This window comes from Chaetodon trifascialis, chromosome 5 (assembly GCF_039877785.1).
Source record: "Chaetodon trifascialis isolate fChaTrf1 chromosome 5, fChaTrf1.hap1, whole genome shotgun sequence".
NCBI classification, from domain to species: Eukaryota; Metazoa; Chordata; class Actinopteri; order Chaetodontiformes; family Chaetodontidae; genus Chaetodon; species Chaetodon trifascialis.
The window spans coordinates 26,333,288-26,477,466 of record NC_092060.1 but is presented as its reverse complement, the minus strand read 5'-3'; the positions used below and the strand labels follow the sequence as shown (position 1 = coordinate 26,477,466).

At 40.5% G+C, this 144,179-nt stretch overlaps 7 protein-coding genes across 7 annotated transcripts; 4 read left to right on the top strand and 3 right to left on the bottom strand.

The window, feature by feature from the left end:
• Nucleotides 1-12,645: 12,645 nt before the first annotated feature.
• Nucleotides 12,646-19,291, top strand: tmem33 (transmembrane protein 33). The gene is made up of 8 exons (XM_070963463.1): nucleotides 12,646-12,725; nucleotides 13,741-13,808; nucleotides 15,063-15,157; nucleotides 15,264-15,451; nucleotides 16,438-16,505; nucleotides 16,821-16,954; nucleotides 17,581-17,664; nucleotides 18,220-19,291. The coding sequence occupies exons 2-8, from the start codon at nucleotides 13,761-13,763 to the stop codon at nucleotides 18,347-18,349; spliced, it is 747 nt and encodes a 248-aa protein (XP_070819564.1). The 5' UTR covers nucleotides 12,646-12,725; nucleotides 13,741-13,760; the 3' UTR covers nucleotides 18,350-19,291.
• Nucleotides 19,292-19,674: 383 nt separating this feature from the next.
• Nucleotides 19,675-25,468, top strand: bbs7 (Bardet-Biedl syndrome 7). The gene is made up of 19 exons (XM_070962478.1): nucleotides 19,675-20,228; nucleotides 20,408-20,473; nucleotides 20,595-20,657; nucleotides 20,764-20,939; nucleotides 21,046-21,232; nucleotides 21,322-21,394; nucleotides 21,487-21,594; nucleotides 21,681-21,811; nucleotides 22,277-22,361; nucleotides 22,502-22,604; nucleotides 22,729-22,921; nucleotides 23,073-23,147; nucleotides 23,256-23,324; nucleotides 23,555-23,694; nucleotides 23,906-24,070; nucleotides 24,304-24,413; nucleotides 24,521-24,624; nucleotides 24,783-24,906; nucleotides 25,110-25,468. Exons 1-19 carry the CDS (start codon nucleotides 20,193-20,195, stop codon nucleotides 25,241-25,243), a joined length of 2,142 nt encoding a protein of 713 aa, XP_070818579.1. The 5' UTR covers nucleotides 19,675-20,192; the 3' UTR covers nucleotides 25,244-25,468.
• Nucleotides 25,469-26,715: 1,247 nt separating this feature from the next.
• On the top strand, nucleotides 26,716-30,150 carry ccna2 (cyclin A2). Its single transcript, XM_070962744.1, has 8 exons — nucleotides 26,716-27,071; nucleotides 27,684-27,945; nucleotides 28,146-28,252; nucleotides 28,350-28,573; nucleotides 28,675-28,879; nucleotides 29,059-29,172; nucleotides 29,299-29,432; nucleotides 29,555-30,150. Exons 1-8 carry the CDS (start codon nucleotides 26,862-26,864, stop codon nucleotides 29,604-29,606), a joined length of 1,308 nt encoding a protein of 435 aa, XP_070818845.1. The 5' UTR covers nucleotides 26,716-26,861; the 3' UTR covers nucleotides 29,607-30,150.
• Nucleotides 30,151-37,234: 7,084 nt separating this feature from the next.
• Nucleotides 37,235-51,868, top strand: anxa5a (annexin A5a). Its single transcript, XM_070962864.1, has 11 exons — nucleotides 37,235-37,367; nucleotides 40,791-40,885; nucleotides 42,936-43,049; nucleotides 45,310-45,400; nucleotides 46,256-46,335; nucleotides 46,706-46,756; nucleotides 47,745-47,838; nucleotides 48,721-48,816; nucleotides 48,955-49,013; nucleotides 49,778-49,900; nucleotides 51,809-51,868. The coding sequence occupies exons 1-11, from the start codon at nucleotides 37,235-37,237 to the stop codon at nucleotides 51,866-51,868; spliced, it is 996 nt and encodes a 331-aa protein (XP_070818965.1).
• A 6,335-nt stretch (nucleotides 51,869-58,203) lies between these two features.
• On the bottom strand, nucleotides 58,204-59,868 carry LOC139331470 (fibroblast growth factor-binding protein 1-like). Its single transcript, XM_070962940.1, has 2 exons — nucleotides 59,787-59,868; nucleotides 58,204-59,035 (listed from the first exon to the last, which is right to left on the bottom strand). Exon 2 carries the CDS (start codon nucleotides 59,014-59,016, stop codon nucleotides 58,384-58,386), a length of 633 nt encoding a protein of 210 aa, XP_070819041.1. The 5' UTR covers nucleotides 59,017-59,035; nucleotides 59,787-59,868; the 3' UTR covers nucleotides 58,204-58,383.
• A 2,104-nt stretch (nucleotides 59,869-61,972) lies between these two features.
• Nucleotides 61,973-62,641, bottom strand: fgfbp2a (fibroblast growth factor binding protein 2a). Its single transcript, XM_070961953.1, has one exon. The coding sequence runs from the start codon at nucleotides 62,639-62,641 to the stop codon at nucleotides 61,973-61,975; it is 669 nt and encodes a 222-aa protein (XP_070818054.1).
• A 2,524-nt stretch (nucleotides 62,642-65,165) lies between these two features.
• Nucleotides 65,166-143,053, bottom strand: prom1a (prominin 1a). Its single transcript, XM_070962004.1, has 30 exons — nucleotides 142,497-143,053; nucleotides 113,647-113,705; nucleotides 113,056-113,082; nucleotides 108,010-108,215; nucleotides 91,396-91,516; nucleotides 90,556-90,619; nucleotides 90,115-90,204; nucleotides 89,709-89,732; nucleotides 86,853-87,082; nucleotides 86,646-86,720; nucleotides 86,424-86,487; nucleotides 85,800-85,959; nucleotides 85,216-85,368; nucleotides 84,593-84,716; nucleotides 83,575-83,678; nucleotides 82,677-82,761; nucleotides 79,126-79,272; nucleotides 77,628-77,699; nucleotides 76,933-77,025; nucleotides 75,302-75,319; nucleotides 74,674-74,727; nucleotides 74,513-74,593; nucleotides 74,362-74,430; nucleotides 73,731-73,820; nucleotides 73,146-73,261; nucleotides 72,439-72,462; nucleotides 70,134-70,236; nucleotides 69,879-70,047; nucleotides 68,778-68,810; nucleotides 65,166-68,220 (listed from the first exon to the last, which is right to left on the bottom strand). The coding sequence occupies exons 1-27, from the start codon at nucleotides 142,723-142,725 to the stop codon at nucleotides 70,167-70,169; spliced, it is 2,649 nt and encodes an 882-aa protein (XP_070818105.1). The 5' UTR covers nucleotides 142,726-143,053; the 3' UTR covers nucleotides 65,166-68,220; nucleotides 68,778-68,810; nucleotides 69,879-70,047; nucleotides 70,134-70,166.
• Between the last annotated feature and the right edge of the window lie 1,126 nt (nucleotides 143,054-144,179).

Sequence of the window (144,179 nt, the reverse complement as noted above, 5' to 3'; positions counted from 1 at the left end):
AGCCTGCGTGAAAAGCATCCTGCAGATCTCCAGTTCTCTTCTTCCGCTTCCCCTTTTTTCCCCATTGTGCATCCTAAGACTGGATGATCCATCTCTACCTCTCTTTCACTCCCTCTCTCCATATCCTTCATCTCTGCATCCCCCCCTCCAGCACTCCACCAGCCAACCCTTGCTATTTTCACCCTGCACACATCCGTCGCTGCACTTATCCAGCCTCAGACGGCTGCTGGCTCGATAGCTAAATGGATTATCCAACAACAGAGCACCTCTCCTTCTCCCTCTCTTCCTCTCCCTCTCTTTCTCGCCCTCGCTCTCTCCATGCACTCCTCTAGCCGTGGGTCCTTGGAGGCGGAGGGGCCCTATTGAGCGGGGCCCAGGCTCTCCACTAGCCAGGCTCTTTATTGAGGCGTCTATGGGGCTTTATGCTGCCAGCGCTCGGCCTTGCCCTCGCCATCATCAATCATCCTCGGCTCCAGAGCCGCTATCACTGCCCAGACAGGCGGCCAATCACAGCCTTCCAGGAAGCTCTATAGGAGATGGAGAGAGAAGCAAAGGAGAGAGAAAAGAGAGAATCACTCCTGTTTCTGTTTCTGCCAGTCTCAAGTCTGATTTGATTGACATCTTCTGTACCTCCTGGGCGCATGACAACACTGGTATTAACCAAGACTGGCCTGTGTGGAATTTGATTAGATCATGAAGTGAGAGTCTGAGTCATAAAAGCACATATAACCACGTTAAAATAATAATTATGGTAGGCATGTGGCAGCAATAACAAAGCCTTTTATGAAAGATCTATAATAATCTTATAAGTGTGAATTTTAGATAAGGGCTTCAGAATACAAGTATTGCAGCAGAACTATAAATCCCCAAAGGAATAAAAGAATATTCTGGCCGATTAAACCCGATAAGATCACAGCAGACTCACTAATGCCACACTAGAAGTTTCTGCGAGAATAATATAGTTTTACTTAAAGAAAAGTCAAACTAGAAAGAGAAGAATTTCTATGTTAAAGCTCACTTTCCTCTTTCTCATCACGCCTCAACAGTATGTCGAATTTCTACTCAAGTCTTAACTTGATTTTTTGTTTCTTTTCTTTCCTTTCTTTTTTTTTTTTTTTTACCCCATCTCTCTCTGCAGCCCTGAGCTCTCATCCTGCTCCAGGAGGAATAGACGGAATCTGATTACAGACCTATTTTACAGCAGACGCCGGGGCGCAATAAAGGGAGAGAGAGCACGGAAACGGGACTCGGCCCATCAATTAGATCTCTATTAGCAGCCAATGCAGACCTCACCTCAGGAAACGCCGGGGCCCTGAAATTAAACAATTCTTCAAGCCCGACAAGCCAGTCAACTCTGCTATATGTCTGAGCAAGGAGGAGGGAGGAGGGGTGTCCTTACCAGAAAGAACTATCCCACAATATCTGTTATAAAATCATTAGAAATAAACAGTATGGACCATATGGGCTGGTTTAAAAGAAAGGAGACATAAAAACCTAAACCTCAGCAGAAGGCAAAGACTATAAGCATTATTTCAATAGTGTATGATAATAATATGTTATTTTGATATAATTATAGATGTTTAAAAAATAAAGGACAATAAGGTGAAAACATCAGTATGGCCCTGACACAATAAAAGCCTGACTTTAAAACTAAAGACATAAGTACAATCATGGCACTAACAAGGACAAAATGTAATGCTTTAGCCTGTAGCAATATTACAGTAATATTCCAGTGACTTTTCCTCCTCCTATAATCTCTTTCCGGTGCCATTAATCTCCAACTGTTGACCCGCTGACCTGAGGCGGGACAAAACGTCAATATTGGATAATTAGCATTCAACATTAAGGCCATTTAGGGAGGACCCCTTCAGAGGCGTCTGCATGGTCATTAATTCATAATTGCTTTCTCAGGAAATTAAAAGTTTTACGTCGCAGTTTTCTGACTTCATCCCAGGTTTTGTCCAATGAGGGTGAGATAATTGGGTTTTAGCCGACAGGATGTGGTATTTCCATGTGAACAGGAGGAAAACGCACAGGGATGCTGGATCAGCTTCCTGCAGTTCCAGGCCAAAGATTCCTATATATTCACGGCCCCTTATGCGGTTTGTTAAACCCAGTAACCTGGTGAGAAAGACCAGTGTTACCGGGATAAGATCCAGTATCTGAACCTCAGACCTGTCAGTCAGTCAGTGGTTTGATGAGGAAACATTCATCTGTTGTTGTTAGTTCTGATGTTTATTTCCAAAACGCAGACTTATCGCGGATTATCCTGCTCATAGTCAAGCAAAAGAAATCAGGTCATCACATTTCCATACAGCCCGTGAGTTTTTACATAATTACACTCATGTCGAGGCCGCTTCAGGTTGTCTCACAGGATTCAGACGTTTAGGAAAATGCAGTTGCTTTTGCAGCCAAATGTTTCTGGTCGATTCATTTCTGGCATGATCTGACGCAAGACCATGAGTCATGACTCTCTTTAACACTCTTCGCCTGTTTCTCACTACTTTGGCACGTATTTCTCCATTTGCGCAATCAAAGGATGGCCATTTATCATCGAGAAGGACAGCTTCGTATTTTCTACCTTGCCCGCTCGGTTCCAGGACCAAATTCAGCATTTTTATGGAAAACTGCAGTCATTTTGATTGATGAAATCCAAAGATGTCCAAAACAATCCGGGGGATCCCCAACTGTGGCGCACCGGCGGGGTGCTCCAGTGTTGTCATTGTTCCGCAGAAAGAAAGGAGCGCGTCCGGAGAACACCAGGGGAAAAAATCACGATTTTCAGTTCAAAAGGGCCAGAAAAGCAGCGTTTCTTTACAGGCAGTGGGAAAGTGGAGGAAAACCTTTTCCACTTGCACACGAAAACAATACTTGCTTGGCTTTTTCCCTCTTGATGCATTCAGCTATAAAGACATGGGCTAATAGAAACAGGCCAGAATAATGAATTGATTATTTTACTGTGAGGGTTGATGTTTGTGTTCTCGCCTCTGAGTCGGCTGAATGGCTGGTGCAACACATCCCCCTGCATTCATCCGATTTGCGCATATAGCCTCATTGTGCGTCCTGTGGCTGCGTAAAGTAAAATAACCATTCCTTAAAACCGATTTCAGACCAGGGCCGCACATAGCTTTTATTTACCCGCGCTTGTCTTGTTTGCAATGATTCATAATGTCACAAGAAATGTCACCTGTCTGGCCTAATTGCCACCTTCTGTTATTAATACCAGGAGTGTGGCTCCCGTTTGCACCCGCGGATATAAGCCTATATTGCGTACTTAATACAGCGTCACCCAAAGGGAGGTTCAATAAATCTCCCTTTAACGGCGTTTCCCCTCAAAACTCCTTCAGGCGAGTGGAGGCCGTGTCAAGATTGCGATTGTGCGCCAGTGCTTAGGACCAGCTGCTCCCAGGACAGACAAGCCCTTGTCAATTAGGCGGTGACAAGCAGGTCCTCCAACTGCCTGCAGGCGCTCCACCAGCCAGCAGTGTACAGTCCCCGCAATTAGTATCAATTTCTGTCGAGACCTCCTTGGAGCGCGCAGACACAGGCCGGGTAAATGGCCAAACATTGTCCAAATAACACCGAGAGCCACAAATGACAACGTGTAATGGGCCAGTGTTAACCGCGCGCCGCTGCGAGGAAAGAAAAACGTTTAGGAAGAGCGGGACATAAACACAGGATGGTTTCTAAAATAAAAAGCTCAGACCTGTGAATGTCAACGGCAAATCAGCGCTCATGTGCGCGTTAAGTTCACCAGACGCGTAATGGTTCACGGTGGAAGAAAAATACTTCTTTATTTATTTAATTAGAATATAATCTGGAGCTGCTCAGCCCTGTGCCTGGCACCTTTTGGCAGGAATGATTTTAATCAGTCTAGTGTGGGGAAAAAAACGAAAACATGACCGGCCTTATACTACTTACAGCACTCCTTCTTAAGGTCTTATAAGGCGGTAACTATGGCTTTACTAACGATTAATGGCTCATTTACGAATGCTTCATAGATCTGTTAAAAACCATAAATAACAACACATTTTGAAAGGGCAAATCATCAAACATCCCTCTGAAAAGGACTGCAGATGATCAAAATCCACTTATCAATCTCTGATGAGTGCTTACAACTTCAGACCTGTTTATTGATGACTTATTGAATTATTAATTCATATTTTTTGACTACTTTTTGATGGCTTATTTGAAAATTAGGAACTTTTGAGAATCAGTTAATCAACATTTACACGCACAAGATAAAACTATAACCAACCAAAATAAGGCGCCCTAAATGACAACCTAAATGCTTGTAGGTTTCATATTTGTACTTATGAATGCTGATAAGTCATTAATAGAGTTTTAATCGTGAAGTCTGCAGCCTTTCTAGAAATTAGTGGTAAAACAGTCCAGCGAGTCAAAGAGTTTTCAAAACGGCCAAGACACAATTTAATTAATGGTTTCTAACTTATTAGTAAACGATTTCATTGCTATTAATAAAGCCATTATAGCTCATAACCCATGACTTAGAAACACTTAGAAACAGCTGCTTTATTGGAAATAGTTTTATTTATAGTAACAGTAATTGGAAGCAAACTGAACTCAGTTTCTTCTACTTAAACCAAACTGGCAGTTTTTGGTCCTCTGAGAGAGTAAATAAATGTCAAGCCAGCACTGTCACAACACTGACAACCCATAGAAGGGCAGCTCACCAAGCCCCCTTTGTAAATGGTGTCACCGATAGCAGCTGGTGGTGGCATTCCCGGGCTTTGGACGCTGCCCTTTGGCCCCTGGGGGGTTGGACTCCGGACAGGGCGGTCCAGCCGTCTCCACAGCGCCGTGATAGCTCGGGTCAGCGGGGCCAAGTTTCCAGCAGGAAAAGCTGGGGCAAAGTCGACGAACAAAAACCCCAAAGCTCACCAGACCAGTGGGATCATTAGTATGAGAGTTTGTTTAACTAATTAGCAAGCTGGGCAGCAGAGGGAGGCTTGTATAGGCGACATGGACGTCATATATGGCAAAAGTATGGGCATTGTGCGTCAACGCCGGATGAATGCAGTTTGCGGATTGTCACTGAAGCGCAGAAATGAAGTGAGGGTTGCTGATGTGAATGCCATAGCTCCGAGGACATTTAAGACCAGCTAGCAAAACCTCACACTGATCGAAATGTAATGTCCTGGCAGTTTTTAGCAATTGTGATCCGCATAAAAAGCGGAGATACAGTGATGCAATGAATAACAGCCAATGAGCTTGTGAACAATAAGGCGTTTTTTGAGGGGGAATATTGTTCACAGGGTTCAAAGTACAGGACGGGGACAGGGCAGCACACTGAAGTTCAAGAACAGTGCAAACAGCACATGCCAACAAAAGGAGCCACACAGCATTCAGCTGCGGCGGAGAAGAAGAAGCTGAGGGAGGGAGAGGCTGCGGGTCCCGCGTTAAATATGGGAAAGTTTGGGGAACGAGGTCGACGGGTCAAGAAAAGTCAACAAGAGAGCAGTCTTGATGACAGAAGGAATTTAATATCAAAAATACATAAATCTTCAAGTGAGGGCAGCCGCATAATGGGCACAAAGGAGGCGAGTGTTCGAGTCAACATAGATTTGTTGTTGGCGATTAAATGGATCAGGCCAAGTTGTTAACATTTAACACAAAACGTTGGCACTAGAATAGAGGTTGAGCAGAAAAGAAGGGGGTTTCCTGGATGGATGGCAGCATGGCAGTCTTGACGTGCAGAGAGACAGCGGCCACACTGGATGCGTTTGCATCAACGCAGCACGCAAAGATGTTGCAATAAAAATGATCTCAAGTCTAATTGAAGTTTGATTTGTGCCACAGAAAATAGGCCATGAGGCGATCTTTTCATACCCTGCTCGCGTGTTGACTCTCAGTTTCCCATGTAGCTGATGTGAACGGGGCACTGTTGGCATTGTTGCGCATTTACGCACGAATTTTGCGCTTTTTGTGAATCCATATGGAAACACTGCCGGTTAAACCCACCTCAGCTTGCTGAATCGCAGTGACACTGCATGGGTGTCCTTCGTGTGGTACAATGTAGAGATTAATCTTCCCATATTGGCGGATGTCTTCTTGTCTACATTTGTCTCCACATCCCCTCTGACTGCTGCGCCACACTGGACGCAGCGCTGAGAACTCTGTCTGACCTTCGCCCTCGCCCCTGCAAAGCCCTGCAAGTTCCCCGGCAGTCGCAAACAACTCTGAATTCCATAATTCTTCGCGAAAAGGCACTATTAGGGAAAAATCCTTCCTTTTTGACAATTTAATAGTGCAAACTAATCATCTGGTTGACACGGGCCATTCATCTCCGTACAGGCAGACAAAGACAAGGCCTTTTCCATAGGTTCGTCTGGATCCTGCAGTCAGACCAGCCTCTATTTTGAGATCAAGTGCACAATAAAAGCATTGTGACTGCTTAATGGCTATGTTTGTGAAGCCACCCCAAACCCAGTGTATTAAATGCATTTTTTTTCCTTTTTGGAAAAGAATGAGAAAGAGGCCAACGTGGACTAATGGCCGCAGAGCTGAGAATAAACCGTTTTCAACGAGAAGCAGAATGCTACAAAACTTTGTTTGGCCTCTTAAAGCAATCAAAACATGAAACAAAAGGAAAGATAGGGGATAAAAACTGGGCGCCACGAAATTGCTTAAACCCCCCCAAGTTATGAATTCGTTTCTGAATCAATTTAGCGGTGCAGGCATTTTCCAAACATCCTCATGCGGGAGTAACAAGACAGGGAAATTGATCCGGTGAGACCTCACCTCTCGGTGCGCCTCAATAAAAGAGACATCAGCCTCTCTCGACGACTGTATAATTTTTAATATATATGCAATAAATGTTCAATTTGTTTCCAGAAATGACGGGAAATAATATCGTCAAATTTTAAAGCCATCCATTACAGCCAAACAATGCTCATGCATACGCGCTCCAACGCAGAGTGCTTTGATTAATTCACATTTTGATTGTGTTTGATAAAGCAATAACGTTACAGCGCTCGACTTTGGACCAGTTGGACCATTTTCCCTCAAAAACAAACACGATGGTGGTTTCGCTTTGATTTATAAAAACATAGATATGAATATTTATATCATTAAGCGCGCAGATCCATTCTTCTGTTTGTTGTGCAGGTGGGGTCCGCAGGAGTCCTCGAGGGTGAATTTCTACACAAATATCAAATTATGAATGACATCCAATTATAGGTGTCACACTATTTCCCACAGCAGCAGTCATTTAAGAGCAATACTAAAACCTCAGACACAAAAATCCCCTGAAGACTACAAACATTCATTTCATCTAATGAGATCTTGTTGGTTTCAGTTGTTTTTCCTTGTCATAGAAATTCCTCCGTTCCTGGAATAAATTATAGATAATAAATTAAATCTGTTAATTGCTGCTTTAAAAAGCCTCCTCTTTAAATTGTACTCTAGTAATTGGTGTCCAATTTAGGAGCTTTTTCCTCATATATCACACAGGTACCCTTATGAAATAGTAATATGAAATACAATGTATTTAGAAGAATACTATACATACAAGAACAAAATATTTGTCTGTAGTGATACCAGAACAGGGAAATTGTCACTTAATTTACAGTAATTTGACTGTAAACTAACATTAAGACACCTGATGCCCCTGTGTTGAACATTTAGGAGATATTTGTAGAAATTAATTGAATAAAAAGTCATTATCGGTTCAGGTTTGAGTGCCACTTTAAATGTCCCTATAGGAACATGTTTGTGTTCTCAGTCTGGCTGCAGCCCAGCAGCGCAGGTATGGGGAGGCCGGGGGTCTCGGATCACTGTAGACCTTGACACAAAGTGCATTAAGCTGGCTGATCTCTCTCAAACCATTTGATTAATTCACTCCCATTCAAGCCCAAGCGAGCAAGGAGTGGAGGGACGTGACCAATGACATAATAGGCTCTGTCAAACAGCCTTGCAAAACGCCCAGACCATTTGTGGTGACAATCCTGATGCCATCAGAGCCATTACAGGCCCCCATTCAACCCAGAAACAAACATAGCTTCCCTCCCAAAAAGGGAAAAGTCAGCTTTCTGGTGGATCCCCTTTGCTTTCTATGTCAATAGTGTTTGGCTCGAGGCTCGCTGTGGGCATCAGATTCCCTCCAGCCTTTATAGAGTGAGTAGAAAACAACATGCTGTTTGCATCAACAAAGGCAAAATAAAAATCATTTATGCAGACCTGCTCCCTCCAGGAACACTGCAAGAGTGATTTTTCTTCTGAAAATATTCAATTAAAATAATTCAGCTTCCATTTGAAAAGAAAGAATAGGTGCTCTTTCTTGAAAATGTATTTAAAAAAGCAAAATAATACACCATGTTTGGGCACACTTCTCCCGTTAGATGTTAATTATGTTAAGATTTAACCCTTTGCATTCCAAAACATGCAGATTTCCTTTTTTCCCTGAAATCAATTCAGTGATAATTTGCACAACGCAGAGACTGTGGATAAATGAAAGACCTTAAAGATTACTATGAGTGTATAAATGTATACAGGAGCACACAGTGAAGAGGTGGAGGAAATGTAGCAGCATAAGAAGCTTCATAAACCAGAGCACTTTCCATGAAAGGTGGATGACTTTCAAGGAAAAAGCTCATGAGGAGAGCGACAGTGCATGTTTATAGCAGCCACCTCAGAGAGGCAAAGCTGCACTCCTGCAAGAAAACAGATGATCTCTCAAAAAAAAAAAAAAAAAAAGGTGTTAGTTTATCTGAAGTAGAACATTTCTTGTTGTGACTCTCCCACAGGCCGATTCAACACGGTGAATTTAGTTATTTGGGCACATGTGACAGCAGCACAGAGGCCTTAAAGTGAGTCTACTGGAAAATGTTGCCTGACCTGATGAAACCAAAGCAGCATGGAGCTTCACACACATGCAACATGCTGTTCTTTCTCTGTGCCGCAAAAATAATGGCAGATATCAACGTATTTTGATTAAAAACGCTTGCTCTTATCTGCCAAAAAGCTCAAATAACAGAGGATATTTCAAGCGCTTGCTTCATGAAGTAAACAAGCAAATGAACCAAATATCTGCTGCAGTAAAGCGAGATGCGCGATGCTGATCAGAGCCTGGACCTCCATCATGCAGACAATATTATTCTTAAGAGGAATCTGCATGAAGGGGCACTCATGCAGTTTTTTTCTGTCTATAAAAACGGAAAATCTGCTGAAAATACTTTTTAATATTTCTGTAGGCTGTCAGAGAAGAGCAGCACTGATCTTGACGGTCTTGAGGCTGACGTGAAACGCCTTCTTAGCTCAGCCAACAAAGACATGAAAGGCAGAGAAGTCTGTAGATAACTCGCTTTATTGTTGCTTTAACCGGTTTAAGGGAAATCCACCGTGTCCTTCTTTCCCTCCTCATCAAACCAGCTCTTTCTTCGCGTGGTCTTCCTCGCTTGTCCCGCGTTTCATCCCTCACCACACCCTGTTTGTTTTGGCCGAATGGATCCAGAGACGGAGATGGAGCGACTACAAGCGCGCTCCTTTGAGCACACAAGACTGTTTATTTCCTTTAGAAAGCTTTCACTCCGCTCTGTCACTCACTCTACTCTTTGTTTCTCTCTCTCTTTAAAAACTGTTGATGCAGAAGTTTAAAGGAAAAGATTAAATAAAGTGAAGGAACAACGTGAAAATCTTCTTTTACGCAGAGAGCAAAGGTCGCTTTACAGCAGAGAAAACACTTTACGTTGTAATTATTTAAAATCATATTTATATGATAACAGTAATAATAATAACGATAATAAACACTATACTAGTAGTAGTATTTTCCAGTAAAATATCAGTCTTCAATGTCTCAATAATAATAATAATAATAATAATAATAATAATAATAATAATAACAGTTTCGGCTTAAGGGGATTTTTTAACTGCAGCAGCCCATTGACAACATTTTTATTTTTAAGATATAATAATAAAAAACCCTTTTCATAATGCTCTTTAATTCTTCAGCTGATTGCTCTGTTTTCCTTAAAGCTGCTGTAATCTGTATTTGTTGAATAAGTTTGCAGGTTTTTACTGCGCAGGAGAAGAAAAGGTCGACACTGCGCGAAATTCTTTGCGTGTCCGTGACTGAAAACGAGGTGTTTTATTTCTCAAGAGGTTCATCCTTTCCAGAAAATAATCAACAGGAGAACAGCGTTTTATACTTGATGACCATCCTAAATATTTAGAGTGAACAATTTTGAATAATTCTCTGTGGTATTCATCGGCAACGCGGTTGATTTTTGGCATCTTTGAGGACTAACGCGCCTGTAAAATTAGTAAATTCAAGTCAATCTATGTTATGTATAATCCGGAGTATATTTCTCTCTGAAAAGATACCAGATGAGTCCACAGTTCTCCCTCTGAAGTCTGTTCAAATCCAAACTCGGGCATAAAATGTTGTCTCATTTAAATTCTCACCTTGAGCTCTCTAGTGACTGTTAATGGTCCGAGAGGAGCTGACGCTTAAAAAAAGTCATCAAGGTCTAATCGCGCTGCACGCTACCGTTTGCTGAGCTCTGTCATGCCCAACAAAAGTAAAGAAAAAAACAACACACAGAAAATAGTGACAATGTTTTTGCAGGCAGAATCATCAGTGAAAGAGAAGAAATGCATGCAAGGCACGACGCTGCAGCTTTACTTACTCTGTGCGCTGCGCTGAGTCTCCGCAGTTTAATTACAAGCCCTAATTTCCAATCGCAGATAGTGTCAAAAAAATCTGCGACTATTTCTCAGAGATTCCCTTTAACAAGTGGAAACTTAGTGTCCTCCTGCACCATTTTATACATGATGAGCCGTCAGTAATGGGATTATTAAACAAAAACGTTTCAGGCGCTGGCGTTAACCTTTTTTAATGCCTAATTAGGTTTTGCAAAGAAATAATTAGATTCTACAGTGCTTACACTGCCTATATTTTCAAATGGCATCTCCAGCAAACACATCATCCTGCGACACTCGTGCCAATAATCTGCGGATATATGCGCTACAGCAGCAGTCAGATGTAAGATTTTAAAACATGTTGGGACCAAATAAGGTGCACTTAAAGCTAAAACAATTATCCAACACCGGCTATAGGCCAACCTGCAGGAACATCATAGTCTGGTCGACTACGCCCTCTTGTGGTCGCATCTCAGATAGCATTTAAACTTCTAATAAAGCGGGAGATGATTTGGATAAAAAACAAAACAAGGGTTGTAAATGTGTGATAAAAGTACAGTTTTAACCTCTAAAAACAAACCAGGACGCCTGCTGGTCTTCAGTTGACGGATGTAACTTTTGAACGATGGCTAAATGTAAAAAAGAGGTTTCTGAATGCTTTTTCAAAGTGTGGGCGTTGGCCTCTGCGCAGGCGCACTGCAGTATTTTCTGTTCCTTAAAGCTCAGAATAAACTCTGCAAAATAACAGCAACGTAGCTCTGTAGATCTCTACAAAACCACTGCCTCAGTGCATCTTAGACAAATTTAATGGAGACTTGTCTTCTCCTGTTTTGTGATTAATGTGTGAACTTTTCAGGAAGTGGCCATTTTTCCAGCAGACAAGCAGTACAGGCTAGTTTCCGTTACATATACTGCATGGAAGCAGCAGAATGTGGCAAACCCCCTTTTCCTTATTTTGATATTCTGATTGTCTTGACATTTATTACACGAGTTTTGTGCTATCACTATTATCATTTGTGTCATTTCAGTAGTTTCTGTTGTTTCCTGGAATCTCAGGACATTAAGGTTTGGAAGGCTGAAAGCGGAAAAAGATTTAACCTGCAAACTTATTTCAGTGTTGCAGTTGTGTTGCACTGATTAATATCTGCATCAGCACAAACAAATCATCTGGCTACATGCTTTACACAAAAGCAAAATGCCAGCAGATAAAGATTATATATTAAAACTAAAACAAGTTTCTGTGTTAAAACTAACAGTGAACTGCTGTTGCACATATTCAAAGTTTTGAGTGCAGAAATATAGTACCATTATAATACCACTGAAGTTAAAATCTCTTACTCCATGTCAAGGCATCAAAACATTATATTCAGGTGTTCCAAATGCCCTTGATTGTTTTCTTAAGTGTGTCCAAGTAATCTATTGGTTTTGTTTGTGCTTTTATTTTGAAAATTTTTGTTCTTGTACACAGGCCTTTGGAAAAGAGGTTATTAGACCTGTTTAAATACAGGATTCATTTACTAAGCTAAATAACATATGTAAAAACTAGTTTAGCACATCCATACTTTATTAATAAGATTTAAAATCATCTTTATTGGTAAGACATACAAGGAATTTGACTCCTATGTACTTAAACACACATAGACAGTGTGTGGAAATACCAAAAAAAAAAAAAAAAAAAAAAAAAAACAACATTTGACAGTAATGCATAATATGTACATGGTATTGCACAATTTGCATATTATTTGTAAGTGCAGTAGATGGTTTGGTATTAAATAGTTATTGCACAGAGATGATTTTCTGTCATCAAATGCATGGCATCACGAATGTTGCATGCTGTCAGAATTAAAACAGGGAGCAGAAAAACAATGAGCAGGTCTTGTTATTGATATTTTCACCACTAGAGGGTAGTGTCGCGTCTGATCTAGGAACTATAATTCTAAAATATCGCGAGAGCTAGGTCTCCTCTTGCTTCATAAGGTCAGCTGATCATTTACTTCAGTGTGGTGAACATCAGCCTGTCACTTTTAACCTAGCACGGAACGGACTAGATCGACGCTGTGATACTGGTATGCTAAATGCTTACTTACTGTTATATACATTTGAGCAAACAGTATTATTCATTCTGTGTGAGCTCATTTAAATAGTCTGATCGTTTGCCAGCGTAAGCGGCGTAACATGTATGAATGAGCTGAGTTAGTAGGAGACTAACGTTAGCGGAAGCTTTAGCTCGCATGCTAGTAACGATGGTAACAGAATATTCTAGACCCACCTGCTGCTAACGTTAGCTAGCGTTACGTTAGCATTAATAAGCCACGGTCAGGAGTCTTTTCACATTCTTTACGTACGTTTTTCTGGTCTTTTCCACTTTGATCAGAAGTAATCTGTTGTGTTTTTCATTAGCTGCGGTTCTTCATTCAATGAAAAAAGTCCTTGCATTGCCAAACTGACCATGGCTAGGTGTGCTAATTAGCGTTGCTAAATTAGCGTCACATCTTTAGCTAGGGGAAATGATAGACCCATCAGTTCATAAGTTTCCCGCATGATATTTCCTGTGAAAGTTAGCCTTTTTGTCACATTGAAATGAACAGTTTCACTCTCTGAAGCCACAGTGTCTTCCTGGTTTGTTGAGAGAAATTAAGGCAACGCTGTGAACAGAACTGGAATTGATTTCAGTTAGTCATATGTAAACGTTATTACTGAAAAGCAACCACAAAAACAAAAAAAAGAAATTTGCTAATTCCCATGAAAAGTTGACCTTCGACTTTGACGATAATTTTTCAAAGACTGCATCTTCTCAAATGTGAGCTGTTAATTGTTATAAGCTACAGTCCCTTCTGTCTTAAAGATTTTGACTTTTTCCCAGACAAGAGTCACTTTGAATACATAGCCTTGGGTGTTATTCAGTGTTTCCTGACCGATTATCTGATTAATCAAAAAAGAAAACAACCGTTAGTTGCAGCCCAAGGAAAGGTTTGTAATATAGCACTGACTGCCAGGTGTTTTTTTTAGTGTTGTCATGGTTCATGTTGGTATGACATGTCAGTGTTGTTTCATGATGCGACTTTGTTTTTTCCTCAAAAGAGCAATCCACACTCCCAAAGATGGCTGACACAAACCAGCAAAGTCGTCCTCCCCAGCTAGGGCCTTTGGTAAGTTAGCTTTTTGAAACCCACACACAGGTACATCTTACAAATATTTCTCACTTTACACTGTACTGTGCACTCTACTGATTCTACATACAGAGATACTGAAACAGTTTCATCATAAATTAAAGGATAATTTCAGTATTTGTAAAGTTGGGCCCTGTTTTTGGCATAGTTTGGGGTCTAAATGGCATCTAGGTACAAAGGCTTTTGGAACTGGTCCAGTAGGTCACTCCAGCCAGCAGCTGTAAAACAGACTGCAGTGTAATCCTTTGTCACAAATGTGCTGGTCAAATGTCCACTATAAGTGCTTATTTTTGTCACTACAAACTGTCTGATTACATGATGGAAAGGATCCCCACAGAGATGGACCTTTTTGTCAAAGAGTAAGATCCCCTTTGTTTAGCCAGAAACAGTCACTCTGTTCAAAGCTACCAGACTCTTATCAACAAATGCAGCAAATTTTAGCTCGCAGAACACAGGAATTGCTGGTCTACTGCTGCCTCAATTGGTCATTTTTAGAGCATGAATGTGCAGAAATTCAAGGGTTCATCAGTTCAAGTGTAAATATTTCCTCTTTTTTTAATCTTCTACCAGTGTAAACTGAATATCTTTTGGTTTTGGACTGTTGGTCTGACAAAATAGATGCAGATGTCACCTTTGAGTCTGGGAACTTTTGATGATCATTTTTCACAATTCACAATTTTCTGATAGTGTTAAGACCAAATGATTTATTGAGAAAGTAATTGACAGAATAGTCAATATTAAGATAATACTTATTTGCAGTCCTGATATATTCGATTCTTAGATGTTAGGATAATGGTGCATTTAGTCACTTTTCTCCCTCCTTCTCACTCTGTATTCAGACCAGGCCGTTCATGTAGAACCAGTTTGAAATATAAAGTTGGACTTGGACAGGCAATGTCAGCTGAAGGACCAGGTTCTTTCATGAGTTACGGCTGAGTCTTGTCTCCTGACTTTTGATGAAAGAGTGCCAAAATTAACTGCCAGATTGAATTAAGTTGTTTTCCAGTTTGGCTGATTTATGTTGATCATTGAGAGTTCATGAGTCAAGGTCTGAGCCTTTCTGTAAACAGTTTTGTGTATGCATGAGAAAACAGAGGACCCATCCTGTTATCTTAAATGCCCAAATCTTACCAGCTAACAGAGACGCAGCATCGTAAGTGATGGAGCAGGTTCAACAACTCTTATGTGCCTTAAACTCCTGAATGTAGTTTTTTTTTTTTCTTTCTTCCACAGCAATTTTTAATGAACAACAAGCTGGAAACTGCGATGTGGCTTTCACGACTCTTCACTGTCTACTGCTCTGTAATGTTTATTCTACCAATTTTGGGGTGAGTTCACTCAAGAACAGTGTTTAACAACGTTTGCTTCATTGCAACGATAGCAACACACTGCTTTCACCATATCAGAATATTTGTGACTGCTTGTGTATTGCAGACCCTATGCAGCAGCTAACTTCTATCAGCGAGCCTTGTTAGCGAACGCTCTCACCAGTGCCCTTCGCTTGCATCAGAGACTTCCACGCTTTCAGCTGAGCAGAGCCTTCCTGGCCCAGGCTCTTCAGGAGGATAGCTGCCATTACCTGCTGTACTCACTTATACTGGTCAACTCCTACCCCATCACAAGTATCCTTTCAGCTCCAAATATGTTGTGTTCAAAACTTGTGAGACGATTCAAGTGGAGGTTTCCATTGCGTTTTTAACATTGTCACAGAGTGCCTGCTGGGAGTACGTGACTGTTGTCCGTATTTAAAAGATTAAAATATTGAATAAGGACTACTTAATCACTTTGGGTGCAGCTACAATTCTAATCTGTAGTATTATGTGGCATTTTGTGTTTGTCGTAAAATTCTCTGAATCACAGTCAGTGACTTTTCAGATTCTGAGCTCCATCTTCAGAAGCCCTTTGAGTAGCCGAGTGCCATATCATATTGCTCACAGTAGTATCAGTATAATTCTTCCTATTAAAGAAAATCATTACATGATAATGGTAGTGTTTAAACTTATTAATGTAATGATGTTGTAGTGTTAAGACAAGCAGCAACAATCGTGCTCAAAGTGAAAGTAACATTGCTGCCGTCCACAGTGAAGGAGCTGCTTCCACAGCGGAGCGATTTCAGTCATGTGGAAGTGGTTTGTTTATCAGAGATCAGATGTACAACAGAGAGTCGAAACATAGCAGACAAACTAAATTGGCTCAGCATAACGACATCCATCCGTCTTTGGCAAGTTTTACTCTGTGTTTCGTCATGTTGTCAAGAATATTATTGCAGAAATACCCTGAAATATTCTGAAGTTATTTTAGGGCCTCACCGCCCACCTCTGCCGTCAGGCCTCTTTTCTCTCCTGACAGGCTGAATTTATTTCTTTTTTCCATTATTATATTCTTGCAAGGACAATTTATGAAGGCTTTCTGTGCAATCTCATTTATTGTTTGAGTGCACTTCTGATTAGTAGCACATCAAAGTACATGATGTATTGCCTTTCAAGAGGATTGAGCATATTGCAAGTGCCATGATTTTAATCATTAAAATATATAAGCTTATCATTTACAGTTAGGCAAACATAATAACTGCAGTGAGCTGTCGTTGGTCCTTAACCTTGGTCTCCAGTGAGCATCTTCCCAGTCTTCCTCTTCTCTTTGCTCCATGCAACTACCTACACAAAGAAAGTCCTTGATGTGAGTAGAAGGCAGCAGTCACCTGCTGTGACTTTTAATGCCGTTAGTTAAAAATGTATGACAGAAAGCATTTTGCTGAATATTGTTTAACCCCCAGGTGGAAAATTGCCTCCAGCCAAATGGTGTTTTAATTATGTACTCAATCATCCAGCCATTGCTCAGAGACCCAAATTCAACCTTTAAATCTAATGAAGCAGATGATTGATAATGTGATTACCTTCACATTTACTTCTCTCATTTCAGGTAAAGTCACTGAAAACTTTGACTCGCTGCAGCTTTGTTGGCAGCTTCTGATCTTTAGATGTTTCTTTGCAGTCTATGGGCCCCAGCAGCCTGATGTTCATCAGAAACCTCCTGGACAAACTTACAGCCAATCAGCAGAACATCCTGAAGTTCATTGCCTGCAACGAGATCTTCTTGATGCCAGCCACTGTTTTCATGCTCTTCAGGTCAGCAAACACGGCTCTCAGAAGTGTTTTGTTTTCACTGTTATTGTCGAGAGACATTGCAGATCCTCGCCGTAATGTTTTATTTATTGCATTGGAATGTTATTAAATTATCTACCAATATGTGCTTCTGGATCAGTGGCACTATGATGGAATTACTGATAGTTTTCTGCTTATTCAGTCATCAGTTTGTAAAACCTTACATTGCCAAAAAATACTTGACAGAGTAGAAAGCAGCGAAACAGACCATTTTTCTGGGTTTTGAAATGCTTTAAGGTCACACTAAATTTAATCAAATGCACAAAAATGCAATTCTCTAAATCCCATTTTCAAATTGTCAGCATGAATCAGTCTTCCTGAATTATATCTGAACTCCCAGAGCATGTCAGCATGAATAGTCGCCTCATCCTGATTATTTTCATATGCAAACTTTCAAAGCAACCTACAGATGTACAAAGAGGCCAGATTGTCACTGTACTCGATTGCGTGAGATTATACAGGTGTTCAGTTAGCTTGTTAGTGCTGAAAAAGTGCAGAACAAATACTTTTTAGTATTAATGTTATTGTTAATTATTACAACATTGAGCAATCTACATAATGTAATGCCAGTTTTCACTTGTTTCTGACAGTGGCCAGGGGAGCTTGCTGTTGCCTTTCATTTACTATCGATTCCTCACTCTCCGCTACACATCCAGAAGAAACCCATACTGCCGGTAAGATGTTAAATAACACAGTGTTGTCAAAAGCACAGATATTTATGTGAATGATAATACACCACAAGGTAGTGATTACTGCAGAATCAGGGGTTAAGAAATTCTAAAGCTTTCTTTAGAATGTGTTTTTTGCTGCTGCATGCCTGCGTCATAATTAAAACTCCACAAATGTCTGTACCTAGCATCCACACGAGCTAATCTTTCAGTTGGACTGATGCTATTGGCCAGCATTAGCTCATCTTAGACACAGTATACAACATGGTGTCAAGGTGAAGCTGCTGCAGCCAGTCAGAGCACAAAGGGAGATAATGCAGACTGTGCAGTCTGTTTCTAAAATTCAACTCTTTGAAAAATGTCAAGGAAAAATGTAAAAAGTGGAACCAAACCACCACTACAGTGATTTGGTTAGAAACTAACAAATGCACTGAAGTTGTTGACTCCAGTAATATAATCTGATGATGTAACACAACAGTCTGCTGTTCAGAAATGAAAGACCGTAGAATGACTTTACGGGCTTTCAGACTGGACGATTAAACACATCTGTTTCCACCCCAGCACCTTGTTCACAGAGCTGCGAATTCTTCTGGAGCACTTCATCATGAAGCCTGCCTGCCCCGTCTTCTTCAGGAGGATGTGCCTCAGCAGTATCGCCTTCATCAGCCGCCTGGCCCCCACGGGGGTCTGATTACACCGCATAAAAGCTCTGTTTTCTTTTATGTTGTGTTTCTTTTTTCCACCATTTAGGATGTGACTTAAACTTTGATGGGGACAGACATTGCCATCAACAGAAGGAACTGTTTTTTGAATGTCAACTTTACAGTCTGTGCTCCAGCGTCTATTCGAGTACAGTTGAAGATCAGCCAGTAATGCACTGAAGTCTCACGGTGATATTTCTTTTCCCATCTTCTTAATGTGACCTCATTCAGGCAGTGGATGCCCCTCCCGTTGTTGCGTTCACTGAGTGGAGCACAGGTAGACATCAGCTGTGTTCTGTGTGTCGGCGCTTATTATTTCCCTCTTGTCTTTATTTATTCATGAATATTTCTTATTCTGTGATGAAACATTAACATTCTGAGATTAGTAACTTAAATGAAAACGCTTATATACATAATTAAAAATTTTCTTTTTTTTAATGGTCATGTTATGCTTGGATGGATGGAGGATGAGGTTTGTTTGCAGTTTCTGTGTAGTCCGGTTTCTTTTTTTTATGTGCATCTGATGCTCTGATTTGTCTAAATGCCTAACTTTAAACACGTTCCATCAACTCACTCCTTTAACAGCATCCACAGTCTGTGTAGGTATGATGTCAAAATGGGTGTTGAATGAAGAGAGAATCAAAATATCTGCTGTATTTTATAGAATATTTTAAGGTACCAGACGTTTCGTTGCGGGACTCATATTTGAAGTGAGTTGCACAATGCATGTCATGTTTCTGCAAGATTTATTGACCTCATCTGTCAGTTTGGAAACTCTTCAATTTGTTGCTTTGTAGTCTTCTTGCTTAGCGCATGCGGATTTTTTTTTTTTCCTTCCATGTTTAATGTTTATTTGCCTACAGACAACCACATTTTTATGACAAGAATAAAATGATCTCTTAATTAAACCAATAAAATATTAAAGAACAGTGATGTGGTTTGTCCTTATATTTTGTTTTCTCTACTATAGTTGATCTTTGCTTCATCAAGCAAGCAATCAACAAATCTTGCACTGGTGAACCAGAGTATCTGCTATGCATAGATATGAATCTACATTTATATCTATGGTGATAAAGTGTTTGTCTTGATCAAAATATCTTCTGAGCTTAAACTTTAAAATAATCTTACCAAACAACCAAAACTCAAAGTCAATTTACCATAATTTTGTTATTATAAAGGGTAATTAACAGCTTTTAACTCCATCTAATGATCTTAATCCGCAGATAAAGTTAAAAGATGTTCTTAAAGGATGTTTGAGTGTGACACTGATACAGGCAGCTGTCAGTAGACGGAGTCAGCCAATCAGGACACCGCTACAGTTTCTGATAGTAACTCTTATCCAATGGTGTAACAGCTTGTTTCAGCTGGCAGCGTCGCCAGTGGCAACGCGTTTAGCTGGACTCAAGTGTTAGCCTGTAGAGGACGTTTCTGCCTAATGTTCGCTTTAAAGGAGAGCCCAGGTCCGTATTTCAACACATACAGACAGTGATTTGCTTCCGGTGTCTTCTCGGCGCTCAGTAACGTTACATGTTATTACAGGTGACCTCTGTGCATCACAGCAGACAGTTGGCGTGCGAATAAATCGTGTTAGCCAATTAGCTTGCAAGCTAACGTTAGCACGTCGAGCTAATCTCCTTTGGTTACAAAGTTAATCCCAGTCTCTCTAACCATTGTTGCCGTGTTGTAATTCGTATGGAAAACTGGCGAACAAGTTGTGAATGGCAGATGGCTGAGGTGGACAGCGACTAACGATTCCTGCAGCTTTATGACCGGATACCTGGAAGATTATCTTTTTATTCCTCCTAAAAAAAAGACATCCAGTGGAGAACGAAGATGGAGATCCACCTAAACCGAGCGGATTACATACAGGTAATATGAAGTGCTGTCCGTGGTTTATTTGGTTAATGTTGCTCATCTACATCTAGATTTTGAACATTCAGACATTCAACATATTGCTATACAAAAGTTGCTTCCCTCAGGTGACGTTTTGTTTTTTTTCCTCTGTCAATTTTTGTCGTAATAAAATAGCCTCTGCTTTGTCCTCACAGGTCGGTGTGACATCCCAGAAAACTATGAAGCTACTTCCAGCACTGGGAAAGAAGGCAACGCAGAAGGTGTCGTTACTTTGTCAGAACAACACCTGTGCCTAACATTAACATTAGATTTTGTAGCAGTGTGTTGTCTTGTTTCATACATGGATCATCATGGTTGGTGGTTGTTGTCTCTTCATTTCAGGTTGCTATTGCTGATCATGATGGTATCCTGACCTGTTTTGGGATGAAAAAAGGAGAAGCAGTGGTGTGTGTCCTGGTTAAGATTTTCCTTTCCACAACCTTCAGCGAGTTGGATCTTAATGTGTAGAATTTCAGTCTCTAATGGCAAGAAATTTGACTCTCTGTTTCAGCCTGTGTTTAAGACGCTTCCAGGGCAGAAAATAGCCAGAATGGACCTTGGAGGAGCCGCGGGAACTCCACAGGAGAAGATCTTCATTTGTTCTGGCTCTCAGGTCCGAGGATTCACCAAGAAGGGCAAACAGTTCCTCACCTTTGAAGCCAACCTCACCGAGAGCATTAACGCCATGTAGGAACCACTGTTGTCCTTTTAAGTGACTCACGCTGCTTGATCAATTTTGCAGAACTGTGTGACTTTCACTGTACTGAGTGGTGGACGGTTTTCTCTTTTGCAGGCACGTCTCGGGCGCTGACCTTTTTGTGTGTGCAAGTTACATCTACAACCACTACTGTGACTGCAAGGACCAAGACTACTACCTCTCTGGAGACAAAATCAATGACATCACATGTTTGTCCTCAGAAAACCTGACGCGCCTTGTCCCAGTGCTGGCGTGCCAAGATCGGGTTCTCAGAGTCTTGCAGGTAAACCAAGACTATATCTACTGTTCTGGTTTTGATAAAGTAGGTTGTTCCACCTCAAGCTATTAGATGAGATTCATTATTCTCTGCAGGGATCTGAGCTTGCCTATGACGTTGAAGTCCCTGGCCCTCCATCTGTCCTGGAACTGTACAACAAAGATGGAGGTAAGTTCACCTCCCAGTGTGCTGGGAACAATAGAATATTACACAGCTTTATACAGAACAGGCATGGCATAACGTCAATGATTTCTGTACAGGAGAGGAAATCCTTTATGGAACCACAGATGGCAAAATAGGATTGGTCCAGATCAGTGAGCATTCAGCTGCGACCAAATGGGAGATCGACAATGACAAAAAGAAAGGAGGTATGATGTTCATATGACCATGCAAGGGTTTGTTGTTTTAAGGACCTTCTAACATCTTACATTTACACTTTTCTGTCTCCCATCAGGAATTCTTTGCATTGACACTTACGACATTATTGGAGACGGAGTTAATGACATCCTGGTGGGCAGGGATGATGGGACGGTTGAGGTCTATGGTTTCAGCAACTCCAGTGAGCCCACATTACGCTTCGAACATGTGAGTTAATGTGGAGTAAAACTCGTCAAATATGGAGAATTTATTCTAACTTTTGGCTTTCAATTGGAGAGGAAGCATATTATGTAGAAAAGCTGTGTCCATTCAGATTACATAATAAACTGTAAACTGTACAAGTTCAAATTTGACTTTTTATCCTTCTTGCGTCAGTGTCATGCAGCCATACTGTGCTGTGTTCATACTGTTCACCTTCATTTTATAAAAGCCAAGCCTCTGTGTCTGTTAATGGCTTTTTCATACCCAGATCAATTCAAGTTAATGCCCCTGAAATTACAAGGAAATTATATCTTATATTTTTAAAAGATGAAATAGTATTAGTTATATTTTTCTTTGTACAATGATGTTGATACCTTGTTGGTCTTTTCCTAGATGGCCAAGTCATTTAATGTATTAGATGATTGATGCTTGTCATTGATAGCTTAAGTTATCTCTCTCTCCTGACTTCAGGTGCTGTCAGAGAGTGTGACTTCCATCCAGGGTGGCTGTGTGGGGAAGGAGTCTTATGATGAGGTCCTGACTGCCACATACACAGGTTAGATAAATAAATGAATTCAAAACAGTGCACCTTGCGAGATACAGTATTTTCTTTCACTGTATGACATTAGTAGGTTGCTTAAAACTCAACAGAAATCTAACATGCACAGCATGTATTACTGTCATTACCTCGTTCAGGATGGGTGACTGGTTTGACCACTGAGCCCCAGAAGGCAGAAGCCGGCCCTGGAGATGAGATCAGGATGAGTAAGGAGACCCAGTCTAAAGTAGAAGCGCTCAGGTATCAGCGTTCTCATCATGCAATATGTTCTCGTACCTTTAATGTATTTGACTTGCTGTTTCATGGTTCAGGTGTGAGTTTCAAGTAGATCTGTTCTGTAATCAGCCAAGTTGTTCCCCTCCAGGGCAGAGTTGGAGCAGCTGCAGGTCAAAGTCCTGCAGGGCCGCGAGCAGTACCAGCAGACCTCCCAGTCAAGCACAGCCGTTTCTGCTGTGCCCGTCTTCAGCATCAACGACAAGTTCACCCTCTGCCAGGATGACGCCAGCTACAGCCTCACTCTTGAGGTGCAGACTGCCATCGACAATCTGCTGCTCCAGGTCTGCTCATTAAAAAACACCTGTTGTTACAACTTTGGGTAACAGTATAACTACAGACTCTCTGTATGTATAATGAATAAGCCATGCTCTTGATGCCATGTTACAGACATAAACATGTAAAATGTAGCTTAAAGAGGAATCTCCTGTGCAGAGTGACGTCCCCATAGACCTGCTGGATGTGGATAAGAACTCAGCTGTTGTCAGTTTCAGTGAATGTGATTCAGAGGTGAGCTGTGTAACATCTTTCTGCTCAGGACAAACATACTGTGCAAATAATGTCACAAACCTGCTGCTGTTCCTGGACCTTGACTCTTCTTACTCACTGTGTTTCCAGCAGCCTAATGGGAACTTCCTCCTGGCCACATACAGATGTCAGGCTAACACTACCAGACTTGAGCTCAAGGTGATACTTCTTTCATGAAAAGCTAAAGTACCAGAGTGGGCTTTCTTTTATCTGATTATAGATGCTTTGATCACACAGACAGTGTTCAGCTGTGTCAAAGTAGAAACATTACTGTACAATCATATAGCTTTCACATATTCATAAACAGCAGCCCATGTCATTTGCTCAAACTATTTCATGATGCAGTGCAGTAAGATTATGTGTTTCATCCATGATAAATGTCATCTTAGGTGAGGTCCATCGAGGGACAGTATGGGACCCTGCAGGCTTACGTCACCCCCAGACTGCAACCCAAGACATGCCAGGTCCGCCAGTACCAGATCAAACCTCTGTCCCTCCACCAGCGGACACACAGCATCGACCAAGACAGGTAACAACTCAACTCATTAGTCCACTATTATGGTAGCCTGCTTTTAGACTTCTGCCCCATCAGATCTGTTCAGAATGAATAAACTGAAATGAAACGGCAATTCTGTTCTGATGATCATGTTACTGGAATGGTTGATTCAGGCTGGATTTGGTATCATCCGTCAGTTTTTCACTCATGATTTTGACTCTTTGTCTCTCTGTCTGTCACACAGGCCCATGAACAGGCTCAGTCTGGTGGGACAGTTCAGTTTTGCTGAGATCCACTCCTGGGTGGTTTTCTGTTTGCCAGAGGTGCCCGAGAAAACACCAGCGGGAGAGAGCATCACTTTCTATTTCCATAACACTTTTCTCGGCACACAGCTTGAAACTACCTACTGGTAAATGCTAGCACAGAGCCGAAGGACTCTTCTAGGATTGCATATAACTCCGTCGAGATTGTAAAATAACCAGCAAAGGCTTTTGAACTGTCATATCCTGTCTGTTCCCCTGGGACATGTTTTATTTATGTTTTATGTTATTTCCATGGTTCATTTCAAATTTCCAGTGGGTATTCGTGTTGGAGTCTACTTGGAATCAAACATGGTTTTTCTCTGAATTTGTAATTTTTTAGCAAAGGAGAGGGTCATTTCAGGTCAGACAACATCTCTACCATCTCCATCCTGAGTGATGTTCTCTCAAAAGAAGCTACCAAGAGGAAAATCAATCTGAACATTTCATACGGTTGGTGTGTTGTTATTATTTCAGTGTTTGCTGACAATTTTTCGAGGGCGTAATATCTAATAAATTAAATGTGTCCTTTTTTTGTTTGTTTGTTTGGTGTCTTCCAGATATCAGTGATGACTCTGTGAGCCACACCCTGAAGATGATACATCCAAAGCTGGAGTACCAGTTGTTGTTGGCTAGAAAAGTTCAACTTATCGATGCACTCAAAGTAAATTTTGGTCAAAAGCTGTTTCAGTACATTCACTGTGTCCCACCTTTGATTTAAAGCTTCAAATTCTCACCCAGTCTCTCAGGGCTGATGACAGTTTTTTTTAAGTGTTTATGTTCACTTATTCACCTGCACCCCACTTCCTCTCTGATTGGTAGGAGCTTCAGGTTCACGAGGGGAATGCTGACTTCCTCATCCCAGAGTATCGCAGCATCTTGGATGAGTCTGCTAATCTCCTCGAGGAGTACAAGAAGCAGCCGGCGCACCTCGAGAGGCTTTATGGTGTGACGCTATCATTGCATTTCACTGACACTTCACCTTCTTTCAGTGCATTTTTTGCTAACTTATTTCATATTTGTCAGCTCCTCTCCTTGCTAAAACTGCAAGATACAATTTACCAAAAGATACCCAAAAGGAAATTTTTATGAATTAGAGCTCATTGGCAACTCATATTTACATTAATATTTTTCTTTTCTTTCCTGTAGGAATGATCACAGACCTCTTCATTGACAAATTCAAGTTCAAAGGCCAGAATGTGAAAACCAAGGTGTCCTCATTGCTGGAGATACTCGATAATTATGACTTAAACTCTCTGTTAAACTTTTTCAATGAGGTATGATGATACATAGATCAGAGGGTAAATACATGTCTTTATTTATGCTATTTTTGTATTGTAAATATCAAAGTTTTGTTTTATGATAGTTACTAACAGTGTCCGTCGTGTTGTCATATTGTAATTTAGATACTGTTTGTGCCACTTATGGTGTACAATATTTAAATATTCGTAATGTCTTTTGATAGCATCCAAACACGAGGGCAGTGATTAATAAACCGCTACAAGGTTGCCAGGATAGTGCGTTTCCTATTTTTATTGTGGCTAAGCTTTGGTTGACGTTTGAAATTTCAGTGACCAAATAAATATAAGTGAGTTAAAACTCACAGAATGTATGTTTTTATATCATAATTACCATCGGACTGTGAGTTCCTCCTGTTGAAATAAATTTAGAGATTATTCAGAACGATTGTAGGACTCCTCATTCAAGGGGCTGATGGAAAGCACAGTGAGAAAATACTACAAAGAATATGAAATTTTACTGGAAGAAAAAGACCTGTAAGATACCATGAACAACACGTTGAAGTTGGATTCATTAAATTATTACATTTTGATGGGTAAACTGTTAAGTCAATAAATAAATTACCATACTTTTCTACTTATTATTTGTATCTTTTTGACACTTATTTGAACTTAAGAACTCAAGTACGAAAGATCAGGTGTTACAGCACGGTAACTGCATTACAGTGGTGTAAAATAACTAAGGACGTTTAATCTGTTACTTTTGTTTGACTCTGTAGTAGACCAGTTAATGAAATATGATTTCAGTGTTAAAGATTAAACCACACAACAGGATATCAAGTGGTTAAAATCAGCCGCAACTGAACCAACAGCAACACTGAAATACTGCTGAAGATCAAAATTAAACAACAGTTAGGGGGCATTATGCTACACAATGAGCATTTTAACCATTTTGCTGTTAATACCTCTTTATATTTAAGTAACAGTTTGAATACAGAAATTAACATTGTTGTACATTCATCGATAAAGGATCTTAAATTAAATTGCAATGCCGAACGCGTTTCTATTGTATGAACTGGTTCACATCATGCCGCAGCTGTGACTAACGTTTGTCCATACATTCAAATGCGTCACCGGATTTGAATTTGTCATTAAGCGAACATTGCACTCTCTCGGCTTCCGTACAATCGTTACGTCACTGCGTGTGCAAGCTGTGATTGGTCTATTTCAATCCTCGCGGGCTACTTGAACTGAGAGAAAGCAAAGAAACACCTCTGCATGATCCCGAGTAAATGGACCGAGGCTAGCGCTCTTGTTTGAAGGTTGGTAGTAATTTCGGAACTCGTGAGTATGGCGCCTTAAAATCACTTTCAGGTTTTATAGACATTACACCGCCAACTGTGCATCTTTTTGTTTTTATCTGCTTTGTTTTTACCACTGTGTACCAAGTGCCGTTGCCATCTCAACAACTTAGTTTTGATTGTAAAAGATTCTTTCACCTTCCTCGGCAAGATAGCAGCTAATGCTAGCCTCGATATAGCTGTCCAAACGAGATCTTTTGAAACTGAACTCCTTTGATATTTGTCTCGTACGAGAGCACACGACGGCTGTAGTGCCTCGATAAGCAAGCGGAGACGGGTTGCACTTTTTGTTTGAGGGAAACATGTCAGGGGCTAACAGGGGAAGCGCGGCTAGTGAGTATCACAACCAAGAAAATATGCTGTCAAGACTGAGAGGCTCGCTAAAACCCCGAGCTGCTGCAAACGACAACCAAGAAAACCAGCCGCCGAAACAAGCAGCCAACAGAACCGTCCTGGGACCTCTGCAGAACAACCAGCGGAGCAAAGCCCAGAACCAGCGCGGCACGAAACAGGTTAGTCTGGGTACCGATGCTAAGTAGCTCGCCTAGCTGGAGCTACTGCCTGCTAATGATGACCTGCCATTGTAGGTTTTGGAGGCAACTAATGTGTCTTGCGGGTTAATGTTACGTGCATGTCGGGCTTTAACTAGCAGTCTAAACCATTTTATTATTTTAATAAACCTGCAGGTGTATTTGGATGTAGCTGTAGCTACGTCTGTTACCCAGGTTGTCCGCCATTTTCATATCCTCACTAAGTTAGTGTTACTTCATGTTTTTGCTCTGTATTCAAAGGCTTTCATTAAAAAACTGTCTGTTTTGTGCACAAGTTCCTCTGCATTAAACAAGTGCAATTTAAGATGCAGTTTTCTGAAAACTGTGTGCAGCAGATGAATGTCAATTTTCTCTTTATGCAGATGTCACTCCTGCCTTTTAATATCAAATTGCCCCTTGTTCTACACACCGTGCTATTGTTGCTGCCTTTGTTTTAATCACATGAAGCTTTTGTGTTCTGCACCAAATATTTAACATCAAACTTTGTCACAGTTGTCCCTTTTTCCTCTTACTGCAAAAAGCTTCTCTCCCCACAAACTGACAAATATGTACTGACTTATTTCCTGCTTCTAGGATTCCTCACAGCCCCTGTCCTGTAAAAATGAAGATTTTAGCAAAAGCTGCTATGAGAAGCCCTCCACCAGACAGCCCACTTTCCAGATCCACGTGGATGAGCCTGATGGCGCCTGCACCAAGAAGACACAGCCGGTGGTTGAAGCCGTCAAAGCAAAGTCGGTCGTTGAAGAGTCTCCCCTCGCAATCAACAATGCTGTGGCACGGCTCCGCCAGCCCCTGGCCACCATTGACATTCCATCAGCAATGGACGTCAGCTTTGGTGAGATATAAAAAGGAAAATTAGACTGTTCATCGCACCCCTCGTCAGCAGACATGGCAAGAAGTTGCCCTTTTCAGTATCTCAGATTTGCTGTCACAACCTAATTGGTTTCTCTTATAGAACCCAGTCTGAGCAGAGATGGTTACTTGTCTAAAAGGAAAGTTTTCACTGCATTAAATGTTAAATTTTCCTTTGCTCAGACTCTCCCATGGACATGTCTGTGGTTGAGGGGGAGGAGAAGCCAGTCAATGTAAATGAGGTCCCAGAATATGCTGCTGAAATCTACACATACCTGAGGGAGATGGAGGTGAGCTGTTGTTTCTGGAAACGCAGTATCTGAAGTTTATGGGCTTTGTTTGCAAAGATTCTCCCTTCTTTCGTAACATGTACAACACATGTTGTAGGTAAAAACCAGGCCTAAAGCAGGCTACATGAAGAAACAACCCGACATCACCAACAGCATGAGGGCCATCCTGGTGGACTGGCTGGTGGAGGTCGGAGAAGAGTACAAGCTCCAGAATGAGACACTTTATCTGGCTGTAAACTACATCGATCGCTTCCTCTCCTCCATGTCTGTCCTGAGGGGGAAGCTTCAGCTGGTTGGGACTGCTGCCATGCTCTTGGCTTCGTATGTATACATATTTCACATTTCTTCTGTTCAAATTTTGTGTTTTCTAGACTTGCTTTCCTTTTCTGTACATCAATTATTTACATGTTCTTCAAATGTAGGAAATTTGAAGAGATCTACCCCCCTGAGGTGGCAGAGTTTGTTTACATCACAGATGACACCTACACCAAGAAGCAAGTGTTAAGAATGGAGCATCTGGTGCTTAAAGTGCTCTCCTTTGATCTGGCAGCACCAACCATCAACCAGTTTCTTACCCACTATTTCCTCCACCAGTCAGTCAGTAAACAGGCAGAAAGTCTGGCAATGGTGAGCAAATGTCAGAGAATTTTTATAAATTTGGCTATGCTGTTGTATGTGTGAAACTACTTTAAAGCCAATATGGTAAAGATCGATCCTTGCTCTTAACCCAAATCTAGTCAGTGTAATTTATTTACATTAGTAGCATCTAGCTCAGTCTTTTTTTTTTTTTTTTTTTATTTTGTCAGTACCTTGGGGAGCTCAGCCTTGTGGATTCAGATCCCTTCTTGAAGTATCTACCATCTCAGACAGCTGCTGCAGCCTACATCCTGGCCAACAACACAGTGGCTGGTGGCTCATGGGTAAGTTTCAGGTGGAAGTATCATGTATTTAACTGAAATCAGACTTCATTGCCTGAGAATATTTGTGAAAGACTAATGCTTCAGTGACGTGCACATGCAAACAAGCCAGATGACTTTTGTCCTCAGCCCAAGTCCTTGACGGAGATGTCTGGCTACTCCCTGGAGGATCTGATGCCATGTGTTGAGGATCTGCACCGACTTTACCTCAATGCTGCTCAGCATGCCCAGCAGTCTGTTCGGGAAAAGTACAAGGGCCCCAAGTACGTAGCCCTCAAATAAACATGACCAAAAACATGTTTTGGCTTTTGTGTTTCAGACTTAATGGATTTTTATTTAAAATGCAGTTTAGCACAACTGTTCTAAAACACGGTTTCTCTTCCAGGTACCTTGAAGTTTCCATCATTGAGCCTCCAACTAAACTGCTGCTGAACTGACCTCTCCCCCTACCCATGTCGATGTAGAGTTGTACCAGGTTTTTAATTTTTTTTTTTAATTTTTGTTTTTTTTGTTTTGTGTGTGCCACAATTTCAAATCATATGGCCTGCTCTTCTTGGAGTAGAGCTAGATGTTTAGTTTTTTATATGGTATTTTTATATACATTCGTACCAGGCACTACAATTGTGTTGGTTAATCAAGCAGTTTTAATGGTTTGACTTTAAATCAGACAAAATGTAGAGGTCTTCTCACCACTCTGTAAACCTTCTGCTTTAATCTACAGTCTAACATGTGGATGTACTCAAACCCAGAAAACCTTAATCATTCCACTTTAAGGTTTGAGTGCATCTAAGCGGTTATCGTTGATGGTTCACCTTACGGTCTAACCATACGTATTTGACCTTATGAGATGCAGATTAAAGTGCATTTTGTCTGTCCTGGAGTCAGCTGTCTCATTGCATTGGTGTCTTGGAAGCGAACAGCTTTTCAAGGAGTCTTCTGCACTGTAAAATATGGCTCTTGTAAATAAAATTCATTTAAAGTAAGACTTCATTTCTAAATCTTTATGGTCACATTGGACTCATGGGGGCAGCAGAGGACCACCTTCAGTCCTTAAAGGTTTCCTCAGATGTACAAGGACTTGAAAACATGTATTTTTTAATACAATGGTGCAGTGTTTTGAGGTTTGAAACTAAATGTGTTCAATTGGACATCTCAGTGGTACAGCGCTCTGCATTTCAGGCTTTAAATACCATAAGCTGTGACTAAACATTAAAGGATAACTCCATCCCTTTCAATAGTTTTATCTTCACATGTTAATTTGGTATGTCTTAGTAAGAAGGCTTCAGACTACTTACTGGTTTTCATCACAAAAATGGACTGGCCAGTAAATAAAGAGGGTGGAGCAAGATTGGCACAAATAAAAGGCCAGAAGTGCATTTTCAAACAAATGTTTTCTTTAGGGGAGAATGAGCATAAGTAAAACACTGAAGCAAACAAGAATTTTAAATGAGGGAGAAAAATAAAAATTTCACCAATTAAATCTCAGCAGTAGCAGTTTCCACAATTACATGAAGTGATACTGCAACTTGATTACATGTACTAAAAACTGACATACTGAATCCAATAGAAACACAAACATGGTAAACAAACATGGGTCTTTGTTGTCTGCATAATCAGAATAGGGCTGGCATGTTCTGCAGCATTGATTTGATTTTCTCTGGAAGTGAAGTAAAGGCAGCCAGTGGTGTTGAAGGCATCTCTCGACTGCTCCCCCCTCTCTCCCGCTCTCATGATAAATTGGGAGGCTGGCTCTGTACGAGGAGTCCAACAGGAGAGAGGGGAAGCTCAGCCCAGCTGCAGAGAGGTTTCCACCATTTCATCTCAGGAGAATGGACAGCTCAGAGACCACACTCGCAGCAGCTTTGCTTGGTCACTGACAGCACTCACTTGTGACTAACTGGAGGATTAAACCATGGGGACAGATGGGAATTCTATAACATAACCAAACCAGTTGGATACTTGTTTAAACAATGGCTCCTACAGCTACAGCACAGCATCTGTCTAACCCCTGAGAAGTGTGGGAAAAGAGCATTTTTGGAGGGGCGGGTTGCTGCCTTAACCCCATGCCTGCCCCCAGGACATTCCTGGCGGCGTCCACCTCGCTGCCCCTGGCACTGGACTGGGGCTGGAACCTGAGCTTGTACCTAGGGATGCTCTTCGGACTCCTGACCCTCATGCTGCTTCTTCTCTGGATGCTCCTCAAGCAGCTGAGGAACTCGGTGGGGAAATCCATGCTGCAGCCTGTCCGCTCTTTCAGACAGGCTCGCATCGAGCAGAGGCTTCAGTACGTGTTGTGAAAAATGGGACAATTGTGCCAAAACTCTGCCGGGACTGAGGCTTGTTGGGAGTGCTTGAATGTGCCATTGCAGATTCATGTAAGGAAATGACTTAAAAAAAAACATTGTTTTGGACTAAAGTGTTTATATCTCCATATATATATATATATATATATATATATATATATATATATATATAAAATCTGTTCATGTTCTTATTTATAGAAACAACCGTCTATTCTTTTAGCTGCTTAATAAGTGTACGACGTCTCTTTCAGCCATGCATGACGAAGGGAGTCTAATCTATATCCTCTGAGTCATTAAAAATACTATTATTCTTATGCTGTTTCTTTTCATCTCCTGGATGAATCTACACAGCTGAGCTCAAACATCTAAACTGCAGAGAAAAAGAACAAGCCAAGATAAAATCTGCATCTTGATTCATCCTTATTAAAGCAATGCATCCAGGAGGGCAATTTGCCCTCCTCTCATCTTATTGGTGAATTGACAGGAGGGATATTGAGAATATGCCACAGATGAAAAATATGAAAGGAGCTGTGTGCCACAAGGGGACAAGTTAAATGAGACCCTTAAGGCAAAAGGCTAATATCAGCTGCAAGAGCCCACGGGCTTGATGCTGCTTAATATTTCTTAGGTGTTTAGTTGTTGCTACACAAAGACAGGGGCGTTTGGCACTTTTCTCTCAATAAGTCTCTGTACGTCTTTGTGTTTTATTATTTATCAGTCATTAGCCAGAGGTGGCCAGGCGGTCTTTCACTGAGGGGTCTGAGCGGAATCAATAGCCATTAGCCCCTGAGGGGAGCATGTTAATTACACATTGACAGTTGATTTCCTTATGCAGCAGCACAATAACACAAACACATGGTTCAGACAGAGGGCATCCGTGTGTGTGATGCCTCTGCAAAGTCGACTTTTCTCAAGGGGTGTAGACACTGGCATTTTTCTGCAGGGGAAGAAATCATTAAGCTAATTTCAGTCAAGACAAGTTGCACAAAATACTTTTTTTATGGTACTTACTGAATCAATTCATTTGGAGATCTCAGTTTTTGAGTGTTTTTGTGATTTAGAATAGTTCAACATTTTGGGAAATACTTTAATTGTTGAGAGTTAAGAAGATCGATACCACTCTCAAGTCTGGCAGCAGCTAGTTAGCTCAGCTTAGCGTGAAGACTGGAAACAGCCCTGTCAAAAGTTAACAACTACCAAACCTCACTAATTAACGAGTTATGTGTCTTTTGTTTGATCTATACAAAAATCCAAGTGTAAAAACAACAATTTGCAAATTTTTGCTAGCTTCAAACTGAGCTAGCTTCCATCATTTCTAGATTTTGTGCTAAGCTAGCTAAGCTAACCAGTTGCTGGCTCTAGCTTCAATTTATGACAGACATATCAATCTTCTCAGCTAATTCTTGTCAAGAAAGTGAAAACACATTTTTCCCTAAATGTCGAACTGTTCCTCTAAGCACTGTCTCTTAGACTCTTTTAATGGTCGGTCTTTAAACATTTCAGTATCTGCACTATTTCAAACCAAGACATTTTTAGGGATTTGCTCCCTTCAGCAAGACACCGGTAGATTAATGAGGTCTGACATCATGGATACATGATGACTCATGTTTCACACCTCTGTTGTTGAGGTGAAATATGTCCTCTGGCACTGTTTGACCATCTGTGGCCTTTCAATACTCCTCTAATACAAACAGCGCCATTAAGTTTTTGAGTAATGATGGGCATGAAAAGAGTCATACCAGCTTTTGAGCCAGTATCCTCTACACTGCAGATCCCTGCTGGGTTTACCCTGCAGACAGTAGAGAGGGAGACTGCAGTCAAGAAAAGATGAGATCAGATATGATTTGATTATAAAATTATTGCTGATAAAAAGTACAAAAATATGTCTCATGTCTCCATTTTCTGGCCCTGTGGTTGTATTTTAGAGAGGTTTACTCTGGTAAAGAAGAGATGAAAACACCTGCTTGGAGTTAATAAAATATAAATCAAGGTAAAACTGCCTCTGAGCAAGATCACCTGTTACCAATGAACCTGTTTACCTGTGGAATGTTCCCAACAGGTGTTTTTGGAGCATTCCACAACTTTCTCAGTCTTTTGTTGCTCCTGTCCAACTTGTTTGAAACGTGTTGCTGCATCAAATTCAGAAAGCAGATATTTACAAAAATCAGTGAAGATGATGAGCTAAAACATTAAATGTGTTGTCTTTGTGCTGTTTTCAGTTGAGTATATGTCAAAAAGGATTTGCAAATCCAAGTGCTGGTTTATTTATGTTTTACACAGCGACCCGACTTCTCTGAAATCGAGCTTGTAGAATGGAAAATGAACAGAATGAAAGCACTCTGTCTCAATCTGGTTCTCCACATCAGGGCCAGAGCAGATACCACAAAACTGCCGCAAATGTTATGATGTGATTTTTGTGGACGCTCTCAAAAGGCCCACGAGGCCAGGTAATATTTGCTGAAATGGAGCCATTTGCATTTGATAACACCTGCCCTCGGCCCAGAGGAAGATAGCAAACAGAGCAGGTCAGCGTAGGCAGGGGAGGCTCTTTGATTGGCCATGGAGCTTATTGTCTGTCAATCAGCACTTGACAAATTGAGCTGTCCACAGCTCTGTATAACGTGCTGTCCCATGGTGCTCTGCTCTTGAATTAAAGTCTCACATTGATTCAGTTTAGAAACTGACAAATCAGGGAAGATCGTATTAAGTGAAACAAAAGTCAGCAGTTTGCAGGCTCTACTTTAGATAAATCTCCATCTTGTTGGCCTTTTTTTTGAGAGAGATTTGTGATGTAGAATATTCAAATGATACTGACATTTAATATCCAAAGTACATGATTTACTCAGTACAATTAGGCCTGGTGCTTGTGGACTAAAAGACTGCTCAATTATGTGGAAAAAGAACCTCGTTTAATCTGATAAGTCTGTTATTAGCTGCTAGTATGCTTGTTTACTTGCCATCCAAGGAAATTCAGCTCCACATCCATCAGGGAGGCTGTGAGATGAAACGGCGAGCATCCGTAACTGGATAACCTGAAAGATGGTGTTCACACTCTCATCCTCTCACAAGTGCTCACTTTAATTAAAGTTTGCAGGGACGAGGACAGTGATGAGGATACGTGAGCTGCACCTCGGCGCTTCGCTCCGCTGATCTCCTCGCTCCTATCAGGCGTCAAGCGTCTCCTGTTTGTCTGCTGTCAAACAGGAGACAGTGCTGGAACGTCCACGCTTGAAATCATGTTATCCGCAGATATGTAGAGCATGAAACGTAAAGTGAATGACATAGAAGGCGAACGCAAAGAGGCATCTAATTAAAAACTACATGTTAAGTATATTTAAAACAAATGGCACCCTCTCCCGCAGACTGATGCATGACATTGAAATAATTATGGGCTAATGTTCCTGAGCGCCTCAAATTTGAGAAGAATATTAACAATTATAGTTAAATTAGGATTTTACATACAAAATATGACAATCTTCCAATATGATGTATTCTTATAGATTAAACTACCCAACAGTAAAATGTATACAATTAGCTCCACAAGTAAAATTATACTTCCACATCAATGTATCAGTATTAATAATCAAGTAATTTAACATATAATAGTATAACTTTCACAGAGTTCTGCTTTGGTACTCTTACTCATACTTAAGTACGTCACGTTTGTCAAGGTCGCACAAAGCAGCCAAAAGCATGCGGTCATGATCTCTGGTGTGACTGACAGTGAAGGAAAGACAACCCTGCATGCAGATGAGGAAGAACATCTTGTCAGCTTTCCCCTGTGACGCTGCAGCCTGCACAGAAAATAAAGAGCTCGTACCTGAGCCGCCCATCACCTGTGAGGAGGCAGAAGAAACACGCCTGTTGGTGAGAACACATAACTAAGTTATTTATTCTGCTTGTATTGATGCTTATGCAGTTGCTGAGCAGTTAAAATTGATGTTTTTACAATTCCATACTGACCCAAAGCCTATTTTAATAGGGATTTTGTAACCTGCTCCATTTTCAGTCGACGGCGTTGTCTTCCATCAGCCAAAAGGATGGTAAGTGTTTCCTTTCTTTGCTTATTTTCTGTTAAAAGAAATATCCTTTAAATGTGGTAAATGCTATGAGAACTGCTACAAGAAACAACTTTATTTTGCACAAAAAAGATGGAACTAAGAGTAGCGTGGTTTAGCCACAGCACCCGGATGTTAGTGTGATGAAGTGTGTCTTGACTCTTGAAAGGTCAGTGCCTTTTCAAGCCACACTGAGATCCGCACTGCATGATCAGCCAGAAACAATACGCATCACAAATAACTGTCAGCACCAGCTCCTGATTCGCAAGCAACCCTCGATGTTTCTGCGAAAACTCGATGTGTACAGATACCTTGACTTCTAGATCATCCCTAATTCAGTGAGAGGGGTTCCTGTGACGATGCACTCATGAGTAAAACATCAGCTCCACTCGCGCAGTGTACTCACATCGGCACGAAAAGAAAAAGAGCAGCTTCATTTGATACAGTTGATTTGATTTTATCCTCTCCAGCTCGTTGAGACCTCAGACTGTCTGATGAGGATGAGTTGATTTAAGACCTGTGATGGCAAGAACTCGGTCTCAGTTGATGACGGTGGTCTAATTTGCATCATATTGTATTACCATGTGCATGGAAAGTGCAGGAACGTGTGTCTGTTGTATCCAAACTGGCTTACAATTTCCTCAAAGGACATTTTGAAGACAATGATACCTGATGGCGCTGTCACTCAAAAGGACTACACTTTGAAAAGCTAATAAAGCAGCATTTTTTCAGGAAAAGCATTGCCTAAAACTTTGACTTTAAGTGTTTAAGTTACATTTAAATTTTCCATCTAATTTCATCACATAAGTGATGACTGATGATGAATGACTGATTTCACTGGGAAAGCAAATTAAAACTCAGTTTAATGGTTCATGCAAACAGGATCACAGCTGCGACTGTTGAGTGACACTCCAAGGCAAACATGCTCACGTTGCTCTAATGTTCGGGGTGTTCTTTTGAGGTCATCAGACACAGAACAGCATCTGTGTGTCTGAAAACAGGTGACCAACAAAAGAAATGATGAAAAGAAACCTTTACTGAGAGGAGCGAGAGATCATATTCTGTCACTTCTCCCACCTGTGCAGAGTGGAACAAGGCTGCAGCTGAGGCAGATGTTTTATTGCTTTTTCTTCAAATGACATTTTCACTGGAGAGCAAGAGAGACGCGGCACATTTTTTAAATTACCTGCCGAACACAAAGCAGCAGCCTCAGCAACATTAAAGCGACACTTACAGTACCTGCCCCAGACTTTGACTAGATGACTTTTCAACCCAGATGGGCTTTGATGGCCAGTGGTGATATTTTTTATATCGCAGCAGCACTCACTGCCTTTTAAAAAATGTATGCCCAAACAAATTAAAGGTTTTATTCTTGTTAGGTTTGGGAAACACTTGAAACACCATTTGGACCAGCAAGGAGCACTAAAACACTCAAATGAAGCAAAGCAATTTTAATCAAAGTGGGTCTAACATCTCTGCTCATTCTCTCCTTTTAAGCTGATAAGTGTTTTCCACACTACAGAGCAATGACAACACTAAACCTGCATTTCAAAGCAGGTTTTTTGTTCTTGGTTTCATGTAGCGATAGATGATGGCGTTAACGTAATGTTCTGTAAATGCCCAGTATAAACATGTGTATCATTTAAATTCTGTAAACAACTTGCACATACAAGCAAAAAGCTGTTAAGAATCTATAAAAACATAATGAAAACAATGTGCCGAATGTTTATTTGTGTTGCTCTCCTCCTGCAGACGTTCAGAGGCAGCGTTCGACCTTTCGTCAACTTCAACGCGAAACACGATGCTGAAGTCCTCCATAAAGCCATGAAAGGAATCGGTCAGTTTCCTTCAGAGGAAAGTCACTACACTGCTGTTTCCTTCTCCCGCTCACACTCTAAAAATCAAATCTGTCCCCAGTGGAGAGCTGTTTTTCAGGTGTTTATTACTGGTTCTTCAACCTACTCAGGGCCATATTTCTAAGTTGTTGGAGTTGCTTTTCAACACCGTCTCTGCCCAACTTTCTCAACAACATATTTGCTTCATCACACACATTCAGGCTGCAGTAGGTTTATTTGCATGTACTGTACCCACAAGTAGAAGTATTTCTGCCATACAATTTAATGCTTGTTTTGCTAATGGCACAGCTATCAGGGAGGTTTCTCCATTTGCTGGCATGACAATTAGATGTTTTTCTTTGCTGGTGTGTTTGTACCAATTAGGAAAGAAATTGAGTATCACCAAATTTTAAACTTAAGCAGAGGGTGAACTGATAACAATCTGAGATGGTTGTAATAGTTTTTATATATAGGCTTCATGATAAAGTGATCATTCAGGCAACAAATATACTGTATAAATGATAGTAAACAAAGGGAAATTACATACTCTTGGTTAAAAATGAACTTTTTTTGTATTAAAAAATACATATTTCACATAAAATACTTAATTTGATAAATATTTTTGCCAGATATCATTAGATTTTGTCGCAGTTACTGTATATTGTGACACTGAGAACAAGCCAGCAAGGTGAAAGGTACCTTTAATATCCCAGTGCAATCGCTAACTCTCAGTGACTACAGTACTATTTTTGCAGTAAAGCTAATTTCACATCAGTGAGATCTATAAATGGGCTTAAATAAACAAGCAATACTTCATGTAATATATAGAATACCGTATTTTCGAATAAATCTAAATGACCCCGGCTTAACTTTTGCCCTAATGTAAAGCACAGAATTCAAGTAGAATACTTTGTTGTCTGTGTAGCGTTGTGCTAATTCTACAGTTTGCCTTTTCTGTTGATGTCAAGACAGGAGAAACCTGTTAGTGCTGATAACTCTCTAGATTTTTAGAAACCAGCCTCCAAGGAGTATAAACCTTTGTGGAGCGTCTGATAAGCCTTCATACTGGACCTCCTGGTTTGTTTTTCCTCCCTCTCTCCCTCCCTAATGGCAGCACAGCCATTTTTGTGGGAGTCAGTCACTCATATTGTGACTCATGTTGGGACACTTATCTGTTTACACCACATCAAACTGTGGGGAAAACACAAGTCTTCATAGCACAAAACATTCAGATTTAGGGTGAAGACTTGGGTTATGGTTAGGGTACGGTCAGGTTTTGTTTATATTTAGAGTAAGGGTCAACACTGGGCAGATAGTGATTATGGTCAAGGTTAGGATAAGTCTCCAGGAAATGAATGTAAGCCAGTGTAATGTCCTTTGAAGTGATGGAAACATTATGTTTATGTGTGTGTTTTGCTTTGATCAGTCTGAATGCAGCTTAAAAGACAGGTTCACATTTTACTCTCAGTTCTTGGTGGCTCCAATCATTCGTCCTGTCTTAAAACCATCTCTGACTGCCTCACAGTGCCTTCAGCTTAGCTCAAGATCAATTACAGTATCCAAAAACTGTTGTGAAGTATATATGTGCATGTCAGTATTGCTTTAAGACGGCAAAGTGAACCTCTTGTTTAAGGCCTTATGAACTGTCCCTTTGATAAACCCCTCCTCTGAACACGAGGCTGTGAGAAGAGCGATATCTCAAGAATTTGGAGGGTAAAAATGAGAAGCCTGCTTTTGTTTACTCCCAGTTTCAATGGTAAATCTGACACCGCTGTCACTCTAAACTCCACATATCCACAAAAAGCTTGACAGGCATAGCAACAGTAGCTAAGGAGGACGGGGCTTAGCGAAGGGTCCATTGTCAACATCCTATATTTAAGCAGACATGCTTTCCTAAGAGCACAAAACGCATGTCATAAGTCCTTTAACCGAGGGGGCATTTATAAGAAAAGAATAGTCAGTAGGAGATATGAGGGGGATGTCATCCTCCTTGTTAACCTGCCACCCCCCCTCCCTGTCCCCTAGTGGCAGAGGCATTGTTTAGCTGAGTATGTTTGACTAGTCTGCCTGACTCATTGATCCTTTATCTGAGAGGCTTGTGTGACTTAGAACCTGTGACGCCGACCATGGCTCTGAAACATCAGCAGCCGCATTGTGCTGAGTATTGATAAATCCATGGCGCTGTCCGTGGTGTTGAAGTCGCAGGCGGATTTGTCAGTTTCATCACCGATCTATAATATTTTCGAAACCGTATACTATAGATACTCAATTCTATGCTATAATGTAGCCATTAACTCAAGGATCAAGCTTCACCGTCATGATCAAAGCGACAAGTAGCAATGTAAGTCACTGAAGAGCGAAAGGATCACAGATCAGGCAATGTTATTGAGAAAATTAACCTGCATCAACATCAAAACAGTGTGAAAAATAAATATTGGGCACATATAATACTGCACCAGAGTTAGTGGTGTCAGTTTTGGTTAAGGCACGCTGCAGCAAAGTCTCTGGGGACATTGTGTGTGTTGGTTGGTGGTGTAGGGGTTGCTCCCATTAGGCCCCCTATTAAAATGAACAAATCTCCATCATTTCAAGACTTCTACAATATAAGGACCTCGTGTCACGTGATTTGTCTTCGGTCGAACACTGTTCAGCTCAATTTGGATTAGTTTTTAATAGTCTGACCTTTGACCCCATTTTCCTCTCATCGCAGAGAAAGAAAATGGGAAACCGCAATCGAAACGTCCCTCTGCAGTTATTAGTGTAAATCAATGACCCGATGACAGTCATCAAATTAAAGGTGTACCACTGGTGTAACAATTAAAATCAGTGCTTCTGCTGCTGAATATAACCTTGCTGACCACCAGCATCTTTGTCTCCTGCTCTTGCTCCCTGTCAGCTTAGCACTCTCACAATAAGAGTAATTAGGAAATATCCACTTGGCCATTTAATATGGAACTCAAATGAAGTAAAAGGAGAACAAAGATGAGCCCAGCGGACATCTTTAGTCAGAGCACTCGTGCATATCAGCAGAGCTTTGTGCCATAATTACTTTGGACTAATTTAACATTATGATCCCTCACATGCTGCTCTTCAGCCTGTTTGTCCATATGAGCCGTTTTCTCTGGGGTGCTCATGGCTCCCAGGAGCTATTGATTGCTATCCTCTTCAATGCTGATCTCCTGCTTTAAAGGGTCGACTCTTTATTGGGAGCTTACTCCAAATTCTTAATTATTAGTCAGGTTGTGAAAAGCAGAGCATGCTTCTGCTCAGTGATAGGTGCAAATAGAATAATGCTTTATTAGCCCTTAGCTTATAAAGATAAAGAATTTGAAATGTGAAGCTTATTTCAATCTTTATGATGTTTGCTTACATGTGACTATGCTCACTCCATATGTTATTTAATGCTTATTTGACTTCTGGTCCAGGTACGGATGAAGATGCCATCCTCATGCTTGTGACAGCCCGCAGCAACGATCAGCGCCAGCAAATTAAGGCAGCGTATAAAAAGGCTTACGGAAAGGTAAGCTGAGCCGATGGGAATGAAACAGAGAGTTGATGACAGTCAGGGGTCAAAATGATGGATGGTCACAGGTTATATCAGCCACTGTGTCCTCCTCACTCACCAGCATCACCTGGATGATGCTCAGTCCAGCATCATTCAATGCACAGAGATATCTGCTTAAGTCCTAGAAGATCAAAACCAACTGTGTTACTGTCTGAATACTTTCCTATTCCCCCAGTCTGTCTATGGCACTCATCCCAAAGCTCATTCATTCCTACAATGAAGACCACAATCTTAAGAAATGAGTAGTTTCTTTTTTTTTTAAGTATTTTTTTTTTTCAGATGTTCATCTGATGGTTTCTATTCATTTAAAAATTATTCAAACAAAACTGCAAAGACATTTGTCAGTATGTTATGCAAACAATTACAGGGCGTTGAAAGTCTGAAGACTGGTTGTTTGAAAGGGTCACGAGCCCCTGAGGTCTGGAGCCATTGCTCTAGTGAGTATATGCAGTAGCAGGGTGGTGTGTGTGGGATTGATTCAAAATAAACCACAGTGTCAACATTAATAATATGAGGGAATGTGTCAGCAATTGGATAACAGTCCTTTATAATGACCGATAAAGAGCAATATGCTGCTAATACAGATGCTAATAAGAAACCAGTAAATAGTTAATATGTGAACCTCAAAGATATTGTATTTAATTTTAAGTATTAATAAAGTATTTTACTTTCAATAGTTGAAGTATATTTTGCTAATATTGCTTCTTTAATTCCACTGAAGCAGGATTTTTGCTCGTATGGCTGCTTCTGACACACAAAGGTTTCACTGCACATTCAGCCATATTAAACATTAAGCATCAAAGAGCAAGCTGACAGTCATGCAGGGGAAAACGAATCGTAGAGGAGGCAGGAAGACCAATATCCTACAGTGTCTGTGCAGCAGAATGCAGTTCATTTAGTTATACAAGGTCTGGGTCGTTTTATGCTCTCCTGCTCTTCCTGTTCTATCACGCTGTCAAGTTATTTTATGACCACCTGTGGATTGAAAGCAGCGAGTTAATTTGATTTCTGTGCAGGTTAGTGAAAAACATCCCAGCAAATGTAACTGCTGCCTGAAGTAAAAATAGATGAGGCATCTAGGGAGAATAAAGGCACATCAGCAGATCACAGAGCAGCTCCTGAAAATTACAGTGTTTTATCAAAATGAGCCAACAAATGTGCCTCCTTGCTTTCATCATTATTTCCGTGCGCTTCTGTCTCATATTATGAAATGTAACGGTCGCAAGAGACGCTGCCTTAAACTACTCATTCGCAATAACATCTGAAATGAGAGCTGGTGCCAGACACTAAAGAGAAATACTGATATCTTAAGAGTGTAACCCTCATATCTCTTTTCTATAACTCGCAGTGTGTAGTTTCTGCTCTGTAATGCACCTTTTGACTGTTGATGGAGATTTGACTTTTAACAGATCTGACAAAGGAAGCAGATTGTCATGTGAAAAGAGGGATGGGTCGTATAATGAAATAAGGGGGGGTTTCTGTTAGAGGTCTCAATGAATGTAGTGTACAAGTACAGCACAAGAGCCACTGGGTGTTTTATATATACACACATAAGAAAGAGTTATGCTATTATTCTTTTCAGCCACTATATTTCGATCATGTTCTCAGCAATGGCCACATGTGTGATTCATTGCATACACAAATCAATTTCGATGAAGCTATCTGTGAGTAATATATTCTCTTTGAATGGTTGGTAGTTCAAGCAAATGTATTTTTTTAATCTGCAGGTACTGTACATTTCTTCTGATTATCTTCATTCTTTCAAAATGTTCGCAGTGCGGTGAAGTGTTTCTAACTAACTTCTAACTTCAGGATAATCTACATCTTCTGTCTTTGCACATGGGAGAACGATGATATTGTTGCTTTGTTGGTTTCCAGTGTTCCAGAGTTCAAAGCACCAGATATCTAATTTCTTCTGCGTCTTTCATGTTACAGAGTATAAATGATGCAAAGTTAATTATCATTATTGTTTTTGTTCTTCTCCTTCTTGTTCATTAATCATCAGGACTTGGTCAGCGCCCTGAAATCCGAGCTTGGTGGGCTGTTTGAGAGCCTGATCGTGGCCCTGATGACCCCGTCTGCCTCATATGATGCTTCCCAACTGCACAAGGCTCTTAAGGTAACTGATCAATGGATTCGTATTTCCAATCCTCTGAGAATAAAGTTTGTTTACCTTTTTGTGGTATTTGTGAACATGTGCTCCAACATTTGATGCTTAAACATTCAATGATAGACCTTCCCATGGTACTCATTTCAACCTGTCATAACAGGAAAGCCATGTGTGAACTAATAACAGCGATAAAGGCTCCCTTCTATTTAAGCCGTGCCAATAAGCCTGCGTGCACAGTAACAGAGCCCAGGCGGTGGCCCATATAAATGGAGCTCAGCCATTACTGATGCTATCAGTTTCACCTGTGATCGGCAAGTGGAGGCGCCTGCCATGAGGAAGGCCTATTTCCTGCTCCTTTTCCATTTAAATATATGTTTGAGTGGTTTATAGCCAGGATACGTTGTAGGTTACAGCATTTATATCATAAATGGATGTATGGATGTCTAGCCTAATGAACTGATATGAATTGCCTATGCATTGTTTAATATGGAATAATGTTCCCACTGCATAGGTTGAAAGCAGGCATTAGAGAAGAGCTGACGTGTTTATGGGGTTTTCTGAACATGTGCGAATGGCTGTCTGCTAATTTGTATGACGGCTAAACCTCCACTAATGAGTCCATTTCGTATTAACAATAAACAGCTCAGCCATTATATCATGAAAGGCGTCCCCCACAGAGAATTATCATCCCGCTCTGTGGCTTCACAGTGCACAACTTTTCAACAAGCTCTGATAAACCCAGACAAGGTTAGCACCTCTCTAATGAACAAAGTCTAGCATTCAGCAGCTAAACAACCAGATATTGTTGCAGACCAAACCAGAGTTAAACTAAGAGTCAATATTGAACTTTAATTTCTTCAATCAATGCTAATATCAATTTGTGCCTGCTTTATGTGTAAATAGGGAATTGTTTGCTATCATGTTAGCCCTAAAAGGGCTAACGTGGGGTCTTCTTCACCCACGTGTCTTAAATAATCAAGCAACACAGTTCATACTCTGAGAACTTCATTATTTTAGAAAGCATTCACCAGCTAACAGCGTCTTACAGTATTAGGCTTTGACAGGGAGGAAAAGACAGTTTTCACTGTTGATAACTCAGAGCAAAGGCAAACCAATTAATTTGATGCACAAGGATAAATTGTATTATTTTGTCTTAGCTGTTCAGGGTAGTCGTGGAGTGCTTTTTTTTGCCATGGTTACATCAATGTCAGCATACTGACATTAGCTGTGATTGCTTGAGGCCTTGTAACTGCTACAAAAACAATATGAACATGCTGTTTTTTTGGCTCTAAGATCAAAACGAGGGTGACCCATAACGACATACAGCCATGTCCTGGAGCGTATTTCATTCTTATTGAACAAAATAAGCCTGTAGTACATGTGTTTGATTGCTACAGCCAAAATCAGGTGGAAATTTACATGAGAAACAACCCTCTGGCAACATTAGCATGTGACCCGAGCACTCAATACAGTGCTTGTGCTCCATAATGAAAATCATCTTTCATGTGGTGTAATTTTCCTGAGTTGGTTAACCATCTGCTTCGAAGGTCAAGATGTCACACCAAAGTAATGGTATAACACATATCACTTAATGCCGCTGTGGGCTTGATCTATTAGCTCATTTGTTTTATAGCATAGATACTTGAGTCGTTATATTTTTTCACATACTTAGCTCTGCTGCTTTTTATGTCACACTTACAGCTCATAAAGTTTGAGGGAAGTTCGGCTGGAGAAAATAGGCTGAGCAAACTCCTTATAAGTTACAAATGGAACTTTTCTTTTAAGGTCTCTTTATTTTTTAATCACATTTACATTTGCATTACCAGCGCAAATGAAATGTTCAATCAAAGTGACGGCAAAGCATTTAGGACTTGGCCTCGACATTCTCTTCCCACCTGCTGCTCCATTCCTTTGGTATGTCAGACGATTTTTGCTGGAAGGTTAATTACAGCAAAGAGAAGAGAATTAGTTTTAAAGTCTGGCTGAACCCCAAAGCTCATTCTCTTCGGTAAACTGTGCTTATTCACTCTCTAATTTCATACCTCTTCAGTGTATTGTCCTCACAAATTATACTTCTTATTTTCTCCAGCCTTTTCCTTCAAGCTTTTTTCTTTTACATTTTTTAGATTTTGTCTCTTTTAACCACTAATATTATCTTTAGAAACCACAAAATTGGATAGAACGGCAAAAGATAAGATTTCTTTGAGAACATGCTGCCACACAAATCCATTTTGTCTTATTTGGAATTCATCTTGTGTTTGCTTCCCAGGGCGCCGGCACTGATGACGACGTGCTGATTGAGATCCTGGCCTCCAGGACCGGCGAGCAGATAAAAGATATCATCAAAGTCTACAAGAAAGGTCACTTACTCAGCTGTGAAAGAAAGAAACAAAAGCAGATTAATATGTTTTCTGTGACCATTATTGGTTCGTTAGTTTCTTTGTGCTTTATTGCGAGAGGGTGAAATATGCGACTATGTTGGCTAAATATTTCACTATCGAGTTTCAAGAGCAGCTTAACACCAGCTTAAAATCTTGTTTTCACTGCCCTTTAATGGTTTAACTTCTCACCTCGCAGCAGTGACATAGAGGTGTACTCCAGGGTGTCAGTACACTGGGACATCACTTTTAGGTGTAGTTACAGATGTTTTTCTGGACATATTTTAGACCTAATAGCACTTTTATTCCAGGTTAAAAAAGATATATTTTCTTGTTTTATAGTATCCAAAACTAGCTGAACTGTAACAAATACAATCCTGTATAAAAGCAGGACACAATATAGAATTTAAAAAAATATGTTATTTGTAGATATTCCTACTATCTGTGGCATTTTCTGCAGTGAGTAGAAGATTTAGAGGACTTCTTTCCCTGGTGCACAGTGCCTGTTTACAGTATATTGGTTTCCTTCTGTAATTTGGAGGAGTTCTGTCATTTTGATCACCTTTCTTTATAGCTGAAACGTCTCACTGCACCAAAGTCCCTATCCTACAGTACCTAAATCATAACAAACCACAATGGAAAATAGTATTTGACAACAAAGGCGAGTTTATATGATCTGAATGGAAGAGAAGGCCACGCTGTCCTTTAGCCGACTAATCAAATGCTGCAGTTGGAGATCTTCCTGCAAAACAGAGGATGGCCAACTGGGGTTGATTGCAACTATTAATGCCTGTTATGAGCAGGAAATGTGAGCAATCTTCTTCCTCTTTCCTCCAGAGTTCAGCAGCAAGCTGGAGAAAGATATCTGCGGTGACACCTCAGGGCACTATCAGAAACTGCTGGTGATCCTCCTACAGGTAGAGGAGGGGGCCTGCTGGGAAGACTTATATTTCCTTTCCTGATAATGAGAGCCTCTGGTGACACTATTACGGATTCATGAGAGGTTTAAGTGTGGGCTGGGGAAGGGGAGGGTGATGATAGCACAATACACAACGGCCGGTTTCTCGAGTGTGTTTTGGTTTACACGCAGAAATGTAATCTTCATGGTTCAGGGACACTCGGCGGATAATGTAATCTTCAGGGGTTACCTGGGTTGAGAGAGGCTCTGAGCAGGTGTGAGCTCACCGTCTTTCCATCCACAGTGACCTACATCTGCTTTCTGTTTGTCAACCCGTTTTTCTACCTGTCTGTCCTTCTGTCTGGTTGATCATTTGTCCTGCCGTGAAGGGGAGCAGGGAGGAGGGAGTACACGAGGAAAAGATCGAGAAAGATGCGAAGGTAAGAAGCAAGAACGTGAGAATGAATACAGCAAAATGTGCTTCTGAAGCAGGCTTGCACCTTTCCTGGTTCCAGTCTTTATGCTAAGCCAAGCTAAACAGCTGCTGGCTATAGCTTTGTATTCAGTGGACAGTCATGAGAGTGGTATTGATCCTCTGCTCTGAATGCATATTTCCCCAAAGGTCGAACTATTCCTTTAAGGTGAGGGGAGGATCAAAATGAGGGCATCACTGCAGGACTCTTCTGCCTTGATATGCAGTTGGCTGCACTGTTGTGACTATAACTGTCTGCATTACACAGCCGAGTGTGGATGTAATTCCTGTAGGGATACTGGGCTGATTGCTTGGTGTTTATGTGATCGAAACTGAAAAAGCCATTCAATACATATTATGTGATAAGTTTTATTAATCAATTATAAACTGTAAGGACAGTGCGCCCTTTCTTTTGTGCTATAAAGCAGTCAAACAAATGTTTTTCATCCTAGAGACTAGTAGGAAAAGTAGGAAAAATTCTACACAACAGGTAGACGACCACAGTTCTGCAGACCATATTTAACTTAATTTCACTATCCTCTACAAATGTCAGCACGATAAATATATGATTGTTTTTGTGTGGCTGCTCTCAAAAGTGCAATAAAGCTAAAGGGCAAGGCTGAGCAATAGTCAATAAGATAAATTAATCAAAGGATATAAACCTCTGGGAATGGATCATATCATGTCCTGTAAACCATTTCTAATTCATTATTGATTTATTATTATTACTATTTCTGTATCTGATTAATTGTTATTTATCTGAACATGAGATGAGAGGTGCAGGGGGAAAGGACCCAAAATCCAGAATTCCTCTCTAACAGCAAAGATGGATTGAGGAAAGAATTTCTTGCTGTTGTGCTGCTTGTCATTTCTGCTCTCCCTGCATTTCCAAATAGATCATGTCTATTTAAGGCTGCTGTGTGTGTGAATGTACAAGTGTGTATCTGCCACGACAGGACTTGTACGCTGCTGGTGAGGGCAAGGTTGGCACAGATGAGGAAAAGATCATCACAATTCTTGGCAACAGGAGCGTAGAACACCTCAGAAAAGGTGAGTTTGTTTGTGCCAGCATGTTTGTATGTTGTGATGTGTTAATGTGTAGTTTGTCGGCTGTTGAAGAGAACGTACCATCACTATCCATTCATTAAAAAATTCAGAGAGCATTTAAAAGGTCAGTTACCGTTCAAATAGATGTTAGATTGAGCAGTGTGAGTAACTTAAAGAACTTGGTATCTATGTTGTTGACAGTTCACCTGTGAAAATCCTGGAATTCAGAAATACATTGACTATTGCAAAAAGTACAACAAAGGTGAGGTTGAACTGTGCAGGAGAAGCTGAATTGTGTCTAAGCTTCACAAAAGTTAAATCACTACCTCAGCGGCAGTCCTGAGGGCAAAAACTGCTCACTGCAAAGAAGTCAGAGAGGGAAATGGCGAGATGTGTTCTTGGTTATTCTGCCAGATGCCCGACTGAACGCACAACTCACTGAAAAATTAAAGCGGACGGACTCGAACTGCAAAAACAGGTCAGTCAACAGTTTAGAATTAATGTGAAAGGGAACATGATCGCCAATAAGAGTCGGCAACGAGTGGCCATTAGAGGAGACCTCATGTTTCTGTATGAGACGCTGACAAACGACGACCTGGCAATGAGAACGGGTTGTATACTTAAAGAAAACTAATATTAAATATTCAAAATTTTGTTTTGTCACTAAGGGAAAACACCAATTATCCTCCAGACCATAAGATCAATATTTAATAAAGCATGCCTGCAGGTTCTTTAAGATGTGAACAACCATTGCTGTCATGTTTGTGGTGAGGAGTGTCTCCTTTGCAACAATTAGCCTTTCAGCTAATTGGATTGGGTACAATACCACAGATTAATAAACACAATGCAATAAAACAGTCACTCCGGTTGTTTTGCTGTCTGCAGTGTTTGATGCCTACAAGAAGCTCTCTGGCTCTGACTTAGAGGACAGCATCGAAGGCGAGACCACTGGGAATCTGGAGAGCTTGCTGCTAGCTGTTGGTAAGACCTGTGATTTATCAGGATCATACTTGACTGATCTGAAACAGGCGACTCCATCTGTTTTTCCTGACGTGCATGCTGTGCATGTTATGCAGTTTACAAAGACCCTTGTTAACGCCTTGTGTTTTTTCCTCACAGTGAAATGTGTCAGGAGTGTCCCAGATTTTTTTGCTGAATGCCTGTATAAATCCATGAGGGTAGGTATCAGCGTCCCACAGTGTCACACCTGAGTCCCTCAACATATGTGTTTTTATCTAATGGTTAAGAGTATTTTGAAGGGTGTGGTTCCAAAGACTTCAGGCACAGGGAAATGGGATGTGTTTAATTAAACTGATGCCTTGCAACTTCAGGAGATACGTGAATATAACACCCATAAAGCCACAACTTGTCATTTCTTTTATTGACTTTTGTGCCAAAAGTTAGACAAGTAGATTGATAGCACTGTCTTGTCTGTACTGTACAGTACAGCCAGCAGCTGGTTAGCTTAGCTTAGCTTAGCTTAGTTTATCTTAGCTTAGCTTAGCATAAAGAATGGAAACAAGGGGATCAGCTCACTTGGCTCTGCCCAAAAGTAACAACATCTACCTCGCAATGTGATGTGTCAAGCTTCTCATTTAACTCTTGGAAAGTAAATAAGTGTTTCTTAAAAGTGCTCACTTGAAGTTCTCTGTGATTGATTACTAATTGTTTTTCGTATCATACAGAAATTAAACCAGCCTGGGATGATTGGGAAAATACGTCCACAAATCTAAATCTGTACAGCATGAAAATGACTGGCAGGAATGTAAAATATACATGATTTGTAGTTGTGTAGTTCTTAAAACTACAGGAGCCATTTATACTTCAAAAGCACTCATTTTCAGGTAGCAGCATGACTTTCAAAAGCAGATTTATTTAACAGTTAGGGAGTCAAACCCTTCACCTGTAGCACCTGCAGCAACTCCTGCTGTTGTATGTTTAGCGCGCTGGAACCGATGACAGCACCCTGATGAGGATAATGGTGTCAAGGAGCGAGGTGGACATGTTGGACATCAGAGCCAGCTTCAAAAAGAAGTACGGAGCGTCTCTTTACACCACTATCCAGGTACGGCTCACTCAAACACAAAGCGGCGTGTTATCATGACGGTTATTTTGCTGTTTTTACATATCATGTACTAAATAGTCAAATCCCTCAGAGGGCAAAACATTTAATTCTCTTCACAGTTTTCTCCCTGATGTTCTAAACATCTAAAATTTATCCCTCTGCATGCTTTTAAGCACCAGCTGGGTGTACTATGTTATGCTGCGTATATGCACCATTCATGTCGGTGCAGTGATGGAGTACAGATTAGTGATTTGCTTTAAACGCCTTGTTCAGCGTGATGAGACTGCTTCCCTGCTTTTCACACAAGCTGAAGTGAATTAATGTATTCTCCTGGGGCCAGATGTTCAGGCAGAGTTATTGCCATCCTCCAGTGGAACTGCCAAATGGCCAATATTGAATAGACAAATAAGTCAATATGAAATAACCTTTGAATAAATGCAGTGAAACATATAAAAGAACCAATATATTTATATATATTCGTACAGTTTTGGCAGAGTTCATTTATATTTAATTACGGCAATTATGTTTCCAAATTGCTCCCTTTTTCAACATTATCTATATTTCATAGTGGTATTTTCCCCAGTGAAACCATTTTTATGACATTTCATAGAATATTCCCACGGCTCATATCTTGACTCGTCGATCACACGTATCCGTCATGGCTCACTGGCTTTTCAGAACGAACCAGAACCATCATTAGTGTCTTTACTTTCAGCTGTTCTTTCCCCGCTGAATAAGCAAACCCATTTCAGCCAAAGTCATTCAAAGTATCTGAATCCATATTTAGCATGGATTTATACTATATTGTCAGTACATGGTATTTTTTAACTGCCACACCACCAACTCTGTGATCTTACCACCATCTTGGGTTTTCAGGTGATGTGAACACTCACAAGTCATAGACATGGGAATCTTTCCCGTCACTTCATTCCATCCACGTGATGAAAACACAGCACCAACCAAGATCTGCTTCAAGAAAATGATTTATTATATAAACCGGCGCCTCCATCCTCACTCTCCAACTAAGTCAACCCTTACTTCAGGTTAATAATCACACAACCCAAGAGAAAGAAACCTCTCTTCTTGATATTCATGTGCTTCAGGTCATATCGCTCTGACCAACAGTACGCACTACTGTTAAAGTCGACCTCCCAGTAATGGCCGCAAAGCCACCGTCTCTGGCAGTTCTGTGTAAATAATATAAAATATAATCACTAATACAATCCATTCACCAAATTTAAAAGAAGTTTTCATGGTCTCACTTGTTAACGCACAGTTGCAAACAACAAAAGCAGCTAATTTTGGCTATTTAAGCTAGCTAGGTAGTTAGCTCACTAGCTATGTAGCATCTCTAACATTTTTGAGTTTTCGTCTGTTCACTGTATTTATTTATTATAGCAGGTGGTTGATAAATTCAGAGTTCAGGCTACTTTGGCTTTGGTGTTTTAACTGTTAGCCTATAGGCCGTTGTGTGGCTCTAGCTTATGCCGGGATCAGACGCTGTGTGACAGGTCTTTTAGCATGTCACACTGCACTCTTATAGATGCCCGATTGTTGTTCTGATCGTCCACGACGCTCCGGCAGACACTTTTATCAAGAGCGACAGTGGTAATGGGGTTTAGTTTCTTGCTCAAGGACGCTTCGCCATGTGGAGAGGAGGAGCAGGACATCTACCCACCCAGAGATACAACCGCCCACATCCATGAAAAGTCACTGTGACATACAAGTGGAAAAATACTGAAAATAGGGCATTTTGAAATAAACATATTTACACTGGAAAGTAAATAAGAGGTAACTCAAAGTGGCCAGAACTTCTGATACATCGATTCAGAATTGATTGATTGAGCGAATAACGTAGAAGCTTTTGAGTTTTATAAGACTGATAAAATAATCATGCTGTTTTTGCAGGAGGACACAGCTGGAGACTACCAGAAGGCTTTACTCTACCTCTGTGGTGGGAATGATTAATGCTGGTTTATCAGGAGTCGCGCACCACTGAATGATGAGCCATCACGTTGCTGTGAGACAAAGCTACACATGAGATGAGGTTATCGATCCCGGGTCGTTGATTCTTTCTGACTTTAGCTTGCTATTGATTAAATTAGTGTGAATTACCCACTTGTCTTTTTTGATAATATCCTCTGCATGGACAGCAGTTGGAGTGCATTCGCTAATAGTAGGGACATTTTAACAGAAAAGAGCTCCACTGATGACTACAGGTGGTTTCAATGTAGACTATAAAGGTAGATATTTGAAACAATAAAATATTTGGTTGTATTTTAAACACTAAAATTGTTTTGCTTCAGTCATGTGGCCCATTATTTACAAACAATGTCAGCAGTGGATTTTACTGCTCACAGCATGAGCTAAACACAATGCTCGACACAACATAAAATCCAATACTGCTGCTGAATTATTAAACCCGGCATGTCGACAGCACTCCTGCTCTTATTAATTAAAAATGAACGGCTGATCCTGCAGTGTGGCTGTCAGTGGTCAATAAGTAATGGGACACTATTAGACATTTGCTGACTGATGTAAAGACATCCTCAACCTCCATGTCTTTCTGCATGATGGAGCCTGATGTCAAACAAATCAGGTCCTCAGATCAATAGATGGGAAATGACTTCACTTTCTTGGAAGTGTACCACAGGGTGGCAGCACAGTCTGAAATGAGCAGACTGTTTCCCCACAGTGTTTTCAGTCACTTATAAATACCACTGAAATAAATACCACTTTATAACAATTAATGACTTATTACTTAAGTCGTATTTCTGAATTCATTTGGTCTCCTTCTTTAAATCTTCAGTCAATTCAGCCCATTCAATTGTATTTTATATCTTAACATTTCATCCTGAACTACAGTTTAAAATAAAGTTGTGGGTTTGAAAAGTGCTTGTCCTCCACATTACAAACAAGGGTTTGCAGCAATATGAGCCCATCAAAGTGTCGCTGGGTTTGAAGACATTAAAAGATGAAATTATTATTTGATTTATGTCTCTGTGATTGCAGCAGGATGCACTCTGCAGCAGTTTCTCATGTTGTTAAAGCTGAATTCAGGACAGGATGATAAACAACAGGCTTATTTACCCGCTACACTCGCACAGTTGTAAGTGGGAATCTTAGTTTGGTTTCATAAATGTATCCTAGCATTCACTTATATGTAGGCCTATAAGCCTGAAAAAAAAGTGAGTATTTCTAGACATCTCTGTGGTTCAGAGCCCTCTCCTTATGTTCATAAAATCTCTGTCTGCCAGACGCTGTGTTACGTCTTCCAAAACCACCTTAAGGTTCAAGCTGGAAAATGTTTTCATGTATTGGCATGTTTTTTCCGTAGAGGATTATGCTCTCTTTGCAGACATGTATTAACTCCAATTCACTGCAAAACGACTCTCAATTGGACTGTGTGGTTATAGTCATTCAGATAAGGAGCCACGTTTGTTTTTCTGTTGCTGTCTTAGCTTTCAAACTCCTATATTATTGTGTTTCAGTTTCAGACTGACTGCGGATAGCTTCCTTGATAAACCGTATCACAATAAGATTTCCCAACTTCTTGAACTGGTGTGTGTGACGGTCATGGTAATCCAAGACGAGTTGAATCTGGGGAATCTGGACTCAGTTGTAGGTACAGGAAAACATTTCACCTCATCTAAGGAGCTTCTTCAGACTGACTGACTGACTGCTGATGGGGAGTCCTGGCTATTGTAAATACAGTAAAATAAGAAAAAGATATTATGCTTATGTTAAGTAGCAAATAAGTAGTACTCTAATCATGCATCCTCTAATTTAAATGAGGTAAACCTGCTGAGTTGAAGTATTCCAGTTTTGATCCTTGTGTTTATTGAACCCTACTGAAATTTAACCTCTAAAAATAAAAATAATACAATTTGAACAAAACTGAATCCATGTGAATGTCTTAAGCACATCCAGTAGCATATTGAACAAAGGCACCACATAGTGTAGAGTATGAAGAGTCTATGCCAATTGACCCCACTGTCACATCATCTGTACGGGGTATCGATGTACAGAGCAACCCCCTGATGGTGGTGGCGAAGCAGTGAAGAGTGAAGATGCTGAAGACATGGATGGATGTGAGGTGGAGCAGGACCTCTGATGAGCTCAGTGGACCAGTGGGTGCTGAATGCGATGAGGGCAGGAGGTGAATGAGGATGGAGAAGGGTCGCATTGATTCAACTGAAATGACAACCGGCAGAGAAGAACATGACTGTTTTAAGCATGAGACAGCAGTAAGACGATTGGCTCATGGTCGTGGAGAGATATGATTGGTTGAAGAGTGAAGCGCCCATGGTCAGCTGATGGAGATGGAAGCAAAACAGGAGAAGGGAGAGAGACTGTAAGTAACGAGTCAGCATGAAGATAGCCTTCCTGATTGAACTCCTGCTAAGCTTCATTAGTCCACAATAAAGATAAAACTTTATTACTCAATTTTGTATTAATGTGTTTTTTAATAGGTGCAAGCGCTCAGGTCTGAACTGTGCTACAACCCAAAATCATTGCTATGACACGCCTACAGTTTGGGTGGCTGATACAGTCGTTAATCAGTAGGAATGACTCAGCGCTTATGTGGCCAGTGGCTATGAGTTGTGACTGTCATAAATCACCCGTGCTTTGTGCTGGATGCTCATTTCCACTGCAGGAAGTAGCTGTAAACCAGCCTGCAGTGTCACATTTCATTCTGTAATACAAAATGATCGAGGCGTAGCGTTTTTCCACAGCTCAGTCAGGTTATATCACTTCCTTAGCAGAAGTCTCTGCTCTAATTCAGTCGCTCGCTCGTCTCTGTTATGAAAATGTGACTTAATGATTTTTGTCAGTTATAGGCCAGTTGCAGTCGCAGTGCAGGTGGATGCTGATTTCCTGGTTGCACCACACACTTATCAGTCTCATTTCACGCTAACAATGTGATATTTGTGGCGTTTCATTAATTCCTTTCAGGTCTTTGTAATCTTGGCTCCACCAAGCTTAAAGCTCTTTACAAAGCAAATGCCCATTCACACACATACAAAGGCATTCATGGGAGCATGTAAGCCTGATTGTACACACACACACATTCACACTGTGCCAAATCTCCTTAGAGTCAGTCGTGCTGGAGTGCGTTCTCCCTTCTTTCAGTTTGACCAAGGCCCACATCTCTCAGCCAATCAGGAGCCGCAGGCGGTCAGGCCACCTGTAAGTCCACACCACTCAAAGGCCACTGAGGATGGATGTTTTGGTCCAACCCATAAATACTGAAGGATATGAAGAGATTAAAGTAGCACGAAGTTCTAAACTTTAAACCCAACAGCAGCACAGAGCAACACTGCTTAGCAGAAACATTTTTAATACAAAAAACTCACCAACAGGAGCTCAAGAGAGTCACTGACAGTCCTAAATATCTACTGCCAAAAATGACCAATGACAGCAATGCATTTTCAGGTCTGTGTCTCTGGGAATTCCATCCAAATTAGACAAATCCACACATCACATTTATGTCCCGTGCAATTTAGTGACAATGCAAGACGTAGCCTGACCTTAATACAGTAAGATGGAAGCCAAAAATAATACCAAAAATAAATAAATACTCTTTTCACAATGATTATAATAGCTTGAGGTTTATCGCTGTATCATCAGAAATGTTCCTCCAATAACTGTGGACATTTAATTATCCTTTGACATTTTCTCAGTGGAGATTCTTCCCTGGTGTGGATTTAAAAGACATCATTCCCAGGTTGTCAAATACCAACATCTGTCACAAGGCAGCAGTTTCACTGAAGAACCAGCTTCATGTCAGACAAAACAAAAAATGAATGTTGACTTACATATGTAGGATAATTTACAAGTACATAGGTAAATGAACTTTAACGCAAACCATGAGCTTTTCCTAAACTTAACCAAATGGTTTTGGTGCCTAAACCGAACCAAACTGCAACATTACATAAAGCCTCTATAACATCAACAACACAGAGGAACACCTTTGCATCTCAGACACCATTAACTACAGCATGTATTTCACAATGCAGCACTTTACTGGATGTTTTCATCCAAATGCATGACCTGATTGTCCACTCACTGACACGTACAGTATGTTGTTGGACGGCAGTTCGTTTTGTGTCTTTTCACTGGACATAGATGCTATTCTGAGGGAGCAGAGTGTGGCAGCACTGAACAGCTGGGGGTCATTGAGCTGCTCGAGGAAATGAGTGCAAGCAGAAGCACGTTTGCTCATAAAAATGATTTTATATTGGAGCATAAACACTATTTTAGCACCATTTTAAAACACTGCTGACAATGAACTCTTAATTCTCTTCAACATGTCCTGTGTAGTATATTTGTCATGGTTTACTGGCATTTGAAAGGACAGTTGGTGCCTAATGTGAGACCGCTTTCAACAGACGTGAACACTGGAGTTGGTCTTTAATCAAATATACAAAGTTGTTAAGTTGAGAATGAACAGGTGTTGTTCGGCCCTTCTGATGTTTTTATAGGAATTGTTTTGCTCTCTTAAAGCACTGCTTTGCATCACATTTCACAAGCTGCGCGGCACACTCAAAGTGTTTACAGCAGCTGGTGTTTAAAAATGTCGCTGGAAGGAAAACTCCTCCCTGAATGTACATCCAAATTCTGCATTCCTGCAGTTATTTCATGACTGCCCTCTAATTTACTTTATGCTGCAGCCACATTGCTCCGTCTGCCTCAGCTGACGTTACGGGATTTCCTGCATCACCCAGAATGCAACCTGCAGAGGGTCTGAACTTGATGGGCAATGCATTATGTTACAGCAGGAGATGGAGCTGAAATCATGAAGAGAAATGAGAGTCATTACCCTCTCTCAAATCACAGCATGCTGTGGGGCTGCTCTGTTCCGCTCTGTTGGAGCTGCTGGGTGGAGAAAGTTGTGCGTCTTTCTTGCTTAGAAATCTCTGTATGATTGTCTGAATGTTCATACTGACGCTTCACGTTGTTCTTAAGATTAGCTCCACCTTGACCAGCAACAGTGTTAAAACACAGCTTAAATATCAATACATCAATAATAGTCATCTAATGATAATATACTTTTACTTTTGACTTTAAATACATTTTGTTGCTAGTGCTTCTGGACTTTTACTTAAAGGCACGCACGTTGTTTCTCTCTCTAGGTGTCAAACAATAACAAAAGGCGGAATTTGATGATGTCATGAAGTAGTGTGGGCTCATGGGAGTTGTTGTCTTTAGTGTTCAACAACCATCATTGCAGATGAAAATCTATCTGATGTGACTCAAGCATGTTTACAGACAAGGTAATATATCAAAGTTTTATTCATGTTACATTTAGTCACCTTCACTTCCTTCCTCACTCTCTGACCACTCATCTGGTGTTTCCTGTGTTTCCATTGACAGGAGGCAAAATGAAACACACCGTTATGTTGAACAAAATTAGCAATTTGTCCGGGTTTGAACCTTGTTGGAAACATTTGGGATAATGTAAGTACACAGCTCAACAAAATATATAAGATAGGTCATAATTTGTAGACATTTAATGCAGAAATGTTACATATTGTGTGTTCAAATTACATTTTGAATCCAGGACTTGCCCTTGTATTGGACTATTTTTATATTGTGGTATTGCTGCTTTTATAAATAAGTAAATGATTTAGAATTCTTCCACCACTGAAGATTAGTGAGTTCCATTCGTGAGCACTGTGCAGCAATGCCAGCTACAGTTTATTGCTGATTGACTGTCATGTAAGACAGTAATGAAGTTAACGTTGAAAGCAGCAGATCAACACTGTGAATCAAGTTTGTATTCTGAAACTGAAATGGAGCGGAATGGTCTAATGACCCTGTTTAAATGCCAAACATAATGTATTAATCTTAAGTTTCATGCCAAATATTTTTGTTGTTAGTTATCTGGTATGCCTAACAAGACCCTGCTTCCCTTACTTTGATTTTGCAAGTTGAGCATGTGATGTTTTAATGGTTTCACACTGAGAATGTGGAGTCAGAGGCTTGTCGGTGCCAAAGTATGCAGGGCAAGGCTTCTAAAAATCACTCTGGTTCAATTACTGTGTCAATACCCAACATGCTCAAACTGCTAATCTCCCAGCAAATACCTTCAGCATGTGTGCACACATTTGGAAAAGACAGGAAGGGACTTTGACATAAATGAAACTGTTTTGAAAGGACGAGACGGGTTGCTTGTTTAAGTAGGTTTTTTGAATCAAGGATGAAAAGAGTATTATGGAATACAAGCACTCACTTACTGACATGAAAATGTGCACAAAGAGGGAAAGGGCAACTAACAAATCATGGGCAACATCAAAAGATAGATAGAAAAAGCATTTATTGAGGGTTAGATCCTCTGTTAACAATGTGGAGAAATACTTCAAATGAGTGAAATCTACTGAAAGTATTCTGTGAGAATATATCTGTGAAGAATCTATATTAAGTATAGATGAGACTCCATGGAGAGCTGAATTTATTTCAGTTCTTCACTTTTTGCTGTCTCAGCAATCATAATCCTGCACCATAGTAAAGAAGAATGTGCAAACGCTGGACCAGGCGTCGTTGCAGTACTCCTCTGCCAGCTTCTTGTTGTTAGGCTGACAGGACTTGACAGCTCTGGGTAGGGGCCGTGGGGTGGAAGACGAGTCAGTCTTCCTCTGTGCATCACGGAGTCTGAAATGAGCATCTCTGGCAGCTCCTCTGCACATACCTGCCCTGACCAACGCACTACTGTCCTGGCACAAATTCTTCTGCTTCTTCAGCGCCCTGGCCATTTGCTTCCAGTAAAGTTTGACGTTGGAGGTGTACTGGGGACACACAGCTGGTCTGGCGACGTACTCACAGCTGAACCTCCTGTCGCCCTTCTTGCAGGTGACTGTCAGGATGAAGAGGTCCTCACCTGTCGCTGCCCAGGAACACTCTGATTTGTCTTTGGTGACCATTTTGCCCTTAATGGGCCGGGCAGAGACGGATTTGGGTTGACGGCCCAGCTTTAGCCCTGGCCTGTCCTTCTGCGGTCCTCTGTCCACCCCTCTTCCTCTCCGTCCATGGCTCTTATGACAGCTGATCAACATCAGCTGATGGGAAATACAAGCCAGGACCAGCAGGATGGTGACATTGGTGAGGAGAGCCATGAAATCAGCAAAACACACCCTGCATGAGGATAAATTCAGATTTAGATGTCGAACCTTAAATCCCTTTCATTTCCCTGCTTAAAAGAAGACATTATAATCCCTCATTATAACTATGTTTTAGAAGGAAATGGCTCAATTTCCTGTGGAGACATTGTGTGGGTACTCAAGGCTTAAGACAGTGACTCTGAAACAAAAAGGTAAGATTCTTAGCATAGCTTCTTTCCAGGCAATCTGACATTTTTTACATAAGACATAAAAAGGCATTAAGAAAAGGAATGAGAGACACAAGGCAATACAAAAAGTCACATACTTGGAATTTAAATAGAGAATAAAAATACATTTCTTAAGGAATAATTCAGAAAAATCTGAAGAATAAGAAGTCCTGGTTGATAAATTGGCTCAAACATTTATTTAAAAAAGGTCACGGCAAAGAAAGTCTTAATCCTTGATTGAAAAGAAGCCCAGGATAAAACAGTCATAGTACATATAAAGTAAAAAAGACAATATTACATAAGTGTAGACACACTCTCTAACATAACAGAGATGTAGCAGTTATACCACAAGAAATTTAATTAGATAAGGGCCATATATACCCTTAAATTCACTCCAAGAATACATTTGTATTTTAACATTAAGGTAATAAAGAATACTGAGGCAAGTCGCAGCCACCACACACACTAATGTACAAGTTCTATCACAGGGCTGATACCAAAGTAATGAGGTTAGTAATCAGGTAGCACTGCAGATGAAACAGTAGTGACTTAACTTACCTGAAGTTTTCAAAGTGAACTTCAGTTTACAGTCCTGACACCTGAGAGCTGAGAGCTGCCTTCACCTGCAGCTACAGTACGCTGCTGCAGAGCCAGCCTTCCCCTCCCCTTCACAAACACACACACACACACACACACACACACACACACACACACACACACACACACACACACACACACACACACACACACACACGTACTTCTCCCCTTGTTAGGACACTCACTGACATAGCGCATTCGCTGGCCCCTTAACCTAACATTAACCATCACAACCCTCAAACAGCCCTTTGAAGGAGTGTCTAAAATTGAGGACCAGCCAAAAAATGTCCTCACTCCAAATGTCTTAAACACAAATTTGTCCTCACAAGGATAGCTGCACAAGTACACAGGCTGCACACATGATTGGAGGGCTTGCAAACATTGTTGACTTCACATGAGTCACCCATGGAAAGAGCAGTCTTTTAGAGGTATTTTGAGCAAAAATACTGCCTGTAAAAGTGTTTTTTTTTTAAATTTCAGTAAAGCTTGTAAAGGCAGGCAAACCTCAGAACTAGAGATTATACTATAGAAGCTTGAAATGCATTAAAAAAAAAAAAAAAAGAACGTAATTTTAATCAAACTATAGAAAAAATTCTGGTAAAATTAAATGAACCATTAAAACCTAAATCTGCTTAACAACCAGTGCAGTGAGATAGTTTTGCTTAAAATTACACAGACCACTCTTCCTCATGGTCTCATGCACTGTGGCATCTTAATTAAGACATATTCAAATTACTCAAAGTTATATTTTTGCATAAACCTGTAAACACTAGATTTGAGTGACTGAAAGTAATCTGTTTTGGCTGCTTCAGGAAGTACCACATGCTTTATGTAAACCTCACTTTTAAGGCTTGATTTTAAACAAATGCACATAACACTGGGTTTTTTAAACCCTTCATTTAACTTTATGCTGCTGCCGTATGCTGAAGATAACATGACTTGAAATATCTTGGAACAAGCCAGATGTACTTGGAGAAAATCACTGACTGACTGAACTTTGTGGTCTGTTTAACTGAAGCAACAGCGGCACCCAAAGGTTAAATATGGTACAGCAGCTAATTCCACTATTAAGACATAATGTTACTAGCAGCCATAATCAATATTGCTATTTTTATGCTATCAAATCTCACAGCAATTGGGGTGCCCCTATAGCTCAGCTGGTAGGGTATGCACCCCATGCATTCAGGCTTGACTCCCGCCTGCTGCTCATTTGCTGCGTGTCTTCCCCTCTCTCTCTGCCCCCTTTGCTATCATGCCTTCAGCTGTCACTGTCATAAAGGCTAAAAAGCCCAAAAGATAATAATAATAATAAAAACACTCAGAACATTTTTTTTGCAGGTTTTTTGTAGTTGTTTTCATCAAGAAGGAGCTATAAAGCTATTCAACACACAGTAATTGAGAATAGTGTTTATTTAACACAATCATTTTCACATTCATCATATCTTCCTGTCAAATACACCAGTACAGAAATCACAGCCTTTTTCAGAGCAAAATAAAAATCATGGTCTTTCCAGCAATGTGATATTCGAGGAATTATTAAGTGATGCAAGTGAAGATTATATACAAGTAACAAACATAAATACAAATAAGTGACACCAATGAGTTGTGTGTCTCTCCTGTCCTGACACATACATTGTTGTAATGGTTTATGCAGCTACAGAAACCCTCTCACAAGTTAAAGTAGTAGTTGTATGCACACTGTGTGAACCATTTTGCAAAACATTTGTTCTTACACGATTAAGACTCTCTTTCTGCTGTTACATTTGGAAGATGATGCATGCAGAGTTCACTGAGAAATCCTGCTTTGGACGTCACAGCAGTGCCACCTCTTCCCCTGAAGAGAGCGCTACAGTTCTTCTACCATGGATGAACAAACTTTGTCCCTCCCAGGGGACTTTAATCAGACATCAGAAGCTATCTTCATCAGAATCTTAAATTTGTGAATATAATAGAGGGGGGGATGCATATACAGTTGGAAATTATACACATCAGTATTTTGAGGGAAAAAAGTTGGAATTTTGCACATGAATGCTGAAGGCAAACTTGAATCCGGCCCTCCAACACAGAACACTAAGATTAGTCATGAAACAACATAATAAGAGCCGTGCGTTAATGAAGAGGCCCAGTGCTGCAGCTCACCTTCCTCGTTAATTCCGAAACAAACCAATGACATATGCGCAGATGCCTTGCAGTGACCTCCAGCAGTACTGCCGAGCTATCCTCTTAGCATTGCTCTCCTCAGGAGGTGTCGTCGGTTGTGCGCTGGTAATCTGCGTGGTCCTTTCCCTTGGTGGGATGCGAATGGCTTCTGTGGAAGTTTGCCTTGCGGAATCAGGCCTTGTAGGTGCAGTAGGTCGAGGTCTTTCAGGCTGTGGTCTCGGTCCTGTCCGGGAAGGAGCCTCTGGCCATGGCCGGGAGAAGGAAGCAGATGAGAAGACCATTTGAGATTCATCAGTTGCCTTCCTGCACATGTGTGGTTGGATCTGCCTTGGCGCCTGGCAGGCATTGTGGAGCTTTCTGAGGCCCCACATCATCTGGACGAAGTAGTGTCGAGGGTTTTTGTTGTAGGAGCGGCAGGTGTAAGGCTTGCCCACGTATTCACACCAGTAGGAGCGCTTGCTGCTCTGGCACAACAGCCTCAGCCTGGTGTATTCCCCTTGGCCGGTGACGATCATGGTGCACAAGTCATTTTCCTTGGTTTTGAATTGGATGGGGTCATCCCAGATGCTTTGTCTTCGGCTGCCGTCGTTCTGAGCCTCAGCTGGCCGAAAGCAGCAGGCAAACAGTAGGAGCAGAGCGCTGGCCTGGGTCCACATGGTGTCAGACAGATGCTGAGTGGAAGAGGAGGAGAGTGGGACTGCTTGAGCTGAGGGCCCCTCCTGCTATTTATTGGCCATGCAAAGAATTCAGGTTACAAAAAATAAAAAGCAGTCAGACTAAACTTGAATGGGAGGAGGAGGTGAGCAGCGACATGTAGTTATTGCCATCTCGAGAAAGCATGAGCTGCATGAGATGTTGATAGTGATGCTCTTGTTCATCCAGGTGTCATGTAATATGAGTACAAACAGTTATACATAAAAAACCTGAGTAAATAAATACAAGCAACTGACAAGTATTGTCAGTTGCAAGTTATGGAATAATTTCTCACACTCTTTTGTTGCCAGAGGGTTTATGTTATCATGCAAACATCATAGTTTTCAACAATGCTCTTGTGTCTGCTGAGTTTCAATTAAAAAGAAATGTGGCACGTCTGTATACTCATGTAAACGAGCCTCCTGTAGCCCTCAAGTTCTTGCTTGTTTTAAAAGGCAGTTGGAGCTCACCCCATGCAGCGGAGCCTATCATTTCCTTCCAAACATAAACACAATTAGACTGCACAACCACACAGAAACGTGAGCAGAAGTCACTCACACATGGCCAACCAAGTTCAGCATGGAGTGTGGTAAGAAGTTGCTGTGCCAATTAAGAAAGAACAAGAAATGCCTGTGCGAGAGCAGGGTGGTTAGCATGGTTGTTAGGTCAGATAGTGGGGGTGGGGTAGGATATGTCTTACGTGGCTTTATTTTCAGGTCCATATGGAGAAAAAGGCCCCTTTGTGAGTAATTTGGGACGAGCAGTCAACACATCAGGAAGAGATTTAGCTTTACTAAGTGGAGTGAAAAGAATTGTAGGTTTCCTTCACTTCACTTTTCAAAAAACATAACATGTCATCTAATTGAAGCACTGTTCGAAAGTCTTCTTTCCCCTACTTCTTGAGTGTTAGTTTTCCCTTGAGATTGCAGCAAATTCACTGGCACACTGTAAATGCTTAGAATGCTGTCCACTGGTGTGCATTATATTCAAAACCTCCACCACATGCTGGTTCGGAGGAGAAACCTCCTTAACTTCTGGCACAGTGCAATACATCATTTTAACTTATATATATATATAAGTTGGACCAAATTACTCACAAAGGGGCCTTTATCTCCATATGAACCTGAAAATAATATATGTATGTATGTATATATATATATTCATGTGTGTGTGTGTGTGTGTGTGTGTGTACATCCATCTATTGTCTATACCCGACTATCCCTTTTTGGGGTTGCGGGGGGCCTGGAGCCTATCCCAGCTGTCATTGGGCGAAAGGCAGGGTACACCTTGAACCAGGTCGCCAGCTGATCGCAGGGCAACATATACACACAGGCAAGCATTCACACTCACACTCACACCTATGGAAAATTGTAGAGTCAGCAATTAACCTAATGAGCATGTTTTGGTCTGTGCGAGAAAGAGAGAGAACCCACGCATGCACGAGAAGAATATGCAAACTTCACACAGAAAGGCTAGATGTGTGTGTGTGTGTGTGTGTGTGTGTGTGTGTGTGTGTGTGTGTGTGTGTGTATTAAATGAGACACTTCAAAGATAAAAACTGTGTGTATGTGCCAACTGCAATATTACATTTTAATTTAAATAAAAAGTAATGATGCCACTAAGATTACTTCATCTATAATGTAGTGAGATATGTGACGTTTTCTTTGCTGGTTCTCAACTAGTGAATTTTCCTCATGACAGAAAACAGTACTATGCATTTTATTTTGTGAGCCCTTTTCTCCAGAGCCTCTTAAAGTGCATGCTGTTAAAGCACTGGCGCTCTTGCTGGCAGAAAGATGGAACTAAAGATGGATTGCACATAAAGTAATATATAACTTCTGTAGATTCTGGGGAATAACCATTCCAGCACGTTTGAAGTGCAAATAAACACAATAACAGAGATTTCTTCTGAAGCACTGCTTATGTTTTTAAAGTTTTTTGTCTCTTAAACAAGACTATTCAGAAGTAGGAATGAGTTGGAATGTGGTTTTGCTGCTGGTGTTTATTCACGTACTGTTTGGTGCCTGAGAAAACCTCAGGATGAAGCTTCTGGTAGGAAATAATCATCTCGTCTTGAAAATAGCTGACCAGTAACGCAACCAAGTGGGTTCTGGCCAGCAGTGGGCTCACCATATAAAAATGTGGAGTGTTGTGTTAAGTCTTAAGATACACTATGAGCAAGAAAACACATTAACATTTATCATTAATATCTTATCGTATTTTTGTAGAACACTATTTTAAGATATAGTTTTATTTATATACAATTCCCCATTCTTCCCATTGATGCTTTTTTTTCTTTACCAAATAAAAAAAAAACTTTAAATTTTGTTCCACACTGGATTTAAGTGAAATATATGTTACCCAAAAATGTATTCAAGGCACTACTATCTTTATAATGACAACCTGTTTGTCATTCTTGGAAAGGCGCTAAAATGAAAACTGGAAAAAAAAAAAAAAAAAAAAAAAAGACAGTGAAATAACAACAAATAGAATTTCAAAGTTTATTCACAATTTATACACTCCACTTTTCACCACCACATAAAAAGTTCCTCTTCAGTGGCTCCATCAGTGTCCAACTTTGGAGCATCACAGTTCAAACCAGCTACCACTGACAGCATCCATCCAGAGTCTGGAAAGGCCTACACCATGTCTAGTTTAGCACTTAGTAAAATCAGACCGTTTTTCTCCCAAGAATGGTCACATCCAGACTCTAGCATTTAAGAAAACCAATGATAGTCCTGTCAAAGTGATCACACAGATTCTTCAAAAATGTCCATCTTAACAAGAAACTGGGTACTGAAATGTAAAGTAAAAGAACTGTCAATTAATCCAATGCTAACTGGAGCCATTTTGAATTTATACCACAGTAAGAATTTATTCTGACAACTGATATATACAGCATGTATGGCACAAGGCTTATGTATACTGTTACTACATATACTATAGTATAGGCCTACAGTACTGTAGTAGTAAATGAGCTAGCCTACTGTATGTAGAACAACATAGTTAGCGAGCTTTCTAGCTGTAGCTACTATCTACCTAGCCTATATTCTTTGTGGTACCTAAAATGATCAAAGTTATAAGCTATTCCTTTTGATTTATGAAATTAGTTAGTCTATGTGATGTAAATTAAAAATGGTCATTCAATGAAATTAAGTACAGAAGATTAAATGTTTTCTGTAGTTTTGAATGCTAATTATTTGGTTTTGTTGGATCAAGTGACACAACTTTGATGCTAATGGTAGGGGATCAAGCCCTTTCTTGAAAATACTGAAATGTACTTATTCAATTAATCTTGCTTTTATTTGATTAAACATAAAATCATATTTTTTAGTACTGTAAACCCTTACATTTGTTACTGTAAGGTTCTTACTGTAGACTAGCTTATTCTGCTACTGCACTGTTAGCATACTCAAAGACAACTAGCAAGACGAGTAAAATTCTGTTACGATGGACATTTTTTCACAGTGTGCATCAATACCATCAACTGTGTGAAGCATTCTACTGGTTTTCTACTATTTGATTGACAGTGCTCACTTGTCCCATGAGTGGATTGTCTAATTTTCCACCATCATTACTACACTGACAGCAGCTGCAAATCTAACCTGTAAACATGGAGGCGGGGTGGGTGAGATAAATGGATTGGCCTGCCCAATGTGTTAGTGATAGAGTTCAGCATATTCCACAGCCAACATCAACAAGTAATACAAAATAAAAAAGAGCTCTTGAATACATTCACTCGTTCAATCATTTTTAAATGTATCCATAGCTACTGTGGGTTTTTAGAAAGCAGAAACAAAATAAGCACATAATTGATAGACCACTAAAAGACCTGAGACCTACAGTAAAAAAAATAATTTGGCTTGAGAAAGTGTTTCTCCACTTGAAAAGTATCATCACTATGAAAGCAAGACAGATCTCAGATAAAATTAGTCAACTCAACATGATAGCTTGTGTTGTTAATCAGTTCATCACCTATGGAACTATCTATAAGCGTGACACTTTCATCATAGCGTGTGATATATTAAGAATGCTCTGACTTTATCATGTGAATTAAAGGGAAAATCCACCCCAAATACTTACACTGTTGGTAAAATGGTATTTGGACACATTTCTTGATTGATTTTGCTGTTTGGTGGTGTGTTGTCGGACAAACATTGATGCCAGATGTTGTGGAAAGATATTTCCAGCACTGCTACAATGGGATGTGCTTCTTCGCTGTTTAAAAAGTGGTACCTAACCTGTGGAGGTGGCTCCCTAAATGGCCCCAAGATAAATCTGAGGGATCCCCAAAATGATTAATGAGTAAAAATGTATTTCTGTTGCGCATAATGAAATACAGGTGGTGTCAAAACTATTCAAATGAATCGATATGTGCATGGAAAATCACTCTTTGGTTAAACTTCATACAACTCACTGACACATATAACCTGTGAGGAGGGGGTGCAATTAAAAAATGATTTTTAAAGGGTAACTTGACAAAATGTTTGGGAACCACCGGTCCCCACTCCCAAAAAAATACTATAATATGTAAAAAGAAACACTGATATCAGTCTTAGTAGACCTGAATGCAGCAACAAGCCACAAGTTTGTCTCACCTTTTTTTTTATAATCTTATAATATAATCTTTTTAATAATCTCAGGCTTGTTTAAAGGCATTTTGGGAACTGTAGGAAATAGGTTAAGGAAAAATGGGTATGCTGTAAAAAGTAAAACAGTATTTTTGAAATGCTATAGCACAAAATATCTCCTTGTGCACATTTAATATCACAGACAGGTTACTTTTAACAGTGTAAGAGCATCCATGGGTGGATTTTCCCTGTGAGAAGGAGCACATCTATCAAAATGCCAGGGTGACACATACATCTGAAAGGCAACCAGTCATTTGCAATTTTCCCAAAACCAGTCAATCTCTGGATGTTTTGTAATATTGTAAACATTTTTAAGAAGTCGTGCTAAATTTCCGTCATATTGACCTCCAAAATCCACCTGGGAACAACGTGTTTCTGTATTTTTTTTTACTCCTTTGTTCAAATCATCCAGTTCTCAGACATTAAAATACTGCACACCTACTAACTCACACACGCTGCTTGTGTTGAACGCCATACATCCATTTGACGTGCAGGAGAAACAGCTCACCATGACCTTCCAGTGACCTTTCAGCCACCGTCTTCTTAAGCACAAACAAATACATTAAAATGAACAGGCATCACAGTTATTGTCGTGTCCTCTTGCTGAATGTGTTTTCAGCTTGGTTTTGTGTCGGAACAAATGTAAACGCAGACACAGCAGTCCTTTGAAAAATGCAGAACAAGCCTGGCTCAGATTGATGCTGAGGGAGAAGAGTTTGATGTCCTGCAGGCAGAGTTTCTGGGAGACAGGAGAGCAGGTAACTGTACTGTAGGCTACGATCTGCCTGGTTGAGGAGGTTGAGTTGATCGCTAGAGATAGAAACACCCAAAGGGCTTTGTGTGTTGTTTTGTTGTAAGGAAGCCAGCTTTTATTGAGCTTCTTCTGGTCTGAGGGGTCATGAAAAAAACATCTTGAAAATAGATGGAACAAAAGAAAGGTTTTGATTAGTAAACTCAAAATATAATGGATGTATTTGGACATTGCTTCACAGGTTAGTGCACACATTGCTGCACTTTTGTACCAATTTACCAACCTTTTCTTAACTCTGTGTCAGTGCTCTCTTACATAACGATTTCTATAATCCTATCAGGAAAACTACACAGGCTAATCACATAAACCGGCACTAATCAATGCTCTATCAAGTCTTGAAATTAAATAAATAAGAAACTTTTTTAATTTTTTTTTTGGCATTATTGGGCCTTTTTCTTGATGCTGGAAATCCATTCAAGTGAAACTGCTTTGAAATGCAAAATTGCTCCAAACTCTCGTTTGACAGACTTTTTATGAAGGAAAACATGATTTTCAGACTTGATAAATTACCTGTTAAATGTTAACAGCAATGGTTCTGAGCCATTGTATTTGTTATTGATCTGGGAGTCAGAGCCCATTCCGCTGCTGGATCAATTCTAGTAGATTCAAATGAATGGCCGCAATCTAAAATGTAAAACTGCAAGAAGGCAAACTTACTATGGTGTGTTTTCGTTCCAGTTTTCGAGGGCACTAGGAAGGCAAATATTGGAGAAAAATGAGTTAGATTTTCTAAGTATTTAGTTAATAATTCAAAACTTGCTGTATTGCCATTTTCTTTTGAACGGCCCAGGAGATTAATGTGGCTCTGGCTGTGTTGTGAAATAACAGACATAAGAGTGCAGCCAGTGATGTTTTCATGAAGCTCCACTGAGAGTTTTCAAAGACTGCCTGGTGCTTTTTGCCATTGAAAATTTTTACTATTGTTATATTAGTCCTGTACAACCTGCTGGGAATAACGCATCTCCCTCCAGATATTAAAAGCTATATTCCAACATGCTGTATATATTTTGGCAGAAACTGTGACATTATGTTAATGTGACATTCATGAAACCAAAAATAGGACTTTTTTAAAAGTTTAAGTTCTGAAATAGCAAATATGTTTGTCAAAATCTTAATTTTACACAACCTTTATGAAAATGCAAACTTTAGGAAGGCATCGTTGTATAAATCAGCAAACTGAGTGTGTTTTTGTAAATTGTAACTGAGATTTAAATACATCAAAAGGTCATTGAATTAAAAGGACAATAGGTTGTTTGCACATGACGTCACATCACTGTTTTGTTGTGGCGCAAACTGCAGATGGAGGACCGGAAGTGATTTTCTGCATAGGAAGCACTGATTTTCTGTTTATACCTTTCTCTTGTAATTTCATCTGAACTAGCAGAGTAAGAACTTTCCTTCATCTCATCCGATGCAGTTTTCACTTCCGGCCCTCCACCTGAATTTGTGACTGCAAACAACCTATTGATAAAAAGTATCAAATATGGTGTTTTGCTAAATTATAATTCTAAGGATTCACACTAACTACAAGAAATGTCTCAAAGCATGAAGCTGGTCAGACAGGTTACTGACTGTTCTGTAAATGACGCAGTTTTTAGTGCCAAATTATGTAAACATCAAACAAAGCAAAAAAGGGGCATAAGCACATTCAACATCTCTCCTCTACAGCACACTGACTAAGCAGTCACAAGTACTCAGACATAAATACCGTGAGGACATTTATGGTTCGTTAGTGATTCCAAAATTAGCAGTTCTCACCATGATGGTTTTCCTGCAAAATCACTGTGAGCAGAAAAGCACTAAAACAAGCTGCAAAGAAGTGTTAGAGGGTTCGGTTAGGGGGTGCATGTAAAAATAAGATTAAAAACAGAAGGGAGAGAGATAGATGGCATGGTGACGGCAGGCAAACAGCAGGCGGAGAAGGCAGCTGTGCAAAAGAAAGATTAGAGTTTGTAAGGGAAAAATTAAAATAGCGTTAGAGAACCGGAGATCTGAGGCGCAGCTGTCCAGTACCTTTCAGGAGCCAGAGCAAGAGCCGGCTCTCTGTCACCAGTCGATGTGCCTCGGAGGAGCCGAGGCCCGCGGGAACCTGTTCATGGTGTCATAGGTAGGGATGCTACACACACACACACAGGGCACAACATTAACAGCACAGACAATACAGTCATCACCATTTTGTGAAACAACCGCCGCCTGCTTCTCTTCTTCTGCTTGACAAAGAGGAGCAGGACGAGGGTTCATCAGGCAGAGAGCAGAACAGCTTCATCAGCATCCTCTCAGGGGTTAACGCTGATAGACTGCACAGTCAGTTGAAGGGGCACTAAGTAAAGCTTTTCCTGTCTGACAGTACAAGATCATGATTGTATTAGTGGAGTTGATGGGGTTGTTGATCGTCAGATTTCTATCACATTTTGATTTAAATGAACAAAAAAAAAACCTTCCTCCCTGTAAAGTGACTTTATTGCTTTTACTTGACAGGTTAACATGGTTTTAAGGGAAGCAGCAGTGAAGTGTCAGTGTTTCAATGATTGTTGATAAAGGTCAATAGAGGTCATACGGTACTCAGTGCCCTTTTAAAATTATGCTTTATTTTTGGTGATAAATTTCAATCTAGTGTTTTGTATCTATTTCAGTTTTTCAAGTAAAGACCAACAAAAGATCAAATAAAATATTTTCAGCAAAAATGTATAGCTCCACCAGTTCAAAAAGTTTCAAAGATTTAAGATTAAATGTATACAGACCAGTAAGTGTGTGGTCTTCTCTATAATTTAGCTGTTTTGCTCTCTTCCTTTAAGCTTCTGTTACAGTAGGTTGGCTGTCCAAAAGCATCCTCGTCCAAATGTAGCTTAAAAATATATGTAACATGCAGTTAGATGTTAGATTAAGAAGGAAATCAAAAGAGCAGCATTCCCAGCATCACACCAAAGCTTGACATGCTTGCCTCTCTCTGAACAAAATGATCAGGTGTACATTCATCGGACTTTGGCTGACTCTAAATGAGAGGAAACAGGAAGATGTTTTCATTCCAGGGCGCACACAGAGCATGCAGTGTTAGTGACATGGTAGCTTCTCCAAAAACCAGACAGCAGAACATTTGGCAACAAGTCAGAGGGAAGTAATGGTACCAAAATATGAACAAGAGATGGACAGAGCAAAATTTACAACAGCAAATCATAACAATCTCATTTCTGTGCCTTAAATACAGAGTTTTAGTCAGGACATGCCTAGCTTCTCTTAGCATAAAGTCTGCTAGCATGGAGCAGCTCTCTCCAAAGATCAAAATATGATTATCAGCACCTCAAAGGCTCATTAACAGACAGAGTTCTAAGTAACTTTCTGCTATTTCTGTCTCCTTTAAGTTTACTTAAGTGTACTAAAGTAGTCCTTGAGTACCACTTGAGTATACTGAGTGTAAATAGTTGCTAAACTGGTGCAACAGCCACATTGAGGTGTTGGTAAGCAGATTTATTCATTTCAGACAGGACACACACTTGCTGCAAGTCTTTATGCTAACCAAAGCTAGCTGCCTCTTAGCTCTAGGTCCACACAGATAAGACAGTGGTACAAATATTAAAAAAAAATATGTCATACTAGATGTTTTTTAATTAAAGTTACAATTACTTGTCAGCTTTCCTGTTAATGTTCAAATGGCTGACCTCCATACACTGGTTTGCGTGTCTGCGTGTTTCAGTGAATCAACTCCCCCAAAGGCATGCACGGCGTCCAGCCACGTCATTATGCTTGTGATAAAAACCCACTTCCCCAGGCATGCCTCCACCTCGCACAACATGCAGTAACAGGATTATTACAGCGTTTACCTTGTCATCATAGGATTTGGGATACCTTGTGAGGGCTCACTATGATAACCATTATTACCAATTTCCATACTGAAAACAAAATATTGTATAAAAAAAAGGGGGGGGGGGGTGAAAAAATGTGATGTGAGAGACATGGCATGCTGATCACACTTTTGGAGTAAAAATGCTCTTTTTGAGTAGTCAAACTTTTCAAGAATGTTAGGAGATAAATCTTTTTTGAGTACAAACCGCAGTGTTTTTCCTTTTTTTAGTATTTACACTATAACTTAGAAAAAACAGGTGGATTTGTAAGGTAATGATTGCAAGAGCCCTTCATGAAAGGTAAGGGGCACTTTTCAAAGGTAGCACACGACAAGAAGCCACACCATCCACCCATAAGAGCAATTCCAAGCTTAAAAACGTAAACCAGCACCAAGAATTTAGTAAACAATTCTATGTACAAGATCCAGAGAAAAGCACAGAGTGATAGAAAGGGGAGGGAGGTGGGTAAAATGTCTTACGTTTTCATGGGAATTGTCTCAATGCTATAAAGATACACACACAAAAAAAAACATAAAAATGTTATTGAATGTTCAGCGACAGAAACGCACCAGAAAGTTGCCTCCAGCACAGATCACATGACAAGAGACGCCACTGATCGAGGCGCTGGTTTGCATTTGTGCAAAGCCGTGATCAAATGATCGAGTGAACAAAAGGTTCATGAGAAAGAAATGTGAATGGACAAATGCCTCAATGTTTCTTTGTAAAGTGCCGAGTGCTTGACAGAGAGGAATGACACACAAAAAATAAAAGATATGGAAGATGGAAATAGTAGAAATGGTTATCACAAAGTAAAATGCCAAGTCCCAGAAACAGAGGAACTACAAGGAAGAGAGAAGGGAGGAGAAAGTAAACCAACAGTAAACCAGTGGACAAAAAGAACCACCTGAAAAGCTGAACCTAAAACTCAGTTTATTCTAGTCGTAAAATTAAAAGAATCTCAGTGTTATAAATGATAAGTGAGCAAATTAGCAAACTGAAAAGTGAAATTCCTGCAGCTTAGCTAGATACGACTTGCACAAGAAGACGTGGAAGCAAAAGGATGTCCTGCAACCATTCACAACATAATATAAGGATATCATATTTCATTTTTTGAAGTATAAACCGTAAAATAAACGAATATATGCAGTGGCAAAGTACTAACAGAACACCAAGTGCAGTCACTCACTCATCGTAAACATCCTCTGTGTCCATCCTGCGGTAGTACTTGGCTAGTTTCACTGCTAGGATGATGCTCGGGAGCAGGAAGAGAGTGCTGCAGCCCAGGCCCATCCAGAATGTGTTCTGTGGAAAAAGCAAACGATTAGAGCTGAAACGATTAGTCCGTATCGGGAAGTATTTTGAGAATCTATTAAATATTAAAAACATGAAATATTTTTGGCTTTTTTTGGATCTAATGGATGTCACCTCTGGCTTTTCTATGCTCTGAATTATTAATTTATTAATCGAAAAAACAATTAAATGAATTACCTTTATCGAAAATGAATGAAATCTTGAGCTGCAGCCTTACAAACTCTTATTAAAACAGTTAAAAAGTCACATTTTTTGTATGTCTCTGTATTGCGTATTTTTCACCACTTTATCACTGTGTGAAATGTAACTTGCATGTAAGTTGTACGTTTTCTAAAAATCCCATCAAAGCAGTTGTTGCTGTAGCTTTATATGCACCATTACTACCACCACTTGTAAAATACAGTCCTGTTTAAGTGGGGTTTATTCCCCTGTATCTGTATTATTATCCCTGTACAATTACCATGGAGTCGACCAAGAAACTGCACGCAATGATTTCCGTTGTGTCCACCATGTTGCTGAAGGGCTTGCATGGTGCCACCTCCAGGGCCAACTACAGAGAGCAAGACGTAAACAACGTCAGCACACAGATTCAGCTATACATTGGTAACACTGTCCCCTTATTCTGTATGTTATAGTCTGTTTTTGCTTAATAGTGTGAATCCTGTTGTGTTGCCATGCTAGTTTTTGAAAGCGATTTAAGAGTTCTTGGAAAACAGCATAAAAAATTATGAATGAAATCAAAATGTCCTATTGACCCTGAGATCAACAAAACAGCTTGAGGCTTTTTTTTGTTTTAAACTTTGTTTTGAAATCCTTAACTTAACTACGGAAGAAACCAATATGCCACAAAGCAAATTCCTCAAATTTATAGAGGTTGTAATTGTTATATTTGTCTTCTCTATATTTACCCCTCAACTCTTATGTAACATGTAAAGGTCTTTCTGCCAGTACACACTCTCCGTGTTCCACTGGTGTTTGGTTAAGACAAAAATGAATCTTGGACTGAACATATAAGTCAGCACTGAGGAGCTGCAGTGAAAGTGAGAATCTCATACGCTTCAACGAGTTAACAGGTTGTCACAAACACTTACAGATGTTTTGACCCATTCTATGTACTGATGGAAGTAGCCAACAATCGTTGCTGTGTATTTTCCTGTTTCCTGAGGAAGATCAAGACATAGTGTGGGTTACAGGCCATTTACAGAGTGAGAAAATGAACAAAGCAAGTGATCCTTCAGTTACCAGGTTGATTAAATGTGTAGCATTCTGGGAGATGAGGTACTGGGCTGCTTCAATGGCATCGAGAACTGCTAAGACTTTGTTCTGCAGAGAAGAAATTAGACATTTTGATCAATGGTAAATCTTAGCATTTCAGATTCAGACTGCAGGGCTGGTTTACTTACAGGCAGGTCTGAGGCTGTTCTCTCCAGGAACCTCATACTCTGGTTCAATGCGCTCTTTAAAAAGGAAATTAAGAGCACAAATTAACATCAGCAATGTCAAAGGTCAGGGGATACAACCAGGAATCATTCAACACCTGGAAACACGCCAGTAAAACACAAATGGAGACCAGGCAAGGACAAAACCGACACTTGATGAGCAGTTTTATGTCCTTCAGTACATGCATGCACAGGAGTTTTGTTCCAAAATTAAATATCCATAATGTAAAAGAAAGAAAATTTTCATTTACTTTTGTGATACAATTGCTTACATACATTGTATGAAACAATTCGTGGTTTTCCCACCAGTGATGGAACGCTGTCCCAAATGAATGACTGAAGCAACATCTCATTTCCTAAAGTGGATATTTTGTAATATTTTGGTACAAATCCCTTCATGTTCACTTCATGGAGAATATGATCCTCATGTAAATGTAAATACAGGAACACACACACAATATCCTACAATACCACCCAAAATGAGATATATTTTCTCAGACTAAATGTCATCTGTGAGATAAAATATCTCTCTAAATGCTCCAAATAATGAATGGGGACACTAAATACACAGGATGGACACATATCTGCTTACCCTCGCTCTAACATATTTCTTGTAGTTGACAGTGGATAAAGTTAAAAAAACAAAAACAAAGAAAAACATAAAAAAGCTGTTGTAAAAGTTGTGTTGAAGTGCATCAGTGCTTGTCTGAAAAGCTAGCAGCTGAACATCCTTGGCGTTACTCAAAAGAATGGCATTGCCTTTGACAGGGAAAAGAAAACTGAATATTTAATTTGCTTTTCACAGACATGACATGTTTGATGACACACGCCTGAGGGTCAGGAAGGTTCTGCTTTTGATGATGCTAAATGAAATGCTGAAATATACTTTCTCTGTCAAGGATGATACCATTCTTTTAAATAGACATTAGCACAAGGCTCACACACCAATAACTCCTGCTGCAGCTCTGGCACACACGCGCGCACACACACACACACACACACACACACACACACACACACACACACACACACACACACACACACACACACACACACACACACACACACACCATTTACTGATGAACCTTTCCTCTGAGCACAGATTTTTAGAGAGTTTCTTTAAACCTGTATTTATTGAATTTTTGGCCACTTGGGGGCAGCGCAACAAGATGTAAACATAAAGCTCACATCATTGTTTTTTTAATCTTAAAAATGTGATAAAAAAAAGAGTGACATAGGGCATAAATAATATGTTCAGACATAGAGACAATAACATAAAGCTGTGACAGTGATGTATGTATGTATGTGATGATATGATAAGAGTGCAGGAGTGGAGATTAGATTAGATTAGGTCTGGTATGAGTGGGTGATGTTTGTATGAGAGGCAGTGATATGTATCCGAGTTTAGTGATCCTGGACAGATAGGTCTGTGGAGTAAGAAGCATGGCATTGTGGCAGAGAGAAAGACATAGAGTTAATGTTATCGTGCTACCACATATGATGTAACAACAATGTTACAATAATAGTAGTATAATGATGAATTATAGAACTAATAGAATTAGATTATGATGATGATTGCACACAATATAATAATGAAAATGAATTAAAAAGCCCACTTTAGTACATTTTTGTGCTGGTTGTTCCTCTCTTTCTCCTCAAACTGCTTCATCCTCTGAAGTTACACACTTTCCCACATTTCCCAGAGTGCCTTTAAGCATCCCTCCAGTGAATAATTGGTGAGAGTATACCGAATTTGCTTGCACCTCCAGCAAAAGTAGACAAGTACGTAAACAAGTAAAGAAGAGCTGGAGCGTTTCATAAGAGAAAGCGTCGTCCTGTCAAAACGCAGCATGCCCTGTGGCTGCATCGCACTCAGGTCTTTTGAGGCCACTGTGGGTGACACCACTGGTCTATGGCTCTTTTATTCTGGGCTTTTGTCTGACAGCCAAGCAGACAAATATTAAGCCATAAAAACAGAAAATGAAAACTCTTTGTATAATGCTCTGCTGTGAATGTGATTATCCTGATGCAATGTCAGATCCTGTTTTCTCAGTAACCAAATGAATGCTAAATACACAAGTTGCTGCTTTTTCATAGTTTTTAAGTGGTTTCGGGTGGAAGTTTCCCGTAGGGGCACAACTAGACATAAAATCCAACCAAAAACCAAGAGTCCAGTCAGGCATGATTATCTGGACTGAACACAGAGACACAGTGGGGCATTACCATGGCCTGCTCCATGGGGACGATCTGTTGACTGTGGATCTGCCGCAGAGTGCCGACGTGGCCTTTCAGAGCGGTCTGCAGAGCGCCTCTAGGCTGAAACAAACATGCAAGTTTGGTGAAATGTCATTCATCAAAGCACTGAAAAGAATTTTAGCCTATAAATTACTAAACAAGTTATATCAGAGACTTGGAGCTTAATGTTTGCCTTTCTGGGCAAAAGCATGTGTTTCTCCAGTCCAATTCCTCTTGTATTGTTTAAGAGTCGTGGAGAGATATCAGGTGCACGGACTTAACACTTTAAAAGGCAGCAGTTAATGGGAAATTTGGTCTTAAGTGTGAGTAACAAGGCTGCATGTAACACCTTTATATTGATGTTATAGCAGAATTTTTTGACATTAAACTGGTCTGAGCTCCATCGTTCTGGAAAATAAATGTGTTGTGTTGCCTTCCTGAAACCCTCCGTCAGACTGCTCTAACAGACTCTCTCTATTTAGGCGTGGCTGTTATGTTTTGGACAAAGGAACATTAAGTCTGGACACTAAGGACACCGAAATCCACCAAAGTGCCCCCATGGCAATGTAAATAAATACTGTAATCAAATTACTGTAAGTGCCTGTGAACTGAGAAAACACTGTGATACTACACAGAGTTGATGTTTGTATATATCAGCCAGAACAGCATCAGGGTGTTCTTACCATGAGGTCTGTCTGAGCCTCCAGCTCTCTGGCAAAAGACAGCAGGTCCACCACAGTGACCCCTTTGTTGACCTGAAGATAAGAAGTAAATACAGAGAAAGAAAAAAAAAAATCGAAACATTCTTCTCTCAATAGTTATATTTTGGGGGGGGGGGGGGGGGGGGTACTCAGATTATTGTTCATTGTATTGCTTTTTTTATACACTTTTAAAAAATCCATGACATGGATAAGACTGAGCTACTCCATTAAAAACACATCGGCATTACGTTTTAAAACCGCATCAACACATCTTCCTTCAGTATTGTCTTAAGGGGTAAACATTCAAGTACTTCAATGTCTTTCATGAGGAGTAAATATTTGTTATCTAATTAACAAAGAAACATAACCCCACCTCAACTTTCTGTAAAGCTGCCAAGTCGACTGAACTCAGTGTGTAGGATTTAGTGGCATCTAGTGTTGAGGTTGCAGATTGCAACCAACTGATACCCCTACCCAAACTGGCCTTTTTAGCAGCAGACCTTCATTTATTCAAATGAATGAAGTAGTTAGAAACCTGCACAACTGTAGGGGTGCTTCTGGGATTTTGGGTTACAGCCTGTTTTTACCAAGGTGACTCTAATATTTTCTACCCTGAAACATGATTAAATTCAATTCCGAAAAAAAAGTACAAAAAAGAGCAGAGCAGGAAACATTTGCTGGACATAAAATATCTTATTTGACTTTTGGGGAGTGTGTGACTCGTGTATCAGGACAGGTGGTTCACTTGAACAGAGCTCTTAAAGCTTTTCTTTTTTTTCTCTCTCTCTCTCAGGAAATAAATCTAAGTGAACCTGACAGGTAGTGTTGGAGAAGACAGGGAATGCCAAGTCCCAGCTTGTTCCTACATACTCTTTGCCTTGGCAGGAGTCCTTTTGGATAATCGAGCTTCAATGGTCCTCGACAGAACCCGGTGTACTGTGTCATGTCGCAGCTCTTATTAGGTAAAACACAGCTGCCTGCTGTATGTTAACTGACAGCCAGGCAGGAGGCTGTTCAGCGGAGCCTAAGCAACCAAGATATTTCTGGTAACATACCATTAAAGTACAACTGTGAAACAATAATATTAGTATATGCATAACAATCTGTAGTCAATATTTACTCTGATCTTTCACAAATATATTGATATTTATAGAGAACTAACACAAGATGATGTCATACAGCCTCCTGTAACAGTCTAACTGGTTCACTTCACAGTGAAATATCAAAAACATTAATTTGGCCTTTATAATTTTCAGTCAGATCATATTTAGTTACTGTATGCATGTATCTGACCGTCCTCGTGTTTTCAGCTCATTTGTCTGTTTTGTGTGTGTGTGTCCCTTTAAGTCTCCTCTCATTCGTGCACAATTTCAGTGCATCCTGTTTGAGGTTGTGTGTTTGTCACTTCATACTTATGGCTCTGCTCACTCAGCGTGTCAGCGTGTGTCCGTTTGTTTCTGTATGTGTGCGAGTGTGTCACCTCTTCCAGGTAGTCTGCATAGTTGATTTCTGACAGCCCTGCTTCAGAGAAGTCCAGGAGGTTCTGCTTCCCCTCTGCCTCTAACAGGATTATTCCCCTCAGGTCGATCTTAATGCTGTCCAGCTGACCCACCACATCCTTTGTAAACTGTATACATGAAAAAGGTACAGCGATAGGTTTGCTAAGGCCTGTAGGTAAAACACTGCAGCTTCATTGTTGATCTAGTCTAAGGACTTCTTCTATTGATGCTAAATGCTTTAAAGGCACTGTGATTTCTACCTCTATTTAAGCCTGTTAGCAAAGCTTGGCTATAAATCACAGTTCAAGTCTGTGGATAGCAGAAAGAGGGAATTACTGTTAGTCTGCATAAAAGTTGTTGACATAATGAAAGGCCAACACAAACGCAAAACAAATGTTGGCAGTAGAGTGACCAAATCTTAAAAATGTGGTTTGGGTGGAAGTCCACATGTCCCAGAATGGTAGTCATTGATGTTGTTTGTTTGGAAAGTTTCTTTTTGTTTCTACTGTAAATTACAGCCCCTATTAATGTATTTCTACGCACATTTCCTTTCAATATTTTGTGTTTCTTTTATATCTTGTCATTCTATGTCTTATGTAAAGTACTTTGTATTGCCTTGTTGTTCAAAGGTGCTATACAAATAAACTTGTCTTAGTAGGAATGCAAAAGTCACATTTCTTTACCAACCAGTTATTAAACTGAACTATTCCTACAGGGCAGACATGAGCACTATGACTATAAAGAAGTTTGTAATATTTTTTAGGCTTTATTTTTTTCTCTTCTAAAAGCCATAACCAGAGAGGCATAGGCTGGCAAATATCATTTTCAAAAAGGATGTCATGAATAGTAATATGCAATTCCACCACCAAAAACGAAGACATATGCTTTTTGTGGCAACATAAAGAGAACACAACAAAAATGTTGGCAGTAAAGTTGTTTGTTCCTAAGACGACATGCTGACACTGTATGTCGATGGGTTGGATTTCACAGAAGAATAAAAAATGTCCAACATTGTTCTACTGAGGATACAAAGACTGTTTTTCAAACAACTTAAAAAGTCTTTCAGAGGATGAAATTAAATCCAGTTGAGTTTAACTATCATGACTCCAATGACAGTATTTCCAAGCATGAGACTTGATTTTACATATAGTTATTCAGTAGATATACACAAAATAACTGGATTACACTAAAAGATTTTCAGTCAAGAAAGACATAAAGACAATCAGAATCATACGTTGTATTACACAGTACAAATACATATGGAAATCTCACATAACTGCTTTTGATTAAAAATGTCCCTTCAGTTTTCCAAAATCATTACTAATATCAAGACGCCAAGAATGAGATTTAGCGCATATGTTTGTTAAGTGAATGTCATGTCTGCAAGGAATGTGATTAGACAAACCCTAACCAATGGCCTCCCTGCCGTCCCGATCAACCAATCAATTGAAACAGCAACTACGACGCATAGCTCGTGCATGAATGTTGCTTCAGGGATTCACTCGGCAGCAGACGTGAGTGAGTTGACGTTAAGCTAGTTCAGTTATTTCTCACTATAGTATGATATTAATCGTAAATTCAGATGTTATGTAGTATTTAAAAAGTTAACTTATTGTAACGTAAACACCATTTACCATACCTTTATGACTGGCTAGTTTAATTACCGTTATCTCCGAAAAAGCAGGGGCGTTGCTAGGCACCATAAAAAGGTAAGCTCTGATAGCTGAAAAACGTTAGCCCAACTTTAGCTGCAAGCTAACGCAGCTAACAAGCTAAGCTAACAAAATGCTAGCTAAGTACCGGCTAATGGTAGCCGTCGGCTATGTTAGTGTTGTACCGACAGCTAAAACTTTTGTGAGGGGGAAATGTCAGTAAGTAAAAGTGGATTTTGACGGTATCAGGAATTAGCCAACAATGGAGAAAACCTGAAAGTTTCTACAAAGTTAATTCTGAGCAGGTCTGGATTGAGTATTATTAACCTAATATGGCATTGTCTTTGCAGGTGATGTGTCTCATCTGATTTAGAGACAGCTCTGTTCCACTTCATGGATTAAGGTGGAATGAATGAATGGACACTGTCTAATAACTGCAACCCCTGAGCAGAAATACAACACCACCTGCCAAAGCAGCCCCAAACCCCTCAGCGTAGTATACTCATGGAGGACCTACCCTACAAAGAGTTTGATTTCTGAATTTCTTGTAAGTACTATAAGATGATGTACATGATATGTCTTTTCACAGTTTCTTATTATTGAACAGATAATGTAGTGACACACTAGAACAGGTCAGATTTCTGGTTTACAGCATACTAAAATCAAAAGGTTTCCCTCAAAGACCAAGATGCTATGTTGGACTGATTAATATTTTATGATAATGTTGGCAAAAATGACACTAGAGTTCCATCAAGCTGATGCACCATTTCTGAGTGCAAATTACCATCTTGAAGAGGAGTAATATATGAAATCACTGGTTAGTTGCAACCTATGAAATAGACCAATATCTTTATTTCACAGTGAACTGATAGTACCTGTATTTCACTGTGGGAATGAAATGCATGGTATTACACAGACTGAAAAGGAGGGGAATTTTAGGTGTGGAAAGAATCTTGGAAATATTCACAAACTGAAAAGATTCGGTCAGCAAAGATCCAACAAAACAGAGTTTGTGTGTTTAAAGAGAGCCTCATCATTTTGTTCTATTTGTTACTGTAGCCTGTACAAGTGATAAAATACCTGACCCATGGTCTCTTTTACTAAAATTTTAGGTAGGTTGTCATTGTGCAAGCATTAAATAAAAGACAAATTACCAATGCACAGATGCAGACACAGCATGGGACATAAAAGCCGTTGGCTACAATGAGCCAAGACAGTCTTGCCAACTGGCAGGAAAGTACTGAATGTGTTAGGCAGGCAGAAGTGTCTGGCCCAGGGTCAAAAAGAAATAGAAACTTACAGCAATGTAATGCCTCAGGCATACACTGAGGTAAGGGCTGAGGCATGTTACGGCTATTGGCTGTCAGCATACACTTTTTCAGCCAAGAATGGAGATTTCTGGACACTCTGTCACTGTTAGCTTACATGTCCAAGTTACATACCATATCAACTCTAATCATGGTGTCAGCATTAAATTATTGTGTATTAACTGCCCATAATAGTATTTTATAAAGACTACTACTGAGTAGAGTTACAGCATGAAATAAGCATACACAGCTTCCTTAGACTGCTTATTTTAATCACATAATGGCATTGAGAGGTCAGCAAAATGCCTTTAAGTATACTGTCTGTACATTTGGCTCTGACACATAAGTGACAACAGAACTTACAAAACTGATGGTAGTGCCACATCCTATCTTAACAACCATTCTTTTTTTATGCATATTAATGATTAACTGTGATTTGTTTTATTTTCCACAAAGTAGTTTTGTAGTAAAACTTGAATTTTGGTTATTTTGGTTCCACGATTGGTTAAAGGAATAAATCAGTACAAATACATTTGTTAGAATGCTGCTAATGGTTGTTTTGAGTTTACTGACCACTGTAGTGTTCAGGAAAGAGGAGATGTTGAAGACTTTGTCCAGACGCATGGCTGAGTAGATGCCCTTGTTCTCTTTGCAAGTGCTAAGAAAGACACACACACACAAACAGATACACACAAGTGTAACAGAGAAAAAGGAAGAGAGAGAAGAAATGTCGGCTTAAAAGTTTCACAGTGAAAATATTTGCTGCCACCAAGTGAAACTGACTGGAAGTACATGACACACTGACATGTACCTTGATAGAAAACAGTGTAATGTTCCTCAAAAGCCTGTGTGTCAAAGATAAATGTTCCATGATAACATTTAGGCAGCCACATGCCATATAGACTTACATAATGTACACAGTATTAGCACTGCTTGCTTTTCAATGGGCCAAGACTTGTTGAGGCAACATTGTTCTATTTGGAAATATAATGACTGCGTGTCTGCCATCCCAGTTACTGAAGATATGCAGCTTCTCACTGGAGGGAGATGATGAAAGCTGATGTAATCACTGAGAAAGAGGCTAAAGAGAAGCAGCATAGACAGCGTAGAAAAATGATGCTAATTAGCTACTCAAGGCTAATAGCAACTCTCTCTCTCATTTGCATCCTCATCAATGGAAATAAAATATTCAGTTGCACGATTGATGTCTGACCCAATGCCTGCACTGAAACAAAAATTTAAGCAAAGTGTGAAAAAATGCATCATCTAGCAATTCTTCAGCCTATAATTGAATAAATGGTTTGTTTTACTGCAAAATCCATTCGGTTTTGTAACCAAATGTAAACACAAAATGCAGTGAAGATACATGTGGAGTAGGCTGCAAGGAGAATAATCACCATCAAAGCATTGCTTCTGAAAGGTGGCAGACAAAACACTGTCACCTAAATACATAAAAATGAGTTTGCATTGCCTGTACAAGCTCTCTGCTGTCAGCTCCAGGTCAGAGTCGTTGTACATGTAGCCGGGGATGAAGTTCTTCCACTCTGGATTGACTAGATATGGGGTATCCACAACCTGGCAAATCAGAGAAAGAGGATATGTGATCACTCATTCTCATAGGAAGAAAATGGGATCAATCAGTAAATTAAATAAACCTGACTCCAATTCTGCAAAGCAGAATTTAATTTAGGGCCAGGGTAATTCGAGACCAACCCACAGACCCAGACTAAATTGCACCGTTGCTCCACGTTTTCCTGTGTTCTCATTTTTTATTTTTTTCTAAACAGGAAAAGAACTTGCAATTCATATCTTTCATGAAAGTATATCTGTTTAAGACTGAGCAGCTGGAAGAAGCATGCACGCTCACAAAATTATTCCATGACTAACACCGCTTTGTTCATGGAAGAGAGGCCATGTCACTCCCTCTCTAAGTTTTCCTGTACTGAGACAACAAGTTAGTTTGTGACAAACAGGGAGGCAATAGGATAAAATACTGTTAGAGTGTCAAGTTCATACGCGTAAATACAATTCTCTCAGTTTCGTTCTCTCATTTTTCAGATTACTGAAATCCCATAAATTAAGTAAAATAAGAGCATATTTCACTTGTTTGAACAGACAAACGTTTGTAACATTAATTGTCTAATTTTTGTGTTTGCTGAGGCAAAATGTTATTTTCTACATTATGGATGGCTTAACTGCTTCAGGATTCAGACTTAATACAAACAACAGCATGCCACCAACAGCTGGGAGCAACTGCTTTTCTCCCGAGCCCACCCAAGTGACACAGATTTTCATGCAGTAAATACTACAGAGATGCTCATTTATGAGTTTAGATACACTGTGAACAGTTCATACAGTTCAGGCACTCTGTATCGAATATTGAAAATATGTCCTATATGGCACTTAATTCAAATTACTTCTTGAGATATACTTGTAATTTTTAGGGGGACTTAACAGCTGTGTAATTTCTGGATGGACTTCTGACTTGCCTTGAAGATTTCTTTGGTGTGGAAAGGTTCACAAACAAGTTTCTCCATGTTTCCTCCAGCCAGGAAGATGGTGGTCACTACTCCCATCAGCACCCAGGAGAAGATGAAGCTAAATCCAACGCCACTGTGGAGAAGGACAGGCAGGCGGACAGGCCTTCAGGTACAGCCACAGAATCACACAATAAGATGTGCAGCTGTAGTAGTGGTTATTATTTTTAGGGGAAGAGGTTCTGCATGTTGTGCAATCAATGTCTGCATTAATTTGTTTGGATACATCACACATGCCTTGTTTGCATAGGCTTTCTTTAACAACAGCACCTCGATCATCTTTGCTCTTTAATGCTCCTTGTGTTATTATGATTATGAGCTCTGGTCGTCTTTACCTTTTTAGAAGCACTGTAGTATGCACCGGAAGTGATATAGTGAAGAAGCAGCAGTAGTGACAGCTGTGGAACTGTAGAAGTAGTAACTGTTCATGTGCGAACGAGCAGTGCTAAAAGTACTTGTAGTACAGTACTAAAGTGTAGCGTGCCATAGTCAGACTGACTTGGAAACCTTTCTTATGGCAACACCTTTTTCAGTTTTGAGACTGACAGAGTTTGTCATGTGGACAGTTGACTCACGCCATGAGCATCGTTCCTCCTGTATTGGAGATGCAGCCTCGTGTTGTTGGTGAGGCGTGCTTGTCGTATCCCAGGGTGCCACACAGCAGGCCCAGGTAGTTGAAAGCCAGGACCAGGACCACCATGCAGCAAAGAGCAATGCAGCCAATCCACCTGCAGGCAACAGGCAAAGCGAAACAGTTACAGCTTTTACTGAAGATGGTCTTAAAGTAACACAAATATGACAATACCTTCCTCCATCACAACTTAAATGTATATCAGCATTCATATGTAAAAGCCTGACCTGCTTACTCAGTATGAAACAGCACATATAAGCTAAATGGGGCTAAAAGAAAAATATAACACAAAGCTTTTAAAATAAGTGATATATCATCTTGGGTTTCCCTCCACTGCATTAATGAATTAATGTAGAAGTGCTATGAATATTTCATGAATGTAAAATATTTGTGCAAGATTATACAGCACACATTGCTTTTACAGTAACTTGGAAAAAGACTCAGGCTGAGCTGAACAGCATGAAGTATAAAGTATTCACACTTTTACAGTTTATTGTTTTTTTTATTTATGTTAGGGGGTCATTGTACCTGTAGAAGTCCATTTTGTCAATTTCCGGGTAGTGGTCCTCTATCTTGGCATGGGCATGGCTAATGAAGATAGTGAAGTTGGACAGGCAGCTCTGCACAGGGAACACCTTGGAAAAGCTGCTGATGTTCTTGCCAATTCCGTCGACCAAACTCCGCACGTCTGAGAGACAGATCATTCATTTATTTATTCATTCATTCATTCATTCATTAATCCATCAGTTTCAATAAATGGCCTGAGGAAAAATAGGCTGCCCGAGATGCACCAGCTAAAACATGAAATTCAATACTCAAAAATATGTTTGTGTTTCATGGTTTGTCCAGTTTCTGACTGGATAACATTAAATGATACCACACTGTGTGAATGAAAGATGGCCAACATTGTAAATCTTAAGTTGGATATCTATGTTTACAATGAAATATAGATTCAAACTCATCTCAAACTCAAACTCACAAGGCGGAAAAAGAAAAGAGACATATGGAGAAAGCAGGAAGAATACAAAATCCCAGTGACTCGTGCAATCCATCCGTGTAGGAGCACACAGCAGAATTTATTAGATGAACTGAGTGGAATTATTTGTGTTTGCTTTCAAAAAAAATGTTTCAGAAGTGTAAAATGTCACTTACTCTCCACAACACTTCTGGTCTGTTCGATCACCATATGTGGCGTGTCGTTCAAAGAGGAGTAGCCCTGCGAGAGGAAATGGACAGCGTGTTGGATCATGGCTGTGTTGATCATGGGGTGTTTTTTTTTGTGGCACATTAAATAACTCCTGGGGATGCATCGAAATTACAAACTGATGATACCAACAGTGTTAGAATATCCACAGCTTTGTGTTGCACGCTCACCCTCTGGACGATAACGCTGAGGTCCGTTCTCAATACATCGTTCACCTTTTCCAGCTGAGTGTTCACGTTAGGTAGCTAAAATATAAACAGAAAATGAAACGCTGATAAATGTACCCAGTGATCAGTATTCAACAATTCAAGAATATTTGCATTTGTCTCCATAGCATGTAATCTTCATATCAGAATGTGATGCGTTCAGTTCTGTACCCGTGTGAAGTTGGCGCTGATCTGCAGCTGCAGCAGTGACTGGCGGATGTTGCGGCACAGCTGGGCAGAGGTGGCGTCTGACTCCTCGTCATGACAGCCCGGGTCATTGAGGGTGCGGTTGATACTGGTCCGGACCAGGCTCAGGTTGAAGTTGAGTTTTCCTGTTCCTACCTGGAGGACCTCCAGACCCACACTAACGTTCTCCAGGGCCTCCTTGGTTTCTCGCATGGCTGAATTGAAGGAGACCACAGATGAGATTGAAAGTAGATTGGGTTGCCATAATGAAGGGAAAACCAGTATGTGAAAGAAGAATGCCCATCAGAGCAAAGAACCCTCAGTACATAATTTTCCTCCAAAAAAGAGAAAAGTAGAACAATGGTGTGAGGCAATTCCCATTGTTTCCACTACAAACTTTGACTGTTATTTTAAAATTTAAAAAGTCAAGCTGATTGATGCAGCTGGAACATATTATTTACTCAACTACATTGGCAATTTTTCTCATGAGCTTACTTATATATTTGAGGTAAAATTAAAAATTGAATGACTTGTCAGGAAACTTTTTTCCATGAGCCCCAGATGGCAGAGCTCAGCTGCAAAATGACACATAAAGAATTGGGAATATTTTATTAAAATCTTTTTAGTTGTGTCCTGGGAAATTTTGTGGAATTGTATAAATGCGCACTTATTCAGACCAGTAAAATACATTTTATTCAGCCATGAAGGGAACATTTCTGGGGCATATAAAACTTAAAGTGACTTTTGTTTTACCAGTCACAAAGATTTAGTAGCTAGCATAGTAGTATGTAGTATGTAGGAGTATGTCATGTATTGAACCTTTTACTCATGTTACACAAAATCACAGACTCATACAGGACACAAAGGATTTACTTATTGTGAGGACTAGGCCTGAGCCGAGTATTATGGATCCAAGACTGTTTGGATTTGTGGTGTCTGTGGTGTGTTCACATGCTGGTGTAAATCAGTAGACTTGACTGCCAAACAGAATTGCTGTCTGCAAAAAATAACCAAAAAGGAACACTATGAATTTGTTAGATTCTATTAAAAATGTTGCTGTTAATAAATTAACTCTCTCCCCACCAATTGAATGCATCACAAGACAACAGCCAGTGTTAGTTAACAATTACAGAGCAGCCTGCGGCAGACTTTTAAAATTTAACAGGATAAAGAATGCAAAAACACTGGCAGCCTTGAACATTGGCATAAAAGATGCAAACCTGTGGGGAGTGAAAATGCAGATGGATGCTATGTGCTAAATGCATAAATACCATATTCACTTCTGCTTGCGCATTAGTGATTTTTCTTCCACGTATGACTCTTGATCCTTAGCTTTCAGACAGTTTTTATATCTGATCATACCAGAGACTAAGACCCTCTGACTGCTCGGCTCAGCCCCAGCACGCACACAACAGTGCACAGACAATGAGAACACAAACTGTAGTCACAGTCACTGGTGATCAGGTATTTTACACCTGAACTGTTGGCATGCTTGTTGACTGCTATTTCACCTTTGTTTCTGTTGTGCTACAAGCCTGTATATTCCATGTAGTCAAACATCCATATACAGCTGCTTGTTGTAATACATAAAATAATACTTCCATAGCTAATTTGCATGAGATTGCTCTGAAATTTCTGGGTAAAGAGTTAAAATAAAGTAACAGGACAGGTCACACAAACACATCACTTTTGTATGCTCACTTCACGCTGTGAGAACACAACAGGGGTAAAAAGGGAGACGTCTAGGTGCAGGTTGATGCTATGTTGGGTTTTTGGCTAAATCTGATGATGCTATTAACCCAAAACTGCACTAGGCAAGAATTTTTATGGAAAGGGAATATTATCTGTTTGTATGTGTAAAAGTTCACAGATTTGTTCTGTGTGCCCATAAAAACAATTTATCTGGTGAGAGCACTAGCAGAAATCATCTGGGCATGCTGCTGATGAATCAACGAGTCTCTTTAAATATTTTGTCGTGCTTAATTTAAATCACTTTACATAAATTGAAATTCAAGACACAAAATTCTCTGCCATGTGTAGTCACCAGACTCATGCCTAGTCCACACGTACGTGGTGTTTGTCAAAACGAAGCTTTTTCGGTGTTTCGGCCTTTTGTCCACAGACAAATGCAGTTTTAGCTCACTGACAATAGAGCTTTTGGAAAACTCCTTCCAGGGTGAAGATATTCAGAAACTGTAAGTTTTGGCTTGTGACGAGGGATTGTGTTCTGTTTTTTCCTTTGTTTGCAATGGCTGTGCAATGGCTGACGTGGCCAGATAGCGCTGTTGCTAACCTTGCTGATGGGACTTTTTACATGTTTCCACATACTGTATGGAGGTCCCTGCTACATAATCCAACAGCAGAGACCCCGCCTCCAACGTTGCGAAGTGGATCTCTAAATGCAGGTAGCCCACTTTAAATAGATTTTAATCAGGCCTCTGATTGGCCAACATGTCTTTAGAGTTAGTATTATTTTGCTGCCTGTTGCTTTGGCATGCTCTTGACAGCTCTTCAGTTGTGTTTTTGTCTTTTCATATGGACAGAGATGTTTTTTTTAGCTGGTTGCGTGGATGGGATTTTTTTTTTAAATGAAGGAGGAAAAACCCTGTTTTAAGAAATATCCATGTATGTGTGGACTAGGGCTCAGACATTGCGTAGTGCAGTTTCAATCTATGAATCTTTGTTGCTGTTCATTAAGATGTATCTCAGGGCTCAGCTCGGTCTAATTGCTAAAGGAAGATCACAAGGAAACAAATCACAGGAGCAACACTGGTGTCAAAGTTCACAAGGTCAGGGGACAAAGGATTGTAGGTCATTGTCCAGTTACTGAGTTACTGTTACCTTTGATGGCTCTCTCGATTTTCACTTCATAAAAAAGCATAAAATATAAAGATTTTAAAAAAATTATTACAAGTTACAGCTTTTATATAACTCACTGATCTTCAAAAAGAAATACTGAAACTAGATTCCCAAAACTGTTACTGTTCACAGGAAAATATGTCAACCATAAGAAGTGATTTAACCTTTATTAGAGTTTTAAAATCAAAATACAGCATACTTTTAGTGGGGAAAAATCTGATAATGGAATTATTGTGGGTTTATGAGGTTGTTTTTAAGTGCAGTTATTTTATTCCTCTCATAACCTACAATATTTGCAAGTAAGGCAGGATTCTATGTCAATGCTTGCAGCCTACAATAACATGATCATATTGTGACAAAAGAGGAAATGAAAAATATGCAGATGTACCTCCAGCCATATTGAGCACTCTGTCCAAGGCAGGATGTACCTCCTTATCCAGCTGATCATGTATCCTTCCACCCAATAATGGACCTATATCTGTACAGAACACAGCATCAGATAAACAATACAAAACAGTAACATAGTCCAAGTCCCTTTATTATATTTGCTGCTATTACTGCTTTTGCAGGTCTTAACTTTCAGGAAAGAGCTGCCTTCAGTACTATTTCAAGATAAAAGTAGGATGAATACTCAAGGGATCTTCTCTAACAGTCACCACTGTAGCTATCTAGACCTAGTTGTGTCACAAGTCTGTTGCGAAAACAAGTCAAAGAAAGTAGACACAGTAAATTCAGATAATAAGCGTGATACACAACCAAGAGCAAGAACTCAGTGAATCGTTTCTGTCCACTTAATTCACTATCAGAGGCACAGAGGAGGTCTACTTACTATCTAGGTCATAGATGACTTTGTTCTTGGCTGTGGCGTACTGGGATATTAGGTAATCAATTTGCTGCAAACAGGAAACACAACAGAGCAGAGCAGAGTCTTACAAATGGAAGCAGAGGAAAGTGATTTTATTAGTCTCATCATAGACTCCGACAAGAACTCCGAGGTACAGCACATATTTCAGTTTCATGCTGTTTGTCAAAATGCAGTGGAGAAAATGAAAAACACAGAACTGGTCTTCGTAAACATGTAACGCTTAACGAATGGTTTGTTGGATCTCTATAGTAAAGTGAGAGAAGCCTCCTGAGCTCCTGAAGAATGATCTGAAAAGCAGATTTGTTACTGTCACATGCACAAAAAGTATTAAAATTAATCTGTTTTTGCACCTTGAATGGATTACATAAATGAGGAATGGCTGGAAACAGTGGCAGTCACAGAAAAAGCACACACAATGGTTTATACATTTGGCATTAACTGTAATACCTGAGATACCAAGAACTTTTCTCATTCCAGTGAACTGGAAATTTTGGCTTTTCATTCAACCAAAGTCAAACACTTTTTTGTGCTTCACCCACATCGTTTCACTTGCTAAGACTTCCTGTAACTAGTAGCTGTCCTTTCTCACATTCAGCAAATCAACTCCTGTCCAATTGATGGTATTGTAATGTAATTTGTGGGATTGTTACACAATGTACAGTAATGATCATGTTTATACTGAAAGCATGATGTGGATTTCTCTGTTTCTGCATTCATAACATAAAATAATATTGTGATGGAGCCATAGGACACAAAGCAGAGTGATAACGCTCCACTGCATGTTCTACAGAATAAGTGTCTCACCATTGGCGTGTCATTAGCAAAGGTGTGCAGGTCTCTCATGTTGCTGTTGACCAATCGCCGTATGTTCTTCACCTGGGAGCTCAGGTTCTGATTGGCAGCGTATGCACACAACACCCCGATCCTAAACAAATGGCAGACACAAACACTGTGACCTCTCTGTCTCCACGTGCCACTGAGTGACCCTGCTGCTCCCACATCAGTCAACAGTTTGGCTCAGGGGTGTGTTCAACAGAAGAGGGTGATGACAGGCCATCAACAGTAGGGGTCAGTGTGTACCACCACATTTACTTGGACATTTGAGTGCACCTGTAGAATGAGCTTTATTTCTGTGACAGCCAGCTTTACACACAACTGATCTTGTTTTGATGTGTGATTATCAAACCAAAAATATTATCCTCTGGCCCTTTCAAAGTGAATTTAAAATGTTGATGGCATAAAAATTGACATTTCATTTACATGAAGCGTATTTCTTATAGAGTGGAATGCAGCACAATGAAAGCCAATGGGTGGTTGGTTGTAGACTGTATTTTCTGCGTTGTTAAGATAATAAGATATGAATTTCAGGAGGGGATCTTATTTTCCAAGTAATTTGGAGATCAACTCACTGCAGGAAACGCAGGTGTGTCTACATTAAGCTCTGAGGCCTTATCTGTATAATCTGAGGTCCCTCGGTTGTAAACATATTCAAATTAAATGTGAAAACACAGAATAGCATGAAGCACACCATTAAAGTGAGCTTCTTGCATACTTCAAACAGACCTGAGTAGCTTGGTACAAGGCTTAATTAGCTCGAGCAACATCAAGGGAAAGACAGCCCATAATATTAAGCTGTTTCCATGACTCACTCTCATCCCAGCTGAATTTACAGTTCAGCACTTCACAGTAGTACTATGCGTCTTAAGTGTGTGCATGTATGCTTTTATTGCTGCATGGATGTGAGCGAGTGAGCACGGTTGGTGTTCATGGGGTGATTAACTTCAGAACAGATGGCAACTTCTGTAGAACGGATTGTGAAACATCAAAACTCAGGCAGTACAGTTGTATAACATAGTGAATACATTTCAAAGAAACACCTCAGTGGAATAAGCAGCTTTATGAATGATGTAAGATGACTCGCAGAGAGAAGTAACAAAAGGACTGACTCAGAGGCTACTGTGAAGGTTTAGATCAATGGAGATGAATCAGGGCACTGTGACTCACTGTACAAGAAGGGAGAGGTTTCTCTGTGTAGGTTTGTGTGTCTGCGTAGGTATGCACGGCAGCCTGTGTATGTATGTTACTGCTACTGAGGTTATGCCCTATTCATCGACTTGTTAATGTATGAAGAAGACGGTGTGTGTTTCATCTTTACAGTTGTGATCAGCAGCGCTGCTGTAGAAGTCTCCCTTTGTGGATATAATCCCATTAATCCAGTCTCTCGTAACCTGCATTGTGCTTTTGAAATTTTGTCACATTGTTCAGTGTCTTTATACAATGAATGCGCAACATATTAAACACAACGTTCATGAAGTACTCTGATAAAGCGGAATCAGATAAGAGTCTCTATTTCATGTGTAGCTGTGTAAATATACAGTAGATCTGAGTAGGGCTAATAATTATTCTGCCAATTATTGTTTCAATTAATACAATAGTGAAAAATGTTCCTCTTAAGCACTGAGATTCCAAGGTGACATTCGCATTGTGTCTTTTATTTCAGCAGTGTTGTTCAGCAGTCCAAGGTATTTATTTTGCAATTATGCAAAACAGCGAAAATCCTCATTTGAGAATCTCAAACCATTTAGTGTTTGGCATTTATGCTTGATGAATGACTTCAACAATTGTATTGCATACTAAACTGAAATGTCTCTCAACACATTTCAGTTAATTCCGCTACTGCGTGAAAATCAATGTGTGACGGCTAAAAACTCGCTTGAGATAGCTCATCAATCTCAGCAAATCAATCTCACTGAACAATTAGCCACCATTAGTTTTTTCAGTGTTGCTTGTCCTCACTTGATAAAGCATTTGCCATTTTGACCATCTTTATAACTTGTTATTTGTGGTGTTCAAAGTCAGTCAAGGACAGCTGCAGACGAGCATCATGTTAGTATGCTGTCAAAATGTAAAACAGGAGTCTTTGAATGGACAAACAAGAACCTTTAAAACAGTTCTTGTTGAAAAATGGTTGGCACATAACTACTTATTTGTAGTTTGGAGCTAACAGGCGTAAACATGCATAACCGGTGGTAAAACCCTCAAAGAACAAATAGGGTCATGTGTCATCCTTGGAAGACAAACTTTTCACTTGTGTAGCATCGAGCTGAGCCTTGTCTGGAGGAATTGTGATGATGTTTGCCATAAATAGTGAGTGGGCCGGCAGAGTAAATGCTGTCATCGTACAAGTGGAGACTTAATGAGAAACTAGGCCAAACAACTAGGCTGGGACACAGTGAAGTGGAGCCATCCGGAACCAGGAGAGGATTCAAAATGGCCACTTCTATAACAAAAGCCTTTTGTCAAACACGTCTCTCTCTCTCTCTCTCTCTCTCTCTCTCTCTCTCTCTCTCTCTCTCTCTCTCTCTCTCTCTCTCTCTCTCTCTCTCTCTCACACACTCACACACACACACACACACACACACACACATGCACAGACATAAGTAAACAAGTACACAAGTCCACACATACTGGCCCTTTCTCCTTTACATACACAAATTCACAAACACACCCCCACCGTCCCTCTCTCTGTCTCTGAGTGTCTGTCTTTATCACCAAAGTCTATACATTCCTCTTTTCTGTTTCTCAAGCCCCCTCTCATTTGTCTTTCAGCTCCGACTCATCTGTTTTCATCTACAGTATGTCTCTTTCACTGCACCTCTATTTCTCACTCTCTCTTGCTCATACTTTTTATTGTTTCCCTCTCTCACTGTTCTACCTCACAGGCTCATGCTTTATTCTCATTTTCCTATAGCACCCACTTTCTTCTTTTCTCTCTTCCCATCTCCTCTTTTGCCCTCAGCTCCCTCTTTCTTTTCTCCCTCTCTCCCGATAGCCACCTCACTCTCTCTCTCTTTGTCTCTCGCTCACTCCCTCTCCCTGTCGGTGTCCAGCAAGGTCACTGGAATCCGCAGCCAAACAAAGACTCTTTGAGAAGAATGCCAAGCGCTTTCCAACGAGCTGTGTAGTACATGACTTTCCACCTTCAGCAGAATCAAGTCTGGTTTGGTATGAGCTTGGCAGTCTCGTTCATTTAGCAGTTTGGAATTGTTATTTGAGAAGTGATGAAATGAAATCAGGAGATAAAATAGAACGAAGAGGCAAAAATGCATTTTTGTGTACTATGAATACCAGAAGATCAAATGAATAACAAACTTTTGATGACAAGCAAGACACATCAGAGCTGAATAACAGATTTTGTTGAGTGAATTTAAGTGAGAAAACCCGTTTTGTCATGGATGCTTATAATGTCTGAATCAAAGCAACAGGAAACATGTCAGCCTCTGTCAGTAAGGATGCAGCCCCCCTCTAGTGTCACCTTCGTTTCCCCTTAAATTTAATGCTGCCTTTTTTATCACAAAAATATTCCAGTCCATTCCGGTGAATAGCTTTTTATTAGCAATGCCATAAAACTCACTTGTGCAAAAAAACGTTAATTTCGCATGACAGCAGTGAGGAGAAGATTTAAGTAAGGAGGGTGTGAAGTTCAGTCCTAAAATGTATAAAATATAAAAGTTGATTTTACATATTTTAAGCCACCAATTTACACGTACTGACAAACTACAGAGTTTCTTTCCCAAATGTCACCTCCTTTTAATACTGCAACTCCTGTTAAATCCAAACTTTTGTCTACAAATACTTTTTATTTACTTAACCATCCTTGTGTACGAACTATTGGATAGTGATTTTTGCTCTTTAAATCGGCCATTGGCCTTTAAAATGCCATTTATCAATTCACTGTGTGAAAATGAGTGCTGTTGTGCTGCATCATCACATTTCCCTTTTGTCAGCAACTCCTGAAGTGACCTGCTAGCTCAAACTGTGGCTAATGACTGCATGACCGTATGGCTGCTTGTTGATAGTGTGTCTCTTATTGACCACAGGGGACAATCCAAACACAGTGGGGGGAAGATTTACCTCTAGCAACTTTGTAAAGGGGCTGTAATTCCCATTTGAGCGAAAGCCAAATGACACATGAAACTCTTCCTCAGGGTGGAAACCCCGCAACAGCAGATGAAGAAGAGCATGGAAATAGTGCAGTGCCCCAGTATCTAGGCCACTACTGGGGGCTGGGTGGTGAGTGTTACATGGTCTGGTGGCTCCATAGCTTTTACAAACTCCAACAATGGCCTGCATTCAGTGTGATTATAGTTGTGAGGCTGGGACAGTCGCCTTCCAGCCCCTCCCTGCTTTGACACTGCTGGAACTGGACTTCTGTTATCTTATTTCTCAATACAAAATTGAAAATTGTAGGCATTGTGGTAAATCTTAAGCAACTAATATTACTAACAAAATGGTGCTATGCATGAAGTGTTCTTTATTTCATTGCAGTGTTATTTTGAGACCTAGAGTTTTGACAATGGAATTAAACAAGGTGTGAAGTGTACAAGGCAACAATCTATGTGCATTAATAAACAATTAATTATTGACCAGGGCCTTATTAAAAACATTAGATTCACATCTTTGAACATGGAACTTGTGTGGTATTTTTAGTCTTTTCCATGCCAGCCTGACCTCAGTGACCTGTATTCAAAAGCTCGAGAGAACAGACACATTACTACATAGGAGCTTGTTTTGTGTGTTTGTGGGACAATAGTCGGCTCACAAATTACACACATTGTTTAATGTAAAGAGATCACAGCAGTGGTTAGTAGCCAATATTTTAACCCATTTTAGTCACTGTTTAATTTCATAAAGCCAATATTTTATGCATTTTTAACAGTCTTTCATTCAATGATGGTCCCGTCAACTGCTAAACTTAGTTGATCCCCTTTTTATTTCAGTTAAATCTCTGGTTAGCTTGTTTTTATTCTACTTATTCTCTCAACTAGCCATTGTTATATCCATTTTGTCAGCTGTTTTATTTGTCTTATTGGAGCTTGCCAGGTCACAGTCTGAACCTGGCTTCCCATTGCAGTATTCTGTCTTATAAAGACATTAGCCATTGAATGCTTGAGCTTTCTGACTGCAGGGCCTTTGCTCTTTGCTCTAGGTGTGACAGCCCTTTAAAGAAAGTGCTTTTTTTTTCAGTTTTCATTTCCCCCATAAGGACATTGTGCAAGTTGCTGTCTGTTTCATCTAAGGACTGGCTGCAGTAGTTTGATGGGAGACAACGGTCCATTAATTCCACAGTAAACAGTCCAGGAATGATATGAATACTAAACTCTAAGCCAAACAGCCTGTAGGTCTCAGAGTTGTGCAGCCACAGAAGGTCACTGAAATACAGTAGCATTTTAAAAACTCGAGGGTGGCCAAAAGACAAAAAATGTCCTCTTAAAGTACATGCAACTTTCACCCAGGCAGAAGAGGCAGCGTAATAATTGATTTCACAGCTGGGAGCATTGTCAGACATTACACTGGTTACACTGATTTTGGTAAAATATGACCCTTTTATGGTCGTAAGTGACAGAAAGTAAATAGATTTTGAAGCAGTGCCTCAACTGGAAAATCAATGCCTGCAATTCCTACAAATGGTTGTGGTTAAAGTCAGTCTGAGCAAAGTAGCAACCTCCAGGGATGAAAAATGAAGCTGACACTGAGTGCCAAAAACTGCAGTTCTTTGAATGACCACTGGAGGCTGGCTCCAAAAACTAGACTTCCATGGTAAATGCCCAAATTTACAGCAGAAATAAACATGTTTACAGCCTAGTACAAAGAACGGTTTTGGTCTCTATGGTTTATTTCCTTGTTCATGACAGCTGTATGGGGAGAGCATATTTATATAACTCACTCATTTAAGTTATATTAAGATGTAAAGTTATGCGCAATTCTGGGCATGGCTGCTTTGAGTGACAGCCAGCCACCAGGTTTCATTAACCAGGCTTCATTTAGCCCGGTTGGAGTCAGGCACTGCCAAGATGGTAATGGCCAGATGAGCAACTGTCACAGAGCTTCACAGTGGCTCTTCAGAAACCTGTGAGTAATATCACAGAAACCACATCCATGTTTTAAGCGGTCTGTGGTTTGAGCCCCTGAATAAGGACTTGCCTCCTATATATATTATCAGTGCATCTCAGTTTCTAAAACTAAAATATAAATTAGAGGATTTAGAGATCATCATTCAACTGCAATCTTCAGGCTCAAACAGGTGGAACACTAAGCATCTGCTCTGCTGCTGTGTTTCTAAAATAATCAGTGAATTCTACAGTAGCTCCTCCTCAGCTCTTCTGTAATTTGTGAAACAGCGAGGCAGACAGCTTTTTTCCATGAGGATATCAAAAACAGAAGGTGATTGTGTAACATTAGTTCTGCTCAGGAAACCATCTCTGGATAGATTGAGGTTATAAAAATAATTAACCTTTAAAGCAAATATTAATGGTGTGATTTAAGAATAAATGTCAGCTGTCCAAAAGAAAACAACTTTTGTCAAAGAACAACTGAAGAATTTCCAAGAGCAGGTAATTTACTCGGTAAACAATACCTTCATAACAAGTTTTTGCTCTCTATTAAGCCATGGCTAATCAAACTTGCTTTGAATTGATTCTGCCATGATTTGCATTTCATTATTTAACAACAAGGACTAGTTTAAAACTTTCTTTAGCACATGTACTCATAGTTTTTTTTTCCTAGGGAACCTTGAGTTCTGTAAAGTTAGAAACTTGCTGAATCACAGTGATTGGTTTTAATGGTGTTGTCCTTTGCGATTAAGTGGGCTCAGCATGGAACAAACACTACCCAGGGCCAGATGCACAAAACTCTGTGTAGATTCACGACTGAAACTCTGTGTATAAAGACAAAGATATGCATGGGCATGCTCTTTGGTGCATTTATAAAGCTGTGCGAATGCCTGATTCAGTTTCATAAATTGTTGTCATTGTGGAAGTGGGCACTTGCAAACAAGCCTAATTTCCACTCCCACAGTTAACCGAACATGGATGTAGAAAGCCCCTAGGATCTATCTATCTATCTATCTATCTATCTATCTATCTATCTATCTATCTATCTATCTATCTATCTATCTATCTATCTATCTATCTATCTATCTATCTATCTATCTATCTATCTATCTATCTATCTATCTATCTATCTATCTATCTGTCCCATCCATTTTCATAACCACCCTCTCACCAACTGTCTCTCTTGGCAGTCGCCTCTCTCAAAGTCACAACTGAAGCGTGATGTGTACTTATCCTTCAAGTAATATATATTTGAATTAAGTGCTACATTAATATGCCTTCTTGTATTTTCATTTATATAATACATGGATGTCCACAGTGTTTTACTTTCAACCAGGTGCCTGATTCTGACCACCTAGCTGTGGTCACTTAATGTAGGAACTATTTAACCCAATCCTTGTTGCTCTGAAGGTGATTTTAGGATTCACTGTGTGTACTAAATGTAAGGGGCATGTAGACAGTGGCAAAGGTGGTGGGATTGCCCAGGCCGGGTGCTGGAACACTTCCCATATTTTCAAATCCCAGTGTTGACAAGTCTGTAAACATCTGTTTGCATATCGGTGCTTCGATGTGTTGCTTTGGAGGGGTTCTCCAACAGCAGCAGAACAGCTGTCAATATGCTTGACTGTGGTTATTTAAAGTGCCTGTATCACTAATTCATCCCATGTACCTGTAAACCATCATTGCAGTGATATCTCAATTGGTTAGTGATTAAACTAAAATCAGTGAATCAGTGAAATTGGCAAACCCGACTATTTGGCCTATGTCTCAGCATTTCGGTTCTCAGTTCTTCATTTCAGTGCAAATATCAGATTATGTATGGGGGGAATTATGTATGCATGGTTTTTGTGCATACACATTGTTTATAAATGGCTCAATGTCTGGGAATTATTTCTCACTGGGTCTACAGCATCTTTGCAGAGGATGATTGCAATCAATGTGATCCAAGGAGATTTGCACTCAGTGTTTTGGATAAAGAAGTTTGTAAAACTGCTGATATTGCAGAGGAGAACTTCCTTGCTGCTGAGAAACAGAAGATTGATTGTGTGGACATGAACAAGAAGCATCCACTATAGAAAAGGTAACTCCCAAAGGTAATTCCTAAAGTGAACAGAACCACTAGTACAGAGGCCAGAGCAGCTCTGTAAGTGAGTCACTGACAGTCAGGCTTAGAAAACCACAAGGCTGTTTTTCAGTGGTTGATTACTGGTCAAAGTATCAGGTAGAGGAGAAAACCTTACCGGCTAAAGCCAAAATGTTCAAGCTCTTGCCTTGGCATTTACTGTATTTCTTACCCTATTGACCACAAAATTAGATTCAAAGACATTGAGACAAAGAAATGAAAGATGACTCTATCTGCATTTGAAATGCTGCTATTTCTGGATTATAAATCCCCCTAGCTGGTCCTCCCCGAGATAGACGGCAACTCTTAGCTGTAAATGACAATATGGAGCCCTGCAGCTTTGCCTTCTCTCTCCGGTGCAACAATGTGCCGTATCATCATGACTGTAACACAAATGTCTTCACTGAATTCAAAAGAAAGCCCGACGAAGCTGTGAACATCAATTTGTTTCACTCTGTAGAATTCCACTCAGACTGCTTGTGTGTTGATTTGTAGTGTGCACACTACAGTGCAAGAACCCGCAGACCACAAAAGACCCCAGGATGAGGATAAAATGTAATTAGTACAAAATAAAGTGGATTTCAGCGATAAACCAGAAATGAGGAAGAATTAGAATGATTAGTAAGAGCGAGGTCTCTCCAGGTGATGTGATAAATTATGGGATGCACAGCAGATTCTGACAACAGCCTCTCCAGTTAATTATCTCGGCAGTGGTTCATGTAAAGCAGCCATTGTGTGCTGGGCGGCTATCATGCATGTACTTGGGCATTATGATATGTGGACTGACACAGAAACTGAATGGAGATGTGCTCAGTTAAGTTATTCAGTGGAAACGTCAACGTAGAACTGAGGACAACAAACAATAACAATAAAACTATATCAATCCCAACAGTAGATATTAAGGCTCATGTCAGAGTGAGAAAGAAGGGAGTGAAATGTTCAGGCTAGTTATGAAAATATAAAGAAGCACAACACCTGATGCTTCATTTGTGTAGCACCTACTGCATCTCTTGTACTTTGCTGTGCTCGTGTACTCTGTGAAGTGTTGCACTGCCTACGCTTGCTGTGTCAGATGTACTGTCATGTATCATTGGCCATGTACAAGACAAAACTCTTTATGTTAACACAATGCAACACTTTCCAAGCTAATGATTACTCCCTGGCAGATACTGAACTTTGCGATAAAGAGGAGTATGGAACTTTGGCTTGAGACCATACTTATGGAAATAAAAGTTCTCAACTCCAATAAATTAAGGACGAGATGAGTAAAACCAAAATAAAACTGGATGGAGCCAAAGAATGCAGAAGGAGCACAGAGAGGCAGCCACTATCAGCCTGATCTCCTCAATATTAATTATTCAGCAACTCAGAGAACAGAGTTTTTGAAAGGGTTTCAAAGCTAAGCTCTGCACAGAGAACTAGTCTCCTGACGATAAAGTCATTCTGACTCATTTACACCTACACAATGTAACTTCTGGAATCGCAAGTAATGAATGTAAATACTGTACATAAATTCTCTTCCAGGTGTTATTAACCGCTAAACTTAATGAAATTGTCGACAACACATGTTCAGGTAATTGGCTTCTGCTTTTCTGCTGCTGCTGCTGCCCATTTTCCCCACACATACTTTGAGCAAAGTTTTCCAAAGCTCTGGAAATGACGTGCGGGTTACAGGAGGCAGAGGATGTGTGAGGGTGTGTTTGGTTGTGTGTCTCAAAGTAACTAATTGTGGCCTTGTTTTTGTGACTGTGTTCATATCTTTGTGTCAGCAGTAAGGTGAGGTGATTCACTACAGTTACTGCTTAGCTGCAACAAAAAACATAGTTCAGTGAAGTATTAAATATCATTCAGGGATTATTTTAAGTTATTAAGGGCTACTTGAACTGAGTGCTACAGAAGGTCAGAAAATGTCAGACAAATTTGTTTCTGTGCCTCATTTTAAAGAGAAGTGGAGGCTGGAAGTGATTCCAGTGGTCTTTCACATTTCTAACTTTAGCTTGAAAGAGGTAAAAACTATTGCCAGACACAATTCATATCCCAATAAGTGTATAGTAAGGTGTCTCCTGACAAATCAAATACATGTATGTGATGGAGTGTTTGCACAGATATTTGACATGTCTAACTTTAGTTGTCTGTAGCATTGTATACAAACGTTTGTGGACCGTACCGTGCTGTATCATACGCGCCGGTGCGTGCCTCGAGCTCCTCGGGCAGAGGTCTTTGTCTGTTCCAGAGGCTTGCTGAAAATGGGACAGATCCCTTCTTAACATACTTTTATCGGAGAGCCCCCCCTGATTTTTTCCCGCTTTCTCGTTTTTTATCTCCTCTTGTTTTTATCTAAGGTTATGTTTTTTTGCTGTCTTTGTGAAGCACCTTAACAAGGATTTTGAAAAGTGCTCAATAAAGAAATACATATTATTATTATTATTATTATTATTATTGTTCTACTTCTTCTTCTTCTTCTTCTTATTGTCTGTAGACTGTGGCTCAGCTCCTGCTGATGTCCCTTCAGTGCTCTGTGCTCCAATAAAAAGTGGACCACTGATGAAAATTTGTTTCTACTCATTAATTGGGTCACTTTATTAATAATTCAGCACAATTCAGTGCTAATGTCTCTTGTCACATAAATAAGAGTGGAGCTACTGTGAGCCTTGCATTAACTGAGTGTTTTGTTTTGTTTTTTCTCCAAGTCCCCCCCACAGCTCAGCCACTGTAGATATTAAACAAAGTCAAACACACTGAAAACAGTAGCTACTTTTTGTATCAAGGGCACAAGTCTACACTCTCTGGTTTTACTCAGAGTATCTTCTCTTAGTCAGTTGTCTGTTGACATTGAAATGCAATCTGAAATTTAAGTTTACCTACATGCATATTTACTAATACATAGTTTCGGGGGGACATTGTCCTGAACACAGCCTCAAGGCATTTAGGCACATGGTCCTATTTCAAGGCAGAATTTTTCAGCCTGATCAAAAACACAGTAGGACTTCAAAGAATATCCTGGTTGTCTGTGGACAGTTGTGTAAAACTGTTTTATTGTATTACATGTTTAATTCAGAATATGCTGCACAGGCCCTTAGAGAGTATTGCATCATGTTGCTTCTCTTCTCTTTTGCTTTATGTAAACATGTGTTCTAAGCCTGAAAATTCTGAATTTGTTTGTGCAGCTCTTCAACATTCTGGCACAGTTTTCCTTGATTTTATTTTTCCACAAAGGCAAACGCTGCCTGTTGGTTGCTGTGTGCAGGACGGTGACAATGGTCACTTCCACAGACAGTGATATAATGTACATGACCTCTAAAAACTAGGAGGACATTTTGGAATTTGGGAACCCATCAAAATTCTGTATTGTCGTATTTACTAAAATATTTTTTTAGAATTACAGTTAGTGAAGAAAAAAGTACAACAGGAGACTTGAGGAGTGAGAGATGTGCAAAAACCAGCCACACTCGAGCCAAGGACGATGTAGCATGGATACTCAGTTCACTGTCGCCTACATTATCATTAATTAGACCCAATATGATTAGCATGAATTACGAAGCCCATAATGTTGGGACCTTTTGTGTTAATATTGTTGGACACCCAGCGACTGAAATAGACTGCTGAAATGCATGCTGGGTAGCAGCATGAGGCAGGGGTCGTTCACTTGGCCGGAGCAGAGGGAAGGATTTTATATCTGTCATTTTATCATTATAAATCCATGCAGGGGTTATATGCAATCAGAGCTGATTAGTGCAGACTGAAATAGCTCCCGCTGTTCTTTTAATAATGTGCAGTGTGGCCTTTCAATAGCTGCCAGGCGTAATGCAACATGCCATTTACTACGCAGTACATGCATTTATGCATGAGCTAAGACATGATACGTTAATAAGAGAAGCTGTGAGAAGCTGTTGTGCAACAAAACTTCCACAGCACAGGTGACCACGTTTACATGAGGATTAAAAGAAGTATATTCAGATTTGATCTGTTTTTGTTCATACAGAAGTTACATGGACAGTCCGCCAAGGCTGTGCACAGGAGAAACTATTTTACCTTTGTTTATAATAATTTTTTTCTAATGGAAATATCATCACACTAGTACATTAAGCTCATTATAGACCCATGCGGTGAAACCAAACATTTTTCAAACCTACAAAAATGTATTTTAACTCAGGGGATTATTTTAAAATAGTGGAGATCTCAAAGTTTCCAAAGATACCAAATATGTCAAGCTGGATTTTTGATCAACTATATATCAGTGTTTTAAGACATGCAGAATATTTCCAGTTGATGCAACAGTGCAGCCATGAAACATGTGATCTTGAGTTTGAGTGTTTTACTGTTCATAGTATGAGGTATGTATGAGTATGAGGTTACTTAAGGGGAAAAACTGTAGCTCATGACCAGGCATGACTCCAAATGTATTCATGTGGTTGTTGATGCAGTGTTAATTAAAACACGCCAAATGAAAAAACAAAGAATAAACACTTTGCGTGCGTTGGGTTATTTAAGAAGTTATTGAGGTCAGTAGTTCCTGACTTCATCAGACAAAACATGACTGTAACAAGGCTGCTGACATCATTCGTTATTACCGCATCGTTACTTACACCATTAGAACAACTCCAGTTCATCTCACATTACATGTCGAATGGGATCTCATCCGTAATGCTAACGCACTTCTCTTTGATTTTCCATGACTGCCAGCATGTATAGAAACACTGTTGTTTCTGAAATCTGAAATGTGCCAAGATTCATAGCTCTGAAAGAAATCCGTATAATGTAATTATATGGCATCGTAATTTGAGGATTGACAGTTAATACAGCCCTGTTAATCAGTTTATGCTTATTTAGATTTCAAGATTAATTTACCTTATTTAACCTGGTGAAAGTGTTAATCAGACAGTGGCAGTAATCAGAGTATCGCCTTAATCTGGTTCTGATGAAATTATTAGTGTTTACATAAATGTCATGATTGAATCTACAGAATCTTCTCATCAGATTTATCCCAACAAAGCTGAGCCAGTTTTCTGCCTCTAGTACACAACATCCAAAAACAAACAGTGACACAGAATTAACTATGCACTGAACTTCACATCTGCTGTTGTTTGGCAGATCTGAGCTCAAGCCCGTCTGTGTTACTTACGCAGCGCATTCGTAGCCCGAGCGTATGAGCAGGAGTGAGTGCATTTTCAACATGACTGGCATCCGTGTGAATCAAACCCCAAATCCCTGCAGCACTACTCTAACCCAGTGAACGTTACTCATTCACGTTTACAACCACAGCTTTCTGGCAGCTTCTCTGGGATCTGACCCTGCCCTCTTCAGAGTAAAGGGTGGTGCAACAGTGAAATTTTCTTATCCTACTCTTATTTCTTCCTATTTCCATGTAGTTCACTGTTGCAATCAATTCTCTGTTCCCATTATTTCACATAAATCCCATGTAAAATAATATGGTAACACGTTATATTAAGGTACACATATTCATCATTAGCTAGCTGCTTATTAGTATGCATATTAGTAGAATACTGGTTCATTGTTTTGGTTCAAGGTCTTAATAACCTAGTCCTAACTCTTAAGAACCCTAACCCCCTAACACCCAGAATAATAAGATATTAATCGTTAATGGTGAATATCTGCTCCTTAATGTAAAGTGTTGCTAGTATTATAATTAGAAAGCTATTGCACTGATTCTTCCCAGACACCTAGGTCGGTCTAAGTGCCAAAGGAAATGCTGTAATGTCTCTGCAATGGTCCTCCCTCGACTGTATAGTGTACTCCTGATCTGACTGCAGTACATGAAAGTAGACATATGGGTCTGTTTGGTACATTTATACACATCATCCTGTGCTGAGCAGCTATATGTAACAACTGTCAGACAGCTTAATTCCCCTGACTCTTGTCTTTTTTTTCATTCTACTCTGATACCAGTGACCCAGTGTTATTGTTCTCCAAGATCTAAATAGCTTGTGTACAGTAGGTCTGTTTAAAAGTTCTTTATTGTCAGCTGTACTCGATGACCTAAGCTTCCATCACAGAATGTGCAGAATGTCCACACTTGATAAATACCATTTTTTGGCATATTCACTCTCCTATCTCATCCTCAGGCAATCTATTGTCTTCACCTTTAGCTGGGTGTCGTTTCACCCTCTTAATCCGATTTTAACACGTCTTGGAAAATAAATATCACCCCTGCCACTCGTCTGTGCCTGCCTGTCAGCTTTCTAGTGGTGGTAAAAAGCAGTGTGGGCTTGGGCTCAGTACTCATCCCTTTCCTGCCTGTAATTGCTTTATTAGAGACTCTGCAGCATCTCTGCCTGGTAGCTGGGGAGATTTAATAAGAGCTCTGAGGATGCTCTCAGACTCTTGCGTCTGGGCGCTAGGATATTGCTGTGGAATTTCTAATAACCATGCTTCGTTCCAACGAAGACAGAAAGTCAAAGAACATCAAACTAAGCACACTCCTGGATCCCTTCAGTCTAGCACAAGAGGCAAACACAGCTCTCCCAAGCCTTTTGTACTGTGGCTACATCCCCAGCAGCCATAGCTTCTTCTACCGCTGAGACTATAAAACAGAGTGGAGAATGTATTTAGTTTCCTGTTGTCCATTTCCTAAGCGATGAGTTTCAGCGAGGTGCTGGGCAGCCACATGATGTAACAGGCTCAAGAAGTACACAGTAAACTTAAAGCTTTACTCCCAACAACAGCCCACTCCTTCCTATTTTTCCATCATCATGTGCAATTATCAATGGAATCTCATCACTTGCTTCACTATTATTCTTGCCTTGCCTCAGAGGTGGCTCTCCAATATCAAGAACTACTATACCCTGAAAAAAACTCTTAAGAATACATGTCAGTAAAAAAGTAAACAGTCTGTAAAGATAGCTTGACGATTTCAGTCCTCCCTGCTGTCTTTAGATGTAGACGAGGGGGAACAAAGTCCACAGTTCTTGTCCAGTGCAAAGATGTATTCTAAAGTTTATTTGAAGTTAGTATAAAGCTTTCACAGCCCAGACAAATCAGATCTGAAATAACTGTTTTATTCAGCCATTGTTCAGTGGTCTGCATAAAGATAGGGTTTTAAAAACTTAAAATAAGGACTGTGACAGTTCAGCAAAGTCATGACCTTCTGTTATGTACGCAGTGCTAACACCCTTGAATGCTGTAAAATGGCCTGAAGCTGCCTGTTTTCATGTAGAAAAGTCTGTTTTCCAGTGTAAAGATGAGCCGAACATTGTCAAGCAAGCCTGTAGTGGCTTCAGGGCAGTTAGTGACAATTTGGTTTGATTAGTATGACTGAAAATGATGGAAAATACAGGATCCAGTTTGAAAATAGAGCTATTAGGCGAAACGTTGTCAGACTAGGAGCTCAACCTTTCCATCATCTGTAATTTCACATTCTGCAATTTCTGCATTTCAAGTCTGAAATAGCTGGAAGAAACTGATGGCAGCTTAGTTTGACAAGGCCCAGGCTGAAAATAGCTGAAGGTTCTGCCTATTAAATCCCTAGATTACAACAATTAATTACAATTATTACAGTTTGAAACGTTAACAATCTAGGAATTAATTTTATTGGTAGACTCACTGCATTTCCCACTGGATAAAATCACCAATTAAATGCTTAAAATGTGCTTATAAAATGGGGAAATGACAGCTGGAGCAGTAATATAACAAACCCTGAAGGCAGATGCAGTATGTATTATAATTATTATACAAAAAAGGGGAAGGAGACTAGTGAGGTGAAAATTATTGCAAATGTATTCTCATGTGAAAATGCCAACCATTTGAAACATAGGGTACCTAGTCATAAAAAACAATTGCGATCAAACTGTTTAAGGTATATTGTGGATTTGAGAGTAATCATTGATTTGTTGGTATTTTAGGTATGTTGACATAATGAAGAAGTCCCACCACAGTAAATGAAGGCTCTCAGTGTGACTCCCCAGCAGATTATAATGACCACTGCTCAGACTGAGGATAAGTATGAAGGGTGCTGCCACATAGTGTAGTATCTACAGTAGGACTTTACTAAACCAAACCAAAACAGCATGGGGGGATGGGGCAGGCTGATCTGACTGTGTGTGAGTGTGTGAGTGTGTGTGTGTGTGTGTGTGTGTGTGTGTGTGTGTGTGTGTGTGTGTGTGTGTGTGTGTGTGTGTGTGTGTGTGTGTGTGTGTGTGTGTGTGAGAAACAGACTCTCAAGATGACCAGAGGTGTATGTGTGTACACTGTGTTTTTGCCTGTTTACATGTTTGCAAGTACAACACTGTACAGGTGCAGCATGCATTTAATTCCAGTGTATGTGTGCCTGCATATACATTATGTTCGCAAGTTTGCACCAGAAAACACACGTCCGCTTGCAAGCTGATATCCCTGTGTTCTTCCATATCTGTGTCATGTGTGTGTGTATGCATGTGTCATACTCACGTGATGACCAATGAGGTGGAGAAGAGCAGAGTTCCCAGCAGGCCACGCCGGCAGTCTGCGTTCTTCCTCTGCCGTTGGTGCATCTCGCCGCCACAGTTGTCACAGCAGCGGCACATGCAGAAGAAGAGGCCGACTATCGGCAACAGAACGGCGAACAGCAGGCCCACTGCTGCACATACTAGGAAGCCTATCTCATAGTAGATGGCCTGGGGTCAGCAGGGAGGAATGAAGGGAAAAAATGTGATGAAGAACAAAGGACAAATTATTTGGGAAACATAATGGAGAAAGGAGGAGGAATGAGATGAGATGAGAAGAGGGGGATCAGAGGTGAAAAGAGAAAAAAGAGATGAAAACAACAAGAGGGGAGAATGGGATGAGGGGTGTTCAGAGAAAATAGGATTGCATCAAGAAGGGAGAGCAGATGAGTTGTGGAGCGAGGGAGAGAAGAAAGGATGGATAAATAGCAGCAAACAGGAGAAAAAGGGAGGACACACACAAGGAGGCAAAGGATAAAATGAACAACAACTCTAAAAATATCTGGTAGCATCTCATCACTGGAAATTCTCTCTAGTCTTGGTCAGAAAGGGATTTGTGAATAAACAATAAGCACATTGCATAACACTACTCACTGCTGGAGAATCCTTTCCTTCTAATTCTTAAATACCACAAGCCAATTCAACAGTCGACTCCTTAGCTGCATTAGTACACAACTGGAATGGCAGGACTGTCTTTCTTAAAATGGGTGGGACAACGATACTTTACTCATAGACTACAACTGCAAGCTGGTGGAGAGACTGAGACAATAAGCAGTTTTAAAAGTTGTTTCTTTATATAAGTTTCCAACAAATGGCAAAATTTCCAATATGCACTGAGAGGATATCAACAAATGTAGGAGGAAAATACTGAAAGGAGTCAGAGCCATCCATGTAGCCCCATGGTGCAGTTTTTCCCACTCTAATGAAGGGGAAAGCCAGCATATCTGATGAAAAACCTGCTTCAATGGGAATGGACTACAAGGCAGTTAGTGCACTGCAGAAAAACTTTATCGTAACAAGTACTTTAGACTTGTATTGAGTCGTAAAGTCCAAAATTTTCTTGAAACAAGGTAACAAATCAGCCCCTTGGGCAAGATAATTACACCTGTTTCAGTGCAGTTCATCCTTCTCAATAATTTAACTGCACCAAGTGTCAGTTTCAGAGAAATAAGGTGCTTCACTCAACCAGGTCCGGTTTGTTGTCGGATGAGGAAATAAAGAAAACTCAAAACACAGGTGAAATTATCTCTTGGCAGTGGCAGATATTTGTTACTGGGTTCAAGATATGATTTTGTGAATGTTGTTGGGTGAACACTACATGGACTGTTCATGAAGTGAGAAGTTTACAGCCAGTTCATTAAGTACACCCAGATAATGATCATGCAGGCTAATACAACAGCTCTACAGCTCATCTTCATGGAGGTTATAACAATTGTCCACCCCATTCATATCAGTAAGAGTAGACCAATATTAGAAACAGTGGGTTTAACGTCATACAATTCATCATAAGCTGTTGTTTGCACATACAATATCTGCAGAGAATACTTAGGTTGTTAAAACTAGAGGGCACATGTTAGGGTTAAACAGTTAATAGGAAGAGGATGAGGTCAGAGAGGTAGTAAAGTGTGGTAGGGACCAACGCGATGAAAATGTCAGGGACTGAGGCTGTTAACAGAGGAGTGACTGAGTGGAGGAATGCTGACTGTCAGAAAAATATATTTCTCTTACATGAAAAGTATTTCTGTATTTGGACAGTTTGATTGTACTGCATGAACTGGGATTGTGCGTTGTCTCTGAATAGTCAACTGTGAAATCTGCTCATCCCTCATCGCAAAGCCTCAATATTTCTGGACTTTGATTGAGTATTAGAAATATTCAAGGTGACTCAACACGATTTTTTTTTACAAATTTTCCCTGATATATTGAGAGAGTTAAATTGCTGCTGTTGGCAGGTTCTCAGTAGAGCTTCCACCTCCTCTTGTCATGTACCACAGTGTTCCCACTTAATCTGCCCCTATCTAAACCACACTCAGCACAGGCTTTGGAAATTGGCAAAATTGAATAGGGGATTGGTAATTCCCACACCGTATGTAACTTGTCACAATGATGTTCAATAGCTTCTCACTATGAAAGGATCAAAGCAGGGCTGCTATCACTGCTCCTGAATGGACGAACTGCTCTCCCAGCTGATTCGCACTAATCTTAATCGCCCTCATAAGTCAATGACCCTGCCTTCTCCAGGGACCCACAGCTTTTGAATTTTAACATGCAGGCTGAAAAGAAATGGATTCTGAACTTCTCTGCGAGGAGTATTCTTCTCTGGCTCATTTGGAAATCTCTGTGCAAACTTGGAAGAGTCAGGCAGTGAGTATAATCCAAAACGCACGCTCTGGATGAGCAAGGCTCCTGGCTGTGTTGAAAACATAGTTTACAAGATGTAGAATGAAAAATGCTGTCAGTCACGCACTTTCTGACCAAAAACATGGAGGATCTCAGGGTCCGTAGGAGCAGAGAGAATAAGAGGGAACTAGAGTTTCAAAGATGTAGAGAGGCAAAGAAAGGAAAGAAAAGCGAGTCGCTGTGAGTGTATGTGTGTCCCATGTCATCTAAAAGCACCAGTGTCGACCCAGCTTTTGAGGACATTGTGCAAATCTGAACGCTTGCATTGTCATTCTGCTTCTGGGCTCTGCTTGTTATTGGGTGAATCTCCACAAAAAAAGGTCAAAACTTATTTATTTTTTTTTCCACCACCACACTTAAGGGCCCGCAGCTCAGACTATTTTTGGACTATAGCTTTGTCTTGGCAAGTGCCCAAAAGAAGAAGGTGACCTTCCAATAAGGGCAAGCTGGATGATGAGGTGGCAGCATGTCTGAGTAGTGAAGACGAGCAATTCTGTAACTTTAATCAGATTGAATCAAAGCAGCAGCAACAAGGCCTGCGGAAGTGTCCTGGAGATGGTCCAAGATGGTGTTACCCTAAACAGCTCATCGACTGTTAGCCAAAAGCCTGAGACGGAGAAGCCATTGTGAATTAATTCTTTCTTTGTTTTTGTGTCCTTTGTTTTTTTTTTTGTGCTTCCTCTTTGGATTCATTATTCACCGACTAGCTAACCTTCGACAGAAAACATTCAGGAAAATGATCTGCTGTACTTTTTGGTTGAATAGGTCTTTTAAGGCACGATTGGTCTACTTTGCATTTACTGGGTGGCGACCTACATGAGATGGTCAAGGTCGATGTGGCACCAGTATGAATGACATTGGATGACATTTCACTTTTGAGCTATATTGACATTGGTTAGCATCATACTGGAACAGAGTCCATCCTTTCTTTCAGTTGTTGGTGTGCTGCTGTCACTTTTGACTTGACTTTTGAATTACTGTGTCTGATAAACACAGTCACAGTCATAAATCTAATTTATTCAAAAGGTTCCACTACAGAATCAAGGTGACCGTGAAGTCATGTTTTTTCGACCTATGAGTGCATGTGAAAAAGAGAAATTGATTTGTCATCACTGAAGCAAAAAACGTTATGCAATTTGTAAACAAGGGAGAGCTGAGTGTGTTTTTCAGTATTGTATTTTAAAATCATATATTCATGGAGCGACCAGAAAACTGATTATCTCCCTCCTATTACATTAAAGCTGCAGTGTGGGACTTTTACAAATAAACGAATGCTCATTCAAACCCTTGCCAAATGTGTGCACCCAATGCTGGTTCGGCCTATCACCACTCTCTGTATTTCGCAGTATACTGGAGGTTTTAAATCTGTTGTCTGTGGTGACTTTATGCACCGGTGCACTGGTAGTGCTTTACCTCAACCAGCAATAACTGGGCTGCCAGAGCTAAAAAGGGAGCAGATGCAGCAACTAGGAGTATGGCGGAGCCGATGGCGTCATAAGCACGTCGTCGTGCAATTACTCTCACTGCCAGACGGGGGAAGTTCCACACTGCAGGTTTAATGGGGGCAATGGGACACAGATGCAGTGGTTTGTTTTGGTTATTTCTAAAGTGAGGTGTTTGAAGCTCTTTGGAGGACAGATGTTTTATGCAACCCTGTGAAGCTGTGGTAGCATTGCACATTATGTGTCAGTGGTCCAGGTCAGTGTGTGGAGATTTATAGTAGTAAAAAGAGTTCTGCCAACATCAGCATGCAGAAGATCAAGTGTGTGTATGTTTGTGTACATGTGCACTCGTGTAGCTCATCCTTGCTGTGGTTTGGGTGAATATCAGAGCAAATACTGCTGAGAAGCACTTTAGATGGCTGACCTGCAGTTTCAAAGCTTTTCTGTGTGAACATTTGCGTTCACACACTGGTATGCATTCGTTCAGCATCACTGCTTTATCATAATAGATGATCATAATCGGAGAATGTTTTTTTTCTATAACTGTGGCATTCAAACAGATTAATATTGACACAAATTGAGTAGTAACAGTTGAGACCTTGATGTATAACTTGCCAAAGCCGTATTGGTATTTTTTCCATGGGACTGATGTGGCTTTGATGGGAATGTGCTGGTTTGTGTTTCATGCTTATCTCCTCACATGCTGCCAAGCAGGAAAACAAAGGATACTATTTCACAATAAGCATAACATTGGAGAGTCAGGGCTATGACACTGGTGTAAAAGAAAATTCCAGATGGTTTACAAAAGATATGAATTTCATTTCAGGGCACTAAAACTCCTCCTTGGGGATCCAGTCAGCATTGTTGCTCCTCCACGAAGCTGAAAAGATCTAAATCAGGACACGTCTCAGGTGAGAGAGGAGCTACAGTTGTGGCCACACTAACTTGGTGGTAGCAGGGTGAATAGGATGGTTGGGTGAGAGTCACAGAGCTGCACAACTTATCAGGAATATGCCAATCATAAAGATGTTGAAATAAACAAAAAGTGGATTAATATGTCAACTCAAGTGTATTTTTAGCTGGAATTGTGCAGCCCTGGAGACTCGGGACAGTGGGGCATGATGAGACAGGGGATGGGTTTCACTGTAAGCCCAGTGTGCAGACTTTACCTGAAGGGTCAGCACTATGTTCTCTGGCTGAGGGATGCCAGAGCAGATCAGATGAAGAGGGCATGCAGAAGACAAAGGCAACGCAGCATCAAAGAAAGAGCAAAGCCACAAAACGAAAACATGTGGATGAAACAGAGCAACAAAAAGAGAAATCAAAGAATTCAAAAGATGCATGCATATCCACAGAGCTGCATATTGTAACACTGCGTACAGATATTTTCTCCCATAATTAAGAAGAAGGTACAGAGTGAACTCTCACTGTGTTTCTTTTAGATCTCAGGGACTGTCAAAGGGCTAAAAAAACGAATGGTTATGAAAGCGCCTCTGCATAAAAACGCTAATGATGTATCTCTCTCTGAATTCACAGGTTGTGCCAGAAGCAATTTCCATTTTTTTCTGGGATGCCTGTAAAAGATGGCCTTGCCTTGGCTTGTAAAAGCCATTAACACCTTGCTTCAGAGGCGTTCCAGACTACAGTGTCTCAGAGGTACATTTGTTCTGTAATTTTATATCATAAATTGCTGCATCCAATCAGAAAAACATCATGCAGTAAGGTCACACACACACACACACACACACACACAAGGTTACCTTTTGGTATTCTGTCTGAATGGCTCCAAACTTGTCCTTTGCCAGTTTGACAATAAGATCTGCAACACAGAGAAAACAAACACAACATGAAGAGGTGTGTTGTTCTTTTTCCATATCACAATTGCATTTCATACATTTTAGCATGGGAGGCACCCGTCACAAACAGCCTGCCTCTGAAGACTGTGTCACTGCCATCCTCTGCTCACATGGTGTGTACCATATTTAGCCACTACAGTATCACCAAAGTCAAAAACATTGTGGATTATTAGCTCAAACTTGAAAAAGAAACCCTTTGCTCTGGTAAAACACAGCTCCCTCATTAAGTGTTAAACTCCTTTGTTGTGTGCATTAAGTCTGTGTCTTTATTTTACAACCCAATTTATGGTAATTTTCAACTTTTATATTATGAGTTTGGTATGGAAACTTTCCTCAGCCAACAGCAAGAAACTGCAGAATATAGTTAATGTGAGAAATTACTGCTGTCAAGCTGAAGCAGCAAGTTGACATCTTTGACAAGATGGTGTCAGGAAATCCAGAGCCAAACTCTGACACTGCAGTGTCCCTTCATCCCATCTCTTCCCTCTGGGTTTAGATCGGGGCAAGTCTGACAGGGTGAGGAACTCTTGTTTTATTTATTTCTGGACTGACATCATGTTAGGATCCTGGTGGTGGTGTTGGATTTCTGGTTCCTTCTGGACCTCAAAAGCACTTTGTGACTCTCTATTTTGGGAAACTGAAATTTTGGATGTGAAAATCCTTTTATTTTTGCTTGCTATGTGACTGTCCACTGATAAACAGCAAATTCTTCGTAGTTAAACTGATATCTGAGCAAACAGCTAGCAGCTAAAAGTCTGCCGAATAAATGTAGCAGTTGTAATAATGTTATTGGTTTTGGATGAATTTTGGATCGGCTCATTGATACAATGCAATATTTTATTCATGATTATAATGAAAAAAGTCTGCAAATATCCTAAAACTTTGTGGTGATGAATGATATTCTCTCTGGAAGAACAGCTGATGAGGCAGATGGTGCTCTGACAACACATCAACTCATCAAGAGAACTCCACTTGTCACAACAAAGATAAAACATTTGTGATTCATACAGCAAACGAATAATCTTAACCTTAACTTTCAGATGGGAAAAACACTTTCAATCTGTCCATTTAAAGGTGGAAACCATGGAAACATCTGAAAACAACCCAAACAAATCTATCTCCTATTAAAAACTGTATGTCTGTGTTCTCTTTCATATCTACACCTGGAGCAGCGCTGGCTGTGACTCATCATATAATGATGACAGAGACAGCAAAGCTTCTCAGAGGCGATTGGTTTCCAAAAATAAGATGCAAATGACACAGGGGCTTCTCCTCCTCCTGCAATGCAGTGTTTCTTTTCTCTGAAGGAAGAATATATCCCACAGATGAACTGTTGACAACAATTGTTTCAATTTATCACAAAACAGCCTTATGATCCCTGCCTATTATTCAAAGCCTGAGATTTGTATTACTGGGAGGGTGCTCAAGGCTTATACTTCACCTAGTTATTACAGCTGTTTAGGAAGAGAGGAGCTTATCTTTTAAAGTACTCGTGTCTAATTGCCTTTATTTAAACATTTATTAATGCAGGATTATTTGACTGAGAGCATGTTTTATGTCTCAGTTTGTGTTCCTCAGACTTGTATAGTTCCGCCTACCCGGTACAACCACAGGTTTGTGCTTCTTTTTACAGAGCAGGAACAGGTGCAGCCAGAGTGCCTTGCTTAAGGGTAGTTTGATAGTGATCACAGTAAGCAAGCTACCGAAGTTTGTGACACAGTTTTCCTGCCAGAATTTTCCCACCAAGGTCTGGAAACACAAGTCTGCTTTATAGGTCAGCCTGCCACCATAGTTTCCCTGCTTCTAGGTTGGTTCCTCCACCCCAGAATGGCTGTCATCAGTCACTATTGTGCATTTCAAGGTGAGGTGAAAAATGATCCACGCTTTTAGAGGAAAAATGAACTACAGCAGGCTGAGCCCAGCTATCATTTTTTCTTCTTCTAGTGGTCCTTTGTGTGCATTTCAAAGACGCCCCTGACCTTGTGTCCAAGGTGTTTGTACGTTCCTTTTGTACTGACAAGACACAAACTGTGACAATGGTAACCTGAAAATAAGCTTTCAGGGCTAAACATTGAAGTAATATGACAAAAAATGAGCTGATATCTTTTTTTTGGTACAAGACATCAGCTCCAAAATAGCAAGATTAAAACACAAAGAGAGATCAATGGAAAATTTAACACTTCGAAACAGTTTCCTATCACAGAAGACAAAGAGGCAACAATTTAGAAGCAAGAGTTAGCTTCTTTCCTTACACATTAATAAAAAAATGTTTTCAGAATTGTTACAGGTTAACTTTCTGACAATTTATCATTTGAGCTCTGATGTGCAGCTAGCTGATTTGGATTACACTTTAAGATGAAAAGCAGTTGGACTGTATTAATTACTTTTTACTGACAAAGTTTTGTTCTAATGGGAGAGCTAGCGCGTGTCAAAGCACATGACTTGGGCACTGGACTGTGGGGTTTGCATGTCTTCTCCTGCTTCAAGTCAGCTTTGAATCTTCAAAGTTTAATCAGGACCTAACCTTTCCCAAAATTCACCTGAGGACTAGTTGACAGAAGCAACCAAAGCGCGATCGCAGCTGCATCATGTTTTCTCAAAAACATGTTAGTCATACAAATTACTGCTACATTAACCAAATCAAGAGGAGACACTGCCGTCAGCCCAGAGCGACTGGAGTGACAGAGGAAAGAGAAGGCTGCTGCTGGAGCCCATCCGAGTGTATGTGTGAATAAATAAATAACAGACTGAAAAGAAATGAACAGGTTTAACTCAAAGGAAGTTTTTTTTCCTGCCCTTGAGAAATGTTTGTCCAGCCGAAACTCCAGCGTCTGAAAAATGAATGAATGAGCTTGTCAGTGCTGGGTATACTCAGCCAAGAGGAAGCGTAAGGAAGAAAAGAAACAGAGGAGCATGGAAAAAGAAAGGACAGTGAAAGATCAAAGACAGAAGGATAAGAGAAGAGAAAAATAAGAGAGGTGAAAGAGAGAAAAGCAGCAAGGAGAGAGGCCTGGATTGAGTCCAACCTCCGTTTCTAGTGAGAGGCGGCTAATCCCTCTCCATGAACGAAAAGCTCACTTGATGTAGTTTCCACCCACGTTACCCCCTCACCCCACCCCCCCACCTCACTGCTAACACTCATTTTAAAGGCACATAAATGTGTTTGTCGGGATGCTTTGGCCTTTAACCTCTCTGAACTTACCTGTTGTTTGTCATGTTGACAGTGTTTCCACTGATTTTAAACTGCTCTCTCTGCAAAATGCGCAAACAGTATTGAATATGTTGGTGTAAATATACGAGAGAATTCATGTAAATGTAATGCATATCAGAGGCTATAGCGTCAGTAGCTTCTCAGCTCTGAACCAAATCGAGGTAGAGGTTTTACAGCAGATTTAATGAAGCTTTGCAGGGAGCTCAAGATAAAGCAGAACCTGGCGAGATGAATTTTTCATCAGTTTCACTAGAAGGGAGACGCCCGCCCAGAGGAATCCAGCAGCTCTCTATCTTAGTTCAACTGCTCGGTTTTAGAATAGCAGTGGAAGAAGCTATTTTGACAGCCATGAACAGTGGGGTTTCCCTGGGTACTGAATGCTCTCCTGGACCAGACATAGTTTCTATTTTCTGTTTCAAACTACAGTTGAACGTTTGTCTTTTCAGCATTGCTTTAAAGTCAGTTTGGTTGTTTCCACTGCCCAGCAAAGAAAACGTGAACTCAGCAAGCATATTTATCAAACAGTCCTGTGTGATTTTGAGAGCAGGGGGTCAAAGCGAATCAGATTCCAGCCCATGTAACCTCAGTCTAGCATTTACATGCATTTGTCTGCACTCTTTCCCTTAATTTACCTTCTGTGGTGTTTATCCTGACTTAGAAAACATAGGAAATAGCTTAATATGATCAGCCCAGACTGCACTTTGCCCCTAATTGATTTTTCTATGCTAGAATCTCCTGCTGCCTGCCAGATATCAGCACTTCATTAGCACTGCAGTTTATTTAAAATATGCAAACATACAGGTCACATAGACGCGGACGCCTGCATTAAGCCTGCAAAGGCATGACTTTTTATTACAACACATCAGCTCCTGTTACTTTGACGGATCAGGTGTGTGAGCTCTCTGTTCTGCAGAGCTGAATACGAGAAGAAATCCAGAAATAGTAGAAACATCATAGACAGTGGCTATAAAATCATTTGAGGTTAAAGAGTAAAAGATGGATTGAAGAAAATGAATCGCACGGTGAAGTGTGAATTATAAACTGAGTTCTAGTCAGCTTGGATTTGTCATTTTGTTAAAACCATGTTAAGACACACAAGAACTTAGAGCCGGAATAATCAGCAGTTTGATCAATTATGTCGATAATGAAAGTAATTAAATTAAATCAGATTCTGTACATTGAAAAAGATGTTCAATTGTAATTTGAACATCTTGAGTTTTTGAATGATTGGTCTGACAAAAGAAGCAAACTGAAGATGTCACTTTGGAAATTGCAACAGGTGTTTTTTTTTTTTTTTTACTGTTTCCTGACATTTTCTAGACCAAACTTTAAACTGATTAATCAAAGTTTTCTTAATCAGTTTTGATAATAATAGTTATTTCAAACCCAACAAAAATTTAAAACCACTGCTGGAATGCGAGTTGGTGAAAGGAGCTGACAGAGGCCATGCATAGTTACTGTACACTGTGCCATAGGATCCCGTATTTCATTTGTTAAAGATATACGAGAGCAGAACCATCACAGCAGACAAGCTGCAATGTGTAATCCTCCCAGCAGCCCCTCTGGGTGTCCGTGGAAAAAAAAGACGATTAGTACCATGGATTAAATGATTTGACAGAAGTGTTCAAGCCTACGCCTTTAGTGAGTGAATACAATAAACACACATGTCCATCTGTGCTTTGACTGTCTGTAATGATTCGCAGCAGAAATGTCGGATGTGTCGGTGAAACACACACAATGACATTTAGCTAACAACCATCTACATCACGTAGTGTTTATTAAAAATTAGGATGTGAACTTTGCATGGCTTGGGTTACCTCTTTGAAACAGCTGAGACCGTATCACTGAGATCTAATTACTTCTCAGCACGTAGACCTTTTAGAGTGCATCAAGCTTCATCAAATACTACACCACAGCAGAATAGTCCATGGAGAGACGCTTAATAGCGTAGCTTTGTTTATTTGACACTGTCATCCGGAGCACTGTGCTGCTACATAATGGCTTTATGTTTGCTTGTCTGTGTTCAGCTTGTTGTCTTTGTTGAACTCTATATTTGTATCCTCCTGTCAGTTTGCTCTCTGCACTGCGTATAAATATCTTCAGAGAAACTGAGAGCCGAAGTCAAACTTCTGTCTCCCTAATTACTAAATCCTTTAGCAGGGCTGTGCACACACATAGCTAGCTTTAAAATGAAGCAGTCTTAAACTGAGAGGATTGTGATATTAGACTTAGTATGGTGAGATTTGATGAGAGCTTTCAGTATTGATCAGAGGGCTGATAGATTTTGATAATCAGTATCACAGACACATTTTGATTGGTGCTCAGAAAGGATTGAGGTTCAGTGCTCAGCCCTACAACCATAAGAAAATGTATTTTTTTGATAAAGTGTTTCATCATGTAACTGATATTTGCTCTCATAATGTTCTCTATGAAAAAAATATGTTTTCCAAGTAAGACTGCATCTTACTGAAGTAATTGTGATTTTCGCAGTTTTGGACTTCCAGTAGACGTGACATGCATACTCGGTATGGACACATCTCCGTCTTCACATTTAATAAAGCACAGATTTCCACCACAGAAAGAGAATATCTGCTGTGCATCTGCAGTAATACAGCTGGCAGGAGGTCAAGTATGATGGTGATGGTGTTGTTATTCGGTGATGTTTGTGTTTTTGAATCCTTCCGTTATTTGTTGTAATTCTTTTACAACTCCGCAACTTTTTTTCTCCTTTTGACAGCTGTTACAGAGTGGGGTGGGGACAGGGAACCTTCTGTTATGAGACAGTCTGTGTAACCAGTAGGACATCCTGTGGTTGTTATTGAGGCAGAGCTACTGAGATGACTGACCTTTCTCAAGGCTAAGCTGAGGCTCAAACAGCATAAACTATTCAGGAATATCATATAACGGACAGTCTATGAAAAGCCAATAACCTTGTCCCTTTGGGAAAGTACAGCCTTTTTCAAATAAATGTCATACAAAACAACTGACAATGAAGCTGCCTGATGGTGGTGAGACAAGTGCTAAAGGGCATACGAAGCACTTTCCCACTATAGTACTGAAAAGAAAATACATTTGCACTGAACCTAAGTTTTTTTCCACTTCTTTGCCAGCTGTCATGGGGACAAAAAATGCTCTGTCTCTGCTCCCTTTTATCAACAATATTGTGACTTTGACATTGACGTTCTCAATATTCTTGCCTGTAATGTTGGAAACCTTCTATTTGAGCCTTATCTGACATCACTTGATTTATCAGATTACACAAGGCTTTATAGAACCTTTTCACATTTACAGTGTTTTTGTGGGAAATGTAAGATTTCCAGAGTGCATAAATCTTGAAAATCACAGTCTTATTTCCTTAAAAAAAAAAAAAACAAACACGTCACCTCCTCTGGCTATAGAGTTGAGGTGTTGCGTGTTCATGCTGTGCAGCTCTGCACTGTTCAGACAACAATATGATTTCCCGGAGAAGCATCTTTCCATTTATTGAGCTGTTTCAGACTAAGAGCATATTTATTAATCATCACCACACCCTCAAATCTATATTCAACATCACCCAGCCCTTTTGTATTCGATGCCGCTCCATCTACATGAGCCAAAATAGCAGGCATGCTTGGAGACATCCTTGGAGTCTTTTTGCCTAAGATTTATCATTCTTCACTTGTCACTGCGCTTGCATGATTAAAATAAAGCCCATAATCTTATCAATGTTAGTATCAATAGTTATTACGATCAACTATTTAATGGGGGCAGCATGGTGGCGCAGCAGGTAATGCGCGTGCCTCACAGCAAGAAGGTTGCCGGTTCGATCCCCGGGCGGGGCCTTTCTGTGCGAAGTTTGCATGTTCTTCCCGTGCATGCGTGGTCTCTCTCCGGGTACCTCATTAGGTTAATTGGTGACTCTAAAATTGCCCCTACGTGTAAGTGTGAATGGTTGTTTGTCTTGTATGTTGCCCTGCGATCAACTGGCGACTGGTTCAGGGTGTGCCCCTCCTCTCGCCCGTTGAGAGCTGGGATAGGCTCCAGCCCCCCCGCAACTCCGAAAGGGATAGGCGGTATAGAAGATGGATGGATGAACTATTTAATGGCTAGACTACCATGCACAGTATTACTGACCATATTTTTCTTTACTGTCATTTCTTGTCTTACATTAGATGGTCTATATGCCGACATATCTGCAATAAGCTAATATCAACTGATATATTGGATTCTTGGATTCTGATTTATTGATCTACCTTTATCTTTTAGTGTTTATTGATCACTGTGCAATAGTTAAAACATCTCCCAGGTATACTGCAGAAACTGGAAAGTTTGTGGAGTAAAGCTTGACAGAGGAGACCGAAAGCAATTCACAGATAATGCTGCTGTGAATTGCAGACATGCACTTGCTGCAAGACGCTGTTCACGCTGCTGGTGTCAGAATTGAAGCTTATTTCACATCCTGAGTTGCTCTGCATAAGGACATAAGCTAAACAGCTAAAATGGAAAAGCAGAACGTGTAAGTAAGGAAGAGACAGAAGGAAAGACTGCCAGAGGGAAACAAAAAGATCTGGAACAGGCTGAGACAGATGGACAAAGAAAAACAGCAGAGAGGAGTTGAGGAGGTATAAAGAGATAGTGTGAATACTAATAGAGAAGTGGAAGGATAGAGAGAGAGAGAGATGGATCCATACACGGGTGAAATTAGATACATAGACGATAGGAAGGTGGATAGGTGGAAAGATTTAAAGATAAAGAGATAAAGTAGGTGTCATGGAAACTAAGGTTTTCATGCTCTTTGACTGGCTGTGCAGTACTTACTGATGGCGTTGTGGCCAGCAGAACCTGCATGAACTGCTCAGAGAAAAAAAAGGGGGTGGGATCCAATCAGCTTGCTCCAAAAGCCACCAGCCGAATCAACAAAACTCTAATATTCTCCCTACTAAGCCCCGGCAGTAGTCTGTGACAACACCCGTCGCTAAAAGGCTTATTAGAAAAATAAATAAATAAGTAAGCCTGGCCATGAGATACACTTCCACACCACAAAACTTCATTCAGCCCTGCTTTGCTTGTAAGGCGTGCGGTGCAACAAAGCAGACAGCCAGTTGGGGATTTTTCCTGAACAGAGGCACGCTGTTGCCAAGTACGTGGATTCTCCCTCACAAAGTTATCTGAGGACACACACACAAACAGCAGAGAGCTCCACGTTAAGAATTAAATTCAGCAGGGGTTGTAACGCTAATACAGACAGGGAACTCTGCTTGGCCTTTCCGTCACTTGAGTGACATAAGCCAGGATTTTTGCTGGCACTTTGAGTTTGTATGCTCCTGTGTAATAACTTGTGAGTTTTTCAGTTAAATACATTTTATTTGAAGCTGCTATAATCAATAATTTTACATTAACAATAGATCAAATGACTGCACGCATGTGAAAGTGGTCTGACTCTGCAGTTTCCCTCAGCTCTACAGAGCATTTTAGCCAGAGATGGGCTGCAAAAGAAAAATGGACCTGGATGTTTTTTACTCGAACCCCCGCCTGACACTTGAACCAGCACCACCAGTGTCTTCAGGCTCACGGGGCTCAGATGATTAATTGAACGACGGCAAATGAATAATTTGTTATTTTAAAACATTTTGCTGCATCAGCCTTCAACCTCTTCTCTCTCTGCTTTTCAGCACCTCCTTCACATTTTTTCTCTTTTTCTTTGGAGGCAAAGGAGGCAAATATTTCCCTCAGAGGTGGGTGAAGAGCAAAACAGAGCTAAAAGGAGAACGAATATGAATTTGCATTCATCAGGTGGACAAAAAACGTCCTAAATGAATGTTAATGTTGCTCTGTATCTGCTGGATGTTTAGATGCTTAGAGCTGGTGGCTCGCTACATCCGCAATTACAGCACGTTTCTGCTGCTCCCAAGTTGCCAAAGTCAATAAATGCAGGTTAAAAATCATGAAACCATTGATACTGATAGTATGCCTATACAACAAAGCCTTATTTTTACGGTATATTTAATGCAGAGTTCAGGCAGGTCTTTTTTTAGCAAAAACAAGAAGCAGAACCAGGAGAAAAAGAAAAGTTTGCCAGCGAAGGAAACTCACGTTTCATAGATAGAAAAATCAAGAAAAGCACCACGTACACTGATTTGCTGGTAATCCAAAGTGCAGTGCAAAATCAAAACAGCTCAGAGACCAAAATGATGATAAGAATGAAACAGAAGATTTCCACCATAATAACTGCGTATGCCAGGACAATATGTTTTGCTTGTGAGACATTTTGGGACCCAGGATAGTGTTTGACACCCTCAGGAGGTGCCATCGGGCCTCAGGCTGTGAGCAGACACAAGGCTTTTCTCAAGGTGACGCTGTGAATATCTTGTAACAGGAGGGGCTAAAAGCATGCGAGGAGCATTTCTTCATCCTTGTTGCTATGCAACAAAACAGCTTTCAGTATTTTTAGATAATGGCTTTGGCATTTTTGTGTTTACTCGAAAAGTCTTTCAAAGTGGAAGCAGACAAGAAAGAGAGAGAGAAGATAATTATGCAATAAAAGTCTTTAGTCTGATTTATATCCACTATTTTACATTGACATGGTTCACCAGCGATACAGACTGAGCTCCACTGCATCTCTCAGCTTAAAGGCTCTCCACTGAGGAGCTCCTCTCCACTTGCAGCTATCCAATCAGCTCACCGTGCAGGAAGTGATGATGTGTAAATGTTTAAGAGGCCCTTTATCTCATTTCTCTCATGTGCAGCACATGTTAAGTTAACATACAGTACAGCTGGATCTCACTGACTTTACTTTCTCCCTCTTACTCTCTTTACTTTGTATTGCGTCCAGAACACACGGCACACAGTTGGCTGACGTGTACCTGGAAATATCTGACAGGAGTAGGTAGACTCCAAAAACCCATCTGTGTGATTGCAGCCCAAATCTAATCTAACACATCCTCCACACTGACGTCTCTGCCTTCCATTTCCTGTTTTTCCTGTTTTCACACACCCAGGACCAGAGACCCCTCCACCGGGTTGCAAGATAAATCTGAGAGCCAGTAACATGATGAACAGGATAAGGGACAAACAGAGAGAGAGAGAGAAAAAAAGTGATTTTTCTCTATTTTTTAACTTTGTCCTAACCTTTACTTTTTTACGTTGTACTTCTCTAGGCCTCTAAAAATGAATAAAATGAATCAACCCAAGAAGGGCAATCCCTCTTTGGCTGATCTGTTCATAAGTCATAGACATGTGAAACATACCACAGCAGCTCAGCTTTACTAAGAATGTGTCATAAATATTGAAATATGGCTGTGAAAAGGTTGTGTGGACGATCATTTGGTGGGTTTTTCTGCACTCGCTACAAGGTGAGATCAGATCCTGTTCTGGTAAATGTCTTCCAGTAAATGTGAGCACACCATTGACTTGACATTTAACTGAAATGTTTCTGATAAAGGAGAACAAGTGTGTGTGTATGTGTGTGAGCTGACTGTTTGTATCAGAGCTCACTTCCCATGAGCTTGGTGTAAAAACACCTCTGCACAGGGTAAACACTCTGTTACCATAGAGTCTGTAACTATGGAGAGAGAATCAGGCTTAACTTTACACAGCCGAAAAACAGGTAAAGACACACACATGCATACACGCACACATGCGCACACGCACGCACCTTTCCAAAGCTACAGGTTGGGAAGTTATTCCATATAAAACTATTAATCTTTAACCTCATTGACTTGGTAGCAATGCTCCAACCAATGACATCTGCAGAATTAAAGTGAATTGAGGGGATGAAAGAGAGGAGTCCCTCCTTCTTCGGTACCCACGATGGTGCAACCAATAAAAAACGTATTAGTCGGTCTTGACGGCTTAACCTGCCACGAGAGCGTCATTCCTCACGTTTCAATTAAAAGAAAATATTCCTGTGGTTTTATTCATGGCCTGTTGTTAGCCGTTGATGTTAGCGTGTCGAGCAAATGAGGAGCCGTGTGAATTTTTTTCATCAGTATGCATACAGTGAGTGTATATGTGTGGGTGTACGGAGAGCACATTACAGTCCTTTACATGTAAACAGCTGAGTCTCTTGGCTACATACAGTATACAGCTGGAGCCAGATGAGCATGGGTAAGACACGCACACACTAAAATAACTAACATCCACATCTCTTATTCTCCCATAAACTCAGCAGAAACATGCATGTTGAAATATTGCACTTGTACTATAAATACTACCCTGTCTGCACATTTAGTATGTTAATAAAGTTGACAGCCTCCCTTCAAGTGGAAATCACACTGATGGGTAGAAATGCATGCCAGACGAGTTGCACGTACACAGACTCACATGCAAACACTCACAGATAAAAATAAATCTGGGCAACATGGCAGCAGAGTCTAATGAAGAGTGTTATATTGCACAGGGACTTTGTGCAATCTCGTCCACTGACTTTGAGAAATGGCAATAAGAATCTTGTCCGCTGGGACTCTGAATGATACATATGAAGTTGGCTGATACGCCTGTGGAGAAACATACAGTCTACTGTGTGTCGTACTGTGTAGGCTTCTGTTGTACTGTGTTTATTATACTCGTATAGCAGCAAATAAGATCATTAATATTCTGCAGATGGCTGCCCGTAACACTACAACAAAGACTTTAATGCGTTAGGTAAAACTAAAAAGTGATGCTCTGATCTTTACTGACATTTTTATATGCTTTTTCAGGTTCCAGGCTGCTCTGTGTTGATTTACTGAAAGATTTAAAGAGCCGCAGAGTCTTTGGGGGGCGAGCCTCATGACTGGACAATCACCCGGCTTTCCCAGGTAAATGATTCATCGACATGCATACACACTCTTCTGTGCTATGCATTCTGCCGAGTTATTTGAAGTTATTCTGTGGACTATGTTTAAATTAACCGATGGGCATCTTAGTTGCAGTTCTGTTTGTCATGTCACATCAAAAATGTATCATCTGTTTTTCATTAGTACCTCAATATGCTTCAAACAAAGTCGCTGTCAGACTGTCAAACATCTTCTGAAACCCCCTCCCTCCACACATTTGGGATGTTGAAATTGAGGAGGCTGCGTGCGACAATTTTTCTAACTTTCTTAAAGCGACATTCTGACATTCACACCCACTTCACACAGCAGTTTTGCGAGAAAGTTAAAAGTATCTGAACTTCTCTCTCAGGCTCTCTGTTTTCATTCTCCACAATCACTTTCGTCACTTGTCGTGTGTAAAACCAAGCGAAACGCCCCGAATGCCTTCAAGGAGGGAACATTCAAAAGTGTGCGCCCTTATCCCCATTTGTATGATTCATAATGTCAAAACTGCAAAAACAAACAAACAGCACAGAGCTCTTCAAGAGAGATCAGGGAGCCAATGTGATGCACCCGGGAGGAGGTTTTGACAGCAGGATTTTCTGACAGGTATAAATACATTTGCCTTTGGATGACACATCGTACAAACTAATTTGTGTAAGCATACTGAACCTTTTCCGCCCCTGTATGAGCCACTTGGACCGGACAGTTTGACTGGTGTTCTTTGATTACATCTAAAAGCCAACAACCACAGCAAACTCAAGAACTTGAACTAGTTCGATGTTTTGACATTGTACTGCTGGAATAAATGAGATAAACCTACACAGACATATTGCCTTGCAGCTTGTGAGGAAACCCTGAAGCTTGTGCAGAAATGTATGATGGCAGTGACAGAAGTTAAGATGATTGGCGAACAACTTTAGTTCTAATAGTAATTTCATTTGTTTCTTTATTTTAATGTGAAATGTTGTATATCTACCTAAAAGGAGTGAGGCATCCAATAAGATTTTTTCTAAGCTGTGTTGCTCAGCCAAACACCAAATAGTTTTGAATTCTAACTGCTTAATCGTGATCTCCTTGCTACAAGCCTGCTACTCTAACCTTTAGGCTAAGTAGTCATTTGAGAGGCCAGGGATAAAAGGACAAGTGGTCTGCAGTGCAGTCTGGTCAGCATGTTGACCGCTGAACAGACAGCCAAGAGGATTGGCTCTGCAGCCTGGCCCAGGTAAACGCTGTCCCAGATTACCATCAGCTAATCAAGGCTGAAGCCGTGCTGCGAAGGTGGCAATGACAGACAGGAACCAATCAGAGGAGACAATGTAACATGTATTGTTTGGGGCAGAGCCACCTCAGGGGGACTTCATAAAAAAAACCCCATCATGTTCATTTTAGTGATTTAGCTGATGTTATAATCCAGACATAATAGCATTGTGCATAATGTAGGACTTTTGTCTTACATGTATGTTGATGGACACACATCTTCAGTCAACCGTCCTGCAGTGTCAGAGTCATGTTCATCAGTCACTCATATGAGGGAGTACAGAGGGCTGATGTGAACATCATGTATTCATATATTTAACATTGGGCATTTTCAGTTTGCCTTCTGTCAAACTAACTCCTTAATGTGTGGTTAATGATGATGATGATGATGATGATGCTGTCTTTCGCATTGTGTGGCTATATCAGGGGTGTGTCGGTGAGCAAGCTGCTTTGATGTCCAGAATGCTGTGATGAATCTTAAAAATACACTCAGTGTCAGACACAAGAAACTGCACCGTCATGATCGGTGCAAGTTGCACCGGGAGATTAAAACAAAAAGTTGAAACACTAAAGTTAACTTTAACAAGCGCAGCTTAAGCAGCTACTTTCAAATGCATGCAATCACAGCTTTAGCACAGCTGTAGCTCTGACACACGAACTCTCTCACCCGGTGAACAGCAATTAACGGTAGGTCATGACTGCTTGGCTGAAAAAGTAAAGTATTGACACTGAAAGGCAGCACTGGTATTGATAAACTCCTGTGCTGTCCTGTCCTACACTTCATGTGATGAAGTCAACCTGTGTTGGCTGGGATTGATCTCAAACCACTTCAGATAAATGCAACTTTTCTAGATTGAGCATACTCGACACACAGCTCGTCATTGCAGGCCGAAAAAGCCTCTCTGAGTTGCGACACAGCCATGTTCCCGTGACACATCCTACTCAGGGGAACTGTCTCTGCACCACTGAGCGAAGGCCACAAGCATCTCGTGAAGTGGTGTGACGAGGAGCAGCGCCGAGGCTAAACAGCACGTCGGAGAGGAAGGCCGTTTAGAGTAGTCATCTCCGGCGTTGGCAGGTTGACCCCTTACCGCCACACATCTGCAATTACAACTCACCATGTCCCCGGAGTCGACTCGTAGCTGGCATCAGCGCACCCACCAATGAAGCGGAACAAGGGGACAGAGAATGCATGACTTGCTATTCATTCAGCAGGACTGAGCCGCTCGCGTCGCCTCGCTCTCGCCTCTCCTGCTTGGCTACCCAGGCCTGACCCAAATATGACGTCCCCGAATGAGACGTGGCTTTAGTAGCACCCGGGGAAGTGGCAGCTCTTATTCCAACGCACTCCCTCTATTTATTTCTTCCCCCTTCCCTTTTTTCCTTTCTGGTTTCTTTAAGTAAGCCGACATCTTGTCAGCCTTCCTTGCTCCGGTGATCTTTTGATTTTCGTCTCTACCTGTTCACCCCATCTGACTTTGCCACATTTTTCACCTGCTCTGTCAGATAGCTGGGAGCTTAAGCTGATGGTGGCATTATAATATTACCTTGAAATGTCTCAAACGTTCAACTTATCTTAATGCCATAGCTTTTATCTCCCCTTACTTAGGCTGCTAATATGCCAGCCCCAAGTGAAGCAAGCCTTCTAAATGAGATGGATCACTTTCCTCTCAGAATCCAGGAGCTGCCTGTTCAGTCTATTGATCTACTTTATTCGGGTCCCCATTAAGTGGTTGCTAGTCTCGCTGGGGTCTATACAAAACAAGAACTATAAAAAGTAGACAATCAGAGTCACGTGATGTCACAGAAAAGCACAAAACAAGCCAAATACAAAGATCAGAAAACAAGTGAACTGACTTTACGCATGAGACTGCAAGCAGTAGCAACCCACAGGGGAAACAAAAACAAAACCGTCACACACCTGTGGCACCGAAAAATACACAAAAACAAACCAAAAGGATCCAAGAACAGCAACAATGAAATAACAATCTAGGCGAGACAGTTCATGCTGACTGAACGAGGGCCTGTTGTTAATCTCTCAGATGCTGCCTGCGAGCATCTTCCAGGCAGAACTGCGTCTGTAACAGTTCCCATCATGCAATATGTTTGTGGACTACTACTACTACCAGCTGACCAGTACTCCCAACATATAACAACATATACCCATGACAGAAACCAGTGTATGCTAGCTCATCATTCAGTAAGTGTGGAGCACCATTCCACATGAATAATGGAAGACTTGATTTAAAGTTAGCCCCCACAGTTAGCCACGATCGTTGTTTGTGCACCATCAATCATATCAGAAGATGGAGCATAAGTACAACATTTAATTGAAACAGCAAAGCCCTTTCCCATCTTGGAAAAAATATAATCAATCTGGTCAGACAAAAACAGTAAATTATCTAATTTAAGACCCATCAATCTGTTTTTAGTGACCTGCTCAACTGATATCCCTACATCTTCCCCTTTGTACTTAAAGAACACACGCCAGCACTGAGACTCAGTGAATGGCCTTTCACTGTGAAATGTGGTCAGTGTGTCAGCAACACGTTGCGATGGAGGCATTCAGGGCCACTCGAATTCAACAGTTTGTATTGTCTACATAAAACTTAACCACAGCTGTATCAATGAAAGAGGCACCTCTCATTATAAATGCGTTTCTTTGAAGCACTAGTAATTTGAAAATCCTTCACAGCCAAACACCTCATAACTACAGCACCAACAAGATTAATACACAAAAGGTGAAAGCAAATTAAGCTGTCAGAGCTGGGGGGGGGGGCAGTCTCTGAGTGTGTAACACAGCTCATCTCGAGTTCGCGTTTGAAGGAAAAGTGCACATTTACTGTAGAAATGGGAAAGTACAACAGAGCAAACGGTTGTGCTGGCAGAATTTGGAGGCAGTGAGTAATCAGCATCTGCCATGCCGGCATAATTTCATTTGAAGATTTCCATTTGAGGCAGTATTCTTCAAACTTTTAAGTGGAATTTGCACATCAATGTATTTTTTTTGTTCTTAAACACAGATTAGTTTGCGCTTCCCTTTAAAATGTTTGTATATTAAAGTGAGTGACTTGTAAGGCGACATTGTTTTTAATTAATATACTACTTTTAATGCCAATTCAGGCAGATTATTAAAAAAATTGTATGAGTTGCCAGCAATCATAGTTCATACATTTCAGCAGCCTGAAATAGCCATCGAGTTAAACTGTCAGCATATTCTTGAGCAAATACAGTTGGGTTCAGACTGAATACAGGCTGAAGAAAAGAAAAGGGCACCATCATTAATAGTAGCAACAGACTGATGATTTTGAAGGTCCATCAGAGGCCAGCATGCGACACAGCCGTCAACAGTGTTATACAGATGGATTTTACAACTCTGGAAAATTCTCGTGGCAGAAATCTTTAATCTTTTGCTGCACTGTTTGTTTTAGATAAGAAAGCAGTAGAATGCGTCAACGTTACAAGTCCTTTGCGTTGGCGCCCCACTATGTCGAGGCAGTGTGTTTCGGCAGTGTTTGTCTGTGTGAGTGTAGCTCGAGAAAGGTAGTGAGGTCGAGGCTCTCGCTGAGGGACTCCAAGTCGCACAGATCTTGACACATGCACTGTTGTGACAGAGATCTGACCTGACTCTTTGATTGTCTCACTGCTAAGCATGCCTTCAGTGCCATGTCACTCATAAACATTTGATGATCCCATAAACAATAAAAGTATCATAAGTGGTAATACATGTACACAGAGACATAATAACTTAATGGACTGTAATGGCTCAATAAAACTTCAATAGATTTAACAGAGCCATAATTTAGATTGAATCCTCAGTTTGCTGCTGATTTGAATGTAAACTGTTCTTGATCCTTGTCCTCAAACTTTAATTCGCCCAGGGAAATAAGGTATTTTCAGGAAGGTCTTCTCGTACGTGCATAGAGTTAAGACTTGACATGTTTATGCTGCTTAAAAAGTTGGAGGTGAGGTTGCTGGTTTCTGCCTCTTCAAAACATCTTTCCATGATGTGTTGATGTTTATCCGCGGCCTGTTTCAAGATGTGTCTCCTCCATTAAATCAGTTCAGTTTCAATTTGGTAACATCGTGCCCATTTTAGGAAACAGCCAGGTGGTCTTCGAAAGTGTCGCATACAACCCTGATTCCAAAAAAGTTGGTTGCTGTGTAAATCATAAATAAGAGAGAATGTGATAATTAGCTAATTCCTTTTGGCAATTCATGTTTGATCTCATCAACTTGTAAATATCTGCTTATTCTGAATATGCTGCAGCAACATGTTTCAATTAATTTGGGACAGGAGCAACTAAAGACTGGGAAAGATGTGGAATGCTCCAAAAACACCTGTTTTTCAGGTAAACAGGTTCATTGGTAACAGGTGATAGTATCATGATTGGGTATGAAAGGGGCATCCCTGATCCATCCAACACATGATTCAGTAAATTACTACATGGTGTCAGGAACAACACAGTTTGTTTTCAAATGATTGCATTCTGTTTTTATTTACGTTATTCACTGCCTCCCAACTTTATATGATTGAATAATCATTTTGAAATGAAGCTGTTCATTTCTGACTGGCCGCCCTGCCTGGCTGGCTGAGCCTTCAGAAAGTCTAATCCCAGATTTGTGGATCCATTTCAAGAGTAACAACATGTAGTTAAAGGCTATTTTGATATCTTTTCACTGGACCGGAGCTGCAGGCGAGGAATTAAAGTGCTGTACAATGTTTCATTTTGTACTCTGATTATGCAGCGTGATCTCCTCTCACAAAGCTGGGGCATCGTCAATGTAAAAGGAGCCGGTGTGACGAGAGTGTTAGCAGTTTGTTTCTTTGACCTCCTCCTCTCGGGTGGAAATGAAAAGCACATTTCTCTCCTTTAACGACCAACGACCAAATGCAGCACAGTGTCACAGGCTTTCATGAGAAGACCATTGATTGTGAAACACGATACTACGGATAATGGGGGGATTTTGTTCCTCCAACACAAAAGGTTTATGTGACGATAACACAAATTGACCTGCCAGTGTTGGACACATGAAATGGTTACTGAACCGTTTGGCTGCAAATAATGATTATTTTCATTATCTATTAATCGCCTTTTTTGACCTGTCGATTATTTAGATTATATAATGTCAGAAAATAGTGAAAAAGTAAATTCACAATGATATAAAACAGAGACAGTAAACTAGGGCATAATCATGCATTTTTAAGTGGTGTCATGTCCTCCCCAGTGATGAGAAATACCAGTCTGCCCCCCCCCCATACAATAGAAGATATGTTAAATATGTTCCTTCTTTGGCTAGCAGCCCGCCACATTATCGTTAGCTGTTTTCTGAGGTCTCCGTCTTTTTGTGGGTTACTTGCTTCACTAAAAGATAAAAAGAGTCTGTAACTGCTACCCCAGCGTTCACATCGAACAGGAAGCAAGTGGCGAAGATTGAGGGAGAGATGTCCAAGAGATTTAGAAATGTAATGTGTATCCTGAGGATTTATGAATCTACTTCAAAAATATACAGAGATGAGGAAACAAGAGAGGCAAAACAACTGGAGTCCCTGGTGAGTTTCTTACAAGAGATCATTTCCACCAGGAAAGAAAAAAACAAAATTATGACATCTGAAGACATTGTATTTGGATATATCTTTTCATACCAGTCAGAGGTTGAGTCTGTCACATGAACACACAGATGTATTACGTACAGTCGGTACAACAGGATGTTTGGGCAAATAAAAACAACAAAATCTGCTTTGTGTTCCGTCTGAAAACTCAGATTTGCCTTTTCAATTTCAGAATTGCATGCGCCATGTAATCCCACTGAGGTGCTGACATCCTTTTAACCTTTAGTGCGTAGCACACTTTATCTGCAGTTGAGTTTCAGGAAATTTCTTGAGATTATCCTGTTGCCAAATGCAAAGACATTATTTTTGAATCTTCAGCTAGCTCTTATCAGAGGCCAGCAGTGTACGATTTAATACCAGCAGTGTGAATGTGTAGAACTGTTTGAATGATAAGTAGAGCGCTGGAGTGTAGAGTTCAGCCAGCGTTCCTTGGATAAAGATTTGTTTTCTTCTTTGAAGAAGAAGAAGAAGAAGTTCAGCACATGTGCATTATGATAAATAATAATGTGAGTATACCATCGCACCAACATGCACCTAATCATAAACTAAGTGTAAACTTGTGAATGGCATGCTGGTTGTGTGTGTATTCACCTGCGATGGTCGCCCTGGCTCTGTGCTGCACTGACACGCTGCCTCTGGCAGTCAGCTGGCATTATGCTGCAGGCGCGTAAGGCTGTGCCTATGTGTGTCCTGAAGCGTCCTGGTGCTGGCGGCCATCACTGTCAGTGCAGTGACATGACTGCATGTGACAGCATAAAAACACTGCAGAGGAACCTTATACATCACTTTCTCTCATGCAGATGCTACTACAGTGTGACTGTGTCGAGCACAGGATCTTGCAGGGATGCTTATTTATACCAGGCTGATTTTCTTTGATTGAAAAAACTGCAGAATTTATTGGAAAAGAATATGATTTGTGAAACATACAGATCATTATAATATCTGTTTAGTTAGATGTTTAGATAACTAGATGATATCAACCTGTCAAGTCATGCTTTAATGAATCTTCCCACAATCACATTTGATCTTGTTTAGTAACAGATGGAAGCTGAGAAAACTCTAAAATATTGAGGACATGAATGCCTTCCTCACATCCAGACATGTTTATGCTCACGGCCTCGAGGCAGCCATCCAATCCAACAGAAGAATGGAAAAGTAACAGCGCGGTCCCATTTTCACTGTGTCAGAGTCTGTGGATGTCACATAGACTACGGTAAGGAGTTTCCATCAAAGTGTTTTTGAGCAAATATTGTGATACGGAAGAAAACGGGACAAAATCCATCAACGTTTGATAACAGGGTACCCGCGGGTTATTAAAAGTTTTAAAAAGGCATTGAATTCAGTTTTCCAGGATTAGAGGTATTAAAAGTATTAAATTAGCTATTGTAAGTCTTGAATTTTTTCACCGAGGTCTTAATTTTCAAGAACATCTCAGCGCAACCTAAATTCTATCTAATATCCATGACAAGGATTTAAAAAAAAAAAAAAAAAATCCATGACGAAGATGACGCATAACGTTTAGTATGTTTACGCTTCGTTGCACTGCGAACAATGGGAAATGCACCTTTCGCGTGCCATCATAAGCTACATCATAACGGCTAAACAGCACAGCCGAAATGGAGAGTCCATCATCTGCATCAGGGTCGGGGATACGTCCATTCGTTGGTGGAACTAAAACACTACAGGCAGAGGTATTGTGGGTCCTGAAGACGATCACAGACCACCACTCATACACCTCAAATGAGTGCACCGGTGACCTGTTTCGGCTGATGTTCCCCGACTCCACGATAGCATCAACATTCTTCTGTGGCAGTAATAAAACGGCGTACATCGCCAAGTTTGGGCTCGCTCCTTTCATCGTCGAAGAAATGACCAAAGAAGTAAACAGCTCGGATGCCTTCGTCGTCATGTTCGATGAAAGTTTGAACAAAACAACAAAGTCAAAACAGTTGGACCTGCATGTGAGGTATTGGAGCGGCGACCAAGTCACATCAAGATACTTCGGGTCGCAGTTTATGGGTCATGCGAAGGCGGTGGACCTGCTTAAGCATTTCAAAGTCAGTTGCCCATTTCTCCAATTAAAATGTATTAGATGCAATAATGTATTTCTGTACGGTTTGCCTTTTCAATTAATGTAAATTTCGCTGTTTTAACTTAGGGAGCTAGCCATGTTCACTTGCCTTTGAAGTGCACTCGCCCTAGCTGTAGTCAGCTAGCTGTGCCGTGATGGGCTGCATGGATAGCTCTATACCAGAGCCATATTAGATAGAGATCATACACCACCACCCTCGGATACACAACACGCGTTGACTCTTGTCTATTGGAACGAGTGCGGGGGTAACACTGATTTGATTTGAATAACATGGCATGGTAATGCGTAGCGGCTACGCGTGGGCCTTGTTTTTAATATGTCCATGTAGGACTTGTCCTTAATAATAAAGACATTTAAATTTGGAGTGCCTTAGTCAGAGAATTTTTTTCTCATTTTTGACTCTGGATGTACAATACCTTGGACAATCTACAAACTAATTGTAAATAGTAATTGAGGTTAAATTTGATGTTCAGTGATTTATTTATTGAATATGGTTCAATATTATTTAAATAATGGGTGCGACAAAGGTATTAAATTTCACTAAAATTTCATTAAAAAAGGTCTTAAAAGTCTTAAATTTAGGTTTAACAATCCTGAGGGGACCCTGGATAATTAATGGGCAACTAGATTATGGAATATGCATCAGCAGTGTTTTAATATAATTAATTAATAGCACAACTGTTGCTTTTTCATTAAATATAGCAGGCCGTTCCCAAAGCAGTGAGTCAGAGGGAGCATTTTAAATAATGATTACAATATCTTTAACTATTTTTTTTTTTTAGTTTCGACTTGGTACCAAACCACGTCAAAAAAAACGTAGCCTCCTCTGGGCTCTGAAAAACTTAGGGAGCACCCCCTCCACAGAATACCCTGTAGCATTGTAGCTTGTAGCATTGTAGCAGCTAATTTTATCGCATAACTTGCAACCATCAAAACAGCCAAAGCAAAACTGGAACTTCTGGATTTGTTTCCAAAACCTCATTCAAACTCCCACCGACATTTCTAACAAGGCAGATATCTAAAAATCCAGCTTTGGATCATGAACTAATTCAACAGTTTGTCGTGTGGTTCACTCCATATGTCTAGAGAAAGATGATACTTTTTTGTTGTAAAGAAACTAATACTCATGTTTATGCAATACGTCTGTTTTTAGTGGCATTAAATGAGCACTTTTTCACCCAAGTCCCAGACCACCACAAATTAAATGTCACCATTTGAATAATAATCGAGTCCATGAGTCGAGGGTCCACAGTTAGGTCAGACCCAATCTTTGTCTGCTCTGTAATAACGGAGTTAGACACAGAATACTGAGCAGTGTGGATGATTTGGACAGCAGAGATTACAGCCAAAAGCTTGAAATATTATGGATGAGTGTCACTACTTTTAAAATTTCATGAAAGCTGTAGTTTGTTTCTATGCAAATTCATTTAGAAGTTATTGTTTAACTTTGTTAAAATCACTATGGTTTCAACTTTTAACGGTACGTGCTGTAGTAAACCTCTGACTCTGACTGAACCAGCAGAATATCCCATCATAAGGTGACCCGTACTGTGATGTGCCCCATCCTGCCAAATGTTGCAATACTGAAGAATCAGTCAATTCATGACAAAAGCGAACACCAGCTCACCATTTCGGCACACGTATTTCTGGAAGTCACTGGCGCATCTACTTGTTTTTGATATCATGAATGAAGAAATGATTCAGATCTGCCAAATATTATGATTGCAAATTTAAACCCTTTTGGGGGATCATCACAGCATCTAAGGATAATCTCCACAGATGTGCCCGCTGCTGAAGAAATCCCTAATTAGGAAAATGTTTGCAAGTGGCAAGAAAAATGCTGAAAAATAATGACTTAGTTTCCCTCTGACGCGGTATGAACGTCCTCAACTGAATGATTTGTCTTTGCAGTCACCACAGAAATGTTAAGGTGCAGGGTCAGCAACAGACTGGCACTCACACTCTTATTAAGTTGCTCAAGGACACTTCAGCAGGGCAGATGCTTTCTGTCATGGGGCTCAAACCCCGACCTTCCAGTTTGAAGGACACTCTCTTTAATCACTTAACAGCTATGCAGCAGGGTAACGGTGCCTGCAGCAGATACCAGTCCTGCACATGCTTCAGATGACCTGTGGGCACACTCCAAATTCATTATCTATCACCGGATTTTAATTTAGGCTTTTTGGTGCACTTAAATTGAACCCTGGGGAGTTGATGGGCTTAGCTGTGTTCAAGGTTAAAACACCACAATCAAACTAAAGTGAAATCCGCACAAACTTTCCCTCATCCGCATAAAAGTGCTCTTATTTTGCTACCAGGCAGCCTCCAAAAGGAACACGTGACCAAGACTACCCTGCTTGTAAAACCACTTGTTATTTAATCATTTATGAAGAGCCGCCTGCTACATCACATTCAGTGTGATGCAGTTTTGTGTTTATACTAGAACAGTAAGCTGGTTTACTGAACAGTGTTTTGAAACTTAAAAAACACACAGCTGAAGACACACAATCTCACCAGTTCTTGACACTTCAGCTGTAATACGCCGAGTGCAGTCTAATCCATTCACAGTGATTTGCCATGTTTGTAATATGGTTTTTGTTTAGTTTAATGGGCTGTAATAATGTTAATAGGCTTTTGGAGAAGATTAGAAGCAAAATTATGATATCATGTCCTTATTTGGTGAACTACAGTATGTGAGTATAAACACTAATTAGTGTAATTGTTTAGGATACACGTGAGTCTTGGATGAGCCACTCTGCAGTGTCATCCATGCTGTGAAAATAAGAGAGAGCCTGCATTACAAAGAGTTTGAAAAATGTGGGAAGTCTAAAGATACAGTCAGACAAGTATTAACCCCTCCCTCCTCCCGATCACCTCCACTGAAGTCCAAACTACGGATAAAGTCATTTTCAGCAGCTCTGACAGACTCTCAGACCAGAGTTCACCTTTGTGATGTGCTTGTTTGGCCAATAGAAGCGAGTGGAGGAGTTATTATTTTAGCTTAATTTCTCAGCATATTTAATGCGTTATCACATGACATAAATGCAGCCGTTTACACCCAGTACAGCCACTGAGCTGCACCACTGGGGCTGCTGGTGCTGCTGTTTCACTTTCCTCCACCTCACAAGCCAGTTTCTCTGACCTTTAAGCCACCACTGCTCTTTGCAGCTTTACCCAAACTAGATGTTTTGTCAGCGTTTAACCTTTCAGCTTGTCTCTGGCAAACCTCCCAACTTTGTGGAAGTGTGTAGATTTAGCTGCTAGGAACATTAGCAACAACTCAGGCTTGTTACATGTCAGATTTCACCTTATGCTGGTAATAAACCATCTAGAAGACAGAAAACCAAAGACAGCAGAAAAACCACTTGAGGTCAAAGTGCAAAGACTGAATTAAAACTAAATATTCAAATTTGTTGACCCTTGCTCACCACTATAGTTGAGATTTATCAGCATTTAACCTTAAAGAGTCTCCTGCTTTGTTGATATTTCTTCCTCCGAACATGAAGGACATTAAACCTGAATGCCTTCTGCTTTATAGTTCCAGTAAATCTCTGATGCGCCTCACGAAGCGCTTCGATCTCTGCTTTGTCCTTGGTCTTTTGAAGTGTTTCTCTTTCTTTCATGTCTGCGTGTCCTTCACTGAACACCAAAGTCTCTTTACGCCTCTGTGCTGTGAAAACATACTCTGGACTCCCTTTTGATGAGTATTAAATAAACATGGCCTGAGATCATACAGTATAACCTCAGCTGTACGAATCTGCTTTGCTGATTGTGCCACAGTATTTTGCCTCACATCACACTGACGCTGTGAGACACACGCAAGCCGGCGAGGTGAACCAAAACTCGCCGGCCGTGATCGCTGCCGATGGGTTTCCCTGGCAACAGTCACTTCCCTTGAATTAAAGCCAGATCTTCACCAGGCCCCTGTTATCTGAATTCCACCTAGGCGTGGTTTCTTGAACAGAGGAAATATAGACGCTAATGAGAAAACACTTTCCTACAGGGATCTGCCGCATGACGGCGGCTGGCATCATCTCCCCAGCCGCGCTCACCCACAGCCGTGAAATGATACTGTTAAAACTGCAGAAGGAGCTTAACGCACCTCTTATTCTCAAGTGACGGCTGACTTACACCAAGATTAATTAAAAGACTTGGAAAAACGAGAGACCTGCAATATGTTACATTTACTGTTTTTATTAATTAGATGGGGAGAGTAGGGGATGAAAATAAATGGCTTCTGATGTGTGTCCACCTACAGCCATGCTTTCTGGTGAAGTTCCTTGAGGAAAACGCTGTTTACTGACTCCCTGCACGTCAAACTGGACCGCAGCATCAGAAAAATGCCTCCGAATCTAAAGCCCTTGCTCCATGTGAAATGTTTGTGTGCATTAGTATGACTGCAGCAAAAGATATTAAAAAACTCACACAACCACAGCTGCAGTGTCAGACCAGCTGTCTCACTCCTTATATTTACTACTTTGATCCATACCAACTGCATGGATGAATAAATGAATGTCCAGCAAAACATAAACAGTAATTAAAAGATGCTTGGTTTCTGTCAGAGTTTAGAAGTTAGGCAGCACAAGTCTCTACCTAAGAGATTTACTTGAAGGGGGGCAGGGGGATGGGGGGGATGTTCCTCACACTCATGATGGTTAATTAAGGCTTCAACAGCAAAAATACATTTTAAAACCCATCAGTGATGCAGCCTGAGCGAGAACAGAAAACATTCATCTTCCCTCATATCATTAAACTTTTCAACTCTTGGTGCTGCGCTGCTGCAAGGTGCCAACCATCGCTCCAGCTCTGTCTGGAAATGCCTCATCATGTTGGAATAAAGCCGCAGTGAAGATTTAAGTCAAATGCACCAGTGTCCGAATGATAAAAAGCACATCAGCGGCTTGATGAAGCCGGCAAAGTTACGTCTGTCATGTCTGAAAAGGGTTTCTGATCCTGTGCATTGGCCTCATATTGGCATGCATTAGCTGTGTTTTGATGAGAGTGTGAGTAGGTGGGAGGGAGGGAGTGAGAAAGGGAGGGAGGTGAGGTTTCCACACTGCAGCGAGAAGCCGTTAGAAAATGTTAGAGAGAATATGTCACTGTTCATTTGCCTCGTGTGGGTGTCAGTGATAGACATTTGTTGCTTCTTTGCTAATAACGCCTCCTACGAGCTCGGAGCCAGCGCGCCGTTGGACGCAGAGAATGAGCGTGTCAGTCGACCGCATCAAACATTCAGGAGATTATAAAGACTCTGTACAACGTAAAATGTCACGCGGTGATTGTGGAAGACGTGATGATGGGGTGTCGCTAATTACACAGAAACATAATGTTCATCTGTCAGAGTCGTTTCAAGGCTGAGACCAATACATCAGGCTGACATCGACTGTTCAGTGAGTACTGACTATAGAGCATTTTCCTTTTCCCCAGAGGCTGAGCTTTCCATCCAGGTAGCTTTAGTGATGCTGCACGCTCAGATTTACAGATACAGTATGCAGCTCATGCTGAACACTTCTCTCAGTAGAATTTCTAGTTTTTGAGGTATTTTTTTTTTAGCTTTCACTCATATTACATGATCTTTATTAGAATATGTCTGCTCAGTTTTCATGGACCTTTTGACACACAATCTCTGAAGCTTTTATGATTTTCCCCAAAGCATTTTTAAGACTTCTTGACTCTCTTGACCTAAAGTTAAGTATCAGAGTTGGGGTTTTTTTTTTTTTAGTATTTTTGGCACTAAAAGCTTTTGTTAGGAGGGAAAGATGCAACAAAGGTCCCTGGCTGACGTGGTTCATGGTCGGCCCCCTTACTCTTAAGAAACATGGTGTCCAATTCATGTCAGTTTTAACCTTGAAAATAGTAGTTTGACAAAGTATCCCTGATTCGTCCGGGTTGAAGAGTTTAGTAAGCAAACAGACCTCGACTTGATGGTTTTTCTTAAAAAGAAAAACAGTCTGCGAAAGTGCTGCAGTTTGAATTAAACTGAGCTGGTAAGAGGACCAAGGACCCCCATTTTTCACAGTTTTCTGATGCTGTATGGACTAAATGATGATGAACATGACCAGAAATCAACCTCAGTAGCTGTAATATCACAACAATGCAGACATCACTGTGAACTGGCTGTCTCTGTACAAATACCAGGATCCGCTCACAGTCAGATCTGTGTATTCGTGTCGCTGTGCTTAGAAAGAGACGCCGCTGAGTCTGAATGCCGTTTTGTGTTTTTGGGTGAACTGTCCCCTTGAAGAATATGCGATTTGAAAACAAGATGAACAACACTTGTGAAGAAGGACAGTTTTTGCAGCTTTTTCCCTGGAGCACTCAGTGATTAATTTTTTAAATGTCTGCTGGAAGAAGACTAATGCCGTGGCTTACCACAGGCTGAAGTGAAGAGACACCCACATCCACACAAAGCTCCACTCTGACATCTACGCTGCCAGTCACAAACTGCTGGAGTGGAAACCACTCTGCTTTCTTTTCTTTATTTTGTCTCACAGATTTAAATGCAACTCAAGAGTTATGTTTTGCAACAAACTGCACAGTGCAGAGGGGCTTCCTGCAACATGCCAACCAGCCAGTGTCCATCAAAACACACCTGACAGGTCGCTTGATTTGTGCCACACAGCCATGCATGCACTGCTGCTATTAATAAGCAAATGGCCTTTGCTTACGTCACCAAGACTCTGATGAACCCAAAAATAAGAATGAATTCCTCAGGGCCTTGTAGTCAAAGGAAAGACAAAACAACAGCCGTGCAGAAGCATGTCCAAGCGTTTGTGTGCTGAACTATTGTGTACAGACCAACAATTTCCACATGATTTCCGTTCTCCGTCTCGCATCGTTTGGTGGGTGCACCCATGAATGAACTGACAACTTCACTGAGCAGCGGTCTGCTCCATGGGATTAGACCATGAGCCCCCGAGTGCTGGTGACAAACTGGAAACTAAAAGGCCAACAACATATGGCGCAGGGGCTTATGGGATTACCCAATTAACAAGGTGAGTCAGAGAGCTGCTAATCTGCAAAATGTTCCGATGGAGTACATGCAGACAGACTCTGACGCATGGAGGGGAGGCATCTTTTGAGCATCCACGACCCAATTAAACACACACACCTCATGTGTGTATGCTTAAGCAGTCAGCTGTAATTGTATTACATGTAGAGCCACGCGCAGAGGCTTTTTGGGTGCTCAACAAACATTCAGTCACTCAGGCAAAAAACTGCGCGTGTAAACCGGCCACTGGGCACGAGATGCTGTCAACAGGGGGCTCGTTAATTTTCATTATCTTGACATAAAATGCGCCGCAGTCAGAAGCGCCACCTTAAAGTGCGTCCGTCAGCTCTGCGCGCAAATCAAAACGCGCGCGGCACGCAGGAACGTGACGCGCAAACGGACTACAAATTCGCGAGTGGACACCTACTCATGCGACGAGACAGAGGACAAACAGCTTTCTCTGCATGCACAGTTCAGGCGCAGTGGAAAAGTGTCAGCTGGGAGAGGACCAGTAAAAAAAAAAAAAAAAAAAAAAAACAGGTCTGAGCTGATCTGGAGTTCGTGATATTCATGAAAGCAACCGGATCCGAACAGGATCCACTCTCACTGCTCTCAGTGATGAATCCTACATGGCGAATAGCCTACAGTAACAGTTAATAACAAGTTCATGCAGTCAGACCCGTTCAATGTCTCCTAAGTGATCATTCCCCACAGCATTCCCTAGAAATGTAACACTGATCTATGAATGCGTCCTTAGCGGGTCCCTGTGGTGTCCTGTATGTTACGCTGTGAGACTGGATGAGGACGCTCACCTTGTGGAAAAGCGTTGGGTTGCACGACATAGAGGAAAGCGTGCACCATGTGGAACAGGATCCCTATCGGTCCCGGTTCGTAATGGGCCAGTGTCTCGTAAACTCCCGCAGGCACATAACCGAAATCCAACTTTCCCGGGGGTGGGAGTCTCCGCGGCTCCGTCTCTTGCTGGAGTTCGCCGGACGCCAGAAGCACCCACAGCAGCAGGAGGGTCCCGGTCTTCCACATCGCGCTCAGACCCCGACTGGCCGTCAGATGGGGTTAAATAGGTCACCTAAAGAGCAGTGTGCACTAGAATATGACTGAGGATTCTTACCGTCCTTATCTAAGCGGGAGGGAGATATCAGGGGAAGGGGCGAGAGTAGATGTCAAAAGTGTCCAGATGGATGGACCGCGGCTTTTTAAGTCCTGCTGCCCGCGGAGAGACTCGTCCTGAGCATGGTTCCCCCCGTTCTGAGGCTCCTGGCGCACGCAAGCCGGGTGATCTTCTCCCCCCGTCTCTGGTCTTCGATGCGTTCGCTCCCACCGAGATGAGCGCGCCTGTCGCTTCCACTCCAGCATCTGTGCGCACGGGGATGCGCTGCGTCGCGGGAGCGGGCGGGGGTGCGCGCCTCCGTCACATCTACACAGGGAGGACTGGTCCAGGGGGGAGCGCTCCTCCTGCCGGGGAGAGGAGGATGGAGAAAAAGAGAAGCAACATTTCAGTAAATCGGAGGTTTCGAAATGGTCTGTTTGGTCTGCGAGGTAACACTTGTGACGACCTTTAATATGAGATAAATTTGGAGGAAAATAGGCAGTGGTGGATTGGAATAAAGTACATTTACTTAATTACTGTACTTTTGCAGGCTACAGTTTGGAAGTACATGCAAATAATGGTGAATTTCTGTACATCAGTCACAATAGTACTCTGTAAAAGACTCAAGAAGTTCTCAAGTAAAAGTATGAAAATATAATTGTGCAGACAGTGGCCTCTTTCAGAGTGTAGTTTCATCATACAGTATATTTGGAAGTATCATTGGTGCATTAACGTGTGAGCAGCATTTTAATGTTGTAGCCAAGATGAAGCCAGTAATAATTGAACATGCTGTTAGAATTTTAATCTGTGAAAATGTTTTGTATTTTAATAAACGTTTTAATAAACGTCTAAACGTTGCAGAGTAGCTACAGCTGTCAGATTAACGTAGCCCAATAAAAACTGGTTCATACAGACCTGGATCAGCTACTGAAATACACTAATACAGATACTTTATCATAGATTTAAGTGGCCAACAGTAGGTTAGTTAAAGTTAGCACCACCTTCACCATCAGTGCACCAGTCAGATATGACCCGTATGACATGACATGTTATAACTCACATCGTGAGTACTGATGTTTGTAATTGAAACATTTTGGCGAGAAATGTATTTTTACACTGTAGTTTTCCAACTTTTACTTGGAGAAAAGAATTAAACAACTCATTGAGAATACAAAGAAATTATAAGTTGATTTAAAATTTCATGATGCCTGGAAGTTATGAAGGGCAAAACAAATTAGACCAAATGTTTCATGAAAATATGATGATAAAATATCCATATTTTGAACTCGGTCTGAATGATGGAACGTTTATTTGGTTACTTCTGACAGTTTTTCTTTAGGCTGCTACATAAACATAAGAAACATACAAAAGTCACCTTTATTTCAAA

Bases quoted from the DNA above. Each gene is read 5' to 3' on its own strand.
- bbs7 (XM_070962478.1), top strand. From the start codon at position 20,193: ATGGAGATCCACCTAAACCGAGCGGATTACATACAG. The intron at 21,595-21,680 runs GTATGATGTTCA...GTCTCCCATCAG, and splicing joins CAATGACAAAAAGAAAGGAG to GAATTCTTTGCATTGACACT. The intron at 22,605-22,728 runs GTATCAGCGTTC...GTTCCCCTCCAG, and splicing joins TCTAAAGTAGAAGCGCTCAG to GGCAGAGTTGGAGCAGCTGC.
- tmem33 (XM_070963463.1), top strand. From the start codon at position 13,761: ATGGCTGACACAAACCAGCAAAGTCGTCCTCCCCAGCTAGGGCCTTTG. The intron at 15,158-15,263 runs GTGAGTTCACTC...TGTGTATTGCAG, and splicing joins TTTATTCTACCAATTTTGGG to ACCCTATGCAGCAGCTAACT. The intron at 17,665-18,219 runs GTAAGATGTTAA...TTTCCACCCCAG, and splicing joins AGAAGAAACCCATACTGCCG to CACCTTGTTCACAGAGCTGC.
- LOC139331470 (XM_070962940.1), bottom strand. From the start codon at position 59,016: ATGGCTCTCCTCACCAATGTCACCATCCTGCTGGTCCTGGCTTGTATT.
- ccna2 (XM_070962744.1), top strand. From the start codon at position 26,862: ATGTCAGGGGCTAACAGGGGAAGCGCGGCTAGTGAGTATCACAACCAA. The intron at 28,574-28,674 runs GTATGTATACAT...CTTCAAATGTAG, and splicing joins GCTGCCATGCTCTTGGCTTC to GAAATTTGAAGAGATCTACC. The intron at 29,433-29,554 runs GTACGTAGCCCT...TTTCTCTTCCAG, and splicing joins GAAAAGTACAAGGGCCCCAA to GTACCTTGAAGTTTCCATCA.
- prom1a (XM_070962004.1), bottom strand. From the start codon at position 142,725: ATGTGGAAGACCGGGACCCTCCTGCTGCTGTGGGTGCTTCTGGCGTCC. The intron at 89,733-90,114 runs GTACATCTGCAT...TTTTTTATGAAG, and splicing joins AGTGCTCAATATGGCTGGAG to TGAAAATCGAGAGAGCCATC. The intron at 72,463-73,145 runs GTGAGTGACTGC...GTATCTTTATAG, and splicing joins ACAGAGGATGTTTACGATGA to CATTGAGACAATTCCCATGA.
- fgfbp2a (XM_070961953.1), bottom strand. From the start codon at position 62,641: ATGTGGACCCAGGCCAGCGCTCTGCTCCTACTGTTTGCCTGCTGCTTT.
- anxa5a (XM_070962864.1), top strand. From the start codon at position 37,235: ATGAAAACAATGTGCCGAATGTTTATTTGTGTTGCTCTCCTCCTGCAG. The intron at 40,886-42,935 runs GTAAGCTGAGCC...ATTAATCATCAG, and splicing joins ATAAAAAGGCTTACGGAAAG to GACTTGGTCAGCGCCCTGAA. The intron at 46,336-46,705 runs GTAGAGGAGGGG...CCTGCCGTGAAG, and splicing joins TGCTGGTGATCCTCCTACAG to GGGAGCAGGGAGGAGGGAGT.